The sequence below is a fragment of the Erinaceus europaeus genome, chromosome 6, assembly GCF_950295315.1.
Source record: "Erinaceus europaeus chromosome 6, mEriEur2.1, whole genome shotgun sequence".
In the NCBI taxonomy this organism is placed as follows: domain Eukaryota; kingdom Metazoa; phylum Chordata; class Mammalia; order Eulipotyphla; family Erinaceidae; genus Erinaceus; species Erinaceus europaeus.
In genome coordinates, this window is record NC_080167.1 from 63,178,796 (window position 1) to 63,322,700 (window position 143,905).

A 143,905-nucleotide genomic window follows, 5' to 3' on the forward strand; every position below is an offset into this window, starting at 1 on the left:
TGAAGCATGTTGAGATGGCAATCGTTGCTTTGGTTAGGTTGTGATCGGCGAATGCAATATTATTTGGTATGCATCTCCCAATCCATACCAAATAATAGAGCAGTGTATTCTTAGTGCAGGCACCGAGCCCTAGTGATAACCCTGAAGGAAAAAATAAATCATAAAAGAAGAGAAACAGAAAGAGAGAGATTGAGAGAGAGATTGAGAGAGAGAGAGAGAGAGAGAGAGATATCAACATTCGAGCTTTCTCCATTGCCATGGCATCTCCCATGTGGTGCTGGGGCTGGAGCCTGGGCCATGGCTGTGTGTGTGCCCTACCTGCTGATCTGTCTCTCCAACTCCCAAGTGTCACTTTCTTAACTACAAATCAGAAGTCGTGGTGAGAGAGTAGGCCAAAGGAATCAAGATACAATTTTGAAAAATCTCTGACTGGGGTCACTATAATTAAGGCTCAATTTAAACAATGGATTGAAATTTCAAAGTAGTAAATGCCATCTTTACTGGAAAAAAAATTAAATTATTCAGTAACTGGCAGTGGAAAGTGACTTATTTCCCCCTGATACATTCCAGAGTGTTATCTTTTTTTGAGGAAGAGAAGACTCAGATTTATTAACTCAGGGCTCTTTTTTTTTATTAGTGATTTAATACTTTTTTATAACATCTAAGAGTAGGAGCCAGGTGACAGTACACCTAGTTAAGCACACGTATTACAGTGCACAAGGATGCTGGTTCAAATCCCCATTCCTCACCTGCAGGGGGAAGCTTCATGAATGGTGAAGCAGTGCTACAGATGTCTTTCTTTCTTTCTTTCTTTCTTTCTTTCTTTCTTTCTTTCTTTCTTTCTTTCTTCCTTCTTTCTATCTCCTCCTCCCCTCTCAATTTCTTTCTTTCTATCAGAAAAATAATGAAATAACTCTATAAACAGATTAAAAAGTCACCAGGGTATAGCTCTATACCACACCTACCACCAAAGTTAAGGACTTCCCACTCTACACAATAACCACCATCATTTTCACAGTCGTAGAGACAGTTTGGCTGTCTCTCTCTCTTTTTTAATTTTTAAATTATTCTCCAAATGTATTTGTTTCAATTCCCTGTATTCCACATATGAGTGAAACCATCTAGCAGTTGCTTTAACCTCCTCACTCATTTCACTAAGCAGAATCACGTCCCATTCCATCCATTTGGTCCCAAAGGACACAATGTCATTTTTTTTTGACTGCAGAGAAGTATTCCATGGGGGTGTATGTCTCGTAACTTGTTCCAGTCCTCCATTGCTGGGCACGTAGGCTGCTGCTCCCACTCTTTGTAAGCCTCTGGTTTTATGAGTGTTGACGGAGCAACACTCAGAGCAGTGACAAATTCAGAGGCTGAGGACCTCTATTTCTTAGCTGAGGATGCATCTGCTTCTTGGGGCTCTACTCTTGGTCCTCCCCCTCCTCTGACTCAGCGTCTGAAGCAGAAGATGGGGGGTCTTCTTTCCTCAGTCCCAGCTTCACCTTGGGTAGCCCTCAGCCATGTGGGATCCCTGGGCAGGAAAATGCTGAGTGGGGTTTGGCTTTGGTACAAGTCAGCCAGTTGTGTGGAGTGAATGACTGCTGGGAGCTTTGAGAAAAGTGGGGGACTGAGGAGGGCGCTCCCCAAAGTACCATTTTCTCTCAGGTGTCCCGAGTCTCTCCTCCCAATCTCCTTGAGGTCATCCATGTATTCCCTGACAAAAACATCTGGTTGTTTCAAAGCTAAAATCTGCATGCAGTTCAGCTCACGGAGGAAATGTGGAAAGCCGTTCTCAACAACACAGCTCCTCCCGGTGCCAAACCAGTGGGGCTGGAACTGGCGGCTGTTGTTATAAATCCTCACTTGGCTTCTTTCACGGCCCAGAAGGTACAAAAGAGAATGTTTCAGGCCAGACGGATTGAATCCGAGCCTCCTGGCGCAGCCCTGGGCATCCAGGGTATGAAAATACACCCTGTGCCCCTTCCCCTTCTCCTCCAACCCCTTCTGTCAGAAGCACAGCTGGTAAGGGGACAGTGTGTCAGAACTCTTTGTCTGTGTTCACAGAACATTCCTTTGTGTCCTTGAGTGGAAAAGTAACTGATGCCACTCAAGGCAGGGCAACCTCTTGCTCTAAGGGTGATTCATACTGAAAGCACTGTGACCTATGTACCTACCATGTATGAGATGGCAGAGTGGCCCAGAAGCAAAGATGCCGCAGGTCTGTGGCAGTCACTGAATTCGCCCAGCCTCCTTTTCCATAAAGAACTTCCTGCAGAAGGCTGATGAGTGAGTGTCTTCATGTACCATCCATTGTAGCCAAGTCACAACTAGGAGCAAGTTGGGGAGAGAGCTACTGCCCCCTGCCCTTCTGGGTTCTTCTCAGGCTGGCAAAGGAACCCAATTAAATTCAACCAGATCAGCTAGAATTAAAAAAAGACAAATTAAGGGAGTGGGCAGTGGCACACCCAGTAGAGCATAGATGTTTCCACACACAAAGACCCAGGTTGGGGGCCAGGTTATGGTGCACCTGGTGAAGTGCACACATCCCAGTGTGCAAGGACTCACATTCAGGTTCCTGGTCCACACCTGCAGGGGGGAAGCTTTACAAGTGGTGAAGCAGAACTGCAGGTGTCTCTCTTCCTCTTTATCGCCCCCCTCCACTCAATTTCTCTCTGTCTTTATAAATAAATAAATAAATAAATAAATAAATAAGAACAAAGACCAAGTTGAAGTTCCTGGTCCCCACCTGCAGGTGGAGCAGTGATACAGGTCTCTCTCTCTCTCTCCCTCTCCCTCTCTCCCTCTCTCTCTTTCTTCTTCCTCTTGCTCCTCCTCCTTCTTCTCTACTTTTACTGCCCTTGTTTTTTATTGTTGTTGAAGTTATTATTGTTGTTGTTGATGATGTCATTGCTGCTAGGACAGAGAGAAATGGAGAGAGGAGGGGAAGACAGAGAAGGGGAGAGAAAGATAGACACCTGCAGACCTGCTTCACTGCCTGTGAAGCGACTCCCCTGTAGGTGGGGAGCCGGGGGCTCGAACAAGGATCCTTATGCCGGTCCTCGCACTTTGCATGCACTTAACCCGCTGCACTACCTCCAGACTCCTGACCTATATATTTTTATAGATGGATATAGGTCCTAGAGAAATGGGTTGGTGGTTGTGATGGATGTGAAATAAACATACAAATGCTGAGCTCAGGTCTGGGGTGTGGGGCTGGGCCTTCAAGAAGAAAGGAAGAGGGAGCAACATGGTGAGGAGAGGAGAGCTCACAGGACAAAGACCAGTCTCTCTGGACCTAGCTGCTTGAACAGCCACAGAGCTGGTTTCTCTGGCAGCAAGATTATTTATGGCAAAAGACCTAATTCTAGGTAGTACCTCCAATTCCTTTTTTTTTTTAATGTCAAAATCATGAAAAATGTTTGTTTTGGTGATTTTAATTATTTTTTGTGGAAGCTTTTAAAAACTTATTTTTATATGACCTTATTGGGGAAATGTTGGTTTATAAACACGTCTTTATTTTATTTTCTTTACTTAATTTTTTATTATTTTTTTGTAGTATCTTTATTTATTTATTGTATAGAGACAGCCAGAAATCAGGTCTGGGGGGTGGTGCACCTGGTTGAGTGCACGTTGCAATGTACAAGAACCAGGTTCAAGCCCCTGACCCCACCTGCAGGGGGAAAGCTTTGCAAGTGGTGAAGCAGTGCTACAGGTGTTTCTCTGTCTCTCTCTCCTTTTCTATCCCCACCCTCCTCTCAATTTCTGGCTGTCTCTATCCAATAAATAAATAAAGATAATAGAAATTAAAAAAAAAACTTTAAAAGATACAGCCAGAAATCGAGAGGGAAAGGGGTGATAGAGAGGGAGACCTACAGTCCTCCTCCGCCACTCACAAAGCTTTCCCCCTTTAGGTAGGGACCGGAGACTCAAACCCGGGTCCTTGAACATTGTAACATGTGTGCTCAACCAGGTGTGCCACCACCTGGCCCCTGGGAAGTGTTGGCTTATAAGACTGCCATAGTCACGGAGTACAGTTTCATGTCTCCCCATGATGGATGTCAGCATAACACACCAACAACTTGCCACCAGCCACCATCATGGGTCACTGGGTTCCCAGTCCCTTATTGCCCCTTTCTTCTCTCTCTCTCTCTCTCTCTCTCTCTCTCCATATATCTATTTTTTGATAGAGACACACAGAGAAAGTGAAAGGAAAAGGGGAGATAGAAAAGGAGAGTCTACAGTCCTACCACCCTGAACACGCTTGATCTTGTCTGATCTCAGAAGCTAAGCAGGGTCAGGCCTGGTTAGTTCTTGGATGGGAAAAAGGAAGAGAGGGAGGAGATGAGTGGTGGGGCACTGGTTGAGCACACATGTCACCATGCACAAGGACCTTGGTTTGAGTTCCAGCTCCCCACCTGCGGGGGGGGGGGAATGCTTTATTATTTGTGAAGTAGGTCTGTTAGTGTCCATCTTTCTCTCTCCCTCTCCCTCCCCTCTCAATTTCTCCCTGTCTTATTAAATAAAATATAAAGATAAAACATAGAGGAAGGGAGGGAGACAAGCAGGGAGGGAACGAAAGAGAGAGAGAGAGTGAAAGAGAGAAAGAAATGGCCATTGGGAGTGGTGGCACAGATAGGCACCAAGCCTCAGCAATAATCCTGGTGGCAATTAAAAGAGAGAGAGAGAAGGTGGAGGAGAGACACCGGCAGCACTGCTTTACTGCTTGTGAAGATTTCCAAATGCAGCTGAGGACTGGGGACTCGAACCTGTGTCCTTGCACATTGTGACATTTACACTCTACCAGGTGTGCCACTGCCAGGCTCCTTCAACACTTTTCTGAGTCTTTGGATCTGCTGTGGTAGACCACAGTTAGTTAAAATTTCACCCTGTATTATCCCTCTCTTTGCTTCTTAAGTCCTACCTGTGAACGAGAGGATCTGGCATTCATTCTTCCGACTTGCTTCACTTAACACGATTCCTTCAAATTCCATTTGAGTTGCAGCGAAAGGAGATAAACTTCATCATCCCTTACAGCCGAGTCATATTCCACTGTTTATATGTACCACAACTCCCTTAAATATTCATCTGAGTGCCTCCACTCTGCTCTACGTAGCTAAGGGAGTGATGAAAGTTTCTCTTGAGCTAGCAGGGCCTGGACTAACTTCAGCAAGAGATAACCCACATGCCAAGGGTGACACATTTTAGGAAGGACTGCTCTGGACATCTTTGGGAGCCTACCCTTCAGTATCTTTGTCCACAGAATGAAATATCCACTCCATTAAGTTCCATGTACAAGATTTCCTGTCTATGTGAGCTTTTTTTTTTTTTTTTTTTGTCTTGTTCACTGTCTGAGAAATATTTGTTCTCATCAAGATGGTCTAGTGCTTCTCCCTAGTGCTCTACATTAATAGATATAAATGTAAATACAGGATCCTGAGTGCATCTGGAATTAAAGGTAAAGACCAGGAGAGGTTCCTGTGCTAAATGTGAGTAGACACGGACCCTAGGTCACACCTATGGGGTTCACAGTTAAAGGTATTTATCTACTCTCCCTAGTTTTGGAAGCTACTCTCTGCCCTGATCCAGAAGTAGTGATTTCTACTTCTGACAATACTTTAAGCCCACAAACATGTTAGCTGCCGGGCTCAAGCAAAATCAGTAAAGTCAGCCCTTGTCAGTGTGACTGCTGGGGGCAGGGGGTCCTTTGTACTCTTGTTGAACAAGATTGCTTGGTGCCCAGTTCCTTCTTCTCGATAATCCTTTAAATATTTGAGGAGACTGCACATGTTTTAAAATGTTCTGCAAACTATACATCCCATTTTCCAGAAATTTCTCTCTTTTTTTGTGTGTGAGGGGGCTCTCTTTCATTCAGACATATTCCTCTGCCAATAACCTAGCTATTTTTGTTTGTTTATTGCTACCAGGGTTATGGCTGGGCTTGGTGCCTGTGTAATGAATGCACCATTCCTGGTGGCTGTTTTCCCCTTTTCCTCTCTTTGATCTGATAGGATAGAAAAGTGAGGGTGGGGGGAGGTAGAGATAAAGAGATAGAGATAGAGACAGAGAGAGAGAGATAGAGAGAGAGAGCTGCAGACCTGCTTCACTGCTTATGAAGCTTCTCTCACTGGAGGTGAAGTCAAGGGGCTTGGGCCTGGGTCTTCACGCGTGGTAATGTGTGCAGTCAACCAGGTTCTCAGCTGCCCCCTACCCCCGCCAACCCCCAAGCCTGCATCTTAATGGCAACTCTCTGTGCCTCACCCCAAAATAGCATGGAAGAGAACTCTAAGACCACACCTAAGCCTGCCTCTTGTCATCACATTCTCCTCCTCTGAACCTCTAGCAACTCTTCCTGTATGACCAGCCCTCCAGACCCTTCATCCTAACATGAAGTCAAATGCTCTTTTCACAGCAGGGGAACCTCTGCTGTGCCTGGAACCTGGCTTCTAGACGGTATTGAAAATGGCCTCGAGGCACTTTCACCTTCAAAGCTACTTTCTAAAACCATCTCAAGTCAAGTTGGGGTTTCGAGAGGCATGGCATGCACTCTAACTGGTGAACTGTCTCTCTGGTTCCCAGTTGGAGCTGAAGGGCGGGAAAAAGTCTTTTTTCCTTCCTTCCTTCCTTCCTTCCTTCCTTCCTTCCTTCCTTCCTTCCTTCCTCCCTCCCTCCCTTCCTCCCTCCCTCCTTTCCTCCCTCCCTAACTTCCTTCCTTTCTCTTTTTCTCTCTGTCTCTCTTTCTCCCTCACTCCTTTCTTTATATCTCATCTCCTTTCTTAACACTCTAGTTTCCTAGCAGTTCAGGAAGGTCTGTATATTCACTCAGTGCCTACTATGCACCCCACGGAGGTAGGTCCTGTGGATTGAGGGGTGAGCACCCTCAGTAAGCACCACACTGCCCTCAGGGACTCTCCAACTGTTGGCCTATGGGAAAAGTCATGGCGTATTTTTGCACAGGAAAACAGAAAAAAAAAGGTTTTGACTTTTCCAACAACTGATAGAAAGACAAGTTTAACATAAAAAATGATAGGTGACCATGAGGGTGTTGTGAAGGACGAACACACTTCCTTCACCTACAGGTCAGACCAGGATGAGGGAGGTGACACTGGGAAGGGGTGATCTGAAGGCACCAGAAAACCAAAGACAAACGAGTTGTCCCTGGGGGCTGTGTGTACAGGAGTGTGTGTGTCTCTGTCTCTGTGTGTCTCTGTCTCTGCCTGTGTGTCCACACCCCCAAGTTTTCAGAGCGCCTCCAAGACTGAAAGTCCTGTTAATATCTAGGATGTTTGATCCAGAGCTCCGCTTATCTGCCAGGCAGGATCACAGAAATGTACAGTCCTCGAACCTCTTTCAATGGGGGTGTGTCAAGGCCTCCTGGCCGGTCTACCTTCCAGCACTCAGACCCTGGGCCTTGCAGTTTGTTCTGGAAAGGAAAGTCAGAAGCCATCAGGAGAGCATCCTTGTCTTGGCTTTGTCCTCTCTGAAAGGGCACATTCCACTCACAGTGCCATCCGGGGCCCTGCCCTGTCTTGTCCCCTGCTCCCATGACACATATGTCACAGGGTGCACCTGGCTGGTGGTGGCTGTGGAGACTCTGCCATCTCACTGAGTGTCCATTTCATTTTATATTATTTTGCAGTGTTGGACCTACTATGTGCATGAGTCCAGTGTTCCAGGGCAATTTATTCATTGTGGGTACAGATATGAAGAGAGAGAGAGAGAGAGAGAAGGAGACGAGAGATCACAGCACTATTTCACTGTTTGTAGAGCTCACCCCCATATCATGGTGCTCAAACCCAGGGCCTTGCACTTGGTGAGGTGCTCCGCTGGATGAACTATCTCCTGGCCCCTGGCTATCTTTTAACATCATTTCCCAGGCCTCAAAGGCTTCTTTCCTTCCAGAAGCACCTCGAACATGAACGAGAGGCCTTGCACACAGGGTTGGAGTTGGAGAGTCCTGGAATGCATCTGCAAATGTGGAAAATTTCCCTCTTGTGTTCTCCCTAAACATTTGACAGGAATTAAGAGTCCCACCCCAAGGGGGACCAGTTTTACATATTGAAACCAAATTTTTCCCCTTCTTTTTTCTTTGCCCCCAGGGTTATTGCTGGGGCTTGGTGCCTGCACCATGAATCCACCGCTCCTGGAGGCCATTTTTCTGCATTTTGTTGCCCTTGTTCTTGTAGCCTTGTTGTAGTTATTATTGCTATTGTTAATGTCATCATTGTGGGATAGGACAGAGAGAAATGGAGAGAGGAGAGGAAGAGAGAGAAGGGGAGAGGAAGACAGACACCTGCAGACCTGCTTCACCGCCTGTGAAGCGACTCCCCTGCAGGTGGGGAGCCGGAGGCTTGAACCGGGATCCCTATGCCGGTCCCTGCGCTTTGCGCCACATGCGCTTACCCACTGGGTGCAGACCATTTCCCCCCTTCTTATATGGTGTTCTCTCAATCCCTCCCTCTCTCCACGTTTCAATCTCAAAAGGAACCATTTCCTATGTACTTGTGTAGTTGTGTCATGTTGTTTTGTAGTTACGTAGTTGTGTTGTGTTGTTGTGTAGTTGTGTTGTTCTGTTGCTATGTTGTGTAGTTGTGTTGTTGTGTAGTTGTGTGTATTGTGGTTGTGTAGTTGTGTGTATTGTGGTTGTGTTGTTGTGTAGTTGTGTTGTGTAGTTGTGTGTAGTTGTGTAGTTGTGCTGTGTAGTTGTGTAGTTGTGTTGTTGTGTAGTTGTGTCGTTCTGTTGCTGTGTTGTGTAGTTGTGTCGTGTAGTTGTGTTGCTGTGTAGTTGTGTTGTGTAGTTGTGTGTAGTTGTGTTGTGTAGTTGTGCTGTGCTGTGTTGTTGTGTAGTTGTGTGGTTGTGTTGTTCTGTTGTTGTGTTGTGCAGTTGTGTTGTTGTATAGTTGTGTAGTTCTGTTGTGTTGTGTAGTTGTGTTACTGTGTAGTTGTGTAGTTCTGTTGTGTAGTTGTGTTGTGTTGCTGTGCAGTTCTGTTGTAGTTGTGTTGTGTAGTTGTGTTATTGTATAATTGTGTAGTTCTGTTGCTGTGTAGTTGTGTTGTGTAGTTGTGTTGTTTTGTTGTGTTGTGTTGTTGTGCTGTGTAGTGTAGTTGTGTTGCTGTGTAGTTCTGTTGTAGTTGTATAGTTGTGTAGTTGTGTTGTGTAGTTGTGTTGTGTAGTTGTGTTGTTGTGTTATTGTATAGTTGTGTAGTTGTGTTGTGTAGTTGTGTAGTGTTGTTGTGTTATTGTATAGTTGTGTAGTTGTGTTGTGTAGTTGTGTTTTTGTGTAGTTGTGTTATTGTATAGTTGTGTAGTTCTGTTGTGTTTTGTGTAGCTGTGTAGTTGCGTTGTGTAGTTGTGTTGCTATGTAGTTCTGCTGTAGTTGTGTAGTTGTGTTGTGTAGTTGTGTAGTTGTGTTGTGTAATTGTATAGTTGTGTAGTTCTGTTGTGTTGTTGTGTTGTGTAGTTCTGTTGTGTTTTGTGTAGTTGTGTAGTTGCATTGTTGTGTAGTTGTGTTGCTGTGTAGTTCTGCTGTAGTTGTGTAGTTGTGTTGTGTAGTTGTGTTGTTTTGTTATGTTGTGTAGTTTTGTTTTGTAGTTGTGCTGTGTAGTGTGGTTGTGTTGTTTTGTAGTTGTGTTGCTGTGTAGTTCTGTTGTAGTTGTGTAGTTGTGTTGTGTTCTTGTGTTGTGTAGTTGTGTTATTGTATAGTTGTGTAGTGTAGTTGTGTAGTGTAGTTTTGTTGTGTTTTGTGTAGTTGTGTAGTTGCATTGTTGTGTAGTTGTGTTGCTATGTAGTTCTGCTGTAGTTGTGTAGTTGTGTTGTGTAGTTGTGTTGTGTAGTTGTGTAGTTGTGTTGTGTAGTTGTTATTGTATAGTTGTGTAGTTCTGTTGTGTAGTTGTGTTGTGTAGTTTTGTTGTGTTTTTTGTAGTTGTGTAGTTGTGTTGTTGTGTAGTTGTGTTGCTGTGTAGTTCTGCTGTAGTTGTGTAGTTGTGTTGTGTAGTTGTGTTGTTTTGTTGTGTTGTGTAGTTGTGCTGTGTAGTGTAGTTGTGTTGTTGTGTAGTTGTGTTGTTGTGTTGCTGTGTAGTTCTGGTGTAGTTGTGTTGTTGTGTAGTTGTGTTGTGTAGTTGTGTTTTTGTGTTGTTGCGTAGTTGTGCAGTTGTGTTGTGTAGTTGTGTTGTGTTATATTGTTTAGTTGTATAGTTCTGTTGTGTTGTTCTGTAGTTGTGTTTTTGTGTTGTTGTGTAGTTGTGTTATTGTGTAGTTGTGTTGTTTAGTTGTGTTGTTTAGTTGTGTAGTTCTGTTGTTGTGTTTTGTGTAGTTGTGTTATTGTGTAGTTGTGTTGTTTAGTTGTGTTGTATTGTATAGTTGTGTAGTTCTGTTGTGTTGTGTAATTGTGTAGTTCTGTTGTGTTGTATTGTATAGTTGTGTAGTTCTGTTATTGTATAGTTGTGTAGTTCTGTTGTTGTGTTGTGTTGTTGTGTTGTGTATTTGTGTTTTTGTGTTGTTGTGTAGTTGTGTAGTTCTGTTGTTGTGTTGTGTAGTTGTGTTTTTGTGTTGTTGTGTTTTTGTGTAGTTGTGTTTTGTAGTTGTGTAGTTGTGTTATTGTGTAGTTGTGCAGTTGTGTTGTGTAGTTGTGTTTTTTAGTTGTGTAGTTCTGTTGTGTTTTGTGTTGTGTAGTTGTGTTATTGTGTAGTTGTGTTGTTTAGTTGTGTTGTATTGTATAGTTGTGTAGTTCTGTTGTTGTGTAGTTGTGTTGTGTGGTTGTGTTGTGTTGTTGTGTTGTTGTGTAGTTGCATTGTGTAGTTGTGTAGTTTAGTTGTGTTGTGTAGTTGTGTGGTTGTGTTGTGTAGTCGTGTAGTTGTGTTGTGTAGCTGTGTTGTGTTGTAGTTGTGTTGTGTTGTTGTGTTGTGTAGTTGTGTAGTGTAGTTGTGTTGTGTAGTTGTGGTTGTGTTGTGTAGTTGTGTAGTTGTGTTGTGTAATTGTGTTGTTGTGTAGTTGTGTAGTTTTGTAGTTGTGTTGTGTAGTTGTGTAGTTTTGTAGTTGTGTAGTTTTGTAGTTGTGTTGTTGTGTAGTTGTACTTTAACCGACTTGACTTCCCTCAACAGATGACCTCACCAACGTGTCCTGGAGACCCCCCTTCGCCAGAGCCTTGCCCCATTAGGGAAAGATAGAAACAGGCTGGGGGGATGGAGACACCTGCCAACGCCCATGTCCAGCAGAGAAGCAATTGCAGAAGCCAGACCTCCCAGCTCTGCACCCCACAGTGACCCTGAGTCCATGCTCTCAGACAGATAAAAATAGGGAAGCTTCTAACGGCGGGGATGGGGTATGGAACTCTGGTGGTAGGGATGTGTGGAACTGTACCCCTCTTATCCTATGGTCTTGTCTATATTTTTACTATATATGAATAGCACTAGGTTCCAGCAGAAGACTACTTTGAAGAAAGGGATATTCTAGGAGATTGCTGCAGCCATCCAAAATCAAGATGATAGAGGCCGAGGTGAGGAGTTTAATCTTGATGGTGGGTGGGTTGAACATATATGAGGAATTCTGGGGGGGGGGGGAACCATAAGGTCTTGGTTGCTTCATTTACTCTGCAGTTCATTATTCATTTATGAACTGTCTTCTAAAATTTAAAATTGGGTTCTGCTGTCAGCCTGGTGCTTGGGTTCCAGGAACTCAGAATCTTTGGAAGAGAAGAAGGAGGAGGAGGAGGAGGAGGAAGAGAGGGAGGAGAAGCAGGCCCCAGCTTGGTGTGGAAGGAAGAGCTTTGCTGTGCTGAGCCTGGTCCTGAGGTCAGGACTGGGGCAGGGTGGTATAGACAGCTTGGTGACACAGAGATTCTCTGTAGAGACATAGCCCCTTTTGACTGGGAGGTGGGTTCACATCCCGAGGGTGGGGGAATGTTACAGGCTTGAGAATTACATTTTCAAAAAAAAAATTTTATCAACAACTCACTGGAGTCAACGCCATGTGTTTTCCATGTGTGCCGGGACTGTGGAAAGTAACCAAACAACTTTGTACTGAGCTCCTCAGAACAGAATCAGAAAGTCTGCTAATTGCTTCAGCATGAAGCCTACTGCACGCCCCCTCACCCCGCCCCCCCCCCCCCCCAATCAGCAGAAGCCGGTCTCATTAGCGAGCCCTGAGGCTCAATAACACCACCTCACTGTGTTTTGCTGGACAACTGCAAAAGCTGATCTTTTTCTGCAAGCTTTTCTCATTTAGGGAACATCCACAGTCGTCACAGAACCAACCCTTCAAGAGGGCGATGCTGGGAAAAGAAGTGTGCAAAGAAATTCCTGAAATTATATAATACTTACTGTTGACTGTAAACCTTAACCCCCCAATAAAGAATTTTTTTAAAAAAACGACTGAGATGGGGATGGACATTTGGAGTAGGGTGTTTTTGTTTTTCTTTTTTGGTTGTTGTTGCCTTTGCCAGAAAGTTAAACAGTAGCAAATAAACTGCTTTTGTCTAGGCTTCCTTGCCTGAGAGGGTCGCAAACACCAACTTACTTAGCGTGTGTGTGTGTGTGTGTGTGTGTGTGTGTGTCTGTGTCTGTGTGTGAATGTACGTGTGGTTTAACTCATTTGTTTTTTTATCTTTGAGAGGCTAATAAAGGTGGCAAAGTTATGGCGGCTTTGAGCCCAGGAGGAATATTGGAGGGGGGGAAGTTATAATTTCTATAAAGAAAATAGTATTTTTCTTTATTTTTTTTCTCATCTGCCTCCCATTTAAATCTAGAAGGTTGGAGATGGGGGAGGGGAAGAGAGTGAAAATAGTGGCAGGAGAATCATAAGCTCTCAAGCGGAGAGAAGGCGCAATTATTTATATAGGTATGCAAGAGCCAGGCCGCCGAGTCTGTAAATATTTATATTTGGTTTTTTAAATGAAATATGGTAAGCCTAATTTACTCTACAGGAATTCAAATTTATAAAGCAGATTTTTTAGTTATTGTTGCTAGTGGGAAGAGGAGGCAGTGGTGGACATGGGTTGGAATACGGGCTTATTCACACTGCATGAAAATTCTTTACTTTGCAAAATGATTCACTGAAGGCTTCCTTTAAATAACAACTGTACTGGTGCATTCAATTTACCAAAAGAAATCAATTTTAAACAGAATTTTAGGAATAAAGCCTGTGTTAAGCATTGGAAATGTTGTAGGCATTTAAAAATAAAACCAGACTGGGGAAAATATTAAAATAAATTTGCATTCCTTTAATAAACTCTCAAGGAACCAAAGTCAGGCTGCTGGGTAGAAGTATGACAGGAAAGATAATTGAAGGAGGATTCGTAGGGTTAGGAAGCATGGATTGACACTGTAGAATTGGAATGAAGTGATCTAAGAAGTGAGTTTATTTGAAGATTATATCCTGATGGCATATAGTCTTAATTTATTTTTATTGTTGTTATTGATGTCGTTGTTGGCTAGGACAGAGAGAAACGGAGAGAGGAGGGGAAGACAGAGAGGGGGAGAGAAAGATAGACACCTGCAGACCTGCTTCACCGTTTCTGAAGAGACTCCCCTGCAGGTGGGGAGCCGGGGGCTCAAACCGGGATCCTTATGCCCGCCCTTGTGCTTTGCGCCATGTGGTTTAACCTGCTGCGCTACCGCCCAGCTCCTATAATCTTAATTTCTTCTAAATTTACTATTCGAGAAAGAAAGAAAAAGAGAGCACTGCAGTAGCACACCAGACTTTCATGCCTGAGAGCCCACGAACCCCAGAGGCCAAAGTTGAGCAGTGTTCTGGTGTCTCTTTCTTTGTTTCTGCCTCATGAAAAACAAGATCCTAAAAAGGAAGAAGAAAAGAGAAAAAGAGAAGGTTTGAATCAAATTTGCATGTCTGATAACCAACTGATATCAAATATTTATACAGAATTGGTACAGATCCACAAAAGAAGTTAAAAAAAAAAAAAAAAGGAGGAGGGAGTCAGGCGGGCGCAAAGCACAAGGACCGGAGTAAGGAGTAAGGATCCTGGTTCGAGCCCCGGCTCCCCACCTGCAGGGGAGTTGCTTTACAAGAGGTGAAGCAGGTCTGCAGGTGTCTATCTTTCTCTCCTCCTCTCTGTCTTCCCCTCCTCTCTCCATTTCTCTCTGTCCTATCCAACAACGAATAATGAATTGTGTGGAGTTGTACCCCTCTTACCCTATGGTTTAGTCAATGTTTCCTTTTTATAAATAAAAAATTAAATTAAAAAAAGAAAAAGAAAGATTACTTGCAAGGTAATAGGTAAAAATGTGAAAAAAATGGTGTCAGAAATTTGAATCCAAATACTTCGCTTTCAATTGTGTCTGTCCTATCAAATAAAAGAGGGAGGGAGGGGTGGGCGAGAGAGAGAGAGAGAGAGAGAGAAGTGCAGGGAGTCGGGCGGTAGCACAGCAGGTTAAGCGCACAAAGCGCAATGACCAGCTGAAGGATCCCAGTTCGAGCCCCCATCTCCCCACCCACAGGGGGGTCACTTCACAGGTGGTGAAGCAAGTCTGCAGCTGTCTCTCTTTCTTTCCCCCTCTCTATCTTCCATTTCTTTCTGTCTTATCCAACAATGACGACATCAATAACAACAATAATAACTACAGCAACAATAAAAAACAGCAAGAGTAACAAAAGGGAAAATAAATAAATAAATAAATAAATAAATAAATAAAAATTTTAAGTGTAAGGTGTGGGGATGTGGCTGGGCTGACCAGAAAGATTGGTGAGGAGTCATTATATTGAGCATATAAAACTCTTGGGTCCTTGTCCTAATGCAACCCAGTAACCTCTATCTCCCCTTGTTCAGCAAAAGACTGGAGGCCTTTTCTTTGGGAAGATTGAAGCTGATAGCTTCTGAACTGGAACAAGCCAGCCACAGCTGAGTTGTGGATGTGCATGCTAATCTAAAGATAGGATCAAATGAAAGCTAACAGGTTCCCCACAGTGAGACCCCTGGCCTTCTTCTTTTACTTGGATTTCAGAAAACTAACTGCCACTACCAACTGCCTAGGAGTTGAACTGTTTCCTTCTTTTAAGAAAACTGCCCTGTCCCAGTGAGAAGACTGCTTGCTTGCTTTCTTGCCAGAACTCTGCATTCTTGGAGCCCAAGCAACTGGCTTTCAACAGGACTCAAGTGAGTAGTGAGCTGAAGGTTCTCACTTTGTGCAAGTCCATGGGGAGTGTAGAGCCCATGCCCCTCCCCTCCTACCGGCTAGGTTCCATCTGCTCTGGGTCCCCTACTCCTGGGGGAGAGGCATGTTTAAGACAACCAATATGGGTGCTGAATCACACCAAGAGTGTGGTTGATGTGTGGGTCATACCTACACAAAGAAAAGTTGCAACATGGAAAGGGAAGAATATTTTAAAAATTGGAAGAATGTTAGGTAGGCCCTATTTGATACATAGATCTCCAGGGAGGTTTTTTTTTTGGGGGGGGGATTAATGGTTTATAGTCTATAGCAAAATACAGTACTTTGTACATGTGTAACATTTCTCAGTTTTCCACATAACAGTCTAACTCCTTCTAGGTCCTCCTCTGCCATCATGCACTGGACCTGAACCATCCCTCCATCCCAGTCTTTTTTTTTTAATTTAATTTATTTATTTTCCCTTTTGTTGCCCTTGTTGTTTTTATTGTTGTTGTAGTTATTACTGTTGTCGTCGTTGTTAGATAGGACAGAGAGAAATGGAGGGAGGAGGGGAAGACGGAGAGGGGGAGAGAAAGATAGACACCTGCAGACCCGCTTCACCGCCTGTGAAGCGACCCCCCTGCAGGTGGGGAGCTGGGGGCTTGAACCGGGATCCTTACGGGGATCCCTGCGCTTTGTGCCACATGTGTTTAACCTGCTGCGCTACTGCCTGACTCCCCATCCCAGAGTCTTTTATTTTGGTGCAGTACACCAACTCCAGTCTAAGTTCTGCTTTGTGTTTTCCCTTCTGATCTTGTTTTTCAGCTTCTGTCTGTGAGTGAGATCGTCCCATATTCATCCTTCTCTTTCTGGCTTTCTTATGTAACATGATTCCTTCAAGCTCCATCCAAGATGGGGTGAAGAAGGTGAATTCACCATTTTTCATAGCTGAGTAGTATTCCATTGTGTATATAGATTACAACTTACTCAGCCACTCATCTGTTGTTGGGCATCTGGGTTGCTTCCAGGTTTTAGCTATTACAAATTGTGCTGCTATGAGCATAGGTAGACACACATCTTTTTGATCCTTGTGGTCCTTGCATTTGCGCTTTGTGCCACGTGCGCCTAACCCGCTGTGCTACCACCCGACTTCCCACAAATCTTTTTGAATGGTGTGTTTGGTTCCTTAAGTTATATCCCAGGAGAGGAATTGCAGGGCTAGGGTAGGTCCAGAGAGGTTTTTTTTTTTAAAAAAAATATATGTATTTTTACTTATTATTGAATAGAGACAGAGAAAAATCGAGAAGGGAGGGGGGTGGAGAAGGAGAGAAACAGAAATACACCTGCAGCCCTGATTTACCACTTGTGAAGCTTTACCCCTGTAAGTGGGGACCAGGGGCTTGAACCTGGGTCCTCACGCACTGTAATATGTGCACTTAACCAGGTGCACCACCTTCTGGCCCCCAAGAGAGGTGTTTTTTTTTTTTTTTTAAATAAACTCAATCAAACAATCCTGAATTTTACTGTATATACATAGAAGATATATAACTAAAAGACAGTGTTTAAAGAGTGACATGGATTTATATACAATATTGAAAAACCACCATACTTTTGCAAGGAAGAGGTAAAAGGTTCTGCTCTCAGAATGTCTAGCTCAAAATATGAGTAGAATTAAAGAGAATACTCCCACAATTAACCAAAGGTGTGTGTGTGTGTGGGGGGTTATGTCCGTACACAGAGAGCTCCTTCAATGAACTAGGTTGGTAATCTTTAGGAAATGAATGTGTCTCCTTTTCAGAGATTAATCAATTATGAGCTCAGGAAAGTTGAACATCCCATGTCAAAGTTAGTAAGCCTGACTATATTCAGTTCAATCAGTAAACCATCCAAAAAAAAAGAAGTAAATCATCCAGTTAATAAAATGTGGTCAAGTTAGTGGTCCACTAAAATCCCTCTCTATTCAAACATTCTGTTGTCGGTCTCAACGAATGCTGCTTTTGTTTGTCTTTTTCAAAGCTCAGTTGAGCGGGGTGGCATTTGGTAAATCAAAATAGAAGGACAAAAGTAAAAATAAACTTGTCTGGCTTTCTCTCTTGAAAGAAGAGGAAAGATGACTGAGGTGGGCCTGCTCTGGCCTCCAGGGACTTGGGGGAGCTTTTTGACATGCACTGTTTGTTTTCAGTGGGAAATTACTCAAAATGTAATAAGGAAATATTTCGCTGAGTAAATAGATTCGTTTACATCTTATGGCATGGCCGGTTAAAAAGAATCTTGGCCTTTTAGCTCACTTGGCTGGACTCCCTCGTCAGAGAGAGGGATTTCTCTTCTCACTAGAACTTCTGTCTTTCCAAGGGGCTCTTCCTCCTCCCACTATTGAAATCAGATATTTTAAGACACTTGCAATCTGGGGAGAGAAAAGAGACTTTATTCTACTGCGATGGGGAAGAAAATTATTAATGTTTTGTGGTCACAGCCTTTTCCAAAAAAGCCTCTGCCTCTCTCCAGAGAATCCTGGCTTTGTCAGCCAACTCCCCTGCCGCTACATGGAGGCAGCCACTCCCCTGCCGCTACATGGAGGCAGCGGTGGGATCCACACAAGTAGATGAGTGGAGACAGGGGTTTCCATCGGAAAAAGCAAAATCATTCATGAGGAAGAAGAAAACTTGAGATGAGAGAGAGGGTGCACAGAGGAACAGGACTGGGGGGTGATGGGAGGATCTGGGCTGGTAGTTGAGAGTGGGGAGAAAGGGTGTGGGGTCAGCTGTGCTTTCTGTGGTAAATACAGAGAGTGGAGAAACCCCAGGGAGAGGACTCGGGGTCACTGGCTGTGCGCTGACAGTGTAAGTTCTCTTCACATTTCTTGGCAGTTTCCCCCCTTAAGTAAAAGTTGGAGCCAATTTTGTTTCTGTTTTTCAGTAGAGTGTGGTTCTTTGAATCAAAACGTATGTACTGAAGCCAGGCCAAGTGGGTTCCAGTTATATTTGGGTTATACCACAAACGCCAAAGGTTGTTTCACTCTTGGCCCTCTGTGCTAACTTTTTTCTTGGCTCTGCCTCATCTGTTCACCTCACAGAAGGGGTTTCCTGTTCCTTGCTCACTGGTCTTCTCTCTGCCGCTGGCCTGCCCTGAATGGTGAACCAGAGGACCCACCATCCCATCTCAGTACTGGTAAACATGATATGAAAGGTATCAGCTTTCAGTACCACCAAAGGCCGCCTCATGGATGTTCTTGTTTGTAGAATCGGAACAAAACCAGGGTTTGGAAATGTCAGTTCCTTTCAAATGACTCTTACCAATTCTCTAGAGATATACTATATTAGCTGGAATCACAAAACCCATGTAGATGGTGGATTATTTCAAACTGGGGCCTTGTTTCCTCACACCCACCCTTCTGTCCTCAAACACACAGGCCTAATGGTAGCATGTTACTCTTGTGCATTCGTTCAACATATAGTACTTTGTGTCAGATATTACTCAGGTGTTCTAAAAGATAGAACAAAACAGGAAACCCCCCCCAAATATGCTGTTTTCATAGTGTTTGTAGCTTACTTGAGAAGACACTTGTATCTGTAAGCACATCTATACATATCTGTACAGGTTTATGGTTATACATTTCCCGCTTAGCACTGCTTTCTCTGTTATCTTGCAATTTTGATATGTTGTGTTTTTGTCTTCATTTGTCTTTAAATACTTTCTAGGGGAGCTGGGCAGTGGTGTGCCGGTTAAGCACACATAGTATGAAACGCAAGGATCCATGCAAGGTTTGAGCACGCCCCCTACTTCCCACCTGTAAGGAGGGTCACTTCACAAGTGGTGAAGCAGATCTGCAGGTGTCTATCTTTCTCTCCCCCTCTCTATCTTCCCCTCCCCTCTCAATTTCTCTCCGTCCTATTGAAAAGAAAAAACAAACAAACAAACTTGAGTCCAACAATAAACTTGGAGGCATATAAATAAATAAGTAAATAAATAAATAAAAATTTTCTAGTTTCTCTGGTGATTTCTTCTTTAACTTGTTAGTTAAGAGTGTGTTGTTTTAATTCCTACATGAGAATTTTTCTGCTTTCCTTCACTCCTGATTTCTTTTTATTTTAATTAAATAGTGATTTATTTTTTATTTTAATTTCTTTATTGGGGAATTAATGTTTTTCATTAGACAGTAAATACAATAGTTTGTACATGCATAACATTTCCCAGTTTTCCATATAACAATACAATCGCCACTAGGTCCTCTGTCATCCTTTTTGGACCTGTACTCTCCACTTCAACCACCCACCCAGAGTCTTTTACTTTGGTGCAACATGCCAATTCCAGTTCAGGTTCTACTTGTGTTTTCTCTCTTCTGATCTTGTTTTTCAACTTCTGCCTGAGAGTGAGATCATCCCACATTCATCCTTCTGTTTCTGACTTATCTCACTTAACATGAGTTTTTCAAGGTCTATGCAAAATCAGCTGAAAATGGTAAAGTCACCACTTTTTATAGATGAGTTATATATATATATATTTATATATAATATAAATTATATATTGCTCAATTTTCTCAGTCACTCATCTGTTGTTGGACACCTGGGTTGCTTCCAGGTTTTGGCTATTAAAAATTGTGCTGCTGAGAACATATATGTACACAGATCTTTTTGGATGGGTGTGTTGGGTACTTTAGGATATATCCCCAGGAGAGGAATTGCAGGATCATAGGGTAGGTTCATTTCTAGCCTTCTGGGAGTTCTCCAGACTGTTCTCCACAAAGGTTGGACCAATTTACATTCCAACCAGCAGTTCAGGAGGGTTGCTTTGACCCCACAACCTCTCCAGCATATGCTGCTGCTATCTTTTTGATGTATGACATTCTCACAGGAGTAAAGTGGTATCTCATTGTTGTCTTTATTTGCATTTCTCTGACAATCAAAGACTTGCAGCATTTTTTCATGTGTTTCTCAGCCTTTTGTATCTCTTCTGTGGTGAATATTCTGTCTATGTTCTCTCCCTATTTTTGGATGGGGTTATTTGTTTTCTTGTTGTTGAGTTTGGCAAGCTCTTTATATATTTTGTTTATTAGCCTCTTGTCTGATGTATGGCATGTAAAGATCTTCTCCCATTCTGTGAGGGGTCTCTTTGTTTGGGTAGTGGTTTCTTTTGCTGTGAAGAAGCTTTTTAATTTGATGTAGTCCCATAGGTTTGTGCTTGCCTTAGTCTTCTTTGTAATTGGATTGGTTTTATTGAAGATGTCTTCAAAATTTATGTGGAAAAAAGTTCTGCCAATATTTTCCTTAAGTATCTGATAGTTTGTGGTCTAACATCCAAGTCCTTGATCCACTTGGAATTTACTTTTGTATTTGGTGAAATATAGTGGTTCAGTTTCATTCTTCTGCATGTTTCAACCCAGTTTCTCCAACACCATTTGTTGAAGAGACTCTGCTTTCCCCATTGAATAGTCTGGGCCCCTTTGTCAAAGATTAGATGTCTGTAGGTGTGGGGGCTTACTTCTGGGCTCTAAATTCTATTCCACTGGTCAGTGTGTCTATTCATGTTCCAGTACCAAGCAGTTTTGATGACAATGGCCCTGTAATACAACTTGAGATCTGGGAATGTGATGCCTCCAGTTCTGTTCTTTCTTCTCAAGATTGTTTTGGCAATTCGAGGTCTTTTCTGTTTCCAGATAAACATTTGTAGCATTTGTTCTATTCTCCTAAAAAATGTTGTTGGAATCTTGATGAGGATAGCATTAAATTTGTATATGGCTCTGGGTACTATATTCATTTTGATGATGTTAATTCTTCCAACCCATGAACATGGAATATCTTTCCACTTCTTTGTGTCTTTTTCAATTTCCTTGAGTAGTGACTCATAATTTTCAGTATACAAGTCTTTCACTTCTTTGGTTAGGTTTACTCCTAGATATTTTATTGTTTTGTTGCTATAGTAAAAGGAGTTGATTTCTGGATTTTAACTTCTTCTAACTTTGTGTTTGCATAGAGGCATGCCACTGACTTTTGAATGTTAATTTTGTAGCCTGACACCTTACTGTATTGCCTGATGATTTCCAAAAGCTTCTTGCTGGATTCCTTAGGTTTTTCTATGTATGCTATCATGTCATCTGCAAATAGGGAGAGTTTGACTTCTTCTCTTCCAATCTGTATGCCTTTAATTCCTTGCTCCTGCCTGATTGCTATGGCAAGAACTTCCAACACTATGTTGAATAGCAGTGGTGATAGTGGGCAGCCCTGTCTAGTATCTGATTTGAGGGGAATTGCTTCCAGTTTTTTACCACTGAATATGATGTTGGCTGTAGGTTTGCTATATATAGACTCCAGTATCTTTGGGAATTTTCCATATATTCTCATTTTTTGTAGTGTTTTGATCATAAAGGGATGTTGTATTTTGTCAAAGGCTTTCTCTGCATCTATTGATAAGACCATGTGGTTTTTGGTCTTGCTTTTATTGTTGTGGTGGATCACATCAATTGAATTACGTATATTAAACCAACCATTCATGCCTGGGATAAACTCCACTTGTTCATGGTGAACAATCTTTTTAATATACTGCTGTATCTGGTTGGTTAGAATTTTGTTCAATTTTTTTTTCTTTTTTTTTATTTAAGAAAGGCGACATTAACAAAATCATAGGATGGGGGGGTACAACTCCACACAATTCCCGCCACCCAATCTCTATATCCCACCCCCTCCCCAATAGCTTTCCCATTCTCTATCCCTCTGGGAGCATGGACCTAGGGTTGTTGTGGGTTGCAGAAGGTGGAAGGTCTGGCTTCTTTAATTGCTTCCCCGCTGTACATGGGCGTTGACTGGTTGATCCGTACTCCCAGTCTGCCTCTCTTTTCCCCTAGTAGGGTGGGTCTCTGGGGAAGCGGAGCTCCAGGGCTCATTGGTGGGGTCTTCAGTCCAGGGAAGCCTGGCAGGCATCCTGATGGCATCTGGAACCTGGGGGCTGAAAAGAGAGTTAACATACAAAGCCAAACAAATTGTTGAAGAATCATGGACCCAAAGGATGGAATAGTGGAGATAAAGTGTTGGGGGGTACTCACTGCAAACTCTAGTGTACTACTGCTTTCAGGTATATATTTATGGATTTGTGGTTTATGGATATGTGTGGACATAGGCTCTATCTCCTGGAACCTGGTCTATATCTAGGTTTTGGGACTTTGTTAGGAAGTGAACCACCTGGGATGGAGTTAGAGAATACTATGAAAGGAAAGGTCTCACCCGAGTGATGAAGCTGAAGGGTTGTCATTCCACACCTGAAGTCTCTGGACACAGTCTGAAGTGAAGCATGCTGGGGTGACACTCGTTGTGTTGATTAGTTTGCGATCAGCGGATACAATATTATTTGATAAGAATTGGGAGAAGCATATGGGAAAGTGGGCCCTACCCTAGGGTCCCAGGACTGAGGGAAATTTAGGCTCTATAGTGGAAATGTGAGGTTCCTGCTGTCTTAGGGTTCAAGAAGACAATGTATAGTTATTGTTAACATCACATTATTTGGTAATTGGGTTAACTTTGACAAGTCCCTTTGTTAGACATACAATCAATTTCCCCCCTCTCTTATTAATTAAATAGTGATTTCTATGACTACAATTTAATAGCTTAATAGCTATTAATAGCTATTCTTAATAGCTGCATAGTATTCCATTGTGTATGTATACCACAGCTTTCTCAGCCACTCATCTGTTGTTGGGCACCTGGGTTGCTTCCAGGTTTTAGCTATTATGAATTGTGCTGCTATGAACATAGGAGTACACACATCTTTTTGGTTGGGTGTTTTGTTCAATATTTTAGCATCTATGTCCATCAGAGATATTGGTCTGTAGTTTTCTTTTTTTTGTTGTGTTCCTATCTGCTTTTGGTATCAAAGTGCTATTGGCTTCATAGAAGCTGAGAGGGAGTATTCCAGTGTCTTCAATCTTCTGGAAGACTTTTTAAAAGTAGAAGTATTAGTTCTTCTTTGAAGATGTTGTAGAATTCATTTGTAAAATCATCTGTTCCAGGACTTTTATTTTTGGGAAGGTTTTTGATAACTGTTTCAATTTCATTAGCTGTGATAGGCCTGTTCATGTTATCTAGTTCCTCTTTACCTCGTTTTGGAAGTTCGTAGGTATCTAGGAAATCGTCCATTTCTTCCAGATTTTATAGCTTGGTGGCATAAAGTTGTTCATAGAAGCCTCGCATGATATGTTGAATTTCTGCGGAGTCTGTTGTAATATCTCTTCTTTCATTTATGATTTGATTTATTTGGGTCTTCTCCCTTTTTTGTTTTGTGAGTCTGGCTAGAGGTTTGTTGATTTTGTTCACTCTTTCAAAGAACCAACATTTACTTTCGTTGATCTTTTGTATGGTTTTCTTATTTTCAATGTTATTGATTTCTGCCCTACTTATTTCTGTCCTTCTGGTTGCTTTAGGGTTCCTTTGTTATTCTTCTTCTAGGTCTTTAAGATGTGCAATCAGGCTGTTTATTTGTGCTTTTTCTTGTTTCCTAATGTGTGCTTGTATGGCTATGAACACCCCTCTCAGTACTGCCTTAGCTGTGTCCCAAATATTTTGATAGCTTGTGTCTTCATTTTCATTGAACTTTTGAAACATTTTGATTTCTTCCTTTATTTCTTCTTTGACCCAATAGTTGTTAAGTAGTGTACTGTTGAGCTTCCACATTTTGGGACTACTACTAATCTTTTGTTGATTGTTAAGTGTTAGTTTCATCCCACTGTCATCTGAGCAGATGCTTGGGATGAGTTCAATGCTCTTGAATTTGCTGATGCTGTCTTTGTGGCCTAACATATGGTCTATCCTTAAGCATGAACCATGTGGACTTGAGTAAAATGTGTATTCCAGTTTCTTGGGATGAATGACTCTGAAAATGCCCTGTATTTCTAGTTTATCTCCTCATTTAGCTCCCTCATGTCTTTATTGATTTTCTGCCTGGATGATCTGTCAAGTTGAGAGAGTGGAGTATTGAAGTCCCCTACTATTACCGTGTTGCTGATAAGATATTGCTGTAGCTCTTTCAGTAGATGTTTGATGTATTCAGATGGCTTCTCACTGGGTGCATAGATGTTAATAATTGTTAATCCTCTTGATTTACTGATCCACTGAGCATTAAGTAATGTCCTTCCCTATCTTTTAAAATTTATTTTTAAGTCTATCATGTCAGATATGAGAATAGCTGTTCCTGCCCTTTTTTGTGGGCCATTGGCTTTATGATAGTTTTCATCCTTTCACTTTGAGTCTTTGTCTTGTTGAGTTTGGTGGGTTTCCTGTAGTCAGCATATTGTTGGGTTGTGTTTTCTGATCCATCTTCCTACTTTGTACCTTTTAGTAGGTGAATTCAGGCCTTTGACATTTATTGATGTCGGGCTAGCTTCACAGGCAGGAGAGAGAGATTACCAGGGACTCATGGCTGAGTGGTACGCAGTTCAGTCTTTATTCATGTGGAACGCAGTGCAATCTAAGCTATCTCTAATCACAATCTTGTCCTTATATATCCTGAGGAGGAAGAGTCAGGTCCGAAGAGGATGTACGTAGGATAGGGGGTGGGGAGAAGGAAAAAGCATGCAAAACAGTGAGGATTAAACCAATGCCCTGGAGGCAAGGCGGTGCTTAGTTAACAGTGGTTATGTAAATAGAATACAGTGTTAAGCAGGGGGGATTAAACCAATGAAACAGAAGGGGTCTTAGAAGCAGAATTTAGAAGCATACCAACAATTGATATCAACTATTGAAGATATTTTAAAGCCATTCTTGAAGATTTTAGAGTGTTCTGACATATGGCTTTCTTATGGTGGCCTGACTGTTTATAGGAGAACTTTCAGAACTTCTTTCAGGGCATGCTTGGTGATAGTTGATTTCTTCAACTGTTGCTTCCCTTAGAAGGTTTTGATGCCTCCATCTAGTCTGAATGACAGTCTAGCAGGATATAGTAGTCTTGATTGAAAGCCTTTCTCATTGAGCACTTGATAGATATCTTGCCATTCTCTTCTGGCCTGTAGTGTTTGTGTGGAGAGCCTGCTGCTAATCTTATGGGTTTTCCTCTGTAGGTGACTGTAGGTTTTTCTTTGGCAGCCTTCAGGATCCTTTCTTTATCCTTATTCTTTTTCATTCTAAATATGATGTGTCTTGGAGTCTTTAAGTCTGGGTTAATTCTGTTTGGGACCCTCTGGGATTCTTGAACCTTTATGTCTTTTATGTTGTCTAGATTAGAGAAGTTCTCAGCTATTATATCCTGAAGAATGCTTTCTTCCCCCCCTCCTCTCTCTTTCTTCCTCTGGTAAGCCAATAGTACGTATACTATTTCTTTTGAAGTCATCCCATAGGTCTCTGTTGTTTTCAGTATCTCTTAATCTCTTTTTGAAATCTCTTACTTCTATTTTAGTTGTCTCTAATTTGTCCTTGATCTTGCTAATTCTGTCTTCAACCTCATTTATTCTATTCTGTCTTTCCTCTACTGCTTTCTGGAGTTCATCTATTTTGTTACCCTGTTCTGATACTGTTTTAGCTTGTTCAGCTAGTTGTGTCCTTAGCTCAGCTATTTCAGCTTTCATCTATCTAATAACCTTGAGATAATTAGTGCTTTCTTCCAGAGTCTCATTTGTTGTTTCTGCATTTCTGAAGACAATTCTTTCAAACTCTTTACTCACTCCTGTGATTATTTCCTTAACTAGTATTTGGATGTTGACCTCATTGTTTTGTGTTTCACCCTTTGGGGGGATTTTAGCTGGACTTTTTTTCTGGTTCATTTCTCCAATATTTCTTCTTGTTGGTTTAACCATTTTATATGTGTATGTTATGAGGCCCCTCTCTCAGTACTTTTCAAATTACTGATCACTCTTTCCTGGACAGACTTGTGTCCAAGTAAGGTAATTAAAGGGTTCACAGTTATGGAAATTGATGGTTTTTTCAATACTATTTTAATCCCTGAGTTGGAGCTCAGTGCCTTAAAAGCCTCTTTTGTTCTTTTTCTTCCCTGTAGGCTATGGGAGCTTGAGGGCTTTTAAACTATAAGTAGGCTTCTTAGCTTAATCACTGACTCCTGACCAATAGATAAAGCAGGGTGGTGCAGAGATAATGCAGTGGTTATGCGAAGAGATTATCACAGCCCCACTGCTAGGCCACTGAGGTCTAAATCTTCTCCTGAGTTTCCTGGTTAGTTCTCTGTCCCCTGGTGTCAGCATAGTGCTTCCCCACCACTGCTCCAAATTCTGAGGGCAGTAGCAATGGAGACTCACAGTTGCATTTGGTGAGTCTTAGGTGGGATCTTCTCCTCCCTTTAGCTGTCATTTTGTTGGTGAAACAGACTGGAGGTTGTTTCTCAACTGGTAAACTGCTGAACTGTTACCAGCCACTTAATGTCTCCCTAGGCTTCTCTCTGTCCATGAGCCACACGTGTTTGCACTCACCGGTGATTTGGTGGGTTGCTGAAGTTGTTCTAGTCCTGTTTTGTTGCGGTCCCAGGTGGTATCCTTTGGTATTCCTAGTTGACCCAGGAGAGGAGAGGAGAGAAACACAGCTGCTGCTGCTCCGTAGCCCCACCTCTGGAAGTCCACTCCTGATTTCTTTCTTTCCTCATGGCTGGAGAAAATACTTTGTCTAACATCTGTCTTCTAAAATCTACTGGAATCTGTTTTGTGGACTAATGTATCATCTCTCTCTTGAATGTCCCATGTGCTCTTAAGAATAATACACCCAGTTGTTGGGTGAATTGTTCTATTCTACATATGTCCGTTGGGTCCAGTTCACTTATTGTGCCGCTGAAGCCTCTGTTTGCTAAGTTATCTTCTCAATGGTTGTTCTAGTCATTAAACACAGAATATTGAATTTTTAACTACTATTGTATAATTCTCTTTCTCCCTTCTGTTTTGTCATTTTCTACTTCTTTTGAGAATCTGTTATACTAATTTATAATGATTATATTGTTTTGCTAGATTGAAACTTTTATTGATCTTAGCATATGCCTTCGTCTCCTATAACCTTAATTATTTTTTAAGACTGATTTATTTTCTTGAGAGACTTTTACATATTGAGGTGCTGGGTTGAACCAAGGGCCTCTGGGCCTTCAGACATGCACTTATACTGTGTGACTGCAGTGCTATAAATTATGTTTATTAATTTGTTTGTTTGCTTGTTTACTTTCTTATAATAAAAAATAAGTCTGGGGGCTGAGCAGTGGTGCACCCAGTTAAGCACACATATTAGCAAGCTCAAGGACCCGAGTTCAAGTCCCTGCTCCCCAGCCAAAGTGGGTCCACTTCACGAGCCATGAAGCAGATCTGTCTCTCTTTCTCTCCTTCTTTCTATCTCCTTGTCCTCTCTCAATTTCTTTTTATTCCATCTAATAATTTTTTTAAAAGAAAGAAAAAAATTTAAAAGGAAAAAATGGCCACCAGGAGTGGTCAGCTCAAAGTGCCAGCACTGAGCCCCAACAATAACTCTAGTGGCAATAAAAACAGATACATCCTTAACAATAAAGACAAGTATACTGGGGGACATAAGACAGCTCGCTAGGCAGGGCCCCTGCCCTGCCCTGCATAGGGCCCAGTCTGGGCTCCATCACCACATGGGAATGCCACAGAACTTGAGGGAGCTCTGGATCTGTGGTGTTGCTTCCTTTTTCTTTATCTATCTGAAATAAAATAATTTTTTTTTAAAAAAAAAGCTGGGCTGGAAGCAGTGAAATCCTGCATGGGTGAGTCACTGAAAAAAGAGAAGAAGCAAGAAGATACACAAATCTAAACACTGGCAAAGAGCTTCCTTCTTTGATGCTAAGGATAACGCTGTAATCGTGAGTGAGGATAACGACAAGGAAACAGATGCACAGAATGCTGGGAACAGAGGCAGTTCTATTGCAAGGCCTAGCTTGAAATCCAAAGGTCATGGGCGTGGAAGGGATCCAGGTATCAAACACAGCTATATTTCCAGACTCCTTTATGCAAGAAGTGCCACTTTGAAAAGGCCACACTAAGCTTCCACCATGGGCTCCTAGACATTAGTCCCTAAGGTGTCCTGACCAAAAAAAGCTGAGCCCTTGTTCACACCCACTTCTGTCCTGCTCTTGTTTCCAATTTCCTCTCTGAGACTCCAGCTTCTTTCCCAAGCAAGTTGGCCTGGGAAGTGCTTCCTCTTTCCAGCGAGAGACTCCACTTACCAAGGGGTGGGGGTGGTGCCATCCAACCATTGTAGATTCAACAGTGAGACCTGAATAAAACCCCCACACAACCCCATCGTTTCCACTCTACAAGATGCCCAAATATGGTAGACAGAAGCTCACAGAATGACGTTTTCACACCTGAGATGGATGTTGGGTGTCATTTTTCGGAGTGTGTTTCTTATTAGCTTTTAGTACCAAAAGCCTGACTTCAACTCAGAGACAGATCACCAAGTAGCTACACAGAGAGGGGGAAGGAGGGGTGGGGTGGTGGTGGGGAGGGGGGGAATGAAAGAGAGGGGACAGAGAATTAAAGAGAAAAAGGCAAAGAATGTGTGAGAGGACTCAGTAGCCCCATGCTTAACGGAGGCTGTTTCTGAGGACAGTGACAGAAAAGAACAAATCGTGATTTCTGCTCCTCCTGCACACAGCTACCCTCTGAACTAAGTGTGTAGGGCGGGAAGTAGCGCTCGCAGGCCTGGCCCGAGCCTCCCCTCTGGGATGAGATGCTAAACCCCACCCTTCCCCAGGCTCCTTTTCTGCAAGGCCTTAATGAACCAGCATCTGGCTGAGGCCCTTCATCCATTGGTCAGCGGCAGAAGTATGGAAAATTCCAGACGGTGGGTAAACAAAAACCTTCCAACCTGTGCTTGGCTTTGGGGTGCATGATATACGATGGCCAAGTTCTCAGTAGCAGATTTCCTTCCTAATGATGTTTTTCTTGGGCTAATAAGCCGGTCCTCTTTATGCTCCCGCACACCCATGGCTCCAGCCAAGCCCGCGCACCCCTCAGGAAGCCCGACACCTTCACCTGCTCCTGAGAAAGCTCCTCTGGTGATTCTTAACCTCAGCAGGTAAATGCAATTAACCTCTACTTCCAGCGTTCTCTGCACCCTGGAATCACGTGTCCTCACTAGGTCTAGAACATTAATACGATGGCCGGCAAAATAGCTCACCCAGGGAGTGTGGTGCTTGCGTGTGCATGCAGCCCGGGCTTCAACCCGGTCCTTGCCACACCGAAGGAAGCTCTGGTGCTGTGGCCTCTTTCACCCTGTCTCTGCTTCTCTGCCTGCCTGCCTCTATCTAAGGCAGGAAACAATAACCAAGAATTCTAATATATATTATAATTTTATATATGCTATATGTTATATTGTGTATAACCCTGGTCAATGCTAACTGGGAGACACTGAGTTAAAGCCTCTATCCAGTTCCAAAGAAAAATAAAAATCTCTGAAAACAAACGACGAGGCATCAATTCACACTCACGGCTGGTTTCCTGAGTGAAGGAGCATGTGTCCTCAGTGTTGGCTGTGCCCTGTGTCTGCCTGGGTCTCTGCTGTTTTGTATACGCGTAGGCAGCTCTCCTGTTACCACACAAGACAGGCTTACTGCCTTTTCTCCTCTGGTAGACTTAACTCCTGGGCCAGTGTTTGCTGACTTTAGTCAAGTCTGTTCCTGTCTCTGTAGCATGTCAGAAGGAGGGGCATTTAAAAAATTATTATTATTTAGTTATTTCTAAAAATAAAAAATAGCAACAAAACCATAGAATAAGAGGGGTGAAATTCCACACATTTCCCCTACCACCAGAGTTCCATATCCCACTGGAAGCTTTCCTATTCTTTATCCACTGGAAGCTTTCCTATTCTTTATCTCTCTGGGGGCATGGACCCAGGGTCATTATGAGGTGCAGAGGGTGAGAAGTCTGGCTTCTGTAATTGCTTCTCCACGGAACTTGGGCATTAACAGGTTGATCCATACTCCCAGTCCCTCCCTATCTTTCCCTAGTGGGACCGGGCTCTGGAGAGGTGGGGTTCCAGGGTACATTGGTGAGGTCGTCTGTCTGGGGGAGTCAGGTTGGCGTCATGGTAGCATCTGTAACTTGGTGTTTGGAACACATAATACTTTACTTCCTCCTTTCTTGTGGGACTCGGTTCAGTAGTTCTTGTAAGGTGGGATTGATTGTGGCAAATTCCTTTAGTTCTTGAATATTTGAGAAAAATCTTTACTTCTCCCTCGTATCTGAAGGATAATTTTGCGGGATATAATGTTCATGGCTGGAATTCCCTCTCCTTTAGAACTTTGAATATGTCATTCCACTCTCTCCTTGCCCGTAGTGTTTTTGAAGAGAAATCTGATGAAAGTCTTACAGCTCTGTCTTTGTATGCAATTTCTTTCCTTTCCCTAGCAGCCAGCAAAATTTTTTCCTTGACGTTGACTTTTGATAGTTTCACTGTAATGTGCCTTGGTGTTGGTCTTTTTGTATTTACCAATCTGGGTGTTGAATAGGACAGAGAGAAATAGAGAGAGGAGGGGAAGACAGAGAGGGGGAGAGAAAGACAGACACCTGCAGACCTGCTTCACCGCCTGTGAAGTGACTCCCCTGCCTCTTGAGTGAGAATGTTCTGGTGGTTTCCTAAGTAAGGGAAGTTCTCAGCTAAAATTGCTCTGATATGGACTCTGGGCCTTTGGCCTTGTCCTCCTCTTCAGATATACCTGCCACTCTTATATATTTGATCTTTTGATGGAGTCTGGAATTTTACAGAGTTGCTTCAGTCTTTCTGAACCATTCCTCTCCCTCATCTTTGAATTGAAGGAGTGTGCTGGCTGTATCTTCTAGACTGGAGATGATTTCTTCTGAATGTGTGAGTCTGCTTCCTAAACCTTCTACCTGGGAATGGTTTGTAGTTAAGAGTGTCTTTTAGAGAGTCGGGCGGTAGCACAGCGGGTTAAGTGCATGTACGTGGTGCAAAGCGCAAGGACTGGCGTTAAGGATCCCGGTTTGAGCCTCCAGCTCCCCACCTGCAGGGGAGTCGCTTCACAGGCGGTAAAGCAAGTCTGCAGGTGTCTATCTTTCTCTCCCCCTCTCTGTCTTCCCCTCCTCTCTCCATTTCTCTCTGTCCTAACAATGACATACAATAACAATAATAACTACAACAACAATAAAAAACAAGGACAACAAAAGGGAAATAAATTATATATATATGTATATATAATATAAAAAACAAAGTGTCTTTTACTCCCTGGAGTTCTGTTTGAGATTTTTCTTTCCTGCTTCCTAACTGCTTAGTGAGTTCTGACTGAAGTTCTTCTTTTAAGATTTGAAGATTCTTAGTGAACTCTGTTTTAAGTTCCTCTCTTGTATGTTTTAATTCCATAGTAAAATGTTCTTTTAATTCTTGCTTGGAGACTTGGAGAGTCCTCAGAATGAGCTTTCTGTAGTCTGACTCTGAGAGTCTCTCTAAATCTGTAATTCCTCGGGTTTCCTCTGCTTCATCTCTGTCTGGTTGACATGGCATGGTTGGCTGTTGAGTTCTGTTTCTCTGCTTGCACTTTTTTTGTGCTGGTTATTGATGGCCAGCAGGTGGTGCTATTGTGATCTCTAGGTTTCTCTTGTTTGCATCATCTGCAGTGGGTGGGACGGGTGGAGGGTGACTGCTTTGGGCTGTCTTGTGATCACAAATGCCCTGTTTTATGTTACGTCCTTGCCTTAAATTCAGAAGGCTACCCCCCCAATGAAAGATTAAACCCCTGTCTCTTGTCTTCCGGCACTAGGATCAATGTTATTTGCTTGCTGCTCTTCAAGGGAAGTTGCCAAACTGGCGCAAGCTCAGCGCCTGTGCCGCCCAGAGCTGTTCTTCACCCCAAGCCCCTTTTTGCTCCAACTGCACTTGAGCACCCAGCTGAGGCTGCAGAACTTTCAGCTGTGGATCATGACTTCATTTGGGTCTCCTGTTGTATTGATTTGTTGTTTTTGGGAGGAGATGCAATTTGATCCCAGTTATGGCCATGCCTCCAGGAAGTCCAGGAGGGGCAATTCTTTCAGCATCATTTAGGGCCTTCGTGTTGGCTGCCCTGCGGCTCTGCCCTTCTCAGACACCCCGACCTGCTCCCTTCCTCCCAGGAGGAAGCCTGCAGCCAGCAAATCCCACTGGTTTGAAGACATTAGGACAGGGACAAAGGCCAACCAGGCCATCAGCCCCCTTGGTGGCTTGGAACACCTGTTCAAGGGATTTGGTTCGCTGCTTGGTGGGCAGTAGGACTGAGGCCCTCTGTGACAACCGCCATTTTGTCCAAGTGTCCTGTATGTCACCTGTGGCAGGGGGCTGGGGAGGTGCTGCGGGGAGGCTGTGATGGCAGCCCGGGTCTTCACATCCACCTGCCTATGGCTGGGAGCACCGGGGGAAGAGTGCCGGTCAGCCTGGGTGTGAGGCGGAGACTCTGGAGAGCTGAATGGAGTGTGAAACCCCTCCTGGAATCTCCAGCGGCAGAGGGGGATGGAGAGAGGTCTACTGAGGGACAAAGGGCCTGGGTGCTCAGAGACAGGGCCTGTGGGTGGAGCCCGGAGGAAGAACAGGAGGAGGATATACCTCTATTTATAGTTCCCTTCCCGAAGAGGCAAGTGTGGAGGAAGAGAGAGTCCTCAAGCCACTTCCTGACTTCCTTAATATACATACATTTGAGAACCATATAAACTACGTTCGAATGTACAACTAACCGTTATTGATGATACGGACACTGATGGCTGTGTGGCCATCACCCCGATCCAGCTGCAGAACTTCTCTGTGACCACCCCCACCCTCCAGAATGGCTCCCCCCACCCTAGTCACCATAAATCAATGACTCCCATCACTCTTCCCCCAGCCCCTGGCAATCTTTAATCAGCTTTCTATCTCTGTAGGTTCTCTTATTCTAGGGGTCTCACTGAAGCGGAAGCTTGATGCTTGACTCTGTCATTTAACATAATGTCTCTAAGGTTCACCCAGGTTGTAGTTTCCTTCATGTGTTGGAATTTCATTCCTTTCAAATGTCGGAGTAGTCTACTAGGTCTCCTCAGCCACCACATGTCTCACACCGAGAGCTTTGCAAAGACACAGACATGCACTGAGAGGCTTCAAGCCTTGTGTGCAGTTGGAAAACCTTTGTCTGGGGAAAGAAAAGAATTGCGGTCGTTTTAAAAAAATGCCACCAGGGTTATTGCTGGGGCTCTATGTCAGCACTACAAATCCATCACTCCTGACAACCTTTTTTTTTCTTTCTTTCTTCTTCCTCTTCTTCTTCCTCTCCTCCTCCTTCTCTTCTTTCTCCTCCTCCTCTTTTTCTTCTCCTCCTCCTTTTTCTTCTTCATATTTAGTTTATAGGACAGAGAGAAATTGAGAGGGGCTGGGGAGGCAGAGGGGGTAGAGAGGGGGAAGAGAGAGAGAAGAGAGAGAGACATCTGCAGCCCTACTTTGCCACTCATGAAGCATCCCCCCTGCAGGTGGGGAGTGGGGGCTTGAACTTGGGTCCTTGAGCACTATAATGTGTGCTCTCAACTGGCTGTGCCACCACTTGGCCCCCTAAGAGCTGCTGTCTTAACAAAGTCACTCTTTTTTGTCCATCCTATGAAGCACCAACCAGGCCACCTTCCACCTTTTCAAATTGGGCCAGTTTGGAAGATGACTCAGCAAGAGACTAAATAGGTGGAGGGTGATGGTTCTGCGTCCATTCTGATTTCTGCCCAGACCATGGAGGGACAGACATGGTCCTGATTTGTGGCTATTTACAGCACTGTAAATCAAGCAAATGCCATGAACTGCCAGTAAAAAAAAAAAATATTAAATCAGCCTTAAACAGCTAAACTCTCACCAGCAGCTCATAAAGTGAGGCTTGGCAGTTGTTAGGTAGTTATGGTTAAAATGACAGTCCATTGGGGAGTTGAGATAGCCAAAAATCAGAGGTAGTTAAGACTTCAGTGATAAATGGTTGGGCTTGTTGGTCGAAGAGATTTTATAGCAGACACTGAAGCTTAACTGCCTGTGAGCAAGAGAACAGGAAATGGAGGTTATCACTCCTTCATAGCCACTCTATTGGTTGGTGACCTCAGGGGGCCTCTGGTGACAGGAGCAAAGGCAGGGCAGAAGTGATTTAAGGAAGGAATCTTTTCTTTCTTCCTTTTTTTGGCAGGTAATATGATTTTGTCAGGCAAAGACCTGTGTGTGCAGGTTTAGCAAAGGCACAAACAAGGAAGTAGAAAATAAAAATGAAAAATCCCAACAGGAATTCTGAAGTCCAGGAGACAGCTCGGTGGGTAGAATGCATGTCTCACCCTGAGTGAGATGCTGGGTCCATCCTTGGTACCTCACGGAAGCACTGTGGATGGTATCGGAGGGACCCACCCATGAGTGGTAGAATGTTGTTATGTGCTGACCTTGGTTTGGGGAAGACAGTGTTTTGTAGGTGCTTATAGGTACAGGGAGATGAGAAATTATACTCCCTGTCTCAACAACTATACTGTAGACCACCAAGGCCCCAATAAAATGATTTTACAAATGGTGCATCAATCTTCCTCTCCTCTCCCCTTCCCTCTCCTCCCTTCACCTCTCCCCTCCCTTCCCCTCCTCCCCCCTTCTCCTCAACTCTCCTCTTTTCCCCTCCCCTCTCTTTCCTTCCCCTCCCTTCTCCTCCCCTCCTTTCCCTTCCCCACTCCTATCCTCCCCTCCCCTCCCTTTTCCTCTCCTCCCTTCTCTTCTCCCCTTCTCCTCTCCTCTCCTTGCTTCTCTCTTCTTCTCCCCTCCCCTCTTTTCCTCTCTTTCCCTCCTCTCCCTTCCCCTGCCCTCCCCTCCCTTCTTCTTCCCTCCTCTCCTTTCTCCTCCCCTCCCCTCCCTCCCCCTCCCTTCTCCTCTCTTCTCCTCTTTTACCCTCTCTTCTCCTTTCCTCTCTCTTTCTCTCTAAAGCTATAACATTTTAAAAAACTGGAGGCCTCTCAGTAGCAACACACATATGTGAGGCCATCAGTTCAATTCCCGGAGCCACATTAAGCACCCACTCCTACCCTGACCCCACACTGAGACACCAAAATAAAACAATAAGGATGTCATTTCCCCCCGTCTCAGGTAGTGGCACAGACTTAGATGTTTACTCCACTGCCTTTCCAGAGCCTCTCACACCATCACCAAGAAGAAAGGAACAGAAGGCAAGGTTCCATTTCTGATGTGACTTGGCCTGAGTCCACCCACAGAATATGAACAGTATCTGTTGAAAGCAATGGCATTTTGACCAAATTAAGACATAATTCGAGCTGATGATCACCCTAAGTCTCAAGAATACTTGAAGTCAGTGAAATAATGTTCTTCTCTCCCCATCCCAGGGTGATCATTGGAGATTGGTGCTGGCGCTATGAATCCACTGGTCGCAGTGGCTGTTTTTCTTTTTCTTTCTTTCTTTCTTTCTTTCTTTCTTTCTTTCTTTTTTTTGACAGCACTGAGAGGAAACTGAGAGGGGAGGGGGTGATAGAAAGGGAGAGAGAGAGACACCTGAAGGCCTGCTTCACCTGTTTGTGAAGCATCCCTCCTGCAGGTAGGCAGTGGAGGCTTGAACCCCAGTCCTTGTGCATGGTAACATGTGCACTCAATGCAGTGTGCGCTGCCTGCCTCCCCCCTACCCCTCATGAAACAATATTCAAAAATGCCAACTAGTAATCTTTTACTTTGAAGGATAAGAACTAAAGGCTTGAGCAGTGTTGTTTTCACCGGGCTGGCTTCATGGGCGGGTAACAGACGACCAGGGACTCATGGTTGAGCTGTAGGCAGTATCTCTTTATTCATGCAGGACGCAGCGCAATCTATACCAAGCTAGACTAAAACTAACACAACTACCAACTAACTAAAACGAACAATGTTGTCCTTACATACTTTCCAAGTAGGGTGTAAACAAGATGTGACATACAGAGGGTGGGGAGAAAAGTGACTGGTGAAAATCAGGGTGTGACAAGGAGAGGGGGCGGAGCAGGCAAGAATTCTACCACTGAACCACCAATGCCCTGGAGGGAGGGTGGTGCTTTATGTAAATGTAAAAGTGATTTATGTAAATAGACCGCAGCAGTGGTTATGTAAATAGAATACAGTAGTTATGTAAATAGAATACAGTGTTAAGCAGGGGGTATTAAACCAATGAAACAGAAGGGGTTTTTAGAAGCATACCAACAGAGCAGACCACAGAATAGGGGCCATTCCCCATGGGGAGTCTAGTTGCATAGCACAAATATTAAAGAGGAATAAGCAGGACTTAGTCTTTCCTATCAAGAACTGGACTACACTCAAGACTGACTTGAGAAAGAGAAAAAGCAATGGTCTGGTTTGCAATCAGTGATGTGAGTTAGTTGAATTAGGAAGTCCTCTGTGAGGGTCTCTCACCACAGGATATTTCACCCCCTGCCTGGGAGACGAGCCCATCCTTGTAGGGAGGTTGTGGGGATGTGGTAGAGTCTGGCAGAGCTTGACCTGAGAGGTGAGTCCCTCCTAGTAAGTCTCTATCTCTACAGAGGGGTTGAGCAAATGGGGAAACACATTAACCTCAAAAGGTTGGCAGCCATTTTAAGTCTTCCCTGCCTCACAAAAACATCCTGCATCTTCCCGCCTCTGGGAGCCTGGCATTCCTTAAAACATTAAGCCTGCTCCAAACTACATTCCCTGATACTATGGCCCATTCTTTTACTATCTATATATCAGTCTTCTGCTTTGTCTTACAAATGACTAAAGGTCTCCTTCCTATCCCCACAGGGTATTGCTAATCCTACCAGTTGAACCCCTTGCAATAGTTGCTAGGGAGATCCATACCATTCCTGGCCCCCTTTGCCTTTCTCCACCTTTCCTAACCATGTGTGGTATTGTCAAGCCACTTCCAGTTCTGTCTTATCTCTTCCATGACCGACCTGGGGGAGGGTGGGTGTGCAGACCAAGAGGCTGATGCCGGCTATTGCAGTTTGTATCGTGGTTTAACCAGGTGGGCTACCATCCAACTCTGAGGCGCTCTGATGAATAAAGATTTGTATTGCCTTGCCGCCATGGGCTTAGTTCCTGGGTCATTTCTCCCTCTCGCGACACTAGCCCGACACATCCTGGAGAGGGAGGTATGTCCTCACACAGGTACACAGCAAACTGAGTAAGAGGAGGACAGACCAGGACTACAGCTGCCAGGGACACTGTGCCTTCCCTGCTCCCTTGCCCATGCCTCCCATTGCTGAGGAAATAGTAGGAATAAATATGGAGGATAAATGGTACTTACTACCTGTGTATGTTGGTCTCAGGCAAGGAAAAGAGCAGACACAATAAGAAAAAAAAATCAAATGAAGAACCTAGTGAAGTGTAAGGCCAGGGGATGGTGCACCTGGTTGAGTAGACATGTTAGCAAGCCTAAGGATCTGGGTTCAAATCCCAGCTCCCCACCTGCAGTGTATGTGTGTGTGTGTGGGAGCTTAGTGAACAGTGAAGCAGGGCTGCAGGTGTCTCTCAGTCTCTCTCTCTCTATCACCCCCTTCATCTTGATTTCTGACTGTCTCTATCCAATAAATAAAGATAATAAAACTTAAAAAATATGTATCTGTGACTAACATTAGACTCAGCAAGGCCAGAGAGGAAACACATTTTGAAAAGCAAGCTCAGAGAGGATGGAAATGATACCAGCATTCATAAACTCATTAAAAAAAATACTGACCAAGTCTATCCAATCACAGAATACATTCAGCCCAATAAAAAGCTCAGGAGGAAGAAAGACTCACCACAAGTTTTCGACCCATTTCATTAACTGGAACTTAAGGTTTCTGAGAATACCTTCGGAAGCATAAATAGCGTTGGTGTAAAATTCACAAGAAAATGGTTCAAAAAGTAGGTGAGAATAAGAGATCACAGAAGAGTTCTGGAGAGTCATGTTTCATATTGAGGATTCCATTCATAGTCCTGAAAGTGTGCAGCTCAGGAAGCAGTGGCTGGGAAGATGGCTGTTCACCTAGTTCTCACCTGCCTCCCCACCCCAGGTCCCCCTCAGTTCTAATTCCATGCAACTGGGAAGCTAGGCCGAGCCTGTGGAATTGTGCAGGAGTTTGGCTCTTCATGGAGAGAGATAAAAAGGATGTGGGAGATCCAGGAGAAGAAAGAAGAGGAGAGAGGAAGATGATGAGGGAGAACAGGAGGGAAGGGAATCATTTCCTTGATGCGAACAAGAACCTGGAGAAATGCAGTGAACCACAAGGTGAGCATTGTGTTCTAAACTTCAGAGAAAGATTGATTTGTGAAAATGCAGGTCCTAAGGGGTACTGTGGTTCCAGTTGGGAGTCATGGAAACATCAGCCAAGATGCTGGAGACCAGGTGACTGCACAGAACGGATGGGACTCACCAGTCATCAATGAAGAGACAAGATGGCAGGCACCCAGATGATGCAAGCAAACCTGAGATTGAGAGTTGAAACAGAGACAGACATGCCCACCCATCTTGTCCCTCAGCAGAATCAGTGATTCACAAGAATACAACCACTCCTTGCAAGTATTAACTTGTCAATCACAAATGGTGTGGGTGGGTCTAAGAAAAGCCTATCTACCCAGAAGCCCGACTCCTGAACCACTTCCTGCCAGCCCTGACATTCTCTAGGGGACACGATCCTTTTCTAACAAACTTTCTCTTTTGTAAGATGATGGTGCTTATGCTCGGTAGTTCTTTCTAGAATGTGGATACGAACTTGAAAGATTCACAAATTTAGTCATGGCACAGCACCAAATATAGTGTTCAAGTTAGGTAGAGCTGATATCTTGACAAGATTAAGTCTTTCCTCCATGAACATGGAGGACCTCTCCATTTCTTCAATTTCATTCATCTGTATTTTACAATTTCCTTTTTCTTTTCAACTTTAGAGCTTTATTGAGTAATGGTTTATAGTATAATTCACTGCTCCAAGTGGCATATACAAATCCACTGCTCCTGGCAGTCATCTTTTTTCCATTGTGGTTGTTGTTGTTGTTGGATAGGACAGAGAGAAATTGAGAGAGGAGGGGAAGAGAAAGACACCTGCAGACCTGCTTCACCGCTTGTGAAGCAACTCCCCCTGCAGGTGGGAAACCGGGGGCTCGAACTGGGATCCTTGTGTGGGTCCTTGTGCTTCGTACTATATGCGCTTAACCTGGTGTGCCACCACCTGACCCCACAGTTTTATTTTTTATTGCCACCATAAGTTATTACTGGGGCTCAGTGCTATAACACTATGAATCCGCTGCACCGGTGGTCATTTTTTTTTCCTTTCTATTTTATTTGATAGGACAAAGAGAAATTGATAGGGGAGAGGGAGACAGGGAGAGAGAAAGATAAGACACTTACAGACCTGCTTCAGCATTTGTGAAGTGTCCCTCTCTGCAGGTGGGGAGCGGGGGCTCAAACCTGGGCCCTGTACTCAACCTGGTGTGCCACTGCCCAGCCCCCAAGAGATGATTTTCACTCCTTACATTGCCAAGTACCTAAAAATTTTAATAATGTCCGATGTTTTGTATCGTTTGAGAAAAACCTAACACACCCATTGCTGAAAGTATAAATCACTAAAATTTTAAGAGTCTCATGCTCTACCAACTGAGATAGCTGGGCAAATCACTAAAATTTTAAATGGTAACTGAGCAGCATACATTAAGAAATGTAATGCCTATCATTTGACTTATTAATCTCATTTTTAGGAATCTATCTCGTGGGTGTATACATGCTGGATAGATATGTATAAACATGCACACAAATTGCTGACTGCAGCAGTATTAGGATATTACTACAGTAGCATGTATTATAATGAGTCACAAGAAAACTGCCAGTTACTTGCAGTTAGGCTGCAAGGAGCACAGAGATCAGAATAAACATCAGGTGCACTGTGAGTTCCTATGACAACTTCCCTTTTCATAGAAAAGATTTTTTTTTATTATTGAGAAAGCATCCCTATAAAATGATAAAGTGTTACATTTTAAAAGGTAAATGTTGATTTGATTTATAAGCTAGTGCAAGTACCTTATTTCAATGTCAAATAGTACTTTGAAGAGTACTAGTTTTTAGTAACTAAAAGTTGAAAATAACCCAAAAATCTATTTAGGGCATTTATTAAATAAATAACACTAGATCCAAGAATTGAATCCTAGACACTCATGTAAAATAAGGACCTCCACAGCGATTGATACAGCCACATTACCTGAAGTGTTTTGTTTTGTTTTTTTCAGTGTGACAGGGCAGAATGATTAAAGTAAAAAGTGCAAGATTAAAAGGTACAAGCTTGCATATGGACAGGGCTTCCGGAATCACACTCAGGACATTGTTCACTTCGGGACATGGGACTGGATTTGTGGAGAAACAGAGCAAGCATTTTTAATCTTCTATCTTCCACATAACACTTCAACTTTTCTACAGTAAGCTTAAGCGACATGTATATATTTTAAGAATGAGAACTAAAATTTTGTCTAAAAGTCAGATTAGACGCACCGCTGATCAGATTTCCAGAAACTGTCTTTAAGCTGCAATGTGCTTGAGAAGGCTCATGGAGACCATCTTTACATGGAATAAATTTCCATGAAGTCATCTGTGTAAAGATGTAAAAACACATGGGCAGCTTGTTTTTCCAGACTCAGAAATCTGTTTTTCTCACCTTAAAAAAAAAAAGTTTATTGTGGCCAATGCACATACCTCCCAAACTAAATTCTGTTTCCTCTTGAAGATGGGTCTCAGGGGCGGGGCGGTAGTGCAGCGGGCGCAAAAGCGCAGGGACCAGCCTAAGGATCCTGGTTTGAGTCCCCGGCTCCCCACCTGCAGTGGAGTCGCTTCACAAGTGGTGAAGCAGGTCTGTAGGGATCTATCTTTCTCTCCCCCTCTTTGTCTTCCCCTCCTCTCTAGATTTCTTTCTGTCCTATCCAACAATAATGACAGCAATAAAAATAACAGTGGCAACAACGATAAATAACAAGGGCAACAAAAGTGAAAAAATAGCCTCCGGGAGCAGTGGATTTGTGGTGTAGGCACTGAGCCCCAGTAATAACCCTAGAGGCAAAAAAAAAAAAAGATGGGTCTCAAAAAGTGGTGAAGTCAGGATTTTATTCCTTCAGTCTGACAATCAACTACTTAATTTTAATCAAAACTGTTAGAAAAGTACAAGACCAAAAGGGCTCTTTGTGCTCCAAGATGGCAGATTATAACATGTATTTGACAAGGTCTAGGGGTCCTATATGCCTTGTGGAAACCACAATTCATATTGCCAAGAGTATGGAATATTACGATTTTCACAAGTCATCTGGAATGCATTAATAATCTTTAACATTTGTACAGCCACAATGTATTTCGCAAAGTACTTTTATATCCACTGTCTTATTTAATCCCCACAGTGGATATTTCGAGTCGGTACATTTCACAGGTCAAACACTGGGTGTAGGAGGCGTATGCAGTATTTCCCAAAGTCACCACGAAATGAAAAGACAGTGGCAGACTGTGCCAGTCTTGAGTTCTGCCCACCATGCCACACTGCCTCCCAAGGCATGGCAGGCCTTAGCTACCTAGTCTGGGCAGTGTGTTCTGACTCTGTGTTTATTTGCGTGATGTTATGCCATTGGGCTGGAGGAGTTTAAAAGCAGACCATGCCTGTTGCCACTGTTTGCTAAACATTGCTACTTGGAGTCGGCAGAGGATACAGACGGAAGCCTGAGTTCTTAGTCATCTTTAACAGGACCAAGCAGGGCAAAATGAGGGAGGGAACAGTGATTCTTACTGATCTAAATGAAAGAAGCTTGGGAGCACGCTGCTCATCTCTTGGCAAGTCTGTTCCTTCCCTATCACTGATCTACTTTTGTGCTTTTCTCTAGAAGTTCAACATAGTGATAATAAAATCATCTTTGTTTAGGGTCTCCTGAGCTCTAATGATCAATTTCCATCACTTCACTGTGGTTTCATGTCCCACCATATTTTACCCGGAGAAGTTCTGTGGTGAACTACCCATATCTCATTTTCTACTGCATTTCTATTTTCCTGCACAGAAACCTTATGTAGAAGACTTGTAAGTATGTAATAATGCCTTACATTTACTGAACTCCTATTAAATACCAGGTTTTGTAACAGGTACTATTTTTTAAAATATTTATTTATTCCCTTTTGTTGCCCTTGTTTTATTGTTGTTGTCGTCATTGTTGGATAGGGCAGAGAGAAATAGAGAGAGGAGGGAGCCAGGCTGTAGCGCAGCGGGTTAAGCGCACATGGCGCAAAGCGCAAGGACCAGAGTAAGGATCCTGGTTCAAGCCCCCGGCTCCCCACCTGCAGGGGTCACTTCACAGGCGGTGAAGCAGGTCTGCTGGTGTCTGTCTTTCTCTCCCCCTCTCTGTCTTCCCCTTCTCTCTCCATTTCTCTCTGTCCTGTCCAACAACGACGACATCAATAATAACTACAACAATAAAGCAACAAAGACAACAAAAGGGAATAAATAAATATAAAAAAATTAAAAAAAAAAGAAATAGAGAGAGGAGGGGAAGACAGAGGAGAGAAAGACAGACACCTGCAGACCTGCTTCACCGCCTGTGAAGCGACTCCCCTGCAGGTGGGGAGCCAGGGGCTTGAACCGGGATCTTTATGCCGGTCCTTGTGCTTTGAGCCACATGCATTTAACCTGCTGTGCTACTGCTCAACTCCCCTCTCTATATGATATATATATATATTTGCCTTCAGGGTTATTGCTGGGGCTCAGTTCCTGCACCATGAATCCACTGCTTCTGGAGGCCATTTTTTCCCCCTTTTGTTGCCCTTGTTGTTGTAGCCTTGTGGTTATTACTGTTGTTGTTGATGTCGTTCGTTGTTGGATAGGACAGAGAGAAATGGAGAGAGGAGGGGAAGACAGAGAGGGGGAGAGAAAGACACCTGCAGATCTGCTTCACCGCCTGTGAAGCGACTCCCCTGCAGGTGGGGAGCCGGGGGATTGAACCGGGATCCTTACGCCGGTCCTTGTGCTCTGCACATGCACTCAACCTGCTGCGCTACCTCCTGACCCCCTCTATATGATATTTTTATACCTAAACCTTGTAGTCAATTCAAGAAGCCACAACTCATTTCTCTCACGTTACAGAGGAAGAAGCTGAAGTTGAGAGTGATGACGGTCTTACTGTAATAAAGGGCAGAGCTAGGATTCAAGAGTTGATCTGTTTCAATTCAAAGCCAAGGTTTTCTCCAATACATACATCATTCACAGTAATAATGCTTATTGTATTAGCTCTATAGATAAGGTACTTAGTAAAAATGGTCAGTTTTTAAGTTTTGTATTTTAACAGTTAGCATCATACTCTCTTTTCCTCAGCTCCTAAAAGGTGGATTGGTAGTCTAAAGTGATGAAACTCAAACCTAATACCAATGTTCCACTCCAGTGTCACATCCCTGACTAACCCAAGGCGAATTGCAGCATATAATGGACCCTTCTGTTCTACTTCTTACTCCAACCTGGTCAAGTCTCAAAGGAAAACAAAATTCATATGATCATTGAGGTCTAAAATTAGCTTTTATTTTAAATCTGTCAAGAACTCCTGGCAGTTATTAATTTTATTAAAATGATTACATATGGCAAAACAAAGAATAGAGGTAATTCTATTTCTCTACAACATAAATTATGAGTTAAAGTCCCAGCTGCTGGCTCAGCATTGTTCAAAATTCTTCTAAAGGATGGGGGGGTGCACTTTAATTTCCAGAAATGTCAAAGCAGCAACAGAAAAAAAATAAATTAAAAGTAATTGCAATTGGACATATTGCCAAGGATGTGCTAATTATAAAATTTTGATGTATTCATAGGACAAGTTCCAAGTTTTGATATAAAAAAAAGTCATGTACGTAGCTGTCTTATATTGGCTTGTCATTTATAACGAAGACAGTGTTTTTAAATGATGACAAAATAAATTCTAATTCATACAAAGAACAACTAGCACTCATTTGTCTAACTGAAATACGTCCAAACAAAACAATTTTATTAAAATATATAATACCAGAATAACTTACAATAGTATGAAGAAAGAGTGAAGTACTTGTCCCGCATTCCCACTGACATGATCACAGTTTAGCAACACTGTTTGGTAAGGTTTCCAAAGTTTTAATCCTGGATTTATAATTAATTGAGGATGTAATCCAAAAGAACTCATACTTCATCTGATCATACAGTCACAACATACGGGTCTTGCTTTGCATTTATTGTTACTGCCACAGCAATAAAAAAGTAAATATAAAAAGGTAAATATATATATATACAAAATATTTTTATATCAAATTATCTTCCTTACACTAAATAAACCCAACCCCCAGATGTTATGTTACATGGAAAAAGTATCCTACAGTTTTTCAAGACTGACATTGTCTGTAGATCAACTAGAGCAGCTTTTTTTTTTTTAAAGCATTTCGAAAAAATAAAGGAAGGGTCACCACATGGCTGCCACTACTGACTCTTATTCACACTCACAAAAATGCTTTCTGTTTTTTTTTTTTTTAAAGTACCTACAAAATAGATTACATACCCAGAAAAAAATCCCGCCATAAAAAAGTCAAATCCTTTTTTACTTCTCCGTATGACTTCTCTGTTATATTTGGCATCTCTGCTGTTTATTCAAGTTTCAAGTCTCCCCAAGCTGATTAGAATATCATTGATTGAAAAAGAGATCTTTCCTTCTTGATATTGATTATGCTCACTCAATGGTAGTCTAATTTAGAAACAAAATGTTCTCTTAAAGCATGATTTCACTTAATTTTCACTTTAATGTCCTACTTGGCAAAATTCAGAGGCTGTTTGATTTCTTATTTTCCATATGTTTTAAATTTTAAAGTGTTATGTAAATATGTATGCATAACCCCATAGATACATTTCTTTGTCTTGTTCTCATTGCAAGATAAATTGTCCATCGGCAACTGTGATTTGAAAGTCTCCCCATACAAAAAACAGATTCCACCAAGAAAAAAAAAAAAAAAAGAAAAAAGGAAAAAAAAAAAAAAAAACCACAACTCTAAAAACACTGCACTGGAATGCAAACAGGATTATGTTTTAAAATTAAACTGTAGGTATAGGTATAGTTCTACACAGGAAAATTTTGAGTTATTATATAATTTTTTTTTTAACTTCTGAAAAACTTGAGAAGCAGAAAATCCAAATGAATTCCAAAGGCGCTTTCCCAGTGGCTCCTGGAAAAAGGTTTTTTGATGACAGTGTTCACTGCAATTCTTCATAGAGGTGCACGCTGGGTGAACGCCCCACTTTGCATTTCTGAAGCTTATGTCATGTCCGATATGCAAGCGGGACACATGAATCAAATCCTGTCGCTCTGTAAAGCAAACTGAATCATTTCTAACATTACACAGTTGTGTGTGCGTGTGCGCACGCTCGTGCTTTGTAAAGAAGCATTTCATTTGGGCTGAATGGATTTTCAAGTTCCTAAATGGGAATTACTGACTACATTTCAAGGGCTTTCGGCAATTATGGGTTCTGTCCTGGAAGGGAGAGAGGTCTGTCTGGAATGACACACACAGACTAGTAAGCGTTATGGCGCTGTCATTTTGAGGCACAGCTGTAGTACTCTGCCCACGTTGTAGCTTAGTCTTGGGAAGTAAGGCACTTACTGGCTTGGCAATGCAGACATTTTATGCATAGTTTGAGTAACATAAAATAAGTTAATATGTTTTTGATTAAAGTGAAGTTTTTTATATAATTTATATGTCTTTTATAGAAGCAACTAAATGATCTATTTAGGATAATGAAAAACCAGGAGAGGTTTGAAAGGGAGTCCTTTTCACTTCAGCTTTGGCTCTGAAGATGAGGGTTTCTGAATTAAACAGACGTGAAGAACAGTCATTGATCTGAAGGGTGACGCGCTCTTTAAAGCTGCTGAGCCAGTGGCACCTTGACCGTCTTAACTTCTGCTATGTGAGATGACTTCTGGATGATGCAGCTGGTAGTTCCCTGTAGCTGATCTTTTCCTTGTGCAAGATTTGTCAAGGCCATGGCTGCATTAATCTCCTTCCAGTATGTGTCATCCTTGCTTGGTCCCTTTCTATTAGCTGCACTGGATTTTAAGCAAAACAGAAAAAACAAAAATGATCAGACTCACTGCAGGGTATGTAAAAAGCGCCATCATGGGAAACAGTGAATGGCAAATAAAAACACACTGCTCACCTGTCACCTTTACTGGATCCATTTTCCAGAGTGTCTGTAAAAAAAAAAAGTGAAAATCCATTACTTTTTCTTTCTCATCTCTTTCTTCTTTTATTTATTTCTTTCTTTTTTGTTATCAGAGGGGCTTCACTGCTGCAGCTAAATTTTTAATAGGGAGGAAGGGAGAGAGAGGAGGGGGGAGATAGACAGACAGACAGACAGACAGGGAGAGAGAGATGGCACACAGTACAGGATGTTCCCACCCAATGTAGCGAGGGCCAGGTTCAATGCAGCAAACTCATCTAAGTGAGCTCCCTTTAATCACAGGAGCTCCAGTAGTTAATACCACGAATAAAAAATATATCAGGAAGCATGACTGAAAATTATTTTTTTCCTCTTTACCAGAAGAAAGTAGCCTAAATTACGATGTTAAAAAAAAAAAACTCTGCAAAGAAGCATGAATAGCAAACAGCTAACAAGCATAAAGAGAAAGTAGCTTTTATCCATATGAAAAAACCTAAAATTAGTTTATTCTGAGAAATTGGATCTTTTCTGGAGGAGGAAACATCAAAGACCACTAAGTGTGCTGGGAGCAGGTTCTCGTCCTATCCCAACCAACACACACACTGCTGTGTCCTTGGGCAGACCCTGATGGCCCACTTGGGCAGACCCTGATGGCCCACTTGGGCAGACCCTGATGGCTCACTTGGGCAGACCCTGATGGCCCATTTGGGCAGACCCTGATGGCCCACTTGGGCAGACCCTGATGGTCCACTTGGGCAGACGCTCATGGCCCACTTATCTGGGATGAAACGACTCAACTCTAGAATAAAGCCTTCCAACAGGTGCCTTTGGCTCACCAGTTCATGATTTTTATGGAATCAAATGTTCATTTCAGAAAAATAACTGGCAAATAGCCACTTCTGGCTAGTTAGTTAGCAAGCGACAGGCCCAAAGCAGACAGCAGCTCAAGATTAACTAGCACATTCAAACAGGCAGGCATCTGGCCCAAGTTCCAGGAACAGTCCTCTGCTTCCAAGCAGGAGACCGAGGTGAGGGGGGCATTATTTATTTTTTGTTTTATTTATTTTTCTATTTTTTCCTAATATTTATTTATTTATTCCCTTTTGTTGCCCTTGTTGTTTTATTGTTGTAATAATTATTGTTGTTGTTACTGATGTCATCATTCTTGGATAGGACAGAAAGAAATGGAGAGAGGAGGGGAAGACAGAGAGAGGGAGAGAAAGACACTTGCAGACCTGTTTTACCACCTGTGAAGCGACTCACCTGCAGGTGGGGAGCTGTGGGCTCGAACTGGGATCCTTACACCGGTTCTCGTGCTTTGTGGCACCTACGTTTTATTTTTTTTATTGTTGTAGTTGTTGTTATTGATGTCCTCGTTGTTGGATAGGGCAGAGAGAAATGGAGAGAGGAGGGGAAGACAGAGAGGGGAGAGAAAGAGAGATACCTGCAGACCCGCTTCACCACCTGTGAAGAGACTCCCCTACAAGTAGGGAGCTGGGGGCTCGAACCAGGATCCTTACACAGGTCCTTGAGCTTTGTGCCACCTGCGCTTAACCCACTGTGCTACCGCCCGACTCCCTACAGCATACTTTCTAGTTCTGGGCTGTCACAGAACTAGAAGACTCTCTTACACACACACACACACACACACACACACACACACACACACACACACACACACAATGAATCTTAAGAGAGACAGGCTGGGCTCAGCCTGTTAGCCCATCTTGATTCCGTCCTTGGTTAACAATGTGTTTCTATGAGCTCTTCACAAGACCCTCTTCTCAGGACCCCAGGAGCATAAACAGAAATAAATAAATGGCAAACAGACACATTAGAAGTAAATCAGAGCACTGAGTGAATACAAGAAGACACGAGACAATGCGAATCTGGCCCCCCACACAGAGGCCAACGTCACAGCTTTTATTTTCGGGACAGGGCCTGAGAGCAGTTGGTGGCCGCCCTCTAGAACCTGATCACCACCTCTGGGTCTTCCTGGCCAACACCGGTTTGGCTTGGTTGGTCAATTACATCTCTGCTGTTTTACAGTAACTGAAGAATTCTGAAGTGATTCATGCTCACGGAGGAAAAGAATGACAGTGTTGAACTCCAAGAACTCTGCTAATCCTCACCTGCAGGCGACTCCCTCAGGTATGAGCTCAGTTCGCCTCTGTGGGTCTGCTCAGCCATCCTTTATTCACTGTTATGATCTGTAAATCTGTCCTCAGTCAGGACAGACACAAGATGCTACCAAAGCAGAGAACAAGTCGAGGTCTTTGCTTAGCGGGAAGAAAGACAGCCACATTTGGACATTTTACAAAGAGAGAGGGAGAGAGAAAGATAGGGAATAGGAGAGAGGGAGGGAGAGGAGAGGAGAGGAAAAGAGAGAGGGAGAGAGGGAGGGGAGAATAGAGTTAGGCCTTTGCTCAATTTTGCCCACAAATTGCAACAATCCTGCTGCCAATGTGAAGCAATAGGTTACGGGGATGTTTATTCAATGGAAAGGCTTGGCAACAGCAGGATAAGTTCCATGAAGCTTAAATAACATTAGGGAAGTAAGGAAACATAATTTAGAAAAGACCACGTAACTGCCACTCTGGCTCCCCAATGAAGGGGTCTCATCAATACAGAAGGGACCAGTGAGAGATTCCTATCTGCCTGGTCGACATGAGAGCAGTTATTGCCCAGCTGACCAGGGAAGCCTGCGTCTATCAGATGTGTGATGGGTTACAGATCCCACAGAGGTCAGGCATAAGTGGGGCCTGGTGTGGAAGAGGAACCTGCATACAATACTGAGCTCTGAGGAGTTTCTGCTTAAAGATGAATGGACTTGCATGTCCTGAAGCCCCACGAAGAGGGGATGAATGTGGCTGCTTCTCATTCCCTGAGGCTGACTCCCTGAACTCCTTCTGCAGAGAAACAAGCAGACTATGGCCAACTGTGAAATTATACAACTCTGCTGACTTGTGTGTGTGTGTGTGTGTGTGTGTGTGTGTGTGTGTGTGTGTGTGTGTATGTATGTCTGGTTGGTGCCTAGGAAAATACCTTTGAAGTGTAGAAAACACAGACTCCAGTCCCCTTTGGGGTATTTTTAATGAGCTTCATGAATTTCAACGATCGGCATCCAAAAGGTTGACCCCTGTACTGTTTCTGAGGCAAACAGTCACGCTCAGAGCCGAGAGGTGTGGATGCAAGTTCCTTTCCCAGAAGCAACAGAAGAAACGTGTCCGTGAGAGTGACCCACATTCTGCTGCTCTGTCGTCAGTCAGCACGGAAGCAGCAATTAATAAAGTTCAAGAGCAGAGACTTCAAACCCACAAGAGAAAGCTGACTGTGACCATGTCTGGGGGTGGGGGAGACCTGAGGTTGTGTCCAGCGTGGCTTTCACTGGAAATATAAACTGGGAGTTAGAAGGGCATGCTTTTTCCTGTTGCTGTTCTTGGGGGGCTGCCAGGTGTCACCAGGATACTGTATGTCCAAGCACCACCTCCCGCAGGGGAAGAGTGTGTGCTAGTTCCCAGAAGAACTAGCAAAAAGAAGAGAGCAGACAGGGGCCCCTGTGCTCTGTAACATTTGTGCTTTTGTATAAAAGCAAAAGACTATAAAGATCTGGATTTGGGGGAGTTATTTCATTTTTTTCTCCTTCTTTCAATTTATAATGTTGACTTGAAATCTGGGAAAACAAACGTCCCAGCTATTTTAGAGACCTGGTATCACCATCTCAGTGGCTACCCAGAAAAACTGCACTCCAATGCATTATACTCAATCATCTGTACCAAATATGAAGATGTCTTTGAAGCTCTTTTTCCCTGAAAGCCTAAACTTGACGGCACTTGTCTGGTTCAAGTGTTCTTGCATTTTCCCCAGAGGGGTAAGGATATAATATAAGGGCTGTCATCTGTCCTCTCGGGGGGTGCTGGGCCACTTCTGCTCAGTGGGAGGGTGGTATCCCTCACTTCCCTCCAGAAGTGGCACTCAGTAACCAAAGGGACAATGTGGCAGGAGATGGAAAGCTTCTGAATGCTACTTGGGAGAAGGCAGTCAGAAGTCTGGGCTGAAGGCGAGTTTTCTCTGCTGCTATTTAGCTTGCAGACTGGGGTCTGCCGCACCGCTTCAGCTCAGTGAAGCTCTTGCTCTGGAGTAGCTTGGCTTGGCCTCACCAGAACCTGAGCTCAAATGCTTTTTCAGATCCTAAGGTTCCCCAAATCAGCTATGCTGTCAATTACCCTAAAAGCAACTGGCTGGCAAGAAGAACTTATTGAACCAGCCAGAAGAGTATGTTTTAAGACCAAAAAAGAAAAGGAAAGGGGGGTGGGGTGGGAGGCACGTAGTTAGGAAAATCTTGGATGCCGTAAAACCCAAACCATGCTGAAATTTAAAGTGGGGCCATCCTTGGTTTGGACATGTGTTTCCTTATAAAGTATAGAAACAATTATACAGAAAACTCCAGTTCTGCTGAAACTCAAGATGTACAAAGTAGTATGGGTAAACTGTTCAGTCAGCTTTGCTAAATGCAATTCAGGAATACATGAATTCTGATACATGTGTATGTACACACACCTGAACTAAAAGAGGTTCAGCCACAAAAAGGTGTAAGATGGAACCTAAAATTATGTCTCTTGAGTTTTTTTTATTATTATTTTTTAAATGTAATCAGTAAGGTCTAACGTTAGGGCTATTTTAAAAGTTCCACAAAATGTTATCCACATCACTGAAATGCATATAAAATTAAGACTGAGCAGATGAACAGTTTAAATTAAACAACCTTAAAGTTCCTATATTGTAGTATGTTTCCCTAAATTAAAGTGAAGACAGACTGTGTTCTAGCTGTTCGGCATCTGTGTTTCCAGAGTTGCGCAGTTGGGGGGTGGGTGTCACTGCTGTGACAGCAGCTATGGGTGAAGTGGTGTGGCGTGTCTCTGACCTCAGCAAACTATGGGTGAGGTGGTGTGGCGTGTCTCTGACCTCAGCAAACTATGGGTGAGGTGGTGTGGCGTGTCTCTGACCTCAGCAGCTATGGGTGAGGTGGTGTGGTGTGGCGTGTCTCTGACCTCAGCAAACTATGGGTGAGGTGGTGTGGCGTGTCTCTGACCTCAGCAAACTATGGGTGAGGTGGTGTGGTGTGTCTCTGACTTCAGCAAACTATGGGTGAGGTGGTGTGGTTGTGTCTCTGACCTCAGAAAACTATGGGTGAGGTGGTGTGGCGTGTCTCTGACCTCAGTAAACTATGGGTGAGGTGGTGTGGTGTGTCTCTGACCTCAGCAAACTATGGGTGAGGTGGTGTGGTGTGTCTCTGACCTCAGCAAACTATGGGTGAGGTGGTGTGGTGTGTCTCTGACCTCAGTAAACTATGGGTGAGGTGGTGTGGCGTGTCTCTGACCTCAGCAAACTATGGGTGAGGTGGTGTGGCGTGTCTCTGACCTCAGCAGCTATGGGTGAGGTGGTGTGGCGTGTCTCTGACCTCAGCAAACTATGGGTGAGGTGGTGTGGCGTGTCTCTGACCTCAGTAAACTATGGGTGAGGTGGTGTGGCGTGTCTCTGACCTCAGCAGCTATGGGTGAGGTGGTGTGGTGTGGCGTGTCTGTGACCTCAGCAAACTATGGGTGAGGTGGTGTGGCGTGTCTCTGACCTCAGTAAACTATGGGTGAGGTGGTGTGGCGTGTCTCTGACCTCAGTAAACTATGGATGAGGTGGTGTGGCGTGTCTCTGACCTCAGTAAACTATGGGTGAGGTGGTGTGGTGTGTCTCTGACCTCAGCAAACCCGAGACACCACCTTCCCGAGATACCAGAGCAATGTCTGGAGTTACTGACATATTTGCAACAAGAGAGACCAGACACAAACTCTGGTGAGTAAAGCAGAAGTCCAACTTCACTCTAGATTCTGTGACATCACTTGTTCTAAGGTTGCGGCCTCACCCTGGGGCCAAGTGTCTTCCTGGTCACCATCTCCTTTTATCTGCTGGAACACACACTTCTCCAGACTGCTGCCACTGTGACTCAATTTTTCTTTAAAAATGGCATTTGTTGTTTCCCTACGAAGAATATACTAAATGAGCAGTGGAGCAGTGCTACAGATATGTATCTCTCCTTCCTGTTTCTCTCTCTCTCCCTTCTTCTTTCCCTATCTCTGTCTCTCACCTTCTATCAAAAAAAGGAAAAGGAAAAAAAAAAGGCTGTTGGGAAATTCTGGTGGGGTCCTGCAGACATTGGGTCCCAGTGGCATCACTGGTGGAGAAAGGGGGCCAGGCGGTGGTGCATCAGGTTAAGCACACATAGTACAAAGCTCAAGGATCCTGGTTTGAACCCCCGGCTCCCCACCTGCAGGGGGGTGGCTTCACAAGTGATGAAGCAGGTCTGCAGGTGTCTGTCTTTCTCTCTCCTTCTCTATCTTCCTTTCCCTTCTCAGTTTCTCTCTGTCCTATTTAAAAAAAAAAAAAAAGGCCACAGGAGCAGTTGATTTGTAGTACAGAGCCCCAGAGATAATCCTGGAGGCAAAAAAAAAAAAAAAAGACAAAAAGGAAGAAAAAAGAAAATACAGGCTCAATGAGAAAACAGGGATAAATATTGTAATTTGGATATATGCCTTCCAAGCAAGTTGATATATACATTTATATATTTCACTACATATAAAATATGTTAAATAAATAATAACTAAAGTAGCTCTTTTTTTTTCAATATTTAATTCAATTAAAGGTTCATTAAAAACATTTTAGTTATTGATTATCAGATAGAGACAGGGTGGGGGGAGACAGGGAGAGAGACAGAGAGCCACCTGCAACACTGCTTTACCACTTGTGAAGCTCTCCCTCCCTAGGTGGGGACCAGAGGCTTGAACCTGGGTCCTTGTGCACTGTAATGTGTGCACTCAACCAGGTGTGCCTCCAGCTGGCCTCTAAAGGTTCACTTCTATTGTGGTAATGTTGGTTTACAACACTGTGTTTTAGGAGTATAGGCTGGCAGCTCTGCAAATGAATACATATGTTGGGAAATTGTGCAGATGCGGTCACATCCACCATGTTCCCTCAGGATATTGTCAATTCCCAAGAGAGTTGAAACTATATTCCCAGAGTGCCTTGTTCCACCATGTTGTCCCCTCAGGGTATTGCCAATTCCCGAGAGAGTTGAAAACTCTATTCCCGGAGTGCCTTTCCCGACCAATCCTGTCCCGACTTCCACTTCTGGTTTTCATCCTATAAAGCCAGCTGCTGCTGTGGTCCGTTCTCTTTTTGCCCCTTTTCACCTCGGCGACTCACCGGATGCAGAGAAGGGTGCTGCGAGTAGTGGGAGGTGGCCATTTTGCTAGCTCCACGTGGCCCCAACCGCTGTGCTCTCACCCAACTCTGAGGTGCCTGCGTAAATAAAGATTTGTGTTCCCTCTCCACTCCGATCTCCTCTCTCTCCTCTGCGGTACAGCCTGACATACATACATTTAAAATATATCTCATTTATTTTAATGACAGACACAGATAGAGATACAGAGAGAAATAACAGAGCACTGCTCAGCTCTGGCTTATGGTGATACTGGTGACTGAACCGGGGACTCTGGAGCTTCAGGCATGCAAGCCTTTTGCAGAACCACTCTGCTATTTCCCCAGCTTAAATACTTAAAATTTTAAAACAAGATCTATGTTTCCTGACTTGATTTTTTTTCACTGAAATTCTATTTTTGCCTCTTTTGTTAAAAAAATAATAATCTTCTACTTAATTTTCTTTGCTATGGTTATGGGTATTACCTGTGAAACACAAAACAGTTTAAGAGAATTACAGAATCCAGCTTCATTAAGTTCCGACTTGGATATGGAGAGCCTCAAATGTTCTCTGAAGGGCCTATCTTGGAAATAATGATTATTAACATTGATTTATTGATTTCATGCTTATCTTTTTTTTTTTTTTAATTGCAGCTGGGTTAGAGACTGGACATACTGAATCCACCACTCCTTGCAGTCTTTAAAGTGGGGGTGGGTGCTCCTATAGCACTGTTTCAATCACTGTGAAGCTTCTCCCTCCTCAGGTGAGGGGACCTAGACCCTTGCACATGATAAGAGTGTATGTTTCTTTTTTCTTTTTTTTTTTTTTTAGCCTAAGCCTGAAATCTGAAGTGCAGGTGGATTATCCTATGGTTTTGTCAATGTTTCCTTTTTTAAAAAAAAATATTTATTTTATTTATTTATTCCCTTTTGTTGCCCTTGTTTTATTGTTGTAGTTATTATTGTTGTTGTCGTTGTTGGATAGGACAGAGAGAAACGGAGAGAGGAGGGGAAGACAGAGAGGAGGAGAGAAAGACAGACACCTGCAGACCTGCTTCACCGCCTGTGAAGCGACTCCCCTGCAGGTGGGGAGCCGGGGTTCGAACCGGGATCCTTATGCCGGTCCTTGTGCTTCGCGCCACCTGCGCTTAACCCGTTGCGCTACCGCCCGACTCCCAATGTTTCCTTTTTATAAATAAAAAATTTTTAAAAAAGAGAGTATGTTTCACTGGGTGCTCCACTACCTGGCCACTTAATGCTTATTCTTTTATATATAATTTAAAAATTTTTTATTATCTTTATTTATTTGACAGAGACAGCCAGAAATTGAGAGGGGAGTGGAAGACAGCGAGGGAGAGAGAAAGAGACACCTGTAGCATTGCCCCACCACTCACAAAGCTTTCCCCCAGCAGGTGGGGACCGGGGGCTCAAACCCGAGTCCTGACACATTGTTATATGTGCATTCAACCTGGTGTGCCACCACCCAGCCCCCTTAAAATTTTACCTATTCATTTACTCTTTGTTTTATGTATTTATTAATTAGGTAGAAATAGGAAGAAAGCTAAAGAGAAGGGGGAAGATACAGAGGAAGAGAGAGACACCCCCCCTTTCAGAAGCTTGAACCCAGGTTCTTGTGCAATGACACATGTACCCTCTACTGGACGTGCTACTACCTGGCTCCTGTAATGCTTATGCCAGGAGGTCTATAAGTGTCACCTGGTTAAATGTCCACAGTTACTCCATGATGAAGCACCATGGCCCTGATTTGCCAATGGCTTGAGACACATCTGGAAATTCATAAAAAGGACTCAGGAAAAGCGGACTAAGAGTCTTCAATCCAGGTCAGCTGACTCTGACGGCCATGTTTCAACTGCTGCAGTCCATTACCCAAGGGATCTCTGCTGGTGAAGTCATCTTCAGTGCCCACAGCGAGGGCAATGCATTGTTTACAGATTCTAAGCTAGAAAAAAACCTAAGTGCTCTTTTTTTTCCCTTTTGTAATTTCTGCTTGTATAAAAAATTTCTGCTTGGCCATAAAAATAGACATTTTTTCCCTCATTATTTTAAACTGCAATGGCAAAGAAATCGGTCTAAATCATGGATTAGGGAACCGGAACTCTCTTGAGCTTGTCCTCACACTTTAAGTGACGTGATATCCTTCTAATCATTCTTTGCTATCCAGCGTGGATTACTGTGAAATAACTCCCAGTACAGCTGCTGCTGTATTACTTTTAAAAGACATTTCTGTGGCTATCTCTCTTTGGGGATAGTTAGAGCTTTTGAATGAGCAATGATAAATCATTTTAAGTGGTATTTACCCAGGCAAGGAAGCAAAAAAAAAAAAAAAAAAAAAAAGCTACCCAACCAGCTATAACATTTATCTGATGACTAATTTGCTATTCCTAGTTCCACTGACCAAAAGTGAGTTTCCTTTAAAACTTTAGTTTGGGGCTGGGCACCGGGTTAAGCGCACATACTGCGAAGCACAAGGACAAGTCTCAAGGATCCCAGATCGAGCCCCCTGACTCCCCACCTGCAGGGAGGAGATCGCTTCACAGGCCGTGAAGCAGGTCTGCAGGTGTCTTTCTCTCCTCCCCTCTGTCTTCCCCTCCTCTCTCCATTTCTCTCTGTCCTATCCAACAACGAACAACATCAACAATGGCAATAATAATAACCACAACGAGGCTACAACAAGGGCAACAAAAGGGGGAAAAATGGCCTCCAGGAGCGGTAGATTCATGGTGCAGGCACCGAGCCCAGCAATAACCCTGGAGGAAAAAAAAAAATTTTAAAAAGAGTAAGTGGCTTCCACAAGCATTTCAGAGTCTGAAGAAGAATCTTTTCCCAAAGTTAAGCTAGTGTTTCCTTCAGCCATGCCTTCGACCATCTAGCCAAAGATTCTTTTTTCCTTCTTGCTACCTCTCCTGTGGGCTGGGCCCTCACTGTGGCTAATGACACCCAGATGTCCTGGATGGAACCACAGGAACTCCACCTTCAGTTGCCTTTCTGTCAATGCTGAGTCTCCGCCATCTCCTTGGAGAAAATGCAAATTAGAAATCACACCCCTCCCCAATAAAGAAATTAAAAAAAAAAAAACCACACCCCTCTATAATTTGAACCAATACAATAGTGAAGGGTTCCCCAGTCAAGATGGGAGTAAGTCTACTCAGGCTAAAACTTTGAGGATAGGCTCTATTTCCACCAACAATCACAACAGAACAGCTTCACTGTTTTAGGAGCACTTCTCCCCAGGTACAGTAAGCAAGTAAAGTTGTTGCCTGGTTCCTTATCAGTTAGGGAGCTGTAACTACAATGGCTCCTGTACTGTACAGAGTGTAAGCACTTGAAACTGTAGCTCCTTGTTAATTCCCAGTTGTGCTATCGTTTTTGGTAAAATGCACAGTTATTCTGACTTCTTCAGTCTGGGCTGCTAGATTTAAGGCGCAGGAAATGGGATTTGTCACCTGAAAGTCACTTTTAAAATAAGCAGAATCCCATCCAATCCTAACTTCTCTGCCTCACTTGCAATCTTGCACATTAGATGACGTATTCAATGTTTTTGAGGTAAGTGATTTTGCACGGTGCCATCTACCAAGACTACTCCTCTGTGATCCCCAAGACTCCACTTTACAAAAGTCTAGAAAGCTTTCAGTCTGAAACTTCACTTTGAAGATTAGAATGCTATCTACAGGGCGGAAATTGTTGGTGAGTGAACAGAAAGGTTGTCTGGAAATGTGAACTGTCCTCATCTCTATTCTTAGCTCACTGCTATTAGTGATGAGGGTGGTCTGGTGTGAGGCTGAGGCAGCATTGTGAAGTGGTCAGAGTCCAGACCCTGGAACCAGAGGGTATGAGATAGACTCTGCTCTCTTTTCTATCTGGGTGACAACTGAACAGTTGTTTGATTTCTCTCTGCCTCAACTTTCTCATCTGTAAAATGGAGCTATTATTTGAAGCCTTAGGGGGTTGTTAAGAGTATTACATCACTGAACTTTTTGTGTGTATGTAGAAACAAAACATACATACACCAAGCACTACAGAAATCTTCATAGAGCAGAATTAAAACATACAGAAATACCCAACCTTATGTCTCCTTTTGCTTTTTCTTTACAACTAGAACGAAGGATGAATACAGCCATGAGACAAACTAGTATTATGTGGAGATTTGGTTTAAAAAGTCATTATATAAGGATGAACTATTTTTCAGTCTGGGCAAAGTCTATCAACTCAGACCCATGGCTTAAGTGTGCAGAACCTATGATCTTCCAAGGCAGGCTGACTTTTCTGATGCTATTCTGTGTCAAAGTGTCACAATGTGCCCAGACAAAGAGCACTGGAGCCACACTGGAGAATATCAACTAACTTTAAATGTCTAATGGATTTTGTTACTGCATTTTCTCAAGGGGAATATTGGAGATGTGACCCGAAATGTTTCATCTGTGAAAGCTAGGTTTTCAGCCAGCGTCTCAGAAAATGACTTCTTAAGTATGCATGAATAACATCTGTGTGTAGCAAGGAGCGTGTTGGGCTACTACTTCTGAACACTCTGAAATCACTCTGTTTCTTCACTGCATTTAATTTTGTCCTGACTTCCCACTATTACTATTCCCCCTCTGAGTTACAGGGCTCTTAGAAGGCTGAGCCCTTTACTAAATAGCTGAATAGCATTAGCTAGCAAAATATGACTTTCTTCACCAAAAAACAGAGCTTTTTAATGACAAAAAATGTGCAATTTGTGCTGTTTTAGAATTTGGGTGGACAATCTGGCTCCGTCCATGTACTTTCAAGCTCTTCAGTAAGTCTGAGAAATCAAGAAGTGCTATTCCTTGGATATATGAACCAGACAGACTGTATCTTCCCGACTTGGCTCACATTCCTCAAATCATCACTTCCCGAAATGACACTTCTGATCTTGGTGTCAAACCTGTCGGCCTGCATCTACAGCAGAAATGACACGCTGAAAGAGAGGGTACGATAGTTTCTCTACTCACAATTCATATGCTACATTTATTAATAGAAAAAGGAACATATTTTAGACAGGAGATGAACAGTGGGACCAGTTCTTCTACACTTCCAAGTTCTTAATGCACTTAAAATGTTAAAAACTGTACTTGGCGTGTCAGTGTTCTATATTCACACATTTTTACATTTAAAGGTTCTGTGATATTCTGCATTTGATGTTAGAAACAGTCATTTAAAGTCTAAACTGGGGTGGGAGGAAGCTAAAATGAAAACTGGGAAGCTTGTGGGGGCCGGGCAGTGGTGCACGGAGTTAGGTGCACATAGTATGAAGTATAAGGATTCCTGTTCTAGCCCTGCTCACCACCTGCAGGCAGGTGGGAGGAGGGGGTGGAGTCACTTGGCGGTGAAGCAGGTCTGCGGGTGTCCCCCCTTCCCCTCCCCTCTCAATTTCTCTATCCTGTCCAATAAAATGGGGGATAAAAAAAAGGCCGCCAGGAGCAGTGGATTCATAGTCCCAGCACTGAGCCCCAGCGATCACCCTGGAGGCAAAAAAAAAAGAAAAGAAAAAATTGGGAAGTTTGTGATGCTGGTATAGAAAAGCAGGAAAACTGAAAAGGAATGAGGCGTCACGGCGAGATAAAAATGTCTTGCCTGTAGGGGTGAGAACGGGTGCTGACTGAGAGTTCCCCCCAGTGGAGAGGTCTTCTGATGACTTGTTGTGACCAAGAGAATCCCAAATACTTGCTCTCTCAATCTTGCTAGAGGGATCCATTCTGCATCACACCTAGGAATCTGCACTCCAAAGCACCACATTCCAACGGCATAGACTCTAGTCCCGCCATTAGCACCTAAATTTAGAATACAAAAGATCTCTAGAAAAAGGAGATGATTTACTGAAACCCAGTAAACATCCATTTGGAGGTATGCTGAGGAAAGTGAAATTATTTTGGAGACCAAAATTTCCTTTTTGGGGGTCGGTGGTGGCATACCTGGGTGAGTACACATGTTACAATGCACAAGGATCCGGGTTCAAGCCTCTGGTCCCCACCTGAAGGGGGAAAGCTTCACCAATGGTGAAACAGGGCTACCAGTGTCTCTCTCTCTCTCTCTCTCTCTCTCTCTATCTCCCTCTGCCCTCTCAATATCTGACTGTATCCAAGAAATAAAAAATAATGACAAATTAAAAAACAAACTTCCTTTTCAACAATGATCTGTCTAAGCCCAGAGTGTGTTCTAGGACCACAGGAGAACATCAGGTCTCTATCTGGGTGAGTTCGATGAGTTTATACACAGTCTTCACCTACAAAATGGGGGCAACAGTAACAGCTATTTCCCAGGGTTGCTGTGCAGATTCAGCGAGACATCAAATACAGTTTGAAGAATGTGCCCGGTATACAGGAAGTGCTAGGACATTGTGGTTCCGGAAGTGAAGAAGTAATGGTGGTCATTCATCACTAGTCAACCCCAGCCCCAAGTGCTGTGGAGGTGCCCAACTCTCCCACATGGGATACCCTCCATCATACTCTGGCCTCCAGACCCATCTTCGTAGGATTCTCAAGAGAAGAGAAGAACCCTGCCAGGTGAATTTCTCAAAGGCTTCTGGATCCCATCTCTGAGAGTCTGAGGGTGAGCGCCACAGACAGGACCGGGAATCCTGCATCGGAGTGAGTTTCCAGGGACTGAAGCAAGGGTCTGGCACACGTGCAATGCCACTGAGCAGCCTCCCCAGCCAATTTTTATCCTCAGGTTTATTTTGAGAAAGAGACACCAACACACTGCTCCTCCATCTACAGAGTTCCCTTGATGTGATCCACAGGGCTCACACGTGGTGCTGAGGATCAAATTCAAGGCCTCATCCTGAGTAAGGTATGAGCTCTACTGATTGAGCTAGCTCCCCAGGTGTTCTGATGTTGGGACAAACTGCTGTGGGGGGTATTGGGACTGGATGGGGCATCTGGAGTGGAGTACTTTCAGTAAGGCCTCGCGTGAGCTTAATGTGCAGCTTGGCGATACGAGAATCTGGCATGAAGCCCAGCCAGTCTATCTTGGCGTTACTCTCGATCGCACTCTGTCATTTCACAAACATCTCATAAAAACTGCAACAAAGGTGGGCGCGAGGAATAACATCATTGCAAGACTGGCCAGCTCCTCATGGGGCGCGAGCGCTTCCACACTACGATCATCATCTCTGGCATTATGCTATTCCACTGCAGAATACGGTGCCCCAGTATGGTTCCGTAGCCCCCATGTCCACTTGGTCGATTCCAAATTATATTCCTCCATGAGGATAATTTCTGGAACCATCCGTTCCACCCCGGTTCCATGGATGCCAGTTCTTAGCAACATCGCCCTGCCAGATATTCGTCGGGATGCGGCATCATCTAAGTTCATTTCCCACGTCTAGGCTCGACCGGACCTGCCAATATACGTGGATATCTTCGCCCACCCTGTCCAACGCTTGACGTCTCATCACCCAATCTGGTCCCCTATGCCTACACTGAACTTCTCTGTTCCAGACTCTTGGAAACAGAGTTGGCAGTCAGCCGAGGTCAAGAACAAACACCTCATCACAGACCCCTGCAAGCGTCAACCCGGCTTTGACCTAGCACGTTATGATTGGGCCCTCCTCAATCGGTATCGAACAGGCCATGGCCCGTGCGCCGCTATGTTCCATCACTGGGGAGCCAGAGACGACCCGAACTGCCCCTGCGGCTACAGACAGACTACGACCCACATAGTCAACGACTGCCACCTCTCCAGATTCAAAGGAGGTCTCGAAACTTTACATCAGACTCAACCTGACGCTGTTGACTGGCTACGGAAGAAGGGCAAATGCTAGAAGAAGAAGAAGTAAGGAATCATGATGGAGGGGCAGGGTGGTAGCTCAATGGTTACCATGAGCAAGGACCTGAGTTCAAGCCCTGGTCCCCACCTGCAGGGTGGGAGCTCCACTAGTAGTGAAGCTGTGCTGTAGGTGTCTCTTCCTTTCTCTGTCTCTCTATCCTCCTCTCTCACCTACTGCGAAAAAGGGGTGGGGATGGCCATCAAGACTGGTGCAGTCCTGCAATAACTCTGGTGGCAGAAAATCAAAACAAAACAAAAACGTGACACATTTCCCTGGTGTTTATTCAAGTATAGCAGCATACGGTTGCATTCCTTTTGTTTACTTAAAAAAAAAACCAACAACCTGTTATGAGTTTGTACAATGATGATAGTCTCCGGGTTGTATCCAACAATCTGAGTTGTTGGTTCTGCCTTTGAGCAGCAGGTACAGTACTTTCATATGAAAACATTGTTCAGAGTGGGGTACTGCAGCTTCAAAAGTTCTCTTAGCTGTCTACTTTGGCTTAAACATGAATATAAGGCCACTCGAAAATGCTTTTGGGGGGGGCTGGGGCTAAAACACTGAACTTTATTTGTATTACTTTCCTTAGGGCTGTTTTTGTTTTATAGTTTTTACTGTGCAAGGACATATAATTCAAAGAGAGTCATTGAAAATACAAGCTGGAGAAGAAAGGAACTCAAGATCGTCACTGTAATATATTACAGACTACTTTAGAATAATCACAGCACCCTCTTTCTAATTGGAACAGCTATGGTAATAATATACCGTTATAAGATCTGTGTTTTCTGTTTTGAAAATAAACACACTGGCCTGGCTCTCTATTGGGGTGATGGTGGGGTCTTTTATTTTTGTAAGTCTTGTGTTTTTTAAACTTCCCTTTGGGAAAATAGGGTGACAAATAGTAATCCACATGGGGTCATCAAAAACTAATTATTCGACCTAACATAGAATTTTTTTTTTCTTTCTAGGGTAGGATAATAAGCTTTTATAGGCTAAAGTAAACTTAGTTTCTGTTGCTCTTAGGAGAGTTTTTCTTTTTAATTCAGGCCTGCCTCAAAAAGAACAGCACATTGCTTCATTATATATTGACATACCGGTGGGGTTTTACAGAGTTTGGAGCTATTCTGAATCTGGTATTTTTACAGCATCCTTGAGAGGTAGCCAGAATTCTGAGATTGCTAGAGGTCACCAGAGATAAAAGAACTGTCAGGCAAACAAAACTCAGCAGCTACCAAGATAGTAAAACAAAAAACAAACAAACAAACAAACAAACAAAGTCATAGTGAAATAGTGAGTGTGGGTCATCTCACTAAGTGTGGCTGTGATGGTGGATCCAGAGTCTAGGTCTGCTGATGGTTTTGCTTCTGAACAACACTGAGTGTGTCAGAGCATAAGGGACCTAAGTGCTAACAGCAGTCTTCTGGAGGTCACCTTCATGGCCTAGGGACAAGATGAGAACTGAGAGGGATGGAGTCTTGGCTCAGGGTTCTGCTGGAGGGCGATGGAGCCTGTGTTGGCACCACCACTGGTGACAGCCTACCTAATAATAAGGTCTCTCACCAGAGACTTGAGAAATGCAATGCTCGGGAGGGGTATTTCTGTGGCCATCACAAGATAAGGAAAATACAGCATTTAAACAGGAAACAAAGAAAGGTATAAAGCAAGCATAAGTATGCACACTGATCTTAGATTTAAAAAAAAACATGGGGGTCAGACGGTAGCGCAGCGGGTTAACTGCACATGGTGCAAAGCGCAAGGACCAGCAAAAGGATCCCAGTTCGATCCCCCGGCTCTCCACCTGCAGGGGAGTCGCTTCACAGGTGGTGAAGCAGGTCTGCAGGTGTCTATCTTTCTCTCCTCTTCTCTGTCTTCCCCATTTCTCCATTTCTCTCTGTCCCATCCAACAATGACATCAACAACAACAACAACCACAACAAGGCTACAACAACAAGGGCAACAAAAACGGGGGAAAAATGGCCTCCAGGAACAGTGATTCATGGTGCAGGCACCGAGCTCCAGCAATAACCCTGGAGGCAAAAAAAAAAAAAAAAAAACACCATCAGAAATCATTTACTACCAGGAGGAAAGTGAGTTTGACACATAGATGTGTCCCTGTCAAGACATTCATGGAAATTTAAATACAAAAGAACGTAATGTTCATCGATTTAAGCTTATTTAAATACCAAGCAGATGTCATACACATTGCCTTATAAATAGCATTGTTGTTGTAAGTAAATAGAAGACCTTAGAAGTAAAAGAGAAAGTATATTTTAGTCACTAAACATTATTGATTTAAAGAAAAGGTCAATGACCCCAACACTCTTATTTTTTAGGACTGGAAGTAATTCTCTGTTATTGCTTATAATTTCTACCCCTTCCCATACTTTTTGATGGTTTGGAGAGAAAAATATAATCCCTTACAATCAACACTCTAAACCAGTTAAAAAATGTACACAAAGGGGTATCAGAAAGTTGTGTCAAAAAGAAAGCAAAAGTCACACGTCTGCTACAGACCAGATTCACTTGTCCACACGCTGTGGTTGGGTGACAGAATTTGCGTTCCATATTCAAAAGTAAAGCGAGAATGAAATTCCTCAATCCTAAATTCTCTCTAGACATTCAGAACTAGATGGTGAACTAGCAATGAGAAGATGATGGTAGTTAGTGCTTTGAATCGGAGTATCATTATACAAAAGAGCTTGGCTCTCACACACAATTGTAAACAAACTGCGTATTTTTCATCATGGAAACTATAAAAACTGTCTTCTTTTGTCTTTGCTAAGAAGTGCCGGGGGAATCATACAACCTTTGCAAGATTCCCAGCTCCTGAATGTTTGTGCCTTCTCTCCCTGATGGGGATGCCTAGTTCTGGCCATTTATTCCTACTTAGGCAGTAGAAGCAGGAGGAGTAAGTATAGTAACTGAATACATTATCCAGATGATTTTCAGTTTATTCTAGGAGATTTCATAAAAGTCATTCTATAAGGTCGATAGTTTCTTAAACAACATACAACACAGACTCCTACTTGGGCAAACAGAGGTACAAAATGATTAATTCAATGTGAAGGTGGGGGCAAGAAGAGATAACAAAACGGTTATGCAAAAAGATTTCCATGCCTCTGGGAATATGGATCGACCAGTCAACACCCATGTTCAGTGGGGAAGCAATTACAGAAGCCAGACCTTCCACCTTCTGCATCCCACATTGACCTTGGGTCCAGGCTCCCAGAGGGATAAAGACTAGGAAAGCTATCAGGGGAGGGGATGAGATACGGAGATCTAGTGGTGGGAATTATGTGGAGTTGTATCCCTCTTGTCCTATGGTTTTGTTGATGCCTCCTTTTTTAAATAAGTAAATAAATAAATAAATAAGATTTCCATGCCTGAGACTCCGAGGTCCAAGGTTCAATCCATGGCACCAACATTAGCCAGAGCTGAGTAGGGCTCTGGTAAAGGAAGCAAACAAACAAACACAACACAACAAAACAAAGTGAAATTTGTTTATGCTGACTTCCAGGAGATCACAGGATAGGAGAAGAAGGAAAAGGAAGTGGAAGTTGGGAAGCCCACAGGTGAAATTACGTTTAGTTATTCACATACCATGTCAATACAAAAAAAAAAAAAAGTCACCAGAAAAGGTAGAAAAAAAAAGTGACTCCCCCCCAAAAAAAAGTGTATTATTTTAATTTTTTTTTTTTTTTTTTTTTTAGATTTTATGAGAAAGACAGGAGGAGAAAGAACCAAACATCACTCTGGCACATGTGTTGCCGGGGATTGAAAAGAGTATTTTTTTATACTGAAGAAAAGAGGAAGTCATGGGAGTTGCATGGAATGAGTGTTGGGAGCGTGTGTCAAAAGGTTGTTTTATAATGGGAGTCACGGTTTATGATTAATTGGAGAATTATTCAAATGGAAATTCCATGCTCATTTTTAGTAGTCTCTCTGGCACAGAAAAAGCTAACGACCAATTAGGTACTCACACTCCTACAGCTGCTTTTAATTGGTGTCTTTGGGGGCATTTATCTTGACTTGAGAGGACGTGTGCACCTGTTCACTGCTAATCTGTGCAAGGCGTGAAGGACAGGTTGACTTAATCACACTTCATGCCTCCCATCGTCTGACATACTGAAGAGAGTCCATTCAGAACCAGAGAAATTGGGCTCTGATTCCCATTTCTGCTGTTTATTTGTATGTGGACTGGGGCAAACTACTTCAAACACTCAAAAGAAAGGAAGGAAGGGAGGAAGGGAGGGTGGGAGGGAGAGGAGGGGAGGAAGGAAGGAAGGAAGGAAGGAAGGAAGGAAGGAAGGAAGGAAGGAAGGAAGAGAGAAAGAAAGAAAGGAAGGAAGAAAGAACCTGTGCAGTGAGGACTGCTGTAAAATTAGAAAAAGGAGGAATCCAATAATGTTATTTCAGCTGCAATCATACCACAGTGGCAAATATTTTTTTTTTCATAGTGGCAACAAACTTTGATGAACACTTGAAATGGAACGTATAACAAGGAATCCAGAGATTCGATTTATTTTTGTACTTGACTTGCCTCAGAGAGGTCAAGGGCAGTCATGTTAGGTCTATGATGTCCAAGTGTGCGTGTGTGTGTGTGTGTGTGTGTGTGTGTGTGTGTGTCGGGGGGGGGGTTCTTTAAGAGCAAGCCTGCATTCTGTGGTGGCTTCAGTATTACAATAGCTTGGGCAAAGTCACTTAAGTTCCATAGTAGACTTTATGTGCAAAACAGGAGGATGGAACCTTCTGTGAGAGTGAAAATCAATGTTTCAAGATCATGACAGCAACTGGCATCGTGCTGTTTGTCTTTTGTGGTTGATGCATGTAATTAATGGTTGTGGAAATAGCAGTTTGCATGCGTCACACGCACAACCCACTAGATATTTGGAGGAAAATTTCAAACATGAAGGTCCTCACTAACCCAAGACAATATGGCATTTGTTTCTGGGGAAACAGTTTTGGAAATTCCTGAATCTTTTTTTAAAAAATATTTTATTTATTATGAAAGAGAGAGGGAGAAAGAGGGAGAGGGGGAGAGAGAGAGAGAGAGAGAGAGAGAGGCAGGTTGAGATTTCATGAGGCAGAGTATACAAGCCCGAAAATCAGTTTGTTACATGCAGTGTTGGTGACTGAATCAAGAGCCTCAGGCATGAAATGTTTGATGCTCTACCATTTGTGCTATTTCTTCTTTTGCCTCCAGGGTTATTTCTGGGGCTCGGTGCCTGCACTATGAATCCACTGCTCCTGGAGGCCATCTTTTCCTTTTGTTGCCATTGATGCTGCTGTTGGATAGGACAGAGAAAAATCAAGAGAGGAGGGGAAGACAGAGAGGGGGAGAGAAAGATAGACACCTGCAGACCTGCTTCACCGCTTGTGAGGCGACCCCCCCCCCCCGCAGGTGGGAAGTCAGGGGCTCGAACTGGGGATCCTTAAGCTGGTCCTTAACGCTTTGTACCATGTGCGCTTAACCTGCTGTGCTTCCGCCCGACCCCCTATTTTGTGCTATTTCTTCAGCAGAGATATTCCCAATTCTTAAAAGCTACTTCTCTAATACTTGCTATTAAGAATTTTCTATGGGAAGGATAGAAACTGGCTGGGGGTTATGAATGAACCTTCCAACACCCAGTGGAGAAGCAATTACAGAAGCCAGGCCTTCCAGCTTCTGCACCCCAGGAAGAATTTTGGTCCATACTCCCAGAGAGATAAAAAGAATAGGGAAACTTCCAGTGGAGGGGGTGGGATACTGAACTCTGGTGGTGGAAACAGTATGGAATTGTGCCCCTGTTATCTTACAATCTTGTTAATCATTGCTAAATCACTAGTCATAATAAAAAAAAGAATTTTCTATGAAGGCTGAACTAACTGATATAACTACATAAAGCATGCGCTGCCTAAAACACTTTAATTCTGTCTCTGCTCCATTCTAAATAACTGTATTTAGCTCTTAAATGCTTAGATTAACTAGTAAACATGTACAGATTATTTCAAATACTCCTGATATTTTAAAGAGACTGAAAATTATTAAGAAGTTCTTACTGCAAAATGAAATGGGAGGAATGGTCATTTTCCCTTGGACTTTATTATTATTATTATTATTATTATTTATTTTTATTTTTATTTTATTCATTTATTCCCTTTTGTTGTCCTTGTTGTTTTATTGTTGTAGTTATTATTGTTGTTGTTGTTGGATAGGACAGAGAGAAATGGAGAGAGGAGGGGAAGACAGAGAGGAGGAGAAAAAGATAGACACCTGCAGACCTGCTTCACTGCCTGTGAAGCGACTCCCCTGCAGGTGGGGAGCCGGGGTTCGAACCGAGATCCTTATGCCGGTCCTTGTGCTTTGCGCCACCTGCGCTTAACCCGCTGCGCTACAGCCCGACTCCCTATTATTATTATTATTATTATTGCCATCTCTCAATGCATTGCTTTGACAGAGAATGCACAGCCACATTATCTGAATGTAACATGTGAAAATAAGGTTATCTTTTCTAGAATTCAAGGGGAAAATCATATTTTGTACACAGCATTTTCTCTCCCCACCTTCCAGGGGCATAATTCAGGGATAGCCAAGACAGTTTCTGGTGACAACAGCACTCATGGAGCATTTAAACCATCAAAGTAGAATCGATTTTACTTCTTTTTTGCACACTGTTCCCCCCAGTTTACCATGTGGAAACTTAAGACTCCAAAAAAGAAGGCCACAGTGGTTGTAAACAAAACGAGAATCCACTAGAAGTCAGATCTTGTTAAAGCACCAACAGAATTTGCTTTTCTTTCACTTACTTATTCATAGATTCACTGAGAAGAAAAAAAAACATTTAAGGATGGCACTGGGATAAGCCCTAAAAATTGAGACTGCAAATGGATCTCATCTGCAAGCAAACCACTCTGCTAAAGTCACTTAGCGTGGACAGTGTTGTGGGAGGCCGAGAGGGGAGTGAACAAGCAAAGGCAGGGAAAAGGCAGTTAGACTCACAGGGCAGACAGAGGCCCTGGGCAATCACTTCCAGCGGCAAGCAGCCTCCTTGTTCCATACCATCCTGCAACCAATGTTACCACTAAATAAGGGCAAGACGAGGAAAAGATGGGGAAGGCCAGGCCTGCTGGAAAGACGAGCTGGAGTTGCTAAGATGAAGTCAAGAGAAAAGGGGGCCAGATAAGAGGGTGGCTGTATGAAAGGGCAATGTGCTGCTAATGTCAGACTCCTTTGAGAAACTCTTCTCTGAGGAGCCAAAGCGAATGAGGCGCTTGAAGGGGCAGCGGGGAGAGATGAGCAGAGGCTGGACTTGGAGAGCTTACGGTGCCAAGCAGAGGAATGTGAACTTTTCTCCCCTGAAAAGCCTCGGGGACTGATGGAGGAGACTGATTAGTGTTCAGAGCTGGGCTTTACAAGATCTTGACGTCTCCCCACCCCCACCCCCACCCCAGTGGAAGACTGAATGCAGAGAGCCACATGGGATGTGAACAGAGGACAGATGCTAGAAATTCTGGGATTGAGGAAGTGTGTGTGTGTGTGTGTGTGTGTGTGTGTGTGTGTGTGTGTGTAAACTCGGTAGGCAGAAAGGCAGCAGACTTGTTTAGTGACAGGATGGGGCTCAGGGCCCAGGGCAGGAGGCAGAAAGGTCTCTCGGAGTCCTGATTGACTGTGTGGTGACAAGTGCTCTCTGAGTTGGGGAAGAAAGGAGGTAGAGCAAGTTTGGCTCTCGAGGAAGCAGGCCACATGGTTTGCTTCTGGCAGACTGAGTCTAGCTGCTGTGCCGGCCTTGCAGTGTGGGCTCTGCCTGATAACAGCCGTCACCAGTAACAATGAAACCGCATGCCACCATACCAGTGGCATGCAGAGAACTACTGTATTTTGATATTCTGTCCTTTTGTCATTTTAACTGAGAAATTCTTCAGCCTACAGGGAGAGGAAATATATAAATAGATGAAGGAGGACACATCTTGGGTGTCTCTAACTACAAGTTAGTATTTTTACACACAGATCTAAACATACTTGGCTAATACTCAACATGTGATTAAATAAGTCAATGTTAAGATACCAGAGTCTTGAGAGAGAAGTTATTAGTCACACAGCCTTAGTAATACTGAATATAATTTCAGGGAGACATGCACATCCGGAGGGCAGGGGAGAAAAGACACAGTTCCCTGGGGAGTCGGGCGGTAGCGCAGCGGGTTAAGAGCACATGGCGCAAAGCGCAAGGACCAGCGTAAAGGTACTGGTTCGAGCCCCCGGCTCCCCACTTGCAGGGGAGTCACTTCACAGGCGGTGAAGCAGGTCTGCAGGTGTCTATCTTTCTCTACCCCCTTTATCCCTCCCCTCCTCTCTCCATTTCTCTCTGTCCTATCCAACAACGACGACAACAATAATAACTACAACAATAAAACAACAAGGGCAACAAAAGGGAATAAATAAATAAATATTAAAAGAAAGAAAGAAAGAAAGAGAGAGAGAGAGAGAAACAGTTCCCTGAAGTGAAGGAGCAAAAAACACCCACGGGCCTTTCAGCTCCTCTCCAGTTAGGAAATACTCAAAAGTTAGAATTTTCAAGGTAAATCTCCACTTCTACCAGGATTCTCAATTAAAGTCCACCTTTTAAGACAAGATATTTAACAGAAACTTAGTGTAGCCACAAGATGCTCTTAGAAATCGAGTATTAGCTTCCATGCTATGCTAGAAGAACAAAGTATTGAGAGACTGAAAAAGAAACAAATATTTAAAAATGAAAAGGGTCTCAGAAGTGGCTCAGTGGTAGAGCACAGGGCTGGCATACATGAGGCCCTGGGTTTGATCCCTGGCACCATATAAAAATGACATAGTGTTCCTTGGCTCACTCATCAACTTAAAGAAGATGAAAGGGACTAGTGGGGAAAATGAAGCAGTTAATGGTAATTTCTATTGAAAACTGAAAGGTAATGACAATACAAAGTTTCCTTTCTGTGGAACATCTGTAAGAATGGGTAAGTCGATACAGTTCATTTCCCAGTGGTGTTTGGAACCACAAGTCCAATCTGTTGAAATGGCACAAAGACAGCAAGGAACAAAGAAAATAAACAACAACAACAAAAAGGTTTTCTTTTAGAAAGTAACTCTGTTGAATTGACTTTCTCCAATCTCCTTACTTAAGCCTCTGCTCCTTAACCCACAAAAAGCTCCTCCAGGAAGGTGGATTTTATTTATTTACTTATTTATTTTTTGCTGGGTACATGCATGATGTTCATTTGTCTCACATCTAAAAATTAGAACATAACAAGCTTCTAGTCATCACTTGTTAATTTGAAACAACAAGAATTCTTTTTTTTTTCCATTGAAAGCAGATTGCAGTAGGAAAAAAGAAAGAAAAAAAGAAAACAGCATTCTTCAAGGTCATATGCTGCTGGCAAAGCTAAAAAAAAAAAGGAAAAAAAAACACCAAACAACCCACCAAAACCCTTGTAGTCCAACTTGCTTATGTTCAGCTGTGTTTACTTAGACTTAACTTGACAAAGTCTGCCTCTGATTATACTGCACAGTCATCTGCCCACAGATAAATGGATATTTCACAAACCTTTGGAGGGAATGACATTTGGCCTCCAGAATTTTGGAATAATTCACTATGTACCCTTCAATTTAAAACACCAAAAATGACCCACAGTGTGTTTTGGGGGGGGGGGTTGAAACATAAACATTTCATTTCACAAAGGGAGCATGCTCCATGACCCTGGTGACTTTCAGGTGACTTTCTACCAACGTCTGGCGCCGCTCTGGAAGGTGTGTAGCAGCCCTGGAACAGGCACGGAGAGGCAACATTCATTTCAGTCTTTTCAATAACCATCAAGATTTCAAGGAATTTCTGTAAACTGTCACTTAAAGAAAGTAACTTTCCATCATTTTCTTGCTTTCTTTTTGCAATAAGTCTCCAGAACAGAACATGCATATAGAAATAAGAGTTAACTAAATTATTTCCAGAGGCTGCATGTTGGAGTCATGTTTATGTGCTCAGTGGAAAGCCGACGCTCAGTGTTTTACCACTGTATCTTACAGTAAATGCAAAAATTTGCTTTTGGAATAACGTAAACCATTTCCGAGGAAGAGCGTCTGTTCCTGATTACTTGAGAATCGATTCTGGCCCATCATATTTTCTTTAACTACCGTTATATTTACATAACAAAAGATACACATGCTTTCTTCTTCAAACAAAGACTGTTCCAAAGGTGGGAGCACCTCTTACATTCCCCAGCGATGGATCAATAAGCCAGTCAATCAAGAGGCCTTTACTGCACGTTGCTAGCTGCTGATAACAGTCATGAACAGGAAAAGGAGTGTTCTCTACCCTCTGAAGTTTGTCTAATGAGAGATATCATAAATTGAACACATATTGTCACTGTCTAGGCTGCCTATTTTTATATTTATTTATCTTTTAATAGATAAATATAGATTATATATTTATAAATTATATATAAATATAATAGATAAATAACAGAGAGAAAGATAAAGATAGACCAACTGACTAGAGCATAAGCTTTGGCATAAGGGAGTGCTGGGGATTGAACCCAAGACCTCAGAGCCTCAGGCATGAAAGTCTTTTGCATGACCATTATGCTGTCTCCCCAGCCCAGACTGGCCACTTTTAACCTATACAGCTTGCAGAGTTCTCCCAGCACTTCTTCACTGACTCTCACTTTTATCCATAAACTGACTGAGGGGAGGGGTGGTGGGCTCTCTGTCACTCAGGTGACAGAGTCTGTCACCTGAGTCAGCTGGCAACTACTGGGTTCAATCCCCAGCAAGAGTCAATTGTTAAGTGTTTGGCTGACTGCTTTCTAGTTTCTAGTTGGGCTTTTATCGTGGTTTCCTTCGCTGGCTTCCCTGGGTGCTCTGTAAAGCGAACAGATGTAAAATGGCAGCACTGCCGTTGGAGGAGCTGTCCCTTAGACGGTTAAGCGATCACTCTGAGTCACCCAAGATGGCTCTCTGTGCATGTGCATGTGTACATGCCAAAGAAGGCACCTGTTTTCAAACATGTATGCCTTCAAGGTCAGCAACCAAACCCGCACCATGCGGTGGAGACGAGACTGTCCTCATACCAACCTCTGAGAGAGAATACACACTGAGTCCTCACTCGCTCCGAAAGCATTTGCAACCATCCTAAAAAAGGGCAGATTCCTCGGGCTCGACTTGTATACTCAGAGGACTGGGTCCAGGAACACGAGGGAGTCTGAAGCTCTCTCTGAAGCCCAGACGCAAGACAAAGCCAGAGGCATCTCCCAAGCCACTGATGGAACAGTAGCCAAGTCAAAGAGGCTGCTGAGGCGGCTGCTGCTGCTGCTGCTGCTGCTGCTGCTGCTGCTGCTGCTGCCGCTTGGAAAAAATAACCAACTTTCACAGCTTGATGCCTAGGTCCTGTGAGAGCTCTGGCTCAAAGAGGAAGGCAAGTAGGTGGTGTTAGAAAACTAAGCAGCTGAGGGTCGGCGGGGTCGGTGCTAGCGCAGTGGGTTACGTGCATGTGGCACAAAGCGCAGGGACCAGTGTAAGGATCCCGGTTCAAGCCCCCGGCTCCCCACCTGCAGGGGAGTCGCTTCACAAGGGGTGAAGCAGGTCTGCAGGTGTCTATCTTTCTCTCCCCCTCTCTGTCTTCCCCTCCTCTCTCCATTTCTCTCTGTCCTATCCAACAAGGAGTGACATCAGCAACAACAACAATAACCACAACAAGGCTACAACAACAAGGGCAACAACAGAAAAAAATGGCCTCCAAGAGCAGTGGATTCATGGTGCTGGCACTGAGCCCCAACAATAACCCTGGAGGCAAAAAAAAAAGAAAGAAAGAAAAAGAAAACTGAGCAAACTTTCCAAGCAAAAGTAGTGGGGTGGGAGGAGGGGCCTATGCCACAGTATCAAAAACTCAAGGAAGGAAAACCTGGTAGGATCAGAGGGACTTGCCCAGTGGTCTCTTATAAAGAAACATGAATATGCAAATCACATCAGATCGGAGTAAGACAAAGCTCTACACAGTAACAAGTATGGCAGATAATTGCTTATAAAAAAATGGAGGACTACAAGGATGCCTGCTTGTACATGACTTTTTTCATTCAGTCAAGGGCATCAGTGTTGTGTCTAAGTAAGCAAGACCAGCCATCGGTGTCTTTATTCTCCAAACACTGACGAACATATTTGTTTTGGACCACTGACTCAAATTTGTTTGTAGAAGATTGACAGTTGAATCAAACTTATTATATGGTCCTCTTAATGTTAGCCAAGGCAGGAAAAAGAAAAAGTAGAGGAGGAGGAGGAAGAGGAGAGAAAAAAGGAACACTTTCCCAACTGAGACTTTTGAAAAATGCCCTATATTTTCTGGTTTCATTTTTCCCAGAACTGAAACACCACAAAATAACAGCAGCTCAGTGCACTTATTTCCAGCTCAGTCAGGAAGTGCTGAGGTACATAAACATTTTTTTTTTCACTTTTTAACAAGAAGGTGACCAACAATTTCTTAGTCTTCCAAAAAAGCTTCAAGTTTGGAATACATTTTGGTTGAAATGTCAGCAAAAGAATTTACTCATCGTTCAAAAAAGCACTTTTTCTTTCCAACCTTGGAATCTATGTAGAAACTGTGTTGTGAATGGAATTACAAAAAGGCTCAGAGCCACCAAAGAGAACCCAGACTACAGTTCCTAAGAGTTCTGTCAAGAAGCTTTCTGTGGAAATGGGAAATCACAAGGAGCATTTTCAAATACTTTCACACTCATTATCTGCAGCTCTGTGATAGAGCTATTTCCCCCATATCTTAAGAGATACAGAAATAAATAAGTTTGATGATTTATCTAATGCTTCTCAGTTAGTGTGGGGCGGGTGGGGGGGGAACTGAACTCAGATCTTCAAAGTCTTACTCATTATCGTCAGACATTGCTAAAAACCGCAAAGCAGCATTCTATGTACACAACAAGAAAATGCTGGGAGTATGCCACCAAGGTCAGAAGCAAGACAAGAATGCCAGCTCTCAGTACTACTGTTTAAGAATGCATTCGAAGCACTATTAGAATAATTCAACGGGGAGACAGAAGGCGGTACTTCTGATGGCAGGCACCCTAAACAGAACAGTGATGCAAAGTGAACTGGGGAGGAGAAGCAATAACAGAAACTAGAACTCCTACCTTCTGCACCCCAAAAACAACTCTGATCTATAGTCCCGGTGGGGGAAAAGTAATAGAAGGAAGAGGAGAAGAAGGCCCTGAACTCCAGCTCCATCAGATCCCAGAGGACAAAAAGGGGAGAGATATTTGGATGTAGTGACAGGGTTATGTGTGGCTTGGAGGGAAGAGAGGACTGGACCTGGGAGAAAAAGGGGGCAACTATGTGCAGATGTAGACAGACAGTTGTAGGGATGATGGTTAACCCATGCCTGCAACCGTAGGAGAACTGCAGCGGTCTGCCATGGAGGGGCTTGGGATTCAGAACTTGGTGGTGGGAACAGTGTGGAATTACACCCCTGCTGACATGTAATTTTGTAAATCAACATTGAATCACTAATTAAATTTTAAAAAAGTGGCCTGGGGAGCTGAGGTAGGAATGCCATGCACCTTCACCTGTGGGGACCTGAGGAGCCACAAGGATTAGACTTAGCCTGGAGAAATACGAACTGATAAACCAGAGACAACAGGAGGGAGGATTTAGGCAGCTCATACCAACCAGGAAGCCCTCGAGCTGGAGGCATTTCTCCTCCTCAGAAACGGCCCCATTTTTGGTGGGTGGGAGTAGATACTGACATCTACTAAGCACCCTCTTAACTCCTTACTAATACATTTTCTCTGAATATGCAGGTGGTTTCTGTGCTTAGTAAAGCTTTCCATCACTGGGGGAAGAATTTGGAAGGTCCAGAAGTGGGATCCTGCACTCGCCCCAGGAACCTTGGAATTCCATGTAACAAGCCAAGAAAGAAATGCACAGGAAAAAAAAATCAGAAAGAAGTGAAGGCCATCACTACTTGCAAATATACATTTGTATTAATAGACAATACAAGAAAGTCAACTGAAGACTATCAAAAATCATGAGCAAATTCACAGTGGTAGCAGAGTACAATATTAATACAAAAACCAGTAGTTTTATTGTACCACATCTTTTAAGATCCAGTTACATGTAACAACAAAGATACAAAAGAGAGAAAATGCCTAGGAATGAACTTCACAAGAAATGTGCAAGACCTACTTAAGGCATTTCAAAAACATCATTAGCAAGTGGCCACACAAGAAGGCATGGGCAGACACATCAAGTTTCTGGATAAGATGATTCTGCAGCCTAAAAATAACAGTTTTCTATAATTAATTCCTAAGTGTAACACAATCCCAATAAATATAACAGTAGGGCTATTTTTTTGAGTAGACAAGTTGATTCTAAAACTAACATGGGAAAATAAATAAACGGGGCTGAGTGGTGAGCACACATTGTTACAATGCACAAGGATGCAGGTTTGAGCCCCCGGTCCCCGGTTACAATGCACAAGGATGCAGGTTTGAGCCCCCGGCCCCCGGTTCCTTCCTGTAGGGGGAAAGCTTTGTGAGTGGTAAAGCAGGGCTGCTCTGTCTCCCTCTCTATCTCCCCCATCCTCATGATTTCTGTCTTTCTAGCCAACAAATAAATAAAGGTAATTAAAAAAAATAAAGAAAACCAGAAGAGCAGGGAGCCAGGCAGTGGACACCAGCTGAGTGGATGCATTACCACGTTCCAGGCCTGGGTGAGAGCCCTGCCCCCCACAGCCTGCGGGGGAAGCTTCAGGAGTGGTGAAGCAGGTCTGCAGATAGCCATCTTTTGCTCTCTCCCTCTCTCCCTCTCCATCCCCTCTCAATTTCTCTCCATCACATCTATTAAATAAACAAAATGGGGAGTCGGGTGGTAGCGCAGTGGGTTAAGTGCATGTGGCGCGAAGCACAAGGACCGATTTAACGATCCTGGTTTGAGCCCCCGGCTCCCCACCTGCAAAACAGTCGCTTCACTGGTGGTGAAGCAGGTCTACAGGTGTCTAGCTTTCTCCCCACCCCCAATTTCTCTCTGTCCTATCCAACAACAGCAGGAACAACAATAATAATAGCCACAGTGATGAAACAACAAGGGCAACAAAAGCGGAAAAAATGGTCTCCAGGAACAGTGGATTTGTGGTTCAGGCACCAAGCCCTGGCAATAACCCTGGAGGCAAAAAAAAAAAAAAAAAAAAAGGAAAAAAAATGAAGAAAAAATAAAGGGAAAAAACTGGTCACCAGGAGCAATGGACTGTATTGCTGGCAATGAGGTCCAGGTGATAACCCTAGTAGCAATAAAATAAAATAAAGACTTTTTTAAAGATTTAGAAAAGTTGTGGGGAAAAAAAGGAGGGAGAATAAGAATAGATATCACACACATTCTAATGCCTCAATAATTAGAACGATGTGGAGACTGGAACACAAGTAGAAAAAGAATCAATAGAAAAGTGTAGAAAACAAAATGGACTTGATTTTGAATGTTTTTCCAGGTAGGGAGGGAGGAGGAAAAAGACAGACTGACTACTAACACATGGTATTCATAAAATGGGGTAGTTGTATGGAAAGAAAGGAGTTGGACATTTTCTTCATGCCATATTCAACCACACCTCAAATGAAGACACTTTCCAAATAGATGAAAGATAGAAGGCAGAAACGGAGACCACAGAAGTGCTAGGAGGAAACACAGACCACTTCCCAGGAAGGATGTTCTATCGCTGAAAACCTAGAAGCCGTGAGAGAACATCTAATGTCGCCCTGGGAGACGGCTCAGCAGGTGAGGTTTCTGCTGTAGCCTGTGTGATGCCGTAGGCTCACTCCCCAGCACCATGAAGAGTACCATGGATCCCAGGTAGAGCCCCCGGCTCCCCACCTGCAGGGGGGTTGCCTCACAAGTGGTGAAGCAGGTCTGCAGGCGTCTTTCTCTTCCCTCCACTATCTTCTCCTCCTCTTTCAATTTCTCTCTGTCCTATCCAACAACAGCAACAACAAAAATAGGAAAAAATGGCCACCAGGAGCAGTGGATTTGAAATGCTGGCACTGAGCACCAGTAATAACACTGGAGACAAAAAAAAAAGGCTATATGGAGGGAGGCGGTGGCACACCTGCTAGAGGACTGTGCAGGAAAACCCCAGTTCGAAGTCCACAATCCCCACATTCAAGGAGAGAATGCTGCAGGTCTCTCTCTCCCCAACCCTTCTATTTCTGTCTCCATCAAAAGGGGGGGAATAAATATTGTGACTGTTACTACTTCACTTTGCTATTGGAGGCCAAATCAAAAGCATAAGTCTAGCTTATTTGGACCTGTGTGCTCTGACATGACTACCATGAAGGAGGCGTCTTTTATTTATTGTGGTAAAAAAAAAAAATTTATACCACATCAAAGTGACCATTTAACCTCACCTGTGAAAAGTCCTGTGTGACACTGCCACACTAAAATCCACCCAGGCTTAACTGTTCACGTTTCTCTTTGAAGTGTAAAAGAAACTAAAATGAAAACATTTTTTTTCTTAAGATTTATTTTTATATGCATGATACTATGAGTCACTCTTTTTTTTTTCATTCTTTGTGTCTTTGAGAGAAAGAGGAGGAAAAGAGACAGGCAGAGAGGCGATAACTTGAGGTTGAAGAGCATGAAGAGAAGAGACCAAAAAAGAGCATAAAAATTCAACCACTTCCAGACCCGCCCTCTGTGCTTCAATACCACTGTTTCTCCACCCTGACAATTATTTGCCACAGCTTGGCATCCACACGCACTAAATATAGGCTAATTCCATGCAAAGCTAACTTAATAAGTTTTCAATTTCAAAGAAAAAGGAATCAAACGCTCTTCCTGGTCTACCAAAAATGTTCCTTCAGTAAATACATTTGTACTTATCAAGGAAAATTAATTTTTTTGAAACATGTTTTTTCAAAATCGAAGTTTTTATCCTATAAAAAAAATTCTGTGTGAAAGCACAGTGACTTATGCAATAACCGTGCAGATCAGACTCACCCAGCTACACATTATTCCACTGTAAACTACTGTCGGCTTCGGAGCCTTAAAAAAAGTAGACAGAGGGGGGTTGGGTGGCAGTGCAGCAGGTTAAGCGCACATGGTGCAAAACTCTATGAACCCACGTAAGGATCCTGGTTCGAGCCCCCAGCTCCCCACCTGCAGGGGGGTCACGTCACAGGTGGTGAAGCAGGTCTGCAGGTGTCTATCTTTCTCTCCCCCTCTGTCTTCCCATCTCTCTCCATTTCTCTGTTCTATCCAACAACAACGACAACAATAACAACAATAAATAAGGGCAACAAAAGGGAAAAAATAGCCTCCAGGATCGGTGAACTCCTAGTGCAAGCACTGAGCCCCAGCAACAACCCTAGAGGCAAAAAAAAAAAAAAAAAAAAAAAAGGACAGTGAAGGTCAGGAGGTAACTCACCTGGTTAGACTTATGCACAATGATGATATTTATTGTTATTACTATTATTATTATTTATTATTATTATTTTGAAGGTCTTTCTCCTCTAAGGTGTTCTTTTCTGTTTTCTCAGGGTTTCTTCTGTCTTTACCATTTCTACCTTTTTACACCTGGCATGAGATCATACATAGACTTTCTTCTGGACGATCGGCTTTCAAAATCAGACCTTAGTTCTTTATCAAGCTAGACTCATCGGGCACACAGTCAGACATTACGACAGACCAGCCGTCTCTCCCAGGAAAATAATTCACATATTACTTGCTTCAATTCCCCCACTTTAAATGCCCAGGGATGAAAATACAGACATGATTTGAGCATCACCTGACATTGGCTGAACCGTTTTATCAATGTCAAAAAAAAAAAAAAAGAATACTTGGAGAGACTGTTCCTGATGAACCAGTTAGAGATGACACAATGTACCTGGAGTTGCTCCTTTGGTTAAACATTAATTTTCAGGATTGATTGAAGATTTGTTTACAATATAAAGTTTTAGGGGTACAGTTTTACACCTCTCCATGTGTTTAAGATTCCCCCAAAACTCCAGTGTCATTACACCAACAAGGCAAGGTCCCTCGACCCACCCCTGCTACCTCCTCTCCGGCTTACTCTGATAGTCATCAGTCTTAGAATCAGATGGATGACTATTACTTTTGTTTTAGTTAATTGTGTTCCACGTGAGTAAAAACCAGCCGGTGATTGTTTTCCACTTTCTTCCTTACTCCACTTTGCACCATCACCTCTAGTTCTACCCCTTTTGGCTCAAAAGACACCATGTCCCCTTTTTGAGGGCCCAAGTAATAGTTTACTGAGAACATATTCATTCCTCCTCCAGAGTAGTCTCCCTCTTCCTCCTCCTCCCCCACCCCTTCTTTTTTGGAATTCCCATGCGGTGGTGTGCTGGGGGCTCAAGCAGGCGTCCTCCCAGGGGAGGTATCTCACTGGATGAATATATATATATATATAATTTTTAATGGAAAAGATGGCAGAGTACTGTTCAATTCTGGTGTAACATGGTACCCAGGGGCAAACCTGGAGCCTCAGGCATGCAAATCCTGTCTTCTGAGAAGTTAACCTCTCTCCCTGGCCGACCAGTGATATTTCGAAGTTACTTCATTTTACTGAAAAAGAAATTTCCTTCAAAAATGTGGTTTGTTCTTTTTTTAAAAAAATTTAAAAATATATTTACTTATTTATTCCCTTTTGTTGCCCTTGTCGTTTTATTGTTGTAGTCATTATTATTATTGATGTTGTCCTTGGTGTTGGATAAGACAGAGAGAAATGGAGAGAGGAGGGGAAGACAGAGAGGGGGAGAGAAAGACAGACACCTGCAGACCTGCTTCACCACTTGTGAAGCGACTCCCCTGCAAGCAGGGAGCTGGGGTCTCGAACCGGGATCCTTACACTGATCCTTGCACTTTGTGCCACCTGCGCTTAACCCGCTGCGCTACTGCCCGACTCCCGAATGTGGTTTATTCTATTCCAGTCCTATTCCTGGTTTTCAAAGATGATGATAATCTTTTTTTATTGTCAAATAACAAGTCAAAATGCAACTATGCTTGCCAGAATACCCTAGAAACGGGCAAATTTTAACAACAGTGCTTTGAAGTTATAGCCAGGCACCAAGGAGGGAAGGTTCTTTTAGAATAACACATCAAAAAAATATGAATCAAATGGAAAACAATAAGCTAAAAGACTCCTGTCCTAAAATTGCTATCTACTTTGTTATACCACTGAATGTCATTTTCTTATTTCTTTAATTTTTTTATATTTATTTATTCCCTTTTGTTGCCATTTTTATTATTGTAATTATTGTTGTCATTATTGATGTTGTTGTTGTTGGATAGAACAGAGAGAAGTGGAGAGAGGAGGGAAGACAGAGAGGGGAAGAGAAAGACTCCTCTGCAGGTGGAGAGCCGGGGCTCAAATTGGGATCTTTACGCAGGTCCTTGTGCTTTGTGCCATTTGCACTTAACCCACTGCGCTACTGCCCGACTCCTATTTCTTTAATTTTTTAAAAGAATTTATTACTGGATAGAGATGGAGACAAACTGAGTCGGGAAGGGGAGACAGAGGAGAGAGAGGGAGAGAGAGCTGCAGCTGATTCCCGTTGGGGATCAGGGGTGTGAACCTGGGTCCTTGCACACTATAGTGTGTGCTTAACCAGGTGTGCCACCGCCTGGCCCACTCACTAAATGCTATTTTCTACATCAACATCATGGCTTTATTTATTTATTTATTTATTTACTTACTTATTTTTCCCTTTTGTTGCCCTTGTTGTTTTTCATTGTTGTTGCAGTTATTATTATTATTGCTGTTGCTGATGTCATTGTTGGACAAGACAGAGAGAAATGGAGAGAGATGGGGAAGACAGAGGTGGAGAGAAAGATAGACACCTGCAGACCTGCTTCACCGCCTGTGAAGTGACTCCCCTGCAGGTGGGGAGCCTGGGGCTTGAACCCAGATCCTTCTGCCAGTCCTTGCACTTTGTGCCACGTGCGCTTAACCCGCTGCGCCACCGCCCGACTCCATGGCTCTTCTTTTTAACAGTACAGGTATCACTTGCTCCATAGTGTACATAAGCATAAACCAAAGTGGGTCCTATGGAATCCATGGATCAGTTCTCCTCCCTCTCCCCACCCTGAAGCTTCAAGACCAGCCCCGATTTCTAGACTGACCAGGTGACTGGAAAGGACAAGTCCACTAGCATGGTGTCCAGGGACCTTATCCACACCAGCTTTCCCGACCCACTGCACGCCTGCAGCAGTTATGGATGGCTCTGTGCCTAGTCTCCAACTCTGCTCCCAAAAAGTTCTCAACTAGGGGCAGGGTAGTGGTCCACTTGGAAGAGCACACACGTAGCCATGTGCAACAACCTGGATTCAAGCCCCCAGTCCCCAGTGCAGGGGGGAAGCAGTGAGGCAACGTTGCCGGTGTCTCTGCTTCTCCCTATCTCTCTCAAAAACAGAAAGGAAAAGAAATGGCTTCCTGGAACAGTGGAGTCATGCAGGCCCCGAGCCCGTTATGACCCTAGTGACCAAAAGGAAAAAAAAAAGAGGGGAAGAGGAGAGGGGGTGGGGAGGGGAGGGAGGAGAAGAGGGTGGAGGAGGAGGAGGAGAAGAAGGAAGAAGAATAGAAGAAGAAGGGGAGGAGGAGGAGGAAAAAGAATGGAAGGAGAGTTCTCAAATGCACAGCCGATCTAGAACCAATCTTCAAATGGGATTCCAAACCTTGCGAGGAGTGGAGGTTATTGGGTCTCGGCGAATGCCAGAAGCCCCTAGAGTCATAGACAGACAGAGGTGAAGAACATTACTGGCCATGGACCATCACAAACACATTATAAGGAACGTTATGGCCTACAAGAAACCCCCTCCTCCAGACTGCTTCGCACCAAAGTTGGGGCTGGGATGCAGTTGAGGAGAGCTGGACCCCAGTTACAGGCTGTTGCCAACAAAGAATCTGGAGGTGCTGAAACAACTAGGGAGTTAAGGGGGTGATGAGGAGTGAGTGGAAGGGGGCAAGTGGATGCAGGGAGACGCTGCCAGGCACACAGAGAACAGCAGACAGGGCAGGGTCCCCGGAGACCGAGATAAAGCTGTGGGATCCCCATGAAGTGAGGTGAGCTGTGGGGGTGGAGGGCCCACTCCTGCTCTCTTTGAATTTTCCATAAGAACTACTATGGGGATGGGGCCAGGCAGTGGTGCGCCTGGTTAAGTTACAGTGTTCAAGCCCCTGGTCCCCACCTGCAAGGGGGAAAGTTTCACAAGTAGTGAAGCAGGGCTGCAGGTGTTTCTCTGTCTCTCTCCCTCTCTATAGCCTCCTCCCCTCTCAATTTCTGTCTCTGTCCAGTAATAAATAAATAAATACAAACAAATAAAAACACTACTACAGGGCATCTGAGGTGGCGGGCAATATCACCGTCTGGTATTTGAAGCAGGGAGAATGTTTCCTATCTTACCTGACATGCAGCACATCTGGGACCACCTGTGTGGGATGGTGACATGAGTCTGCAGCAGCCCTTAGGGGAGGACACAGTGGCCCACGGCTCAAAGGCAGAGCCCTTGGGCATCTTGAGAAAGCCTCAGTGGGGACCCACCTTCAGCAGCGCAGAACAGTGTCCTATTTAGATCTTTACCAGAGAGACCCCTCTGCTGTCTACAACATTCTTCTGGAAGGAAGGAGTCAGAGCTTTTTATCTGCTTCCAGAGCAGGAAGAGCTCCAAAAAAGTAAAGAGTCAGTGCTTCAGAGAGTTCTTACTCTGTAAATGATCTCAGAAAAAAGTTGAGTACACTTAACCAGGATGGAAAACACCGTAAAATTGAGTGGAAAGAGGCCGGGTGAGGTGCTGAGACTCAACGTCTCTTCCTGGCTTGGCTATTAAATAGCCGTACGTCAGAGGGTCACTCCCTCCCACCCTGCAAGAAAGCGGGAATAATCATCCTTATTTTTACCTCACAGCGTCATAATGAAGATAGACGAAAATAGCAGATGTCAGACCCCCTTCTACAGCGACGCACTGTATTATTAGGCCTCAGCTGGCACCAGGCTTGCTGACCCAGAATAGTAAGAACAAAAATGACCTTAGTGAAAATATTTTTACGATTTAATCATGGATATTACCCCTTCGTCTTGCCACCATAAACAGTGGCTTTGGGTCGGGAAGGATATTTTTATCATCCATCCGACGTTTGGAGCGCCACTGTGTTCTGGCCTCCCTTTACAACTTTTGCTTTTGTGATTTTTGATTTCCTCAGTTGGTGAGTGTGTCAAAGTTGTGCAGGACGTTCAATCTTACTCAGGGATTAAGTCATTCATGAGCGGAGTCCAGTGGGAGGAACAGCTTCAAAAACACAACCAGCCTTGCTGCTACTCCAGCATTCCTCCCACTTTGCAGTCACTTCTGCCATAGTTATGATTTGTAGTCTGTCTGGCACTGAAAAACCGAACTGCAGTTGCTGTGGTTTAAATGAAATGTATCGACAGCAGCTTGGAGCCATGTTTTAAAATGTTCCATGTCATTTTAGGTCAAGGACAAGATTGTAAAAATGAAAAGAAAACTTTGGCTTTAATTCGAGATTAAAAGTGAATGTTATTGTTATTATTATTTTTGTGCGTGTAAGGGATGCTACTGAATCTCACTTTTGGAGAAAATATTTGAAATTAAAAATAAATAAATAAAAATTTCCCTGAAGGAGCAGTCTTCATGAAATGCAGGGAGATCAAAAACCAAGCACACACACTCACATGTAAAGACAACATTTTTGTGGTTTCTAAACTATGAGAGTCACAGTTCATCTACTCAGTGTTATGTTTCCAGTGCTTTCTTTCAGTTACATTTTATGACCAGGATATAATATTTTAATAGACATTCCTGCTGACACAATGACAAGTCTAATAAAAGCCAGTTCATACTGGTTGGTCAACCTTAAGTCGAAGAAAAAAAAAAAAACCCAGTAGCTTAGAATCACCACTTAAGACACAAAGACACTGAAAACTACACTAGTCACACAACAAAAAGGGCACACTGGAGGATTATTTTAAATGATCAAGTTCTTAAAATTTGATTCAACGCGGGAGTCGGGTGTAGCGCAGCGGGTTAAGTGTATGTGGTGCAAAGTGCAAGGACCAGCAGAACGATCCCGGTTCGAGCCCCCGGCTCCCCACCTGCAGGGGAGTTGCTTCACAAGCAGTGAAGCAGGTCTGCAGGTGTCTTTCTCTCCCCCTCTCTGTCTTCCCCTCCTCTCTCCATTTCTCTCTGTCCTATCCAACAACAATGACAGCAATAACAACAACAACGATAAACAAGGGCAACAAAAGGGAAAAGAAAGTAAGAGTTAAAAAAAACTGATTCAATGCAAACTTAGTATTTTGAAAATAAAAGGAAACATAAAACAGAACTTGGACTGGGTTTAGTGTATTATACCAAAGCAAAGGACACTGGTGGGGAGGGGACCTAGGTTGGGGGTGACAGTGTTTAGCAGAAAACTAAGAGATTTTATATATGTATCAACAACTGTATTTACTTTAAACTATTAATGACCCCAATTTGGAAAAAAATCAAGGTGTACTAGCTCTCGTTCTGTTTACCTCGCTCTGACAGGTCTGACCTTCCTAGCTCTCAGAACTGCATGGGAAGGCTGCCTCTGCTGGGCCACTTCCGTGTCCTGGAATCTCTCTCGCCTGAACAAAGACATTCTATGCTCCTTCTCAGGGTTTCTAAGCGTGGAATGCCATGGCTCTGTCCCGGAGAGAAGGTGCCAACCTAGTGACAGCATCTCCACCCTCAGATGCCAGGACGCTGAAGCAAAGACCCGCAGTGAGGTCTGGTGGAGGTGTGCCCTGTAGAGTATACATGCTACTGTGTGCAAGGACCTCGGTTCAAGGCCCCAGGTCCCCACCTGGGGATGGGGAAAAGCTTCACAAGCAATGAAGCAGTGCTGCAGGTGTCTTTCTCTTTCCTTCTCCAACTCCCATCTTCCTTTTCATTTTCTCAGTCCTATCAAACAAAAAAAGAATAGTTTTTTATAACTGTTGGGAGCAGTGAATTTGCCCAGCAGACACCAAAGTCCAGTGATAATACTAACAGCAGTCTGGAGAACTCTCAGACGGCTAGCAATGGACCTATCCTATGACCCTACAATTCCTCTCCTGGGGATATATCCCAAGGAACACAACATACCCACCGCAAAAGATGTGTGTACATCTATGTTCATAACAGCACAATTTATAAGAGCCAAAACATGGAAGCCACCCAGGTGTCCAACAACAGATGAGTGGTTGAGAAAGTTGTAGTCCATATACACAATGGAATACTACTCAGCTATTAAAAATGGTGAATTCACCTTCTTCACCTCAACTTGGACAGAGCTTGAAGGAATCATGTTAAGCGAGATAATCCAAGGAGAGAAGAGTGAATATGAGATGATCACTCTCACAGACAGAAGCTGAGAAATAATAACAGAAGGGAAACCCAAAGCAGAACTTGGATTGGAGTTGGTGTATTGCACCAAAGTAAAGGACTCTGGGGCGGGGGGAGCTTTCAGGTCCTGGTGCATGATGGTGGGGAGGGCCTAGGCTGGGGGTGAGAGTGTTTTACTGAAAACAGAGAATTTTTGCACATGTTCCAACTACTATATTTGCTCTAAAGAATTAATCCCCCCATAAAAAAGATGGAGTCACGAAGCTCATCTTACTCTTCTAGAAGGGAAAAGTAAAAGGTTGGCCCAATGAGGCTACAGTGTACTCACAGACCCAGTCGCTGAAATACGTACAAATTCTGCTCTCATAATAAGCGTGGCAAATGGGCTGATAATGGTACCCGGTCCAGGATACCGAATGAAGAGTGTAGAGTGCCTGCCTCGTGCTCAGAGCCCGATAGCTGCCTGCCATCACTGCCTTCATTGTCCGAGTATAAACTAGTCTGACCATGCTGTTCTCACCCCCTCACTGGTGTCAGCTGTCCTGTGTGCAGAGTGATCAGGGCACAGGTAACCCCATCACCTCTGGAGCACTGAAGGCGCATATGGGCTGGGGACCAAGCACAGCGGGAGACAAGAGTTGTTTGAAGGTAGGCCGAAATGAGCCAAAAAAGAGGAGAAAAAGAGGAGGAGGATCTCTTGAAAATAAACTGCCATCTTTGTTGCTTTCCCCAGGTTTGAGGAGAAAGAGGAGGAGGGGGAGGAGGAGGGGAGGAGGAGGAGGAGGAGGAGGAGGAGGAGGAGGAGGAGGAGAAGGAGAAGGGAGAAAAGTCAAGAGTTTTAGAATCAACCGTATCTGGAGTTTGAGTCCTGGTTCTGTAGCTTAACAGCTTACAGAGGCCAACTCCGCCACTCCCATCTGCTTTTCTCATCTTTAGAATAAGGATGGTTACACATTCATTGTGGAGTTACCACACGTGCAGGTTAGGGCAATGCCAGGCACACAGCCAGTGGCAGCTGTTACCACCACACACACCACTGAGAACTATTGAGTCACCTACCTTGGAAATGAAAGCGCCTGTCACCAGATGCTTGTCTGCATGTTAAGGTGCCTGCCTTGTGTTATGAGATAACATGTACATACCATTGAGAAAAGCAAGGTTAATTCAACATGTAAAGAGAATACTTGTGTGTGTGTGTATTTCATACATATGTAAATAATTATGTAAATCTAAATTAACCTGTTTAGACAAGATTTGTTTACTCAGTTTACAGACTGTCTATGCCAAAAACACTTAAAGCAGCATGCTTTGTATGCCCTATAATGAAAAGATCACTAACAATGCTGCTCGTTGTCTAAACATTTGAGGTTGAACGGGCTAAACCTTATCCAAATGCCCCTAAGTGATCTCTCTGGGGTGGGCAGAACGCTGCCCCTAGGACTCTCCCCGCTGGTCTTACACACATCTGTTACGGAGCATCTGCTTAGAAGTCACTTTGCCGGTGTAATTACCACCACCAATCAGTTGGCCTTAGATGAGGGGAGATTACCCTGGATTATTTGAGAGAACTCAGTGTCATCACATGAGCCCTTAAATGTAGAACTTTTCCTTGATTGGGGGCAGAGGAGGAAGCAGAAAGATTCAAGCAGGAGCAGGGCTCCATGTCTGGTACCAGGATGAGAACACGGAGGGTACAAGGAGAAAGGAATGCAGAGAAATGTTAGAAGCCGAGAAGCCATGGAACAGGGACCTCAGCTCCATGACCCACAGGAAATGGACCAGCCCAACAGTCTACATGAGCTTTGTGGTTGGGTTCTTCCTCAGAGCTGCCAAGTGTGCTCCTCACTTTGACACCAAAGCCTGGTGAGCCCCTGAGCAGACAAGCTTGTCACGCCATGCCAGCCTCCTCACCTAGAGAATTGCCAGCAAGCCGGTGGTTCAGATGTGCCTACTGTCCAGTGGTCTACTGTTGGGCATGGCGCACACGCAAGCCCACATACTTCCCTCTGCCTGACAACCTCAGCTGTGGGTTTGGAGTCCCAGCTAGTTCATCAGAGATCAGCATACTCCATCTTCGACTCTGGAGTGCAGAGCTGGTGGTCACTGCCAAGGTCAGTGCCGTGATCTCAGGCCGTCCTGCCCTCCTTCCTCTCAGGGGCTTCACTTAATATTTCCTTAGACCAAGGGCCCGGATCTGCTGTCTGTCAACATCTCGTACAGAGGACGGAAGGGATCATCGGAAAGGAAAACCCTTCCAAGCCCTCTTATTCCAGGAGGACCCTGTGCAGGGAGGCGCTGTGATGGCTGGCTGAGAACGAGGTCTGCCCCTGAGGGAGATCGGCTACTGATCACAAGCCAAGTCCTTGGCTTCATCCGAGTGGCTGTGCCAGGCCACTCCTCAGAGAATCCAGAGAGACCCACCCAGTGGGGCAGAGTGTCTAGCAAGGCAACACTGAAATCATCGCATGCACAGCACGCTGGAGATGTCTGTGTGTCTCACAGAGGAGGATACCGGTCTACGAGAGTTACTGGGGACAGTGACCCCTGTTGATATTGTAAGACAGGAGCAGGAGGCAGAGAGAGAGACACAGAGACACCACAGCTGGGCTCGAACGTGGGTTGTGCATACACCAAACAGCGCACTATTCAAGTGAGCTAGTCGGCTGACCCACAGTGATCCCGCTTCAAATTCATTACTGGATGAGCAACACTGAAGATAATCGAATGAATCCACTATCTGGTCGACTTAGCTACCACTGACTGAAATATGGAGAATCTTGACAGATAAGCCCTAAACCAAGATGGCACACTTTTTTTTTTTTTTTTTTTTTTGCTGTCAGAAGGTAGAAAGGAGAAGGAGGGAGGGAGGGAGAGGGAGAGAGAGAGAGAGAGAGAGAGAGAGGGAAGAAGGAAAGAAGGAAGGAAGGAAGGAATAGAGAGATAAAGAGAGGGACGGGGGTCGGGTGGTAGCTCAGCGGGTTAAGCACACATGGCGCAAAGCACAAGGAATGGCATAAGGATCCCGGTTTGAGCCCCCGGCTCCCCACCTGCAGGGGAATTATTTCACAGGCGGTGAAGCAGGTCTGCAGGTGTCTGTCTTTCTCTCCCCCTCTCTGTCTTCCCCTCCTCTCTCCATTTCTCTCTGTCCTATCCAACAACAACGACATCAATAACCACAACAATGTTAAACAACAAGGGCAACAAAAGGGAAAATAAATAAATATAAAAGGGAGGGAGATGGCCTCCAGGAGCAGTGGATTCATGGTGTAGGCACTGAGCCCCAGCAATAACCCTGTAGGCAAAAGAGAGAGAGAGAGAGAGAGAGAGAGAGAGAGAGAAAGGAGGAAGGAAAGAAGGAAGAAAAAGAAAGAAAGGAGGAAAGAAAGAAAGGTGGGAGGGAGGAGAAAGAGAAACAGAGAAGGCAAAGATATTTAGACATTTTTTCAAAATGAATTACATATGCTAAATGAGACACTAAAGGGACAGGCAGTGCCCCCCCCCCCTCTCTCTCTCTGTCTCTCTCCTACCAGCGCACTGCTTAATTCTGGCTATTGGCGATGCTGGGGATTGAACCTGTAGCCTCTCACATAAAGAGTCCTGTGTGCTACCACTTTGCACCTCCTTGGCCTCTCAAATATGCATATTTTGTTTATATTTATTTATTTGCCATCACTGAGGCTTCAGTACTCTGGGTGGATTTTTCCAGAGAAAGGACAGAGAAGGAAAGACATACCAGCAACAAAGCTTCCTTGGTCCTGGTGGGGGCTGTGCTGGAACCTGGGGACATGATCAAGCAGGCACCTCCAGGCTGGGCCATCTTGCTGACCCACACATCTTAATGAGCACTTCATGGCTATAATGTCTGTGAAATGTGATAACCCTTTCCTTCCCCTGATATCTCTTTAGGCTGCTGTCTAACTTTAATTAACTACACTGGTAGCACAAGCCAAGACTTATTAAAAGTGATCCAAGTTCGAGAGGGTAAGAAAACAACACGAGGCATATGATTATTTTATGCTCCATTAATTGATAATTTGGTTTGGAGAAAGGATTGGCAAAAAGGAATGGAATTCTTAGCTCCTTGTTTTTACTTAAAAATTCCCAGCAATACTCACTCAAACAAAGGACGTAAGTTTTCCACTGGAAAGACGAAAAGAATGTCCGTGCAGCATGCCCTACCACAGGCTTCACGACACAGTGAAACTGTAGTCACTGACTTCTAATCACATTTCCACAGTACAGTATATTAGGTGCAAAACTGCCAAGTGCACTATTTCATATTAGCATAATTACAGGCTTTTAAAAAAATCGAGCTCACTTATATTTAGCTCTCTTTAAGCACTGTAGTTCGGAAGGTTTTACTCATCATACTGTTTATGTGCATGACAAACATCAGGAATTTTCCAGGAGTTTCCATGCTCTACTCGGCACACAATTACTCTGTATCTGTGACTCCTTTGCTATTCAGAATCTGTGTGATTTTGAATGTGTGCAAATCCCCCTCTGCCCCCCGTGAGGACCCTCAGAAACATCTTTTGTGCTCTGTTCATTCACAAAGTCGGTATCACTTTCTCCTTTAAGAGAATGTGCTTTGGAGCTCCACTTCCCCAGAGCCCTTCCCCACTAGGGAAAGAGAGAGAGACAGGCTGGGAGTATGGATCGACCTGTCAACGCCCATGTTCAGTGGGGAAGCAATTACAGAAGCCAGACCTTCCACCTTCTGCACCCCACACTGACCCTGGGTCCATACTGCCAGAGGGATGGAGAATGGGAAAGCTATCAGGAGAGGGGATGGGATATGGAGTACTGGTGGTGGGAATGGTGTGGAGTTGTACCCCTCCTATCCTAGGGTTTGGTAAATGTCTCCTTTTTAAAATAAATAATACTCCTTAGACAGGTCACGGGGCCAGACTACTGAGGGCTTCAAGAAAAGAAACCGAAGATGTTAACAGGGGCAGGGGAGAGAATCAGGTGACTAACTCATCTCTAGGGAGGTCAGGGCTGCTGTTGAAAAAAGTGGTGGTGGTGTTCTTGGAAAACGAGATTAAGATTTGAAAACTAACAGACTATTTTCAGTAGAAAGACTGACTGGCAGAGCGGATCGGGGACTGAGGGAGATGGCTCAGCAGGAGGGCACCTGCCTTGTGTATGAGGTCCTGGGATCGATTCCCAACACCACACAAGAACATCAGATAGAAGACAAGTGGAGCTCCATGGATGGTGAAAGCAGTGTTTGATGTTCTCTCTGTCTCTGTTCATGAGTGAGCCATCTGGAAGGGAAAGCTGAGAAGGAAGGGCAAGAAGCGTTGAGGGATGACCAAGAACCAAGGATTTCTAGGTGCAAAATCACGTCGCAGTGGCTTCCTGGAAAGCTCCCAATGATCAGAAACAGCCAATACCCCCACTCTAGTCACATTTTTCCAATTAGGAATAAAAGATGACATATTTGTTCAGCTAATTTCACAAGCTCAGCATTACCTCTCATATTAAAGTTGAGCAGGGGGAGCATAGGGTGGGGGGAAGAGTTGTAGACAAATCTCATGTGAGGGTTTTGATAAAAAATTATTAGAAAAAAATGTGGGTAAACTGAATCCAGAAATATTTCCAGAGAGTAACATATCCTGAGGGAATATAGGTTTCCCCAAGAATTCAAGGCCAGGTAGACACTAGGGAATTCACTCTGTATAAACTCAATGAGGGTCTTAAAAGTCTAGGAAATCCCACCTCAGAAGTGCTACAGGCTATTTAGCTCTGTGTGATTAGAAGAGTTTCTTGGTAAATAATCTAGGAATGTAAATGTAAAATGCCCATACAAGTAATTTTCTGCACACATTATGCTCACTGGGGAGAGCAGAGCAAGTCCCTGTACAGCCTGCCCTTGTCACTATTGTTCAACATGGCCAATGAAACACCAGGAGAGAGGGGGGAAGGGGAGAGGGAGGAGGAGACTGTATAGAATGTACTATGTGAAGGTTATGTCTTTGGGTGTACTTTGAAAACTCAACTGGGTTGACAGATCATTCAGGGTATGAGGACCCCTTCCATACACACATCCCAGGCTCAAATCCTGGAACCACACAGGAAGGAGGTGGGACAGCACCTGAGGAAGTTCTGGTGCTGTGAGATTTCTTTGTTGTACTCTCTTTGTGTCTTGCTATATGAGTTTTTCAAAAAGTGAAACTTTTTTTTTTTCCTCCTCTTCTTCTTCTTTCTCTCCATTTTATTTTATTTATTTTATTTTTGACAGAACAGAGAGAAATTGAGAGGGAGAAAGACACTTGCAGACCTGCTTCATTGCTCTTCGAGCATCCTCCCTGCAGGTGGGGAGTGGGGACTTGAACCCTGATCCTTATGCAAGATGATATGTGTGCTTAACCAGGTGTACCACCTCCCGGCCCCCTATTTCATACAATTTACAATTTTCAAAAACCATCTCAGAAAAAGAAAATACATATATGTCCTGAAAATCTACATTAAAGTATTTCAATAACTTAGAGCAAGTAGAAGTAATATGTAACAGAAGCAACAATATAGAATAATTAGCAAAAGATAGGCAAATGCTGTATAAATTATAAAAACATATTCAATATCATGAGAGATTATCAGAATACAGAAATATGCCGTGTCATGGGAAGGCTTGATATAATAAAGATAAGAATATTCTCCAAATTAATATATAAACTGAATGCAATCTCAAGCTAGCTGCCAAATCTATTTCTAAATCAACTGGTAAAGTATATCCAAGCACTAAGAGAACATTTTAGAACAGTTGAAAGCCAGCACATCTTGCCTTATATCAATACATAGTAACACACAGCCGGAAGGACAGTGTGGTGCTGACCTAGGGGTATTTTTTAATTTGATGGGATGAATGCATTAGCATTTAGAAAAGGGTACCCAAGCAACCCGGGGAGGTAGCCCCATGAATGTAGTTTTGAACTCTCCAGCAAAAGGTCCCCCATTTGATCCTTGGCACTGCATGTGCTAGAGTGATACTCTGTTCTCTCTCTTCTAAATAAGTAAAATTTTAAAAAGATGGGAGCATTCACTAAATTGTGTGGAAATATCTGACTACTGGTTTGGGGAAAAGAGAGAACTCAGATCATTATTTCATACAGTTTGGTTCTTTTTGCTTAGCCTCCAGGGTTATCACTGGGCATTAAGTATCCATGGCTCCTGGTGGCCATTTCTTCTTCCTCCTCCTCCTCCTCTTCTTCTTCTTTCTCTCCATTTTATTTTATTTATTTTATTTTTGACAGAACAGAGAGAAATTGAGAGGGAGAAAGACACTTGCAGACCTGCTTCATTGCTCTTCGAGCATCCTCCCTGCAGGTGGGGAGTGGGGACTTGAACCCTGATCCTTATGCAAGATGATATGTGTGCTTAACCAGGTGTACCACCTCCCGGCCCCCTATTTCATACAATTTACAAAAGAGGAAAATGAAGACAGATAATGAGTATTAATACAGAACTTTCAGACAATAAAATGAGTAGAAATTTTCAAGAGGTTTTCCTCAATATTTTTGAAGATACACTTACTTGTGTGAGAATGGGGCACCGATCACCTCTGAGGACTCAGCCCTGCAAATACTGACTGATTTATCAACCCGGGCCCAAAGGTATTATTGTTATTATTACTATTATAACCTCAGTCTAGTTGTTTATAAAATGACGCAGACATAACGTTAACTGACAGATTTCACCCTCTCCCACCTGACTCTCCTAATCTGCCCTCCCACTCAGCACCCTCCCAGAGGAGAGTCCTCTGTCTGCCACCAGGGGGCGCACCGTTGCCTTGTTCCCCAGAGCTCCACTGGGATATTCTTGTCCTTTGCCCAGAAGCTAAATGCTGTTTCTAACAGATGATATTGCACGCATTTCACCTGGGTTTTCCGTAAGCTGTGGGTGTCCTCCTCGCCCTATGCATTCACAGCATTTCATATCATCAGAGGAATAAGGTATAACCTTATCACAAGTCTTCATTTTGCAGCTTCAGCAGCCTGGTTAGTAAAAGCAGCTATCTTAGAACACACTCAACTGCTGGCAGCTACAGCTGGTTTCTAAAATGATGCCTTCTGTTCTCTTTATGGTGTAACTTCTTGTGGTCTAACTGACCAGTGGGTAACTTCAGGTCAGGTAAGGAGCCTGAGTGAGTGAAAATTGGGGCCCTGCAAAGTTATCTTTAAAAAAAAGAAAAAAGAGGGTCGGGTGGTAGGTAGCCAGAGGGTTAAGTGCACATGGTACAAAGGGCAAGGACCAGTGTAAAGATCCTGGTTTGAGCCCCCCCCCAGGCTCCCCACCTGCGCGGGGAGGGGGGCGTTGCTTCACAAGCGGTGAAGCAGGTCTCCTGGTGTCTTTCTTCCCCCCCCTCCCGTCTTCCCTTCCTCTTTCGATTTCTCTCTGTCCTGTCCAACATCAGTGGCAACAAAAACAACCAGGGCAACAAAATGGGAAAAAAGCCTTTAGGAGCAGTGGATTCATAGTGTAGGCACCCAGCCCCAGGGATAACCCTGGAGAAAAAACAAACAAACAAACAAACATAAAAGATGGTCATACCCAGTGGAGGGCACACATTAACATGCTCAGGCCCCTCCCTACTCGCTCCCACCTGCCCGGGAGGCTACAGGAGCACTGAAGCAGTGCTACTGGTCTCTCTCTTTCCCCCACCTCTCATCCCCTCTCATTTTCTCTGTCCTGCCAAGTTAAAATAACTAAATACAATTTACAGATATAAAAAGTAAAAGACAAAGGGGGAGACATGGAGAGACACAACAGTGCCCCACACTGCCTGAAGCTTCCTCTATGCTGGGGCTTCCAGGCAGTGGCCAGGGGCTCAAACCAGCATCCCGGCTCAGCGTGAAGGATGCGCTCTGCTTGGGGAGCCGTGTCCTGGCTCCGGTGAAGCAGCAGGAAATAGATTATATTAAACTTGAATTGCTTTCACCAAGTTTCTATCCAGACTTTTATGCTATCTTTTTTTTTTTTTTTTTTTTTTTTGCCTCCAGGGTTATGGCTGGAGCTCAGTGCCTGCCTACAAATCCACTGCTCCTGGAGGCCATTTTTTTTTTCCATTTTTGTTGTTGTTGGATAGGACAGAGAGAAATCGAGAGAGGAGGCGAAGACAGAGAGGGAGAAAGATAGACACCTGCAGACCTGCTTCACCGCCTGTGAAGCGACTCCCCTGCAGGTGGGGAGCCGGGGGCTCAAACCAGGATTCTTGCACAGGTCCTTGTGCTTAGCACCATGTGCACTTAACCCGCTGTGCGACTGCCTCGTCCCCTCCCATCATTTTCATTAATGCACCCGAGACAGACTGAGGCCAAAGAGCACATACACAGATGACTGACTGGCCCTCATAATCCTCCTCGTTCCCATTCACTCTTTAGAGGGTGTGTGTGTGTGTGTGGGGGGGTGTTACCAGGAATGGTATTTTGATGTTGGTAATATGCCATGAAATCACGAAGTTGAGCTCTTTTTATATTTTGCTAATGAGGAGAAAGTTACTGTAACTATAAACTAAGTTTTACTGCTTCAGTCATAGTAACCGTGAACTGGTTTTCAAATACCTTTCAAGATAGTTGAGAATTACTATTCCAGATGATTTATGTGTATACATTTAAAAGCAGGTTTCCAGGGGGAAAAATCTTTTGAAAGAAAATATATCACACGTTAGATAAACCTGAGTCCCCCCCAGGGTTATGTGTAAATCTGAATGGACACCATATTTCTGAAAAGGTCTAAAGTAAAGGAACCCAGGAGACACCATAAAAACGAAAACGAGACCAAGGGCGCTGCTGACAAGGCCTTGAAGAAACTCCCCTGATCCACATGGATGGATTCAGCAGTTCAGAAAGAATCACGAGGAGGAAAGCACATGCGGCAAGAATAAATGCCACCAAGACAACTCTTAAGAACTGCGAAACAGCCACAGCGCCCAGCTCAAGCTCAGCTTGGCAAGGAACACGGCTGTGTGGATGTTCGAGCAGTCACAGCATCCCCAGCGCTCAGTTTCGTGCGGGACAAAGACATCACGGGCAAAGGCACTGAGCGAGACGTGAACTCTGGCCGGGGATTTCACAATGAGAAATGGAAGCCCCAGTAACATTGAAGGAATTCTCACTCTTGCCAGAGAGCCATCCTCTTGCCCTGAAGCCATGTGACAAATGATCCTAAATACCACTTTGCCTTTCAGGCATCTGCTGTCTAAATCAGTGCAGAGACTGGACGGAGAAACTGCATTTTGGCCCTGAGCAAAAGGGTACATTTTAGTGTCCTAATGACAGTCTTGGCAGGACAGGGCATTCTTGCTCGAAATGTCTCTGCCATGCTGAGCACTCTGTCCACCATCATCTAAGTCTGGCTCGATCAAGGGAACTACCAGTTCTAAAGTTTAAATATATAGGCAGCTAGGTAAGAACTTACAAGAGCAAACTGTCTCTTCCGCACGGTTGGTTCAGACCACCGTTCAGCACGCTTACAAGTTTCCTTTTCATGTGAATTCCTTATGTTTCCATTTTACATCACCATAATATCCCTTTCAAAATTACTATTTGATTTGGTTTGCTCTAATAAAAATGGAAATATCTTATGATCCAGCAATGCCCATTCTAGGCATATATCCAAAAAGGACATGGAAGCACTCACACAGAAGTTACACCCCTATGACCACAGCTGCACTACTGACCACAGCCAAACTGTGGATGCAGCCTAAATACCCACCGACAAGATGACTGAGTCAAGAAGCTATGGGATACATTTTTAGTAGAATACTACTGTGCAGTTAAAAATACAATTGTGGGTGGGGGAGACAGCATAATGGTTCTGCAAAAAGATTCTCATGCCTGAGGCTTCAAGTCCCAGGTTCAGTCCCCCATACCACTATGAGCCAGAGCTGAGCAGTGTCTCTCTGCATCTCCCTCTTTCATTAAACAAACAAAGTATGTTAAATGTTAAAAGAAGGAGGAGGAGGAGAAGTAGAAGAAGAATACAACTACTCATGTCTTCAATAGTGGTCTAAACACAGAAAAAAAAATTTTAAAGGCAATTGTAACTTTCAGAACAAAGTAGATGGGACCAAAGGTGATTGATTATGCTAAGTAAAAGACAGCTACTGGGTAGTTCTGCTTATACGTGGAATACAGACAACTATAACAAACCAGGCTAGCCTGTACTAGTACAGCAGTAGTAGTAATATTAATAATAGCAGTCAAACTGCCTCTTAGACTTTGTGAAAACTCTGGTGGTGATCAGAGGGAAGGGGGAGAGGAGAAGGGACTTTGGGAGAGGGTGCAAAATTGAAATCCTTAACATTTTGTAAACTACTGTTAAATTACTACTAATAAGATCATTTTTAAAAGAGTAGTAATAATTGGGTCTGGGCAACAGTTTGCTTGGTAAAGCTCACACTCGACTCTTCAAGGGGACCTGGGTTCAAGCCTAGGGCCACCACACAGGAGCAATGTATCAGGGGGAAGCTTCACAGACAAGCGAGTGGTGCTGTGGTACCTTTCCGTCTCTCTCTGCTTCCCTCTATTTTCTTCTATGCTGTTGGAAGGAACGTAAAAAAACATAAGTCCACTAGGAGCTGTCTAATCACTCCGGTGTAAGAGGCCCTGGCGGGGGGTAGGGGAGATAATAAGGGAGAGGATAATAAACAAATAACAGCTAAGATATTTTTAAAAGTGTTCTCTTAAATGCAGCCTGATCAGAGACAGATGTTTTTGTGCACAACAGTCGAGGGCACTCTGGTTACAGTGCCAGCACCACAACGCTCAGATCTGAGATTCATCCTATACCCAGCTGAGGAAACGCAAGAGGCCTAAGTTCATGACTCACTTTACTGACTGGGAAGCCCCCAAACTGGTAAAGAAGTGATGATACCACTTAACACTATAACCCCACCTTGGGTGGCTATTAGCAGTTAAGGCTTTTTGTTCCCCTTGACACACTGCAGGTAATCATTCCCCAAGCCCAGGTACACACAAGGCAGAAGTGGGCACGGCACAAATCATTTTCAAAGTCCATCTGCTTCCTTAGTGATGTTCAATTTCTATTACCTATGCTGCCACCACTTTCCTCCTCCCCCTCCTCCTCCACACAGCCTGGGGCCACCACACAGGAGCAACATATAAGGGGGAAGCTTCACACTCACACACACACACACACACACACACACACACACACACACACACCCTACACACCCCTACACACCTATCTACCCCAGAATTTCAAAGCAGTATTAATATAGGGATAATATAGGGATCTGTAATCTACTGTAGTCTGCAACCTAGCAACATGTGTACAGGTCTTTCCGTGGCAACCTTTGAAAGAAAAAGTCTGAAAAATGGTCTCAAACCTAGTTTAGGTTCTCAGAAGCTCTGCATTAACAATTTAAATATTTTTTAAGTAAAGAGAGCAATTAGCTACTGGGCCAGAGGATTAAGGTCCTGTCCCCAAACAATTAAGCAATTCATAGCCAAATAAGGATCCATTTCAATGCCCAGACTAAAGCCTGGAGCAATTTCCTAATCTGCAAAACGAGGGATTAAAACTGACAATCCTTTAAATTTATTGCTGAATTTGTAGAAGTCCATAACTATTTCCCCTCTTCAGGACAAAGAAAATGGGAAAAGTAGAAACAGCACAGCCAGAAAGAAAAGAGAGAAAACACTCACCACGCAGCTATCCCTTAAAGAGAAAATGAAAACAAACCAAACCAAACCAAACAACCTCGAATTTTATAAAAGAATTTGGGCAGAGTGAACAAAACTCTTATTTTCTGCTTCTCCAAAACATACAACTATAAGTGATATAATTTCCAATAATAATAACAGTGATAAAAAGACCACAAGCTTCCAAAGTTTAAAAGTACCAGAATCCTGGAGTAAAAGAAAGCATATTTATCCTGAGTAAAAATTCTGTCACATCAACAAGACAGGTTTTGACACAGAAAATTACCTGTTTAATTTTAGAAACAAATTCAGGAGGCAGAAAGGAAAAAGTCACTGCAAGTAACCAGAAAGAAAGAAAGAAAGAATGGAAGAAATAAAGGAAGGAAGAGAGAAAGACTACTTCCATGTTCACTAATGAGAAAGCCTTGTTATGTTCACAGACGGTAAAAACTTTGACATCCAACTTGGTCCTAGGCCAGAGAGGTATCAGTGGTTCTCAACTGGTCTTGTTGGTGTGAAAATAGTTTACAGACCTAACCAAACTGTTGTTAAAAATTCGGAGGCTCTAGCTGGCCGGGCTAGCTTCACGGGCGGGTAACAGAGACGACCAGAGACATACGGCTGGGCAGGGAAGCTGTATTTCTTTATTCAGGAACAACGATTCATAAACTAAGACAAACTAATCACCAAACAGAACTCTGCTGTCTCTTTGTGGCGGCGCAAGCACTCTCTCTTACTCTGGAACTCAGGAACCCTCTCTTACTCTCGAACTCTGAAACTCTGGCACTCTTCAACTCTCTAGCTGTGTAACTCTCTAACTCAGGCGGGGTTCCTCGGGGCGGGGCCAAGTAGGCCCGAGAAACTAACTGGACTGATCCAATTCTCTTGGTGGGGGAGAACTAGAACCCAATGTAAAGCATACAACAATTCCCCCTTTTCTTTTTAACTAAATGACTATAGTATCAAGGGTGTGGGGTGAACAAAAACATATATCATACAGGCATTTTTAAAAAAGAAACTGGCACAAACATGGAGAAACATGTAAGCAAGTAACAAGAACCAGTGTGCTGCCAAGGGAAGGCCTGAGGGGGCCGGCCATTTTTTGCCTCTGTGGGCAAAACTTTATCAGCTTAAAAAAAAAACATTTCTTGCCTCTGGGGGGCGTACTTTTTTGAGAGGTATCAGTGGTTCTCAACTGGTCTTGTTGGTGTGAAAATAGTTTACAGACCTAACCAAACGAAGTATTAATGGGAGTTACACACTTAGACTTATGTTCCTTATACATAGAAGGGGAGGGGCAAGGCCCTTTTAAAATACCAGCTTTTAGTTTGGCTTGAATTTTTATGACTTAGTTAGAAGCCCTAGGGAATGAAAAAAAAAAGTCTCTTAATGGAAATACTGACACAGTCTTAAATATAGAGACATGAACAAGCACTTCTGTGAAACTGCAGCAGGATGCAAATAAACACTCCAGCAAGTCTGAAATGCAGAGTCTATCAAAAAAAAAAAATCCATCCCAGCTGATTGAATCAACCACCAGCCATGCAAAAATAGAGCAAAACGCCTCTTCAGAATCCAGAAAGTCTATGGGTGAATTCATTTTTAACAGGGACATATGGGGGCTTTTATTCTTATACACAGAGAGATAAAATGTGAAATTTCTATACCCACTCTCTCTAACTGTATTATTAAAAATAGCAGCGCTTTAAAAGTTTTAATCATGATGTTAACCCTGAGAAGGTGGCAGAAGAACTAGAAGTTTATATATATTTACATATCTTGTTGATGTGACAGAATTTTTACTCAGGATAAATATGCTTTCTTCCACTCCAGGATTCTTGCGCTTTTGAACTTTGGAAGCTTGCGGTCTTTCTATCATTTATATAAATTTAACTTTCTTAAGATCCATCTACATGGTGGGGATGGGTGATAAGTATGACTACATGTGTGAAGTTAAATTCAGAAAAGCTCATTTGCTTTTGTATGGCGGCCTTACATTTCAGTCTGTGAGCTATTTTCTTCAAACTAGTTAAGCCCGGTCACTTAGTCAAGCTTGCATTCTCCCGAAAGTTACTTTTCTTACTTGAAAATCAGTCTAGTTTCATTTTATACTTTCTAAGTTTTGATTTTAAATCTCTTAAACACCTCGTCGGCAGAGCTTAATTCTGCTCAGCTACTTCCCTCTGAATTCAGCTCATCTGCAGTTTCCTTTTTGTTCACCCATTCAAATGTACTCGGGCCACATTCTTTCTCTTATCGTGTTCACACAGATGAGATGTGTACCTGTGCTGTTTGACTTAAGCAGCAGACACACTGAATCATTAAAACACTAACGCATTCATTGGGAAGGAGATTCGGGGCAAATACGTGAAAGACTGTATAAAGCAGTGGGGGAAGAGACCATAAAAATGAAGAAAACACCATTTCAGGACCTTAAGGAGCTGTCAATACACCAAAGGCAACTGAGCATCAACAAGAAAGAAGAGAGAATGCAGTTCCCTTTCAGAGAGCGCCCTGTCTACGTTCGGCCCGACATGAGAGCAGTCTGCAATCATTATTAGGTGCCACATGGAGGTAACAGAATGCCAACAGGACAAAAACTACCAGGATCAAGCATCGTTCCCAAATATACATGTATACGTACTCTGAAACTAAGCTGCCACACGGTCTGTTTGCGGGCCACGCTTGTTGTAAGTGCCAAGAGCTACATTCTCAAGTCTTCAGGCTCTCAGGTGATACGAAACAACAAACATGAGGGAGTCGGGCTGTAGCGCAGCAGGTTAAGCGCAACATGGCGCAAAGCGCAAGGACCGGCGTAAGGATTCGGGTTCCAGCCCCCGGCTCCCCACCTGCAGGGGAGTCGCTTCACAGGTGGTGAAGCAGGTCTGCAGGTGTCTGTCTTTCTCTCTCCCTCTCTGTCCTCCCCTCCTCTCTCCACTTCTCTCTGTCCTGTCCAACAATGACGACATCAATAACAACAAGGACTACAACAACAATAAAAAAACAAGGGCAACAAAAGGGAAAATTAAAAAATATAAAAAAATAAATAACAAACATGAGAATAAACAAGCAGTTACTGAAGGAGACAGCAAATTGCTCACATCAGTGTTTGCTTCCTCCCTCCACTTTTGTTGCCCATTAATCTCCCCATTTTTAGTAGGAGGTGGGACACTCACTTAGCAAGTGAGTCTGTAAAGAATGCTTAGTTTTAGAGGGTTGGGCAATGGTGCACTGGGTAAAGCGCACATAGTATGAAGCGCAAGGACCCATGTAAGGATCCCGGGTCCAGCACCCGGCTCCCCACCTGCAGGGGGTCACCTCTCAAGCAGTTAAGCAGATCTGCAGGTGTCTATCTCCCTTCCTCTCTCAATTTCTCTCTGTCCTATCTAATAAAATGGAAAAAATGGCCTCTAACAGCAGCAGATTCACAGGACATGCACCAAGCCCCAGAGATAACCCTGGGGCCAAAAAATTAAATAAAAATGTTTTAAAAGACCGTTTCTTGAATTTCATAAAGTAGCTATGTGAAAGCATTTTGTCCTCCTTGTGATAACTACTTAAATGGTCAGAATAATGTCTAAGTTTTAATAATTTCATAGCAATCCTGTGGCTACCTCGAGTTCAGAACTCCTCTAAATTTCATCATAAAGATTATTGCTTTGAGGCAAGTAAGCAGGAAAGATTTATTTTCAAAAGGCTATCAGAAAGTCATCATCCCTACTTCTAGTTCCTCTTCTTTCAAGAACTGCTGATAAAATCCCTAGTTTTCTCATTCACGCCAGTGGTGACAAGTTACTCAAGTGGGCATTACCCCCCAAACAGTCCTTGGAAGATGTAAATATATGACTGATTTTTTTTTTTACTTTTGGTCAAAATCTCAATTTTTCAAAAAGACTTTTTTTAAAAAAAAACATTAGTTATATTAGTGAGGAAGATAGATAGAGCAAGTCAGAGCACCATTCCTGTACATGTGGTGCTAGGGATCAGAATGGGAGCTTTGGGCATGAAAGTCCTGTGTTCTACCAGTTGAACTACATACCAGCCACTAAGATCTCCAGAGATATTCACCTCAATCGTGTGTGTGTGTGTGTGTGTGTGTGTGTGTGTGTGTGTGTGTGTGTGTGTTCATTTATGGTCACCAGGGTTATTGCTGGGGCTTGGTACCTGTACAAAGAATCCACTGTTGCTGGTGGGCTTTATTTTTTGTAAGGAGGGAGGGAGATAAGGGAGGGGGAGAGAGGGAGAGCGGGAAAGAGAGAGGAGAGAGGTCTTTGCTACTTGTGAAGCTTCCCCTTTGCAGGTGGGGGCCAGGGCCTTGAACTTGAGTCCATGTACATGTTAATGTGTGTACTCTATGGGGTGAACCACCATTCAGCTCCCCACTTATGTATTTTTCAAATATATATTTATTTATTGAGATCAAAGGTGTTGGTATGCATGAGACTCCTTCTGTTTCATTTGGTTTAAATCCCCCCTGATTAACACTATTCTATTTACATAACCACTTCATTCTATTTACATAACCACTGTTAACAAGTTCCACCCTCCCTCCAGGGCATTTGTGGTTCAGTGATAGGATTCTCGCCTAATCTGCCCCCTCTTTGTCACACTCTGATTTTCACCAGTCACTTTTCTCTCCACCCTCTCTATGTCACATCCTGTTTCCACCTTACTTGGCAAGTATATATAAAGACAGCATTGTGAGTTTTAGAGTACTGTACTTTGAGTTTAACTTAGCTCGTCTTAGATTGTGCTGCATCCTGCATGAATAAAGAGATACTGCCTACAGTATCTCATGAGTCCCTGGTCGTCTGTTACCCGCTGGTGAAGCCAGCCCGGCGAAAACAACATAACCCGGCGAAAACAACAAAAGGAGTGAAGGAACCAGAGCATCGTGCTGGCATATGTGATGCCAAGGATTGAACTCACGGCCTTGTGTATATAGGTCTGGCACTCTAGCTACTGGACCACCACCTCCCAGGCCACCACTTCCATGTTTTTTTTTGCTACACCAGGTGTGTATACATAAGAGGGAATTTACATAGTTTAACAAGATGGCAAGTTAAACATTTGTGAGTTACAGAAAGAAATAACATAATAGGGACATACATGTGCTCAAGGCAAGCAAAACATAAGGTGTGATCCACACCTTGCAGTTCCTGTTCTGCCTAATTTTACCCTCATGGGTACCCTTCTTAGTGATGTCTTCTCTTCTCATTTGCTAAGAAGATGTTTAACAGGTGTGGCTCTAAGGGGAAATCAAATGCCAGTCCAAGACAGGAAGGGTTCCAGTGAGGACTCGCTCTGCCGGGTGGCACAGATGGTAGGCACCATCTGGAGACAAAGGGCACTGATTCAACAGCCGATGGGGGAGATACTATGGCTCGAGTCCCTGTCCTGGCATCTCAGGAAACAGATCCATCTATGGGCTAGAGGTCAGTCTGCTATGAAAATAGAATCCATCAACTATCCAAAAGTTATCTGTTAGCCTAATGTGATTAAGAATACAATGTTTTATTACTCTAGATGGCTTGACTCAACAGATGGCACTGGACAGTGAAATGTTCTTTCTTTCTTTCTTTCTTTCTTTCTTTCTTTCTTTCTTTCTTTCTTTCTTTCTTTCTTTCTTTTTTTTTTTTTTACCAGAGCACTGCTCAGCTATGGCTTATGGTGGTACAGGAGATTGGACCTAGGACTCTGGAGCCTCAAGCATGAAAGTCTCTACATAACCATTATGCTATCTATCCCCACCCTTGAATTTAAAAAAAAAAAATTTATTTATTTATTTATTCATTCCCTTTTGTTGCCCTTGTTGTTTTATTGTTGTCGTTATTGGTGTCATCATTGTTGGATAGGACAGAGAGAAATGGAGAGAGGAGGGGAAGACAGAGAGGGGGAGAGAAAGATAGACACCTGCAGACCTGCTTCACCGCCTATGAAGCGACTCCCCTGCGGGGGGGGGGGGAGCCGGGGGCTTGTGCTTTGTACCACCTGCACTTAACCTGCTGCACAACCGCCCGACTCCCAGATCTTAATAATTCTAATTAGGGGATAGGTGGTAGTGCAGCTGGTAGAACATACACATTACACGCACAAGGAACTGGTTACAAGCCCCTGGTCCTCAACCTGCAGAGGGGAAGCTTCACAAGCAGTGAAGCAGATCTACAAGTCTTTCTCTCTCTCTTCCTATCTCTCCCTCCCCTTTCAATTCTCTCTGTCCTAGACAATAAAAAAGTAATTCTTATTAATTGCTTCTCTCAGGAAAGGTTTTTTTGTTTGTTTGGTGTTTTTTTTTTTTTTTTTTTGCCTGCAAGTTACCTCTGGGGCTTAGTGCCAGCACTACAGAATCTACTGGTCTTGAAGGCCATTTTTCTCTCTTTCTTTTCTTTATCTTTTTTTTTTTTGTATAGGAGAGAAATTGAGAGGGAAGGGGGAGATAGAGTAGGAGAGAGACAGAGAGACACAGACCTGCTTCACCACTTGTGAAGCAATCCCCTGCAGGTGGGGAGCCGGGGCTCAAACTGGGATCCTTATGCTTCAAACTATGTGCACTTAACCCAGTGCATCACTGCTTGGCCCCCCAGGAAAGTTTTAACTAATATTTATTGAGAGCCTACTATGTTCTGGGCAAGATGGAGAAGACTCCAAATTGGGGTCTCTCCTAAATAGCCCAACTGGGAGAGCATTAAGACTGAAAAAGATTCCAGATCTTAGGAAAAATGTAAAATCAGTAACATTTGCTTGTATCTACTTTGATAGTATTTAAGAAAATCTTGAATTATAATTTCTGCTTCATGGGGCGGGGGGGGGGGCTGGCTCACCCAGAGGGCACATCTGCTATGCATGAGGACCCCAGGTTCAAACCCCTACTCCCCACCTGCAGTGGGGAAGCTTTAATGAGCCCTGCAATGTGCTGCAGGTATCTCTCCTTTTCTCTGTCTCTTCATCACTCTCTTTCTGGTTCTCACATCTGGGGACAGTGAAATTTTTGTGCAGCTACTGTGCCCCAGAGATAACCCTGGTAGTAAGAAAAAGAATTCCTACCTTATTTTTTTTAAAGATTAAAAAAAAACTTTATTTAATTCAGTGGGAAAAAGAGGAACTGAGAGGTAGAGTCAGAAAGACACCCGCAGCACAGCCTCCTCACCTGTGAAGCTTTCCCCATGCAGGTGGAGACTGGGGACTCGAACCTGGGTCCTCGTGCACGGTAACGTGTGTACTTAACCTGGTGCACTACTGCCTGGCCCCAGAATTCCTACGTTATCATCTACTAGGCTGTTTCTCCTGTACTTTAACAAGAAGTAAGTGAACTGGAATTCAGCAGTACATTAACCTTTCACATGCCAAGTCTTACATTTGGTCTTAGTTTTTTTCACGCAACTACTGCCTTTGACTTTTTGATTGATACACTTAGTGAAACGCAGCATAACACAGCACAACTGCTTTCACAAAAAGGTGTGGAAAAAGATTAAATTTCTTAGCACAGACAGATCAGTGAGCCATATTTAAAGATGATCTATTCTCAAAAATGTTCTTGAGTGACTAGATTGAGAGAGGGGAGAGGTGTGTAATAGCAGGCTTTGCTGATTTCTGTTTGGGTGAGGAAAGAAAGACACTGACTGGCAAAGGGAATTGAAAGGATTTAGAATAGGTCTGTATGCTAGAGAACACCATAGCAACTGCTTATTACGTATTTATGGAAGTGCCCCGCTTCCACTCTTCATACACCAGTGGTAACCCAGCTTGCAGCAATTCAGTTCCCAGAGAAGACAGGCCCTTTGTTGTTTCAGTCCAAAATGTAACAGGTTCATCCTAGATCACCAGTCTTCCTTAATTCTACATCCACTAAATAAAAAAAAAAGTCCCCTGTTCTTTTTAAGTTTGTACATATGCATGAAAAATTCAGTAGTTTCTGTTTTTGTGCTGCTTTTTTTTACTGCCTATATAACCCCCCAAAAAGGTTTTATTTAAAAATACAACTTGGCAAATGAATAAACCATAATACAGACAAAGTGTATTTGGAATGCATTAATAAAAATAAATGGCCGAGACATTGAAAAGCATCAACTACATGGGCATTTCATTTCCCCCGACTTTACATTCTGTCCTTTTTAAAAAAAGAAAAGAAAAGAAAAAGAAATAGCCTGCATTTTAAAGACTCACACAGTGGGTGAATTTCAGAGGCAAAAGTTCTCATTTTTACTGGGCAACATGAATCAACTTTTAATAAACTAAAATTAAAAAGACAAGCCTTTGATTATTCCACCTCATCAGAATTTTTATTGCTTGCCAGTCTTTGGTGCTCTGATCTGCACAGGTTTCTATTGTAATAACTGCACTCAGCATTCCTGCAGGCCTACATTTTTTCACTTCACAGCTGCAATACTGCTCACACTGTTTCAGAACTGCTATCAGTACCATAAATAAAACATGTTCCAGGTCTGCAGGTGTCTGTCTTTCTCTCCCCTCTGTCTTTCCCTCCTCTCTCCATTTCTCTCTGTCCTATCCGACAACAACAGTAACCACCACAATAAAACAAGGGCAACAAAAAGGAAATAAATAAATATTAAAAATAAATAAATAAAACATGCTGACTTTTAACTACCAAAAATATCCTTTATATTCATATTCAAATAAAACTGCTCTATGTACTATACGTCATACATCCTAGAAAAAAATGTGTAAAATGTGAGAATTAACCATTCTTCAACCTTTAAAATAATCTATCAAATCAAATTTTGGGAACTGAAGTTACAAAGACTTTAGTTCTTACAGAATTTACTAATTACTGAAACTTTTCTCAGTATGAATTTATAATTTCTTTGGGGTGGATGACAGATTCCTTCAGCCTACACATCTGCATAGAGTATGTTATCAAGCGACGGTGCAGGGGACTGTCATAGTTAAAAATATAATTTCCCTTTAAAATTAAGAATATTTATTGATTTTTCCATTTTCAACTTTCATCAACATCGATTCCGCTTGCTCATTTTTCTGATGCTTTCAAAGCATCACCTCTTGATTTATCTCTTCATGACCTTTTATTTTATTTTTTTTTCAGTAATCTGCCTTTGAATGATTTATTTTCCTTGAAAGTTCTAAGTTACTGCCAAGTTCTGCTCTGGTCACAATGATTAGATGCTAGCATGTAATTTTTAAATTTTTTTTTGTTATTGGTTGAGTAGTCTTTTATTTCATCTTTTCCTTCTTCTCAGATCCAGCTTTCACTCACAGGACTAGGTGTGCATTCCTGAGTATTTGGAACTGATTTTATTGTTGAAGTTGGAGGCCAAGGAGTTAGCATTATGGATATGCTAAGAGCAGATAAAGTGAATTTATGTCTTTAAAAATTCACTAAGGTTTCTTCTGAACCCTCATAGATAAAATAACTTGTACATATTAACAGGCACTTATTAAACAGACCAAACGACAACCACTTTATAGAGCACTGTGGTATATGGGGAGGACTGAAAACAGTATCAGATATGCAGCGCTTAGCATAGGACCTAGCACATCATAACTACTTAAGAAATGACTGGTGGTAGTATAAACATAATGCCAGTCAACTAGTCTAGAAGTTTCCCACCTCGCAGAGGCCCAGCTGGACTGCTCATCTGAAGCAGGGTGACCAGCCGCCTGTGCTTGGTCTAGCTTTTCTTATCTGTGACAACATGTAGCTGCACTAATTGCTTTCTGAAGTTACTTTCCAGCTCGAATTCTCATTTGTTGGCATTTTCAGGGTCCAAGTTCTAGCTCGACCCGATAGAGGTCATGCATACCCTTTGTTCTGAAAGCATCTCTCTCGGGATAATCTTTGATAAGCAAAGTTTTTTGGGGGGAACTGAAGACAAAACAGAAAATGTTTCTTAACTAGCCACTCCATCTGAAAGTTCTGAACAGGGAGAAACTGATTCAGTATTTCTGGAATTAAAGTAAACTTTTCAAAGCTATTTATCATTCTTACTTGTGCTTTCCAGGAATAAAAGTAAAATTTCACAAACAATTTCAGCCGAACCTATATTTTTCCTTCACAACCATCTTGGCACCTATCGCGACTTATGTTCATTTTCCACTGCTATTAGCAATGGAAAAATTAAAGAGAATAGGAGGAATACAAAGTCATTGCATGGCTGGATGGTTGGCTACAGTCTAGGATAGTCCTCCATTATAATTTATTCAAAAATACATGTTTTTTTCTAAGAATGCTTATTATTAAGATTAAAATATTAGTGAGAATAAAGATTCTTGTCATTGTCACCTGAAACATATATAATGGCATAGTGCAACGTCACTTTAGGAAACAAAGGTACAATCAATGCAATTTCTAAATTCGTATCACTATTATTAAGAAGGAAATTCAGCCAGCAGATTATCACGTATTAGTGGATACATCTGGTCGTGGAAAACCAACCAAAAGCTTTCGAGGTGATTTATGGGCCATGTGTGAATATTCAGAGGCAGGCAAAACCCCTTAAAATTCTGCCTTTATGCCCATCAAAATCAAGTCCTCCTAATGCAACTCTGATTTGGCTTGAGACAAGGCATCACAGAAGCACAGACTTACCCGTGCGATAGACAAAGTTGCCTTCGGTTTCTGATGACGAGGGAGATACCAGTTCTTCTTCAAATTCATTGGAACTAAAAGATCCCGAATGGCTTCGTTGCCTTGTCTTTCCCATCATGGCAGTGTTCGTGGCCATGACATGTCTCAAAGAGTCATTAAGGTAGCGGTTCAATAAGCTGCTCTTGTATTTCGGGGGTGAGACGTAGTCCTCGCTGGCCCGTGATTCTGGCCTCACCCCGGCTTTTATAACTGAACTCTCACTCTTGATCATAGGGTGGTGAGCGGGGTTACTATAGCTCTCTTCATTCATGTGGTTTCTTGGAGGATTTTCTCCATCTAAGGGGGAAAGAAAACATCACCAGGTAGTATTTACATGTGCTTTTTTCTCTGATCACCCGGTTGTCACCTTTTTCTCATACAAAATAGAACATAGGTAAAGAAGTGTCTTAACTGGGAGTTGAGTGGTAGCACAGTGGGTTAAGCGCACGTGGCGCAAAGCGCAAGGAAGGACCGGCATTAAGGATCCCGGTTCAAGCCCCCGGCTTCCCACCTGCAGGGGAGTCGCTTCACAGGTAGTGAAGCAGGTCTGCAGGTGTCTGTCTTTCTCTCCCCCTCTCTGTCTTCCCCTCCTCTCTCCATTCTCTCTGTCCTGTCCAACAATGATGACATCATAACAACCACAATAATAACTACAACAATAAAACAAGGGCAACAAAAGGTAAGAAATAAATAAATATTAATAAAAACTTTTTAAAAAGAAATGTCTTAACTGTACAAAAGTGTATTTGTTATTCAAGAGTACATGTTAGGAAAGATATTTTTAGGAAATCAGGAATCTATGTAACTTCTCCCTGTGGTACTTTAATTTTAATGAATTCCACAGAAAATGCTATTTTGACGCACAATAAATCTACAAATAAGTGGAAACAGCCTTAATTCTGCTGGTCCTTTACAATTTTGTAAAAGTGGAGTTACCACATGCAATAAAAAAGAGCTATTATGACACCATTATGTCTTGTGGGATTGACCTTAAAATAGCAATCGAGGTCAGCTCCTTATTAGAGGAAAGGCAAAGTAAAAAGAAAAAAAAAAAAAAGAACAAACCTTCAGAACAGGAATCATCACTGCTCACACTAAGTCGCTCAGCATTCCCTTGAACATACTTGTTGTACAACTTTATTCTTAAAGCCCAGCTTAGATCTGGTTGTCGAACAGTATTCTTAAGCCGACGTCTTGCATTAGCAAACCAATTTGACACCTAGAAGAGTATTGCTTTTTAATTAAGATAGGAAAACTCACACACCATATACTAACCACTTGATAAATGACTTGACCTCTTCTCAGTGTTTCTGATCATTAAATAGTCTTAGAATGTAGTAGCAACAGACATTCATTTGTTCACTCAACAAACATAATCAGCACTTATTACAAAATAATATTACATTCTGGGATACACTTGTGTCTCTGGGATACAATATAGGATTGTTATGTTCTTGGAATCACAGAAGAGGCCTTGTTAGCAAATGTTCCATCTAGTAAGAGAGGTAGAATATATATAAAGACTTCAACAAAGGAAAGAATATGAAATTTTGAGTCCCCTATAATGATCTTGAGTCGTCACACTGACACAACCACAAGAAAGTGCCATTTTATATAAGCAAGTGAAACTTTTTGAGGGTGAAAGGTGTTTTGGTTTGGGAAAGGTGTTAGACTGAGGCACTAGAAAAAGCACACAGTTGAGATATGCAGAACTCTTATTTAAAAAGTGCTGTCTGAGACTTTCAGGAGAGGAAGATCAAATTTGGGTTAAACACACCAATGACTGAAGCTGTGACACTAGGTGTGAAAAAAGAAGAGTCAAGGAGAAGTCCTGGAAACCACCAGGATTTAAGGAGGGAGGACTGAAGAGGAAGCAGCCAGTGGCTATCATCAGAGGAGCAGGATGGCAGCGGAAATGCCAGACAGCTCCTGCTGTAAGCTCAGAGTGGAGCGTTTTCAAAGCAGACAGGAAATGGTAAAGAAATTAACTCACGGAAATCAAGAAAAAAATCACTCGGAGTGTTTCTTAAGGTGCTACTGGACTTGAAGAGGCTCAACTGTACTTACAGTTTCTTGTGAGAGATTAGGTTACCGTCAGAAAAAAAAAAATCTCCATGAAAGACCAATGTCTGCCTTTAATTTAAGCAAATGAACATAGGAGGGAGATTAGCTTTCTGTCAAATCTGTTCCAGTTCATAAACGCACATTGTCATGATGGTTTGTGTGACGAGACTTGTGCCAGAAGGATTTTTTTTCCCTTATTTATTTTTTTTTTAGGTTTATGCTACAAATAATCCAGTTTTGCACACTGTTCAATCCCTAACCACTCAAAGAATTCTACATTAAAATGAGTTCTACTGAACCTGAACTGGAGTTGGCGTATTGCACCAAAGTAAAAGACTCTGGGGTGGGGTGAGTGGGAGGTGAGAATACAGGTCCAAGAAGGATGACAGAGGACCTAAAGGGGGTTGTACTGTTACATGGAAAACTGAGAGATGTTATGCATGTACAAACTATTGTATTTACTGTCAAATGTCAAACATTAATTCCCCAATAATTAAAAAAATAAAAAAGGAAAAATTAAAAAATGAGTTCTACTTTTAAAATACAATGTATTTTTTTTTCCTTTTATTGGTTCCTAACGTTGAATTAACAGTGGTTTCTAACGGCGTTAAGGTTTGGGGAGTCGTTTCCCACCTATTCACGTGCATGTCACTGGCTGCACCCCCTTCCAGTGTTCCAGTGTCATCACCCCACCTCTTCTGGCCCCTCTCTCCCCGCCCACCTACAATACATACATCTTCTCTTCTGCCGCCACGGGTAGAGCACAATTTAGTTCAGCTTGATACAGTTTCTCCTTTCAATCTTATTTAAGATATACAATCCACATCCAAGTAAGAAATGTCATATTTAATGTGTTTCAATATTGCTTCCTTCAGGCCTTAAGCAATGAAAATTTATTCTCCGTTTATGTGAATGAAGGACTATGCCACCACAGCATTTCGGGCATCATCACCATCAAGCTCTCTCTACCTGTCAAACTATGGGATTCCGCCTTCTCCAGCTTCTCCGAGCAAGGCAAGTTCTGGGCTATTCATTTCAGACACACAAACAAACGCGCACAAACACACTTTAGTAGCTCTCTGACTTTAGGCGTGGTGCTCAGCACTAGGACTAGATAAAACTCTGACCCTGCACATACACAGAAAGACCCGCTGTGATGTTGAACAGCCAGACACGTGGCATTTGTTCTGAAAACATATAATGCCGGGTCCTGTTTGTTCACTACATTTCTCAAACCTCCTTCAAGTGTCTAAATCATTACCAAATGTCTAGTCACATGCTCATTCTAACTATGAAGTTCAGAACAATCCTTTTTTCTTGTCTTCCTTTCTTTTCCTTTTTTTCTTTTCCACCACAGTTATAGTTGAGGCTCAGTGCCTGTACACCTCCAGAGTTCCCAGTGGCATTAAGATATTTTTTATTAGTGATTTCACAATAGGCATTTCTGAGAGAGAGAGAGAGCGGGAGAGAGAAAGAAAGAGGGCAAGAGAGAGAGAGATAAAGAGGAAACACCTACATTACTGCTCCACCCCTCTTGAATCCTTCCCCCTTGTAGGTGGGGACCAAAGGCTTGAACCCAGGTCCTCATACATGGTAAACAGTGAGCTCTAGGGTCAGGGTGGTGGCACACCTAGTTAAGTGCGCATGCTGCAATGCCCAAGGACCAGGGTTCGAGCCCCCAGTCTCCACCTGCAGGAGGAAAGCTTTGCGAGTGATAAAGCAGTGCTGTAGGTGTCTCTCTGTCTCTCTCCCTCTCTGTCTCTCCCTTTCCTCTCAATTTCTGGCTGTCTCTATCAAATAAATAAAGATAAAATAATTTTTTAAAAAAGAGTGAGCTCTTGGGTATGCCACTACCCAGACCCTTATATTCATTTTTGAGTTTGACTAAAACTGACAGCATATAAGTTTCAAGTATACAGAGTGATTCAGTTTGCACATGTATTGCAAAATGATCACTACAATGAGTCTAGTTAGTGTTCACCTCACTACAGATATTGCTGCATGTTTTGTGATAAAGACTTTGTTTCTCTCACAAGCAGACATTTACTTCTCGTGCCCTCACCAGCCCTCTCACACCAGAGGACAGCTTACAGTTTTGCCTGTGACCTACATTTTGAATACTTCAAAATGTTTTCATTGCGTTCTATATGAAATAAACATCCCCCGCACCCCAGAGTCAACTCCAGTCCAAGTTCTGCTTAGTGTTTTCCCTTCTGATCTTGTCTTTCAGCTTCTCTCTCTGAGTGCGATCATCCCATATTCATCCTTCTCTTTCTGGCTTTTCTCATGTAACATGATTCCTTCAAGCTCCATCCAAGACGGGGTGAAGAAAGTGAAATCATCATTTTTAATAGCTGAGTAGTATTCCATTATGTATCTAGACCATAACTTTCTCAGCCACTCATCTTGTTGTTGGACACCTGGGTTGCCTCCAGGTTTTGGCTATTACAAATTGTGCTGCTATGAACATAGGTGTACACACATCTTTTTGGATGAGTATGCCTGGTTATCTTTCTTCCTTCCTTCCTTCCTTTTTTTTTTATTTTTTATAAACACAGAGAGAAATTGAGAGGGGATGGGGGAGAGAGAGAGGGAGAAAGAGAGACGCTTGAAGCACTGAAGCACTGCTACAATACTTGTCAAGCTTTCCTCCTTCAGGTTCAAGAACCCGCGTCCTTGTGCATGGCAACATGTGCTCTACCGGCTGCACGTACTTTATAGCTTCACCGCCCTTAAATCCTAACACAACCACTGTAGCATAGAATACAATTTGTGGAACCGGTGCAGTGGCTCACCTAGCTGAACACACAGTTACAGTGCGCAAGGACCCAGGTTTGAGCCCCCGGTCCTCACCTGCAGGGGGAAAGCTTTCCAAGTGGTGAAGCAGTGTTACAGGTGTCTCACTTGTCTCTATCTCCCCACCCTCTCAATTTATGACTATCTCTATCCAATAAATAAATGACAATAAAATTAAATGAAATAAAAATGAAACACAATTCATATGCAAGGCTTCATATTTTTTATGAAAATGTCATGAGTTCCAAATTCCAAAAAAAAATAATAGTGTACTAAAATTCTAAAATTAAAAAGGGGGGTCTACATGCCATGGTGGAGTTAATATTTTTAAAAAAGATTAATTTCCTTGGCAGTAGGAGATGCCTCATCCAGGAAGGCTCATGCATTACCAAGTGCAAGTCCCCAGCTGGGATCCCAGGAGACTTAGAGCAACGCTGTGATGTCTCTGCCTCTGTGTATCTCTCCCTCTCTCTGTGTCTCCCTTTCTTCTGTCTCGCTACACCTGGGGAAAAAAAAAACCTGGCCAGAAATAGAAGGATGTGTGAGGCAATAACACTGCAAAGAGAAATCACTTTATGAGAGAGAATGGGAAAGAAACCAGAGCACTGCTCAGCTCTGGCTTATAGTGGTGTTGGGGACTGACGGGTCTCCTTACTTATCCTCATATATGCTGTAGATACTCCGAGTTCTCACCAAGGCATCCTAATTACATGCAAGATTTTCCAGTAAGTCTTGCAAATGTCTGGCATAGGAGGCTTCTAAACTGATTTCATAAACTTGACTGGTACCTGATCAGCTAATATGTTAGATGACAGTATTTTATTACTAGAAACTTATAGTTCTCAATCATGCATCTAGCTGTGAAAACAGTTGACAGTTGACTTAACAAATTTGCATACACTTTGGCTATTTTTTTCCCAATGTCAAATTCAAAGCTATATAGTGAAAGCCTAGAGAATCCAATATCTAGAAGCTAGAAAAGTATGCAATTCTATCTTGCTCTAACAGTGAATTGAAATGCCTCATACTGACAGAGCTCATACTAAATCCAAAGGGATAAGCTGGCATCTGCCCACCTCTGAACATACAGAATTAACAAGCTTATTCTGGGATCGTCCACAGAAGTACTGGGCACCTCATTTCCATACCGAGAAGTACAATACATGGAATAATGTAGAAGCCGCTGCTAGATTCTGTGGACTACTTAGCAATGGCCATAATCCTGGCTGCAGCTAAGTATACACACACATCTCAGCAGACACACCTAATGCCAAGCAAAATCAAAGCCGTGCCAACACGCACACAATCTTGCAACATAGCAGCCTCAGCCAAATGTATAAGGAACTGAAACTTCTTTAAGAAGAGGAGGTATTAACAGTCCATTGTTAAAATGTAAAATCCCTCCCCCCCCTTCTCTCTTATGGCAATGTGAGGGCCTAAGACCTCCTCCCACTTGAGCGATTCTACCACTTTCTTTCATTCCTCTTATTCCAGATACTGGGAGGAAGAATGCTATCACAAAGATTATTCTTGCTGTTTATTTGGTGTTTTATGAAATGGAGACTTGAAGACCGCCCAGCTCTGACATACGGCCGTACCAGGGCTGATTGAACCTGGGACCTCTTGGATTTTGGGAATGTGGGTCCCCTACTGACAGACTGAATTGTTTCCCTGAAAGTGTAATCTCAAACTCCGCTTGTACTACACCCTGTATTATGGTTAAAAGAAATCATCCCAAGGAGACATTTCACTTTTATAGTCCAGGAAAAAAAATTAAAAGTTAATTTAAAATGTAGGTGTGTAAACCACGAGAAATACCGAACTAAGACACCGTCTCCATCTTCCATTTACTGCAAACCTCTTGAAAGACCATTTATTCCTTTGTAAACTCCTGATCATCTGACGCTTTAGGCTACTCCACAATAAAGTTCCTTAATAAACTGAGGATCTTAGAATCACGCTCCATCACAGGAACCAAACACAAAGTTGGTTAAAGTCAAAACATGCACACACACACACCCATCACCCTGCTAATTTTATAAAAAATTAAAATGCTATGTGTATCTTCTTAGGAAGATGCCAGATTAGTAGTGTAAATCAGGGTCAAACTTAGCTATAGCAACTCAAACAAGCTGCCAATGTAATTAGACATAAAATGAAAACTGTAGAAATAATCCCACTTGTTTTGTTTTTTACCTGAGTACTGCTCAGCTTGGCTATTCGTAGTGCTGGAGATCAACTCAGGACCTCTCCTATACAAGCCGAGTGCAGATTTCATTATTTTTATTGCCACCAGGGTTATTGTCGCTCAGTGCTAGACTATGAATCCACTGTCCCAGTGGGCACTCCCTCCCCCGCTTCCTATTTATTTGATAGGACAGAGAAAAGCTGCGAGGGACGGGGAGACAGAGGGGAAAAAAGAGAGACATCTGCAGACCTACTTCACTACTCATGAAGGGTGCCCCCTGCAGGTGGGGAGTAGGGGCTCAAACCTAGGTCCTTCTGCATAGCAATGTACATGCTCAACTGGGTACATCACTGCCAGCCCCCCGGAATAATTTTTTTAGAACTGTTAAATTTTTTTATCTTTATTGGATAGAGACAGCCAGAAATTGAGGGGCGGTTGTAGAGAGGGAAAGAGAGAGAGACACCTGCAGCCCTACTTCACCACTAATGAAGCTTTCTTACCCTCTGCAGGTGGGGACCAGGGGCTTGAACCTGGATCTTTGCACACTGTAGCAGGTGCATTCAACCAGGTGTGCCACCACCTGGCCCCCCAGAAATAATTTCTTCTAATTCATTTTTCAGGCATGGATAATATGTCTGACTAGTGTCCGTAGGATTTCTGTTTCTCAGAGAGTCTGTCAAGGTTCTAAAATACCCTTCCTATACTAAAGCTTTAGCTTTCTATTTCTAGACTTTAATAAGAGATTGGTTTTCATACTCTCCTTATCAATTTAAGAAGAATAATAAAAGAAAAAAATACTTAAGAAAAGTTTGGCACAGAAGTAAAAGCAAATTATTAAGTGTAAAAGAAATTCTGAACATATAAGACTCTCCTATAATTCTGAAATAAATGTTACACTGACAATGAGAAACACAGATAGGAAATGGCACAGTAAACAAGTGAGTTTTGGAGCCAGAAATAAAGGAAACGCTCTCTGTTGCTCTAGACATTCAAATGTGATCTATATCCCGACACAGTGAAAGTAAGAGAAATAATTTATAATTGTGTTTACTCCACAAAATTACCATCAGCATTTGAGATAAGAAGCTACGTTACCTACAATGGGGTGAATTTTTAAAACTACAGTATGTTAATGAGATTTCATGATAGTGTCTATTTTTCAAAAGGTATGATGGCAAATCACTTGGCAATTATAGTGGCATTCTCCAGTTAGATAGACCTATTATTTACCTTTCTGGAAAGTCACACTGCTAGGGTGGCCTGGGGTTATGATGACAGACACAGTATTATCACTCTCCTTAAGAAGTCTGACTTTTCAGGAACCATTTCTTCTCTGAGAGAACCCAAGTCATTTAAAAAAAAAACGTCTAATTTGCAGGGATCAAAATCTTCATTCAGACTACAGCTTTATATTTTGGCCTATTTGCAAATAATCTGATTAAATTTGGATTATATTTAAGGTCTCTTAGTTATTCTAATTTTTTTTTTGCTTTTACCCATTTGCCACTTTGTATTTCCAGAAACTGGATTTATTTACTATAAGAGTTTGACATTATTAAACAGGTATGCCTTATTACTATAATCTTTGCCCCATTTAAAATACTTTTGTGCGTTTTTATTTTCTGGGGACTAGTGCAAAAGAAAATGCAAGGAGCAAAGTTTTTATTACCTGCACAAGTCACATAAATTAGAAAACTGTAAGAGCTTTATCAAGACCTTATGAAGAAGGACTGCTATCTGTAAAGAAACTGTGATTGTAGGTAGCAAATAATTTTATCCTGTATTACAAATAATCATAATACAAATTAAAGTGATTTGCACTGCAGCTCCATAAACAAACACACAAAAAATTTAAACACCTCTATTAATGACAAATGTCACTTAGAATAAAAATGTTCTAAAAGTATCACAAATATCTTTGCTTTCTGCATTGAATAATGGGCTGCAAAAAACATGGAATCATCTCCATACTTAATGAGCCAGTATAATCTAATGTTTCCCTGCTGATATTGTGAAATATTCAAATATAAACTTGTGCATTTTCAAAATAAATAGCGTATCTACATGTTTAAACTAAAGTTTGAAGATATACATTACTTTCCTAAGTCAGGTTTTTCTATCTGGAATAATTTATTTAGAAAATACTTTGCAAACCACAGAAAATTTGTATTTCCATGTCAGATGGATATTAAGAAGTGTAAAGTATAAAAAAACTAGAATAATTTTCTTCTCCAGAAGTGCCAAATATTAGTATTAATACCATTACTTTAATAAGTATGAAGCAAATAAATAATATGAAGCAAAACAGATTTTTTCCTGTAACTGCCCCCTGAAATAAGCAGATGTGCACACTACAATTTTAATAAGCCTAAACACAAGTCAACTTTCAGACTCTGACAAATTTTCAGTAACTCTTAAATGATAACCTTAAATATTCTGGAATGCCACTTTTCTATTAGGCTTCTACCTTATTAATAATTTTTCTAAAAAATAAATTTGGTAATGTGGTGTTACTGTAATATATGAACATTCTCAGCTCACTTAGTGCCTTCTTTTCCTGAATAAATCTGTGCTGTCTACACGTACAAAAGTTTGTGTCATCATATTTATTAAAGAAAACTGTTGTGTTGTCCAAACCTTTCTCTAGTCTTAACATTTAATGAATGCCCTGTGGCTAAGCCATCTGTAAAATGCTGATAATAACTCCTGTGCCTCAGCATGGTTTTGAGAATTTCCAAAAAGATGACAAAGCCAGCCAAATGTAAAGTAGCGCCGCTCACCCGGAAGAGGCTAAGTTGCCTCACTTCTCTTGACAAAGTAATCCAATGATTTCACATCTGCCTCTTCTTAATCCCAGGAGAAAGATACCAACTGCAGATGTCTGTGAGTGCTAATTCCCAGAATGCCTCTTACTCAAACAAAAGTACCAAATCCACTGCTCCTTCTTCCATCTACCTTCTACGCTCTCTCAGTCATGGAAAATCTGAAAGCTATCATGTGCTTGGCCTTCACTGAAGGGTCCTAGTGAGGGGTGCCACTCTTCAAGGCTCTCAAAGTGTGGTCTGGGCCTTGCAGTTTCAGCACTGCCCTGAGAGTCTGTCAGAAATGTCAGTTATCCATCCACACCATCCCAGACTCCCTAGAGAATCAACCAGTGGGCTGAGGCCGGGCCATGTGTCTGTTTGATGCATCCTTCCTGCCACTGTGATGCACAAACTAGAAAATGCCTTCAGGCGGTTGCCCCCACGTGAACCCATCCACTTACAGCCCGTGTCCTGATGCCCACTCGCCACACAGCTGACTTTTCACTGCGCTCCCTAACAGGCACCTCCAGCACCCAGCACGGTACTGAGCTAACAGACAAGACTGAGAGGAGACACAACTCTGCACCTGCCTCATGAACCCTTCACCTTCCCCCCGCTGCAGGACCTGCCTCGCTGGGCTTTTCTCCTTCCCAGGAGAGGAGGCAGATGGAGGCTCCAGTAGGCGCCTGCCCAGAGTCAGGGCCAGTTGTTACCTGCACCAGCGTCATCTGCGAGCCAAGGGCCAGGAGTATCTTCTCTGTCTTGGTGGGGTACGGGTTGTCGCGGTGCTTGTATAGCCACTGTTTGAGGGGCCGCGCCATGTCCTGCAGAGCCTGTCGCTTGTGCCTCACCTTCCCTCCGTTCTGCCGGGCCCTGCGACGCGGTGGGGGGAGGAGGAGGAAGCCCGCTGAACGTCAGGACCCTCTGGGGGCTGCCCACCAGGATCCCCCCTTCTGGGTGGCTGTCAGCCGCCGCCAGGCGCAGAAAGGCCGCTGCGCCCTAGCGTGCACCTTAGGGCCCCCAGCCGCACAACTTGAGTTGTGCGAGGATGGGGGGTGAGGATGGGGGGTGAGGAGTGTGAAAGCCAGTAGGCGGAAGGAAAAACAACTGCCCGCAATCATTACCATGATTTCCCCCAATAAAATCATTTAAAAAATGTTTAGATGAAAACTGCTAAGCGACTTCATGGAAAAAGTCATTTAAGCTGCAGATCTGCGCAGCAGGGCTGTCACCCTCAGCGGCCTGCTCTGCGCCCTTGGGTGGCCCTGGCCTAACAGCATGGGTGAAGGCTGCTGGCGGCTCTCGGAAAGTTCTTTGAGGATTAATTTTTTTGGGGGGTCATGCCTGCCTTTCGGGGCTTCCCGCCATCCTTGTTGGCAGTCACAGGCAATGTTGTCCACTGGTCCTCGAGAATAAAGCTCGAGTCCGGGGACTCCCCTGCCCTGGGTGTGTTCGCGGTTCTCTCTAGTCACTCTGGCAAAAAAAAAGGGGGGGGCATCTTCCAAAGGGCTGAGGGAGGAAGAATGCAGAATGTGGGGGCTTCTCGAGGACCGGAGGCCTGGAGCGATCTGAGCCGCCCGGGCGACTGCTCTCGGAGGGGAACCTGGAGGCCCGCCTGCGCTCCCCGGCCGCTCCGGGAGGTGTCGCCGTGTCGCCGCCCTGGGCGCCCGCCGCTGGGCTCCGCTCCGCTAGGCTCCCGGGCCTCTCGCGCCTGCGCCGCGATCGCTGTCCCCGCGGAGCTGCGACTCCAGCCCGGGGCGCGGCGGTCACGTCTCCACCGGCCCCGGCCTCTGACTCCAGGCGGCCCCTCGGTGGAGCGGAGGCACAGGTCGCGGCCATGAACCTCACCCGGTTGCGCCGAACCCCGCCCGGCAGCCCGCGCCCCGGCCCATCGCTCAGCCCGGCTCCTGCGCACCCGCGTCCAGACGCGCCGGGAATGCGCTGCCCTCCCCCCGGGGTCGCGGGTGTGAGCCCCTGTCTCCTCTGCAAAGGCCCCGAGGAGTCCCCCCACTTGCAAACACTAAGCCCATCAAAGGGCCCGCGCGCGGGGGAGCCCCCCTACCCCGGCAGGACCCCCGCCCCCACCCCGTCCCGGCCAGGGCGCGCTTACCCGGTCCTCCGGTGCCGCAGGCCGAGGTTGTCCTTGAGGGCCGGGCCGTCGGGCAGGGCCACCTCGGAGCGGGCGAGGGGCCCGTCCAGGACGGCGCCGTAGGCTCTGCCGCCGCCCCGCTCCCGCTCCGCAGCGCCGCGGTCCTCGAAGAGCACGGCGCCGCCCAGCTCGTTGAAGACGAAGGTGCTCATGGTGCCGGCGGCCGGGGGCGCCCGGGGGCCGGGCGGGCAGCTCCGCGGGGCTCGGGGTCTAGGGGGCGAGGACGCGGCGTTACCGGGAGGCCGCTCCCCCCGCCCGTCCCGGGCCCCGAGCCTGGCGGAGGCGCCGGGCTGTCGAGCTGCGTGAAGGAGCCGCCTCTCCCGCCGCCGCCGCCCCTGGCCGGGAAGCGCGACCCTTGGGGCCAGGAGCTCCGCGCTGCCCGCGCCCCCCAGTCCAGCGGGGCCTCAACCCCGCGGCTGCACACGCGGCCGGCGCTTCCCCTCGAGCCGCGAAGGCGGGGCCGGGCGGCCGGGAATCTGGGGCAGCTGGAAGAGCCGCGCCCACAAGCCCCCGGGGACTGAGGAGTCCCCGGTCTGACGTCGGGTCTGTCCGTGTGTCCCCCGGGCCTGCAGGACGGCCCGCTAAGGCCGACGGGGCGGGGAGCCCCAGTGGCGTCGGGGACACACGCCCTGCGGCCCCCCCCGCCCCCGCCCCTGGGCGTTCCTGCTTCCTAGCAGCCCCTCCCCGGGAACCCCGGGGGGGCTGCACCCAGGTCCGCCGCCTGCGCCCGGAGTCGCTCCCCGATTCCCGCTTCCGAGGTGCGGAGCCCATGTCAGCCTCCCATGCGGGAGGGGGGGGGGGTCTCGGCGGCGGCGCGAGGAGCCGTCACATGCGGGGGGACCCCGGGCCAGCTCACCTCGGAGCCTCCTTCCCGCCGCCGCCCGGGTCCCTCAGCCCGCGCCTCCCGCCCCCCGACGCCCCGCCCCCGACGCCGCTGCAGCGCAGCCCTGGTCGGTCTGCGCCCTGGCCCGAGCTCCCGCCACGCAGGTACGTGTGCGGGGTGTGCGCGCAGCCCGCGGCCCGGGCAGGGCAGAAGCGGCTCGGCTTGGCTTTGCGGTCGGTGAGCCTGGCGGTTTGCACGCCTTAAGCTTGGAGAGTGAAACGGCCTCTCCCATCCCGATCTCCTGTAAGCCCGGTGCCCCCTCGGCCCCTGCCCAGCCCCCCCCCCCCCCAGCGACACCCGAGACGGGCAAAGGTGGCGGCGCTGAGTCCTCACGCCTGGGCCCGGGGCCGCGTGAGAACCGGCGCTCCCCGGCTCCGCCCAGCGCTCCCGCAGCCACCCGACTCACCCCGCACGGCCACCCCGGAGTCCGTCCCCCGGGGGCCACCCCGCCCGTGCCCGCCAACTGTTTTAAAGCCCTGGGGAGCGGCCGGGTGGGGTCCCCGCGGGCCCCGGGAACTGGGCGGGGCGGTACCTGCTGCAGCGGGGCGGGCGGCCGGCTGTCCCGCGTCGGGGCTACGCGCGCTCCCATCCCCGCCGCATGCTGCCGGCCAGCGGGCTCCGCGCGCTCCCCGCCGCCGCCGCCGCCGCTTTATCTACCCGGCGGGCGCGCGCGGCCCGGGAACCGGCATGGCCCGGCCTTCTCATGTTTCCCGGCTGCCCGGCCCAGCCGGCGAACATACTGCGGGCGCCGCATCCACGTTCCCGGGCCGCCCGAGGACGCGAGCCCGCGCCGCCCGCCCTGACCCCCGCGGAGGCGCCCTCGCGTCCGGGCGCGCCCCCTCTGCGCTTCGGGAGAAGCCGGAGCCGCAGCCAGAGCCGCCGCTGCCGCCGCTTGGGTGCAAACCCCGCGTTGCAGCCGCCCGGGGGTGGGGGGGGTGGGGGGGGCGGGCGGGTGGTTGCAGCGCGCGTGGTCGCCAAGCAGCCCAGGGCGCCCAGAGGGGACCCCGCGTCGGGGTGACTTAAGTCTGTGGGCGCGACCTCCGGGGGCCCTGGGCTGTAGGTGCTGGCTGCCCCGAAGCGGGGCGCGTCCCCCAGGCTGGCTGGAAGGCCGGGCCGGGGCGCCCAGGTGCGCGGTGGCCGCAGTGTGCAGAGCCCCAGCCCCGGCCGGGGGTGCGTGCCGCCCAGGGGACGGGACTTGGAAGGACGCCGAGCTGGAGCGCAGAGCAGGGAGAGAGACACGGTGCCTGGCGGGCGCTCCTGATGACCGGCCCAGCACCCACGGTGGAGGGAGCCGGGGCGGCGGGGAGATGCAGCCCTGCAGCCTGCGGGTGCCCACAGCCTCCTCGCCGCCGCCTGCCTAGCAGCCGCAGCCACACCTTTCTAGCTTCCTTCTTAAGATGGATAGTTTCCCTACACCTGAAATTGCAGCATCTTTTTGTCCTTTTCTCCCCTCAAAGAGGGGTGGTGGTGGTGGTAGTGGTCCTCAATGCTGGGGCAGTGATGGCCTAAGCAGCGGCCATTCAAATGACGTAGAATGATATATATAGTGTATATATACATATATTAATACTAAAACTATTTTATACCAAGATTAGTGACATCTATGACAGTTCCACTAGGTGACACCTCCCACCCCCATAGCATAGAACAATCTGAAGCAGGAAAAGGTTTTGCACTTTTCTCCCCCTCAACAGGCAGACAAATATCATGTGACCAGCGGCCCCCCCACCAAACACATACACACACACACACACACACACACACACCACCCCAGGCCCTTGGTTCTCTTCTACAAATTGCGTTCTTTGGCCCTGCACTGGATGCAATCTGGACCCCTCGAAATGTGTCAGCCATGGGCATGCAGTGAACAGACTTCAGACACAGATCTAACAGATAAATCAAAGGTAGCTGATGGTGGTCACCAGACATTTTTTACTGAAATTAGCTGTAGACATATTCTGGTCAGTCAAGTTCTGCACTAATGCAGTTTCACAGTACTTCGCTGAGTACAGACTGGCAGAGGACCAGTGAATCTGGTATGGTCGTAACTGTGCTGTCCCAGTTTTAACGTTTATCTAGAGGAAACTGATTTAAAATAACACTCGTAGGTAAGATCTAAGGTTGACAAAACAACACAAAAATTCCTGCAAAAAATGTTTGTTTTTTTAAAAATTTTTAACCTGGCATGGGGATATAGCCTTAGTCTGTCCCTGCTTAAGTCACTGAAAAATTTGTATGTGAATTCCTATTTACTCTATATATTTAATATTTAAGAGCTTTTTTTTTTTAGAATGAAAGAACAGTGGGTGGTTTGTTTAAAAATGGAACTGTGTAGAATCCCTATGTTATTTACAAGTGAGCATATATTCTACAATAGACCAAAATTTTATTTTGTTGTTGCTGTTTCCTTCTCAGGAGCAAAAATTGTCTTCATTTCAATCCACAGTTTCGATGTGATCATTACTATATTAAGTTCTCCCTTTCTTTAAAATAAATCTTACCTGATGTCTTATGCTTCATCTCAGTCTTGGACCACGAAATGCTTCAGTTTAAGACTCAGAATGTAAGCTTTCAGTTTGAGAAAGTGCTGCTAGAAAAATTGAGAGAGAGGGAGAGAGAAAGTCTATGTGAGGTGCTCTTATGTAGGAAAGGAATGAATGGATAGGCCAGAAGACTTGAGCTGTTGTTTGATGTTGGTTTAGCCTAAATTTACTTGTGTAAAACAAAGCTGTTAAGCTTTCCACAAACTTCCTTTGTATTATTATTTTAGCTTTTTTCAGATGTGAAAGTAATGTATTGCTCTTTAATTAAAAAAAAATGAACATTTGGCAGGAATCATACATAATCCTTTCTGTTCAACTTAGCATACAGTTATAAACACAAGTAATCTTACTTTCTTCTAAAGGAAAAAGATCCCCCCCTTTTTTTAGTATTTTATCAAGAGACCCGATACTGCACTACAAATATTAGTCAAAAGTGTGTGTGTGTGTGTGTGTGTGTGTGTATGTGGGGGGTGTTTACTTTTGAACTCTCTTGCCCAGTATTGCTTATTGGCAATACAATGAATAGCAATACAGTAAATTTGGGGGGGCATTGATCTCCACCCATTGGTGCAGGATACAATAGTAAATGTATAGATGAATGCCAGGGCCTGCCCGTGTGGGGCCATGTTGACTTGTAGAGATGCATGTTGGAGTGGGTGATGGAACATGACAACAAGTGGACAACAGGTGGTGAAACATTGTGAAGAATTCTTCCAACCAGGGTGGGGGAGGTAGCATAGTAGCTATGCAAACAGACTCATGCCTGAGGCTCCTGGGCCCCAGGTTCAATCCCCCACGCCACCATAAGCCAGAGCAGAATAGTACACTGGTGGAAGGAAGGGAGGAAGGAATTAAAAAATCTTCCAACTGAAGAAACATGATTGAACTGCTAGAGTGGGTGATATCCTCATCACACAAGGCCTTTTTTTGCTTCGCTCAGAATTTATCTTGAACAGCATAAATAGCAACATAGCAACACTTTCTCTCAGAAAAGGTCTTCATGATTTCAGTCTCAGATAATCAAAGAACAGAATAGGAGCTCAGGTTCTCCTCAGCCAGCTCTGCCTGACTGCAGTCCTCAGAGCTGACCACCAAGAGGTGGCAGCCACTGCTGGTCTGAGGCGCATCCTGTCTGTCTGTCTTTGCCTAGACGTTCACTTGCATGGATACACACACGCATCTTTCCTTTCCTTCCTCAGTTTCGCTGTTTCTATCCAAAACAAACAAATACAAAACATTCAAGAGTGTCTTTGCATTCTTCACATTTATAAAATTGAGCAGTGGTACATGTTCCTTCCATATATCTTACATATGTAAATATTTTCTAGGAGTAGCCCCGCATAAATAGAACTGTTGGGTTGAAAGAAACACAATGGGAAATTCTGAGAGAGACTTCCAATTTTCCCTCCAAACAACACCCTCACCAGCATGTGCAAGTCCTCATTTCCTTGCCTGATAGATAGCATTGCGTATCTCAGCTTTGTAACATTCACCTACATGGTCAATAAAGCGATTTCTCATTGTTTGAAAACAATTTCATTCATTTATAAGCCCCCCCCCCGCCGTTTGTGTGTGTGTGTGTGTGTGTGTGTGTGTGTGTGTGTGTTGCCAGGGAATGAATCTAGGATTTCACTATTTGTAATACTGCTGAGTAGCTCCCTGGCCCATATTTTTACTCTATTTTTTTTTTTTTAAGATAAAGAGACCAAAGCATTGTCCATCCCAATGGATATCCAATGGAGTTTAACTTACATCTGTCCTTGGTTCTCTTGTGTGGTATTGGCAATGAACCCAAGGCCTCATGCATGGGAGGTGTGCTCTCTACTTGCTAAGCCAAGTCTCTGGTTCTTCTTGTGGGTTTCTTAACTAGAAACATTTGTTTATATACTTTGCTTACTAGGTATATTATTAATCTATGAAAACTCTTAATATATATATATATATATATATATGAAGAAGTATATGTTTGTGTCTTTATATATATGCGTGTATGTCTTTTTTCCCTTAGGAACTTGGGTTTTGTATCATCCAAACAAACCTTTTTTTTTTTTTTTTTTTTTTTGCCTCCAGGGTCATCGATGGGGTTCGGTGCCTGCACTACAAATCCACTGCTCCTGGAGACCATTTTTCCCATTTTTTTGTCCTTGTTGTTGCGCTTGTTGTATCTGGTATTGTTGTCATAGCTGTTGTGGTTGTTGTTGGATAGGACAGAAAGAAATTGAGAGAGGAGGGGAAGACAGAGGAGGAGAGAAAGAAAGACACCTGCAGACCTGCTTCACTGTTTGCAAAGTGACCCCCTGCAGGTGGGGAGCTGGGGGCTTGAACTGGGATCCTTACGCCGGTCCTTGCGACCTTTTTCTTTTTTAAATATTTTATTTACCTTTTAAAATATCTTTATGATTTTATTATCTTCAATTATTTATTGGATGGACACAGCCAGAAATGAAGAGGGAAAGGGGAGATAGAGGCGGAGAGAGAGACACACACACACACCTGCTACACTGCTTCACCACTCGAAAAGCTTTCCCCCTGCAGGTGGGGAGCAGGGGCTAGTACCTGGGTCTTTGAGCATTGTAACATGTGCGCTCAGCCAGATGAGCCACCACCTGACCCCTACAAAACCTTTTTACACATTTTCTTCTAATGTTTAGAAAAAGTACTTTTCATTTCGCTTTTATCCTTCTGGGACTAATTGTATATCTTGTGATGCAGAAATGTAATTTACTGTTTTTCCTTCTATAATTGAATGGCTGACTATCCTGATGGTGTTTTATTAAAGAATTTTTCTCCCACTGATTTGAAATGACTTCCATCATGCAAGTGGTGAATTCCTTTATATCTGGAGGCTGGTTTAATGCGGCTTTGAGAAATGTTGTAACACACCCAGGAGATTGTAATAATTTGATCTTCAAAAACAATTTGCCGCCTTGCACTCCAAAGACTTCCACTATATCAAAGACCAAAACCTGTCAGTGAAATAATCACATGCGTTGCCTGGTTGTGGAACTGATTGAGAAGGCTAGTTCAGCACTGGGCTAGGATTAAATTGCTGTTTATTCTTTTCTTGTCCTGCTCAGCAGCAAGGGAACACTTTCAGGCAGTCACATTCTTCAGGACAGAATAGGCTGCACAGAAATTTTCAAACACATCACCTAATTAGATGACAACTAGCAACAAGCAATGGAAAATAATCTGGGGGGGGTGTGGCTCCATTTGTCATGTTTTAGGACCCAGGTTCAAACCCTGAGCCCACATTTGCAGGGGAGAAAGCTTCGTCAGAAGTGGAGCAGTGCTACAGATGACTCACTTTGTCTCTGTCTCTGTCTCCCGCAAGAACAGCAGAGCCCTACCGGCACCAAATCCCAGCAAGAACCCTGGTGGGGAAAAAAAAGAAAGAAGGAAGGAAGGAAATAAGGAAGTTAGTTATTTTTAAAGGCCATCAGTACCTCTATCCGGGATCTGAGAAAATGAAAATATTTCTTTTTTTCTCCGTTCTTTACAATGTCTGAATTTTTTCCATAGAAGAGAAGCATCTTCAATAAGATTGTATATTATCCCAGCTAGCTCTGGACTAAAATGTACCTGCTTTTCCACAGCACTTTCTTAAAAATCATTTGCTACATGTAAGTGCAGAACTTTCAACCAACAAGTAGTTAATAGAACAGAGATACAGGTAGATTAGTTAGTGTCTTAATTTAATTATTAAGCTTAAGACAGAACAGAGCACAGTAGAGTACCACTGTTTTTTGTTTGTTTGTTAAAAGAAAACTTTATTTTATGGACATTACAAACTGAATTTCATGTCATTTTCATGTGCCATGAAATACTATGCTACCTTAGCTTTACCCTTCCCCAGACATTTCAAATAGCAGAAACAGAAATACACAACAGCTGAGCTTGGACTCCGAGCTGTGTTTTCTGTTCCCTGACTTATTATATTTACCACTAAACTCTGGGCCGATGCAGGAGACCAACTTCCTTTTCTTTAAGTTCTTGTATTTTGATTTCCGACTAAAGGGGCTTAGCCACTACCATATTAAATGAATACCTGAGCAAATACAGTCTTGGTTACTTTGGCTGGGCTTAAAAAGATTGCTTTCTAGATAATTAGAGGCTGTCCCAACCAGGAGGAACTCAAGAGAGGTTGAACTGTAAAAACGATTTTCTCCTTTTCTCTTGAAAGCATGTTGTATGTGTTTAATGCTGTTTTTATTTTTTAATGCTATTTATTTATTTATTTATTTATTTATTTATGAGAAAGATAGAAGGAGAGGAGGAGAGAAAGAATCAGACATCACTCTGGTACATGTGCTGCGGGGGACTGAACTAGGGACCTGATGGTTGAGACTCTAGTGCTTTATCCACTGTGCCTCCTCCGGGACCACCATGTTGTATGTGTTTATACAATCAGAATTTCTCTTTCACTCTCTTTTATTTCCCTCCAGGGTAGTCATTGGGGCTCGGTGCCTGCACTATGAATCCACTGCTCTTGGAGGCCTTTTTAATTTTTTTTTATTTTTTCATTTTATTGGAGAGAACAGAGAGAAATTGAGAGGGGTGGGGGAGATAGTGAGAGAGAAAAATAGACACCTGCAGACCTGCTTCACTAGTTGTGAAGCAACCCCTACCCCTGTAGGTGGGGGAGCTGGAGGCTGAAACTGGGATCCTTGCAGGGGTCCTGCACTTCGTATTATGTGCTCTTAGACTGGTGAACCACCGCCCAGCCCCCAGTCAGAACCTCTAAACAGAACTGTTCTGCTTTTACAATAGCTTTTGGTGCTATGTTTGTTTTTAATTTCAGGCATTTTTAAAAGGCATTCATATACCTGTAAGCACAGTATTAGTTTTTGCATTTTGATATTTATGGATTTTGTAGTTATAGAAAATGGTGATTTATTTTTAAGGATATTGTCTCACCCTGACCTTCTCTCTAAAAAAAAAACAACCTACTCAAATTTGAACTATTTCCTTGTTGTTTTATTTTTTAATAACAGTAAATATTTATGGGGCACCTGCCGACAAAATTTTGTGCCAAGAACTGTATTGGTTTTCATTTAAAAGACACAGTCCTTGCCTAGCTTAGAAACCTGTTAAGGAAGCACAGGAAAACAAAAAAATAACTCATCTAGAATGTCACAGGATATCTGATAGAAAGATTGGTCGGATCTGTAAATCTGTAAATCATCTGTAGAAATGCATGAGGGAGCTTAAAGACAGAGGAATAGCTATTTTATACGTCTGCTAAAAATTTTGTAGCCGTATTACCAACATCCTTCCCGAAAACATGCAAAGAGAGGTCATTATTTCAGAAACTTGAGCCTGATTGAAAAACAGCATTTTCACATCTTACATCAGACTTTTTTCATTTCTGGTTTATGCCAGAAATCTCTGGGTTTCGAGAGAGATTTGGGGGGGGGGCTTCTGCTGGGAGGAGGGCACAGGAGGTGCTCAGAAAGTAAACACACTGAGGTGAACTCATAGTCTTGCTTTCCTCCTTTTCTTTCCAGACTTTCTGTCCTCTGAGCATCCACTTTCACAGTCCTTATTTGGAAAAATGCTGAAGGAGAGAGAGATTGAAGGGGGAAGAGTTGTGAGTAAACTTATCTTGTGTGAAATAATTCATGAGGTATATAAAGAGTGGCCTACACAGCTCCACAGCCTGAAGAAACGTTATCTTACCCAAGGTAGCCGTCCCAAGTAGTCGGCCATCTTTGCATTTCCATTGCTGTTTCCTGTGTGTCATGTTGTAGGCTAGAGGGACGTTGGGATAGGAGGAAAGGAACAGGAAAACGGTGTTATGCTCCTCACTTGTGTGATTTGCATAGTCCACATCTAGGATAAGGAGAGCAATGCTATACCCAAACGTTAGCAGTTCAAACCCCGTATTCCCTGCACCACCTCCTTGAATGCACATTGAGAGGGGGAGAGAACTTTAAGCACATGGCTGCATAATTATAGGCACAGCTAAATAGGTAATTCTGCACCTTTTGCCACCTCCCTTCACCGGAAATCAAATGCCAACGTGCTTGTCTTTTTCCTTTTACATGCAGGTGAGGAGCAAGTGTCACCTGGAATATGGTGACCCTGCACAGCTCTGACATCATGGTAGCCAGGCCAACTGGTACTTCTTGTTGACCTTGGTGTATGTGGGTTCACACTCAGATGCCAAACGTCGCTGCATATTGACTTTTTGATAAGGAATGGCTGAAGCAATGGCTGACAGTGGCCACTGCAACTTCAGGATCCTCTTTTCGTTGTTTTGTCTGCCATGCTTTGTTTTGTCTTGCCTTCGTTTGCCGTAACTGTCAGGATTGCCTCTGTCATTTCGTAAGACCTGCAGACCTGCTTCACCACTAGTGACACGACCCCTCCACCCTGCAGATGGGGAGCCAGGGGCTGGAACAGGGATCCTTGTGCAGGTCCTGGCACTTTGTACTATGTGCACTTGACCTGGTGCACTACCCGCCGAGTCTAAATATTTAAAAATTGTAAATCAAGCTCAGTAAAATATGACCCATCCCTCTACCTTGGCAAATATACTCTCATAATCTCATAATGAAACAGTAAAAACTATCAAAGTTTTGGTACAGACACCAAGCCCCAGCAATACAGCAATAACCCTGGTGGCAAAAAAAAAAATTATTAGCAGTATCCAAAATTTGAATATATTTTCATCAATAATAGACATTAAAACAAAACCAGAAAATTTAGTTAAATTCAATTTAATGGGACCGGGTGGTAGTGCACCTGGTTGAGCGCGCATGTTTTAATATATAAGTACCTGGGTTCAAGCCCCTAGTCCCCACCTGCAAGGGGAAAGCTTTGTGAGTGGTGAAGCAGTGTAGCAGGTGACTCTCCGTGTCTCTCTCCTTCTCTATCTCCTCCTTTCTTCTCGATTTCTGGCTGTCTCTGTGCAATAAATAAATAAAGATAAAAATTCAATTTAATGTGTGTTATCTTTGAAATGCTATTTTATTCTGAATACTCAGTTTATACATAAAATTAGAAACATAGCTAACAAGCAAAAGATTATACATAAAGCTTTAAATCTTTAATTCCTATGAAAATGAATTTCAGATGTCTCATACCTAAAAAAGATGACTTGCAGCAGTTCAATATAGCTAGTTGTCCATGTGTCCACTAGTATCCTGGGAGTCGGACGGTAGCGCAGCAGGTTAAGCACATGTGGCACAAAGCGCAAGGACCAGCGTAAGGATCCCGGTTCAAGCCCCCGGCTCCCCACCTGCAGGGGAGTCGCCCTCACAGGCGTTGAAGCAGGTCTGCAGGTGTCTATCTTTCTCTCCCCTCTCTGTCTTCCCCTCCTCTCTTTATTTCTCTTCATCCTATCCAACAATGACGACATCATCAACAACAACAATAATGACTACAACAATAAAACAACAAGGGCAACAAAAGGGAATAAATAAGTAAAATATCTTTTAAAAACCCACTAGTCCCCTATTTCATGAATGATTTCTTTAGATCTACATTTGGGAGTGATAGGAGTAGGTTCACATTGCAGGATGTTCTTTTGATGCCAGGTACAACTATTGCAAAGATTTGCTAAATGGCGAATACCTCTGGAACCCTGTACCGGAGAAGCTAGAACAGACGCTAGAAAGGAATCCTGCAAGAGATAAGTATCTGTTGCATTCACAGGGTCAGCCACACTAATGAACTTGCCTCTTCTCCCCCTCTTGGAAGAAAAACTCACCTGCAGTGCTCTTTCCAGCTCAGCCTTCATAGCATGTGGATGTGATGGTCACTGCTGACTTTAAGGGCATAAGCAAACAATGTGTCCTCAATGGTGTTACTCCCAGAGCTGATGTTTGGGTTTTAAGCTGCATGGTGTCTTGTTGAACACTAAATCCTAAGTGACAGAGGGGTGTGTGTGAGAGAGAGGGGGTGGGGGCGGGAAGAAAGGGGAGTGGCAGAGGGAGAGAGTGGGTGTGGGAAAAGGAGAGGGAAAGGGAGAGGGTCTTTTGTGTGTTTCTTTGGTTTCAGACCAGTGCACCACTCAGCTCTGGCCGTTGCTGTTGCTTGGCTCTCGGTGCTGCTGGGAATTGAAACTGCAAGTGCTATGGTCTAAGAGTGGTAGTGGCTGTTGAGAGTGATTCCTAAATCTTATTCATTTACTAGTTTGCATACATAGTGAGTTTTTGAAAGTGTACTAAACTTGAGTCCTCTGATAGGTCAAAACAAAGTTATACTTATTGAAGCCTCTTTGTGAGTATTAAATTTTTATTTGTTTGTTTGTTTATTTTATTTATCTGACCCTAGATCACATTCGTGAAAGCTTCAACTGGCCTCTGATCTGGATTTTTTTTTTTATAGCCCCACTCCTTGATTTTTTTTTTTTTTTTTGCCTCCAGGGTTATTGCTGAGGCTTGGTGCCTGCACTACAAATCACTACTCCTGGAGGCTATTTTTTCTATTTTTTGTTGTTATTGTTGTCGTTGCTATCGTTGTTGTTGTTGCTGGATTGGAGAGAAAGAAATCGAGAGAGGAGGGGAAGACAGAAAGGGGGAGAGAAAGACACACAGACATATGCAGACCTGCTTCACCGCTTGTACAATGACCCCCCCCCCAACCACTGCAGGTGGGGAGTTGGGACTTGAACTGGGATCCTTACAGTGGTGCTTGCACTTCTCACCATATTCCCTTAACCTAGTGTGACACCATCCGCTCTCCCAGCCAACTGGATTTTTTTATTCTTTATATATTTGATAAGAAAAGACAGAAATGGGGAGAGAGAATGAGAGACACTGCAGCATGGCTCCACCATCTGTGATACTCTCTGGTGATACTGGGACTTGAACCCATGGTTTCATGCACAAAACTGCATGACTGCTGCCAGGTGAGCGAAATCCCTATCCCCTCTCAGTGCTTTTAACCACCTGTAAACACAGACACAAGATCTCACACTGCATAGAGCAGGGTCATTTAAAAAATTTCTTTATTGGGAGATTAATGGCTTACAGTCAACAGTAAGATACAATAGTTTGTACATGCAGAACATTTCCACATAACAATACAATCCCCTCTAGGTCCTCCTCTGCCATCATGCTCTAGGACGAAGCTGGGTCGTTTTTATTTTTTTTTAATTTCTTTATTGGGGAATTAATGTCTTACATTTGACAGTAAATACAGTAGTGTGTATATACATAACATTTCTCAGTTTTCCATATAACAATACAACTCCCACTAGGTCCTCTGTCATCCTTTTTGGACCTGTATTCTCCCCAGCACCCACCCCAGAGTCTTTTACTTTGATGAAACACGCTAATTCCAGTTCAGGTTCTGCTTCTGTTTACTCTTCTGATCTTGTTTTTCAACTTCTGCCTGAGAGTGAGATCATCCCATATTCATCCTTCTGTTTCTGACTTACTTCACTTAACATGAATTTTTCAAGGTCCCTCCAAGATTGGCTGAAAATGGTGAAGTCACCATTTTTTTATAGCCGAGTAGTATTCCATTGTGTATATATACCACAACTTGCTCAGTCACTCATCTGTTGTTGGACACCTGGGTTGCTTCCAGGTTTCGGCTATTACAAATTGTGCTGCCAAGAACATATGTGTACACAGATCTTTTTGGATGGGTGTGTTGGGTTCCTTAGGATATATCCCCAGGAGAGGAATTGCAGGATCATAGGGTAGGTACATTTCTAGCCTTCTGAGAGTTTTCCAGACTGTTCTCCACAGAGGTTGGGCCAATTAACATTCCAACCAGCAGTGCAGGAGGGTTTCTTTGACCCCACAACCTCTCCAGCATTTGCTGCTGTTACCTTATCTGATGTATATCATTCTCACAGGAGTGAAGTGGCATCTCATTGTTGTCTTTATTTGCATTTCTCTGACAATCAAAGACTTGCAGCATTTTTTTATGTGTTTCTCGGCCTTTTGGATCTCTTCTGTGGTGAATGTTCTGTCCATGCCCTCCCCCCATTTTTGGAAGGGGTTATTTGTTTTCTTGTTGAGTTTGGCAAGCTCTTTATATATTCTGGCTATTAGCCTCTTGTCTGATGTATGGCATGTAAAGCTCTTCTCCCATTCTGTGAGGGGTCTTTTGTTTGGGTATTTTTGCTTTTGGGTATTTTGTCTTTTGCTGTACAGAAGCTTTTTAATTTGATATAGTCCCATAGGTTTATGCTTGCCTTAGTCTTCTTTGTAATTGGATTTGTTTTATTGAAGATGTCTTCAAAATTTATGTGGAAAAGAGTTCTGCCACTATTTCCCTCTAAGTATCTGATAGTTTGTGGTCTAACATCCAAGTCCTTGATCCACTTGGAATTTACTTTTGTTATTTGGTTAAATATAGTGGTTCAGTTTCATTCTTCTGCATGTTTCAACCCATTTTTTTTTTTCAACACAATTTGTTGAAGAGACTCTGCTTTCTCTATTTAATAGTCTGAGCAACTTTGTCAAAGATTGGATGTCCATAGGTGTGGGGGCTTACTTCTGGGATCTTAATTCTATTCCACTGGTCAGTGTGTCTACTCATGTTCCAGTCCCAAGCAGTTTTGATGACAACGGCCCTATAATACAATTTGAGATCTGGGAGTGTGATGCCTCCAGTTCTGTTCTTTCTTCTCAAGATTGTTTTGGCTATTGTAGGTCTTTTCTGGGTCCAGAAAAACATTTGTGGCATTTGTTCTATTCTAAAAAATGTGGTTGGGATCTTGATGAGGATAGCATTAAATTTGTATATGGCTCTGGGTAGTGTATTCATTTTGATGATGTTAATTCTTCCAACCCATGAACATGGAATATCTTTCCACTTCTTTGTGTCTTTTTCAATTTCCTTGAGTAATGACTCATAATTTTCAGTATACAAGTCTTTCACTTCTTTGGTTATGTTTATTCCTAGATATCTTATAGGTTTTGTTGCTATAGTAAAAGGAATTGATGTCTGGATTTCAGCTTTTTCTAACTTAGTGTTTGCATAGAGGAATACCACTGACTTTTGAATGTTAATTTTGTAGCCTGACACCGTACTGTATTGCCTGATGATTTCCAAAAGCCTCTTGCTGGATACCTTAGGTTTTTCTATGTATACTATTATGTCATCTGCAAATAGGGAGAGTTTGACTTCTTCTCTTCCAATCTGTATGCCTTTTAATTCCTTGCTCCTGCCTGATTGCTATGGCAAGAACTTCCAACACTGTGTTGAATAGTAATGGTGATAGTGGGCAGCCCTGTCTAGTACCTGATCTGAGGGGAAATTCTTCCAGTTATTCACCATTGAGTATGATGTTGGCTGTAGGTTTGCTATATATAGACTCCAGTATCTTCAGGAATTTTCCATGTATTCCCATTTTTGTTTTGTGAGTCTGGCTAAAGGCTTGTTGATTTTGTTCACTCTATCAAAGAACCAACATTTACTTTCACTGATCTTTTGTAAGGTTTTCTTATTTTCAGTGTTACTGATTTCTGCCCTAACTGTAGTTATTTCTGTCCTTCTGGTTGCTTTAGGGTTCCTTTGCTCTTCTTCTTCTAGGTCTTTAAGATGTGCAATCAGGCTGTTTATTTGTGCTTTGTTTCCTAATATGTGTTTGAATGGCTATGAACTTCTCTCTCAGTACTGCCTTAGCTGTTTCCCAGATATTTTGATAGCTGTGTCTTCATTTTCATTGACCTCTCCAAACATTTTGATTTCTTCTTTTATTTCTTCTTTGACCCAGTAGTTGTTAAGTAGTGTACTCTTGAGCTTCCACATCTTGGGACTATTACTAATCTTTTGTTGGTTGTTAAGTGTTAGTTTAATTCCACTGTGGTCTGAGAAGATGCTAGGGATGAGTTCAATGCTCTTGAATTTGCTGATGCTGTCTTTGTGGCCTAACATATGGTCTATCCTTAAGAATGACCCATGTGGACTTGAGTAAAATGTGTATTCCATTTTCTTGGGATGAGTGATTCTGAAAATGTCGAATAGTTCTAGTTTATCTCCGAATTTAGCTCCCTCATGTCTTTATTGCTTTTCTGCCTGGATGATCTGTCAAGTTGAGAGAGTGGGGTGTTGAAGTCCCCTACTATGACTGTGTTGCTGTTAATATATTGCTGTAGCTCTTTCAGTAGATGTTTGATATGTTTAGATGGCTTCTCATTGGGTGCATAGATGTTAATAATTGTTAAGTCCTCTTGATTGACTGATCCACTGAGCATTAAGTAATGTCCATTCCTATCTTTTTAAATTTTATTTATTTTAAAGTCTATCATGTTGAAGCTGGGTTGTTTTTAAAGCCCACTCCCTTCCCTTCCCTTCCCTTCCTTTATTTTCTTTCTAGATCCAAGACCTTATGCACTGTGATTCCACTCAGCAGGCAACTTTTTCATATAGACAAAGTGAGGAATGTATAGAGAGGAGAGATACCATAGGTTCTCACAGAATAACTGGGTTTCTGACTATATTTACAACTTGTTTTAGCCTTATATTTTTACATTATGTGAAAATTTGGTTGAAATTATGCTTATGTGTCTTCTTTGATCTCAGTTGTTGCAAGTTAGTCTTAAAGAGTTATATTTTATTAATTTTTTAATTGGCTTTAATCACACTTTTTGAAAATTAAAAAAATAGATCTAAAAATTCTTTTTCCAAGTTTTTGAGGTGTGATAAAAATTTCGGTGGAGGCCAGGGCGATAGCTCTGTAGTAGAGCCCTCAGTTGGCATGCCTGAGGTCTCAGAAGCTGTAGGTTCAATCCCCTGCACTGCTAGGTACTAGAGCTTAGTGGTGCTCTGGTGTCTCTCTGTTTCTGTCTCTCTCTCATATAAAATATAAACAAATATTCCAAAAAAGAGTTTCGCTGGGAATTATCAATCATTTTCAAAGAAACAAAATCATAGAATGATGGGTACATATGTGAATCGTGAGTGGTCTGCAGTTACTTTCTCAGTCATTGTTACATGTCATCTTTACCTGAAGGGGGCAGATGAAGAGTGTTATATATGGTTTTGTTTTTAAATCACTGTAAGGAAGCATGACATTGAAAGTCACATTCTTGAGCACCAATTATTACAGTTTTAGCTGAACTTTGGGAGATACACTGTGGATATTATAATACTGCCCAGAGTGGAACAAAGACTCACTAAATGACAGGCTTGCATTTTGTGCCTACTGCTTTCATTTTTATCCTGTGAGAATGGATTAATCGTAAATGCCCATCACAGACATCTCTGAATTAGCACAGGAGGTTTTGGGGGTCCCTGGGGTGACTCAACCCTAAATGACTAGGCGGCTAAAGCAGTTGTTTCCTGTGACTCAAAACAAAAGCAGTGACATGAGTCACTACGTATGGGAGCTCTTAGGCGACAAGCACAAATTTGGAGGAAAGACTTCAGTTATGGGCTGGAGGAATCAGGATACTGGCCTGGCCTCCTCAGCCCTCACTTCCAGGGCATCTACTGCTGACTGTCAGTCCATCTGCAAACAGCCATCTCTTTCATCTCTCTCGTGGAGGCTGCCCTCCACAGTCTTAAATCTGTGCGCAGAGCAGACTGGGGCCGAGTTACCAGAAATCATGAGCTGATACTGTGCGTGTGTTTGCTGAGGTCCATACACTTGTGGGCAGGAGTTCTGTGTCTGGTTCTTTGCTTCAGAATGTGTTTCTTAATTTTATGTGACTTGCAGAGATGTGACATTAGTGGCCAGGCTGTTTTCATGGACTGTTACAGGTATCAGTTTGAGTTTTCTTGGAGGGCAAACTACAGGCACTGGTTCTCATCTGGTTGTGTGAGATGACTTCAGAAATTTATTACGTTCTCTTGGGGAAGCTGTCATCTAGTGTGCCCTCTATTTGCTTATGTTCAAGTCTAAAAGTTGTCTGGGTTCATGTTAAACAGTGTGGCTGAATGTGCCTCCGGTGATAGTCTATAACTGATTCTCTGTTACATCAGGAGAATTAATATGTGATGCCTTTACTCTCCATGGGGCTGAATATGACCACTGGATCAGGGTAATGGAAATCTGATCCCTCTTTGAATATACACTTAGGGCTTTCTCTCGCAAATAGAGGGAAATCTTTGTGGTATAACTTGGCACTCTGCGAAGGTCCGATTCCCCACAAACCACGCGCTTAATGCCTTTAACACTAGTTGACAATCCTTGCCTCGGTCAATAATTTCATTAGGGATTGACAGTGATTAAAATCTAATTCAGTCCTTCCTTTTCTCTTACTAGGTAGTATTCTCCTCCCATATAAATAAAGCTGTCTCTCATCTGGTGGGTTTTGTTTTGTAACTCTGAAATGTAATCTTATTGGAAAGGTAGATACAAAACTTATTTTTTCCAGTCAGATACTTGTTTTCAAAGGAAAGAGCTTGCTTAGTAATTGACTCCAGTAATGACACATGTGCTTGGTGTGGCTTTTTTTTTTTTTTTGGTGGAGATATCATTGATTCAATTAAGGCACCTATAATTTTGTAACTTTTTTTGGTCTAAAAAGTTTTAAGTCGGGGGGGGGGGGCTGGGAGATGTTTCACCTGGTAGATTACACACTTCACTGTGCGTGAGGAAGTGGGTTCAAGCCCCCAGCACTGCGTGGAACACCATGCAAAATGGAGAGTTTCACAAGTGATGAGCCAGTGCTATTGTGTCTCTCCTTCTCTGTCTGTCTTTGGGGAAAAAAGAATCTTCTGAGTGTGGTGGAGTTGTGCAAGTGTGAAGCCCTTGTAGCCAAAGGGGGAAAAAAAAAGATTAGTAAATACATTCATACAAAAAAGTTCTTTCAAAAACTCAGCCTCTGTTATTTTTACACTCAAGCATTATTTAAAAGAACCAGAGCCAGTTCTACAATTTTATGAATATTTTGGAAATGAGATTGACAAGATGATGAAAAACCCTTTCCTTGCCCAGAGAGTGCCCTCCGCTGGTTGTGGTGTAGAAACAGTCTGTCGGATTAAAACAAATGCCCAGGGGCTGAGCAGTGTCGCAGCAGCTTAAGCACACATGGCGCAACTCAAGGACCAGCATAAGGATCCAGGTTGGAGGCCCCAGCTCCCCACCTGCAGGGGGGTCATTTCACTGGCAGCGAAGCAGGTCTGCAGGTGTCTGTCTTTCGCTCTCTCTCTCTGTCTTCCCCTCCTCTCTCCATTTCTCTCTGTCCTGTCCAGCAGCAATGATGGCAATAACAACAACGACAATAATAACAGCAGCGATAAACAGCAAGGCAAGAAGGGGGGGAGTGGCCTCCAGGAGCAGTGGATTCGTGGTGTAGGCACTGAGCCCCAGAGATAACACTGGAGATTAAAAACAAACAAACAAGCAAACAAATGCCCTCCTGAAAAAAGAATCATGATACTGAAAGGGAAGCACTGTTTCAAAGCTTTTTCACAAGATAATTGCTACTTGGGGATTTATTTAATCAATTTGTTCATTTACTTATTTTATCGTGAGGGTTACCTCTGGGGCTCAGTGTCTGTACAGTGACTCTACTCCTCTCCATGGTCTTCACCCCTTTCCCACCCCTTTTTTGATAATAGAGACAGAAATAGGGAGAAGGAAAAAGAGAGAGTACTTCTCCATCGCTCTTGAAGTTTGCCCCTTGAACCCGGGTCCTCATTCATGGTGACGTGCACTCCATTGGTTGCACCACTTCCTGGCCCCTGATTTTTTTTTTTTTCAGATTCTGTTTCATGAGAAAGGGATGGGAGAAGAGAGAACAGTATACCACTGTGTCATATGTGGTGTCAGGGTTAAACCTGGGTCTTCAGGCATCTAAGCCCTCTACATTACTTGATGAGCCATTTTCCAGCCTCTGTTTGTGGGAATGTTATGTAATAGTACAGATATTGAACTGGGTGTATGGGGGGGTTCTTTCTTTTAAGATATTAATTTGATAAACCACTGGCCTAATTACACAGGGTATCACATACCACATAGATTGAGAAGACTTTTGTGTTTGTCTATCACATTGCCCTCTAAAATGAAGCTAAACTCAGAAAAATGCAAATGACAGATAAACACATTTGCATACTCCCATATACCTATACACACACACACACAAACACACACACAGAGAGAGAGAGAGACCGTTGTGTTATTAAATGATAGAGTAACCTACTGACTATTAGCACTGAAAGTCAAGTGTCGTGGTAAACCCTACAGTTCCAGGCCAAATGGGATTATTAGTCATTCTAATCCTGCCAGATAAGAAGCAGCCTGAAATTCAAACACCACATCTCTGATGACTCTTCCTGTTCTTGACTCAGACATTTAATGAGGTCTTTGATTCAGACATGAATCGCTATGTCAAACAGGCAGGAAAATAGCTTTTCAAGTAACATTTGGGTAGGAATTCTAAGCAGAAGCAGGAATGCACTAAAAGTCTTTAAAACTGCCAGTGTGAAAGGCCCCAAGAATGTCACTAATTTTTTCTTCTGAAGAGGTAATATAGTTGCCAGTATTTTTGGACATTTCAGCCAATGTTTTTTTAAAAAATGGAATGGTGCAAGATCCAATGTGCTTGAGGTGATTTTTCACTAAGGAATTTTATTTCTAGTTAGCACTATTTATGTAGACTGCACATGGAATGCTGGGCCACAATGGGATTTTGCCCAATATATTTTTATATACCCTTATGGAAGGGGATAGAGTATTATTAATTTATGTCTTGCCTAAAATTCTCGTGCTTTATTGGATAGTTTTTTTTTTCTTGGCTGATGCTGGAAACTGAACATCCAGAAATCATTCTCTCATAAAGGTTAGAGATTGTTTTTCAATGTGCTTCTCAGATTTTTAATTCTTGGGACTTTTCAGTATTCCTTACACACCCTTTCATCTTATGATGTTGTGAATTACTATTAAAATAATAACATTTTTTAAAAAAATTGAATGGAAAACAGGTACAGTATAAAAATTTGATATGTTTAAGTTTTTTTAAAAAAGAAATAAACAGTATTAATGTAATTTACAGGCTTTGCTACTTCTTTGACTTAGTAATCTCACTTTTATTTTTAATATTTCCAACTTTCCTAATCCAGTTTTCACTAGTTTGTCAGCCAGTCTTTCTCTACTGTTTCACAATGAAGCTTCTTGTGAATTGATACTTCCAATTTCCAATAGTTCTCCCTCTTACTTATTATTATTATTGCTTTTTCTTTTCTTATTTTTCTCCAGCGTTATCGCTGGGGTTTGGTGCCAGCACCACCAATCCACTGATCCTGCTTCCCTCTTTCTTTCTTTCCTTCCTTCTTTCTTTCCTTCTTTCTCCCTCTCCCTCTCTCTCCCTCTCTTATTTTCTTTCTCTCCTTTTATTGGATAAGACAGAGAGAAATTGAGAGGACAGGGGAAGATAGAGAAGGAGAAAGGAAAATAAATACCTGCTGACCTGCTTCACTACTTGTGAAGCGACCTGCCTGTAGGTGGGGAGCCAGGGGCTCAAATTGGGATCCTCACATTTGGTACTGTGTGCGCTTAACCTGGAGCACTGCCGCCCAACCCCCCCTTCCTCTTACTTATTAAAAAAGTATTCTTTAGTGTTTGTATTTCAAACTATTGCTACATTAGTGGCTCTTCTGCACCCCTGAAAACACAGGTTTGGTTGTATTAGCCACACAGGAATGCAAAGCATAGGCTTTTCTTTGGGCGAAAACAGTTTCTGTTTTTTAGTATACTTTATATATGAAGAGACCACAGCACTGAAGCTTCCCTCAGTGTGGGGGTAATGCCTTCAACCTGGTGCCACAATGGCAGAGCTGCACACTACCCAAGTGAGCTGTGCCACCAGCCCATAAAGGAATCTTTTATGTTCTTTTAACTATAGCACTCATGAAGCTGGTGTATTGTTTGTGGGGAAATAGTGAAGCAACCCGTTCTTGCCAGCCCTTAATAAAGTGATGCCCCAAGAACTCAGTCTGTTCATTCTCTTTGTCAGAGCTCAGTGGAGTCTGTAGACTCTCCAAAGGGCTCTGTAAACATGAAATCTCATTCTGTATCCTTAGGACCCAAGGTGAGCTGAGGGGTGGGGGTGGGGGTGGGGGGATTGAAAACATAATCTTCTGGGACATGTATTTTCTCTTTCTTTCTTTCTTTCTTTCTTTCTTTCTTTCTTTCTTTCTTTCTTTCTTCCTTCCTTCCTTCCTTCCTTCCTTCCTTCCTTTCTTTCTTTCTTTCTTTTTTTTACTGAGTTTAGGTCTCCAACCTAAGTTATATGCCATTTTCAGTTTGCGGTTAAGTATGATTACAAGATTTTTAAGATGGCAGGGTGTTGATTCCCACACAGCACCCACCACCCAAATTCTGTGTTCCCACCCTCTCTGCATTAACCAGAAAGCTTTAAAGAGAGTTCATCTGCTTCTCTTTTTATTTCTCCAAGTTCCCGTGTTTCAGTTATCTAGATTCCACATGTAAGTGAAACCATCCCTCGTTGTCTTTCACCTTTATTTCGCCCACCAGAGATAAAAGCCTTTTAAACAGGTGGCATTGTTGACGTGGAAAGAGCTACCAGAAGCTAAAGGGCATGTGCTCCTTGATGTCGGGCAGAATTGAAAAGCAGCATCCTTCTCCTCCTCCTTCTCCTTTTCCTTCTTTTCTTGCCTCCAGGGTGATTGCTGGGGTTCAGTGTCTGCATTATGAACCCACTGCTCCAGGCGGTCATCTTTTTCCCATTGTTGTTGTTGCTATTATTGTTGTTATTATTGGGTAGGACCGAGAGGAACTGAGAGAGGCAGGGAAGACGGGGGGGGGGGGGGGGGGGGGGGAGACCAGACACCTGTAAGACCTGCTTCATGAACACTGAGTCGAATTTCTAACATTGTCAGCCACTTTCTCCTCTTACAAAGTATGTCGGAATGCCTTACACTAAGGACACACAAGACAATCTGGGAAGTAAGTCTTTACTTAATTGACTGCAATTTCTTTAAAAGAGGGATCCAGTGTAATCCTGATGTGGGATTTCTGGTTAGGAAAGACGATACATGATCCATATATAAAAATATGCGTGTGTGCTCACATGTGTTGTGGGGGGGGGGGATTCAAGTGAATCGGTTGAGTGTAGTTTACTATTTGAATGGATATACACTGCAGCAGCCCTGAGGAAATTAAGGGAAAGTTAACATCTCCATGCATTTTTCTAGACCTTTTAAGGGATCTGTGTTGCACTCCCCCCCCAGCAATACTTCTCCCAAATAACACCTCTCTTGTATATTTCTCTCATACTCCATATATTTTCTAGAGTGTCATACACATTTTACGATCTCTCTGCCTTTCCCCTTCTTAGCCCTGCCTCAAACTTTTTCGTATTAGAATGGAGCTTCTCTCAGTCTTATCTCTGCTTTGCTCATTACCTAGTCTCCACAAGAAAGGACCCAGGTCTGACCCAGAAAAGAAAAGAAAAAAATTTTTCCTTTCTCTTTTCTTCATGCATCTCTGGCTGGGATTGCTGTCCCTGCTTCTTCATTTGGCATCACACGCACACAAAAATGCCAAGAGCTAGACTGGCAGAGTAAGAATTCCTGCAATGGGGGGGGGGGCTGAATGTGTGCAGACAGGAATGGGGAGGCTGTGAACACTTGCACATTCAAACGCCTTGTTTCCATCACACATATATCATTAAGAGCTCAAGTGAGGATAATGTGGACTGCTATCACTCCCGAACAGATGGAACA

General features: G+C 43.5%; 1 protein-coding gene across 3 annotated transcripts; it reads right to left on the minus strand.

The window, feature by feature from the left end:
• Positions 1-44,962: 44,962 nt before the first annotated feature.
• On the minus strand, positions 44,963-121,422 carry MKX (mohawk homeobox). Of its 3 annotated transcripts, none has more exons than XM_007525917.3 (6): positions 120,839-121,422; positions 119,442-119,601; positions 109,942-110,095; positions 108,838-109,173; positions 46,178-46,211; positions 44,963-46,067 (listed from the first exon to the last, which is right to left on the minus strand). In XM_007525917.3, the coding sequence occupies exons 1-6, from the start codon at positions 121,027-121,029 to the stop codon at positions 45,881-45,883; spliced, it is 1,062 nt and encodes a 353-aa protein (XP_007525979.1). In that variant the 5' UTR covers positions 121,030-121,422; the 3' UTR covers positions 44,963-45,880. The 3 variants fall into 3 exon arrangements, with proteins under 3 accessions (XP_007525979.1, XP_060048339.1, XP_060048340.1); XM_060192356.1 differs by having other exon boundaries at positions 45,967-46,062; positions 120,839-121,398; XM_060192357.1 differs by lacking the exons at positions 44,963-46,067; positions 46,178-46,211 and adding an exon at positions 85,121-85,179 and having other exon boundaries at positions 120,839-121,396.
• Between the last annotated feature and the right edge of the window lie 22,483 nt (positions 121,423-143,905).

Bases quoted from the DNA above. Each gene is read 5' to 3' on its own strand.
- MKX (XM_007525917.3), bottom strand. From the start codon at position 121,029: ATGAGCACCTTCGTCTTCAACGAGCTGGGCGGCGCCGTGCTCTTCGAG. The intron at 119,602-120,838 runs GTAAGCGCGCCC...ACCGCGTCGCAG, and splicing joins CTGCGGCACCGGAGGACCGG to GGCCCGGCAGAACGGAGGGA. The intron at 46,068-46,177 runs GTGAGCAGTGTG...CTTAAAATCCAG, and splicing joins GGATCCAGTAAAGGTGACAG to TGCAGCTAATAGAAAGGGAC.